The sequence below is a fragment of the Bombina bombina genome, chromosome 4 (assembly GCF_027579735.1).
Source record: "Bombina bombina isolate aBomBom1 chromosome 4, aBomBom1.pri, whole genome shotgun sequence".
NCBI lineage: Eukaryota > Metazoa > Chordata > Amphibia > Anura > Bombinatoridae > Bombina > Bombina bombina.
The window spans coordinates 334,822,073-334,966,251 of NC_069502.1; the positions used below are offsets into that span (position 1 = coordinate 334,822,073).

At 38.0% G+C, this 144,179-nt stretch overlaps 1 protein-coding gene across 3 annotated transcripts; it reads left to right on the top strand.

The window, feature by feature from the left end:
• Positions 1-49,916: 49,916 nt before the first annotated feature.
• On the top strand, positions 49,917-107,813 carry TIPARP (TCDD inducible poly(ADP-ribose) polymerase). 3 transcript variants are annotated; one of them, XM_053710082.1, is made up of 6 exons: positions 49,917-50,171; positions 53,244-54,222; positions 92,982-93,150; positions 95,670-95,851; positions 103,235-103,504; positions 107,169-107,813. In XM_053710082.1, the coding sequence occupies exons 2-6, from the start codon at positions 53,270-53,272 to the stop codon at positions 107,614-107,616; spliced, it is 2,022 nt and encodes a 673-aa protein (XP_053566057.1). In that variant the 5' UTR covers positions 49,917-50,171; positions 53,244-53,269; the 3' UTR covers positions 107,617-107,813. The 3 variants fall into 3 exon arrangements, with proteins under 3 accessions (XP_053566057.1, XP_053566056.1, XP_053566055.1); XM_053710081.1 differs by having other exon boundaries at positions 49,918-50,107; XM_053710080.1 differs by lacking the exon at positions 49,917-50,171 and adding an exon at positions 52,967-53,093.
• Positions 107,814-144,179: the final 36,366 nt, after the last annotated feature.

The following is a 144,179-nucleotide window of genomic DNA, read 5'->3' on the forward strand; positions in this document are numbered from 1 at the left end:
ATTTACATTTCATAGAGAAGGTGTATTACCCTGTATCTCACGCTCTAGCTCATAGTTATTATTTTTATTAGTTATTGCCGTTATACTTCTTTGATGATATCTACTTCAAATGGAAAGCCACCTAGCCCTAGGACATATAACCTTAGGTACTACCAACATATTTGCAGTATATAACAAATAACTATCTACTTGCTGATATATTTGAATAAGCTGCTGCTTGGGTATAGGGCCCATGCCTAAGTGGTGAGCTATAATATTGTTAAATTAGAGATGGTTAAATTTATTCTTACTATAATTTGGGTAGCATGGATTAGTAATAGTTCAAGGCTGGCCTACACATATTAAAAGTATATCATCAGTGTAAATGTAACTATAATTATAAGGAATTTGAAAATATGAATAATAGAGCATTGGGTGAAAAACTACTTTTCTATATATCCTAATCAATTTAGGTTATATCTGGATTCCCCATAATATTTCCTGCTTGGTAGGCTCCATACATTTTTGCTACTGAGAGTCTGATGCTTGGACTGGTTCTTACCTGCTTATTTACCTGTAGTGAGGTTTTAATTTAGAGCCCTTTTATTGCTTCACTGCTGCTTTTATATTCTATTATTTGCGCAGTAGACTTCAAGATGGTTATACTGGTTTGCGGGTTACTAATTACGTAATCCATGTTTTCTTATTGAACCAGCAGAGGTATGTAAACAGGTTATATTACTATGACCTGACTCTCATTCCACTGGTCTCTTGTAGTTTAATATTCTTTAATAGCTAAATAATGATGTCCAATAGGTATACATGTACGCCTATATACCACTCTACTCTGTGTCCCACTAGTTTAACTTACTTTGAGAGCTCCTGCACGGAAGTTAAATATTCAAGGGTTCCTATTCCCAACTAAGAAAATACTTGTTAACTCTCCGCCCCCCCACATATTTATATAAACATATGTGTGAATTTATATATCTAAACATATAGAACTCTGGCACTATGTGATTAGGCCAGAGCATTCTTGCGCGGTTTCTCTTGAAACATACCGCATTTAAAATGAATATCTTTCTAAATACCCAGAACCAGATGGCTTAGGTACTTCCTAGTTTAACATTTTTGGTTTCTATTCATTATATGTCACATTTTGCTGCTCATCTATTACATAATTCTGGGTTTCCAAAGTTTAAAAAAGCTTAGACAAAAGTTTATATTCTTTATATTATATACAGTGTGCATCACTACATGTTTATTCTTTTTTACGTCATTACATAGAGTATAAAAAAATACAAAAAATGTGAGGTTTATTTCTAGTATATTTTACTTGAATGCAACGTAGCAGATTTGATTGTATATTGTCAATAAGATAAATATGCTCTTTCTTTGTATTTGTATATGACATCTGTGATATAACTTGTTTGTAACGTTACATTTTTTACCTCAATAAAAAACTTTAAAAAAAATAAACAAAATATGAAAATCGTCACCTTCTGCTATTTCAGGATTTCTTTGTGGAGGTAACTAGAAGACGTAAAGACTTTGCCCCACTCTGTTCACAACTCCATGTGCAAGGTCATCAGGTTGCCCTCCTATACCCAGCCAAGTTGAAACTTCAAACAAATTTGGGACCTAAGATCTTTCACTGACCTGCAGCTGTACAGGCCTACATGGCCTCAGAAAGGAGGCAGGACATTGGTTGATACCTTATTACTGAGTATTTGTATGTCCTTCTCTAGCCTTTACAATATTGTATAATGTATGTAAGTTTATATTCACTGGTGTTAATCCTGGCATTTGTGATAACCTTTTTCCTAACAGGCTTATGTGGTTCGCCATACATTTTGTTGTCCTATTGTCTCAGGGATATTTTAGGCTTTAGTCACATGCTAGACACGTATGAGCCAGATCTACCTCATAGCTCATACAAGAAGCAAACATTGTACTACAAAGGCTCATTGAATTGTTATTGCTGTGCCAGATGTATTTACTCCCGCCCACTGCCTTAATGACACTATTCCATTGCACTGGCCGCCCCAGTATGTCTGAGTGTTCTTTTACACCCTACTATTCCTCATTGAGGACAGGTGAGATGCTGCTTCCTTTAGGGGAAACACTATACTATATGGTACACACTATGTGGTTACCTGCTTATGCCCACACTCCCTTAAGGTCATGTTACTTTAAAAGAACTAGCCCCACATATTTATCGCTTAACCATGCTGGCATTGAAGTACAATTCTACCATATCACTCTAGTCTGCGGGGCACACTCCCTTAGATATGAGACATCTAGTAAATTGTTGGCTTACATTACAGAGACCCAGAAGAGGTCATTGCGGGTTGTTTGCATCACTCTGCTTTGGAGAATGCTGTTATCTTTATCATAATTCTTTGCTCTTTTTGTTACCTTTTATCAGGTTGGAACCTGGGTGCTTGTACTCTCGTCCTACATAGACCACATTACACGCAGACATAACGCTACTACAGGAAACTAAACTATCCATGGAGGAACATGAAAAATTAAAAACTCGCTGGGTGGGACAGATATTATTTTCCCCTACTGAAGGTAGGAAAAGAGGGGTGGTCATTTTGGTCAGAAAGGGCTTTCCAATCTCGTTTTCAAAGGTAGAGATAGATCAGAAAGGCAGGTATATTATAGCCCTATTATATTAATTATACCATCTGTAATGTATACAGCCCTAACGAGTACTGCCCCGGTTTTTGGACGACTCTACTAGCAAAAATAATTACTTATAATGCTCCTATAATTATGGGGGGAGACTTTAATTTAGTTCAGGCACTACCTCTGGATAGGTTTAAGGATCCTGCCACCTCTACTACCTCAAAAATAGGAATGGCTAGATATAAAAGAGAAGTGAAACTGATTAAGTCCCTCAAAGACACTTTAGACCTTGTGGATATATATATATATATAGGGTGCAAAATCCGATCAGCAGAGATTATACTTGTTTATCTAAATCACATAGTACCCTTCCAAGAATTGACTATTTCTTAACTTCCTCGAATATATCATCCCAAATCCCCCATACAGATCTCGTATCATGCCCCGATTAGTCTCATACTGCAACCACTACCCAGTAAACCTCCAGAAAAAGCATGGAGATTCCTACCTTACCTATACCTATGGAGATTCCTTACCTTACCTATATAGCAATATTAATTTTTGTCAACACCTTAAATCCTCCTGGATCCATTACTCATTGGATAATGCCAAAGACAACAATAACCCAAACCTATTCTGGCATGCCTCGCAGGCGGTAATGAGAGGACATATTACATCCTTCACAGCTCATTATAATAAAAATCTTAAAAGGGTAGACAGCGAATTCCTCTCCAAACTCACTGAAGCATATAATAAATATTTGACAGATCCCACACCAATATCTAAGCAAAATTACTATGATCTTAAACAAACCAGGGACACCTTTTTAGCCCAACAGGACAACAACTTCTATATACATAGACAATGCAGGTACTTCAGGCACGGCAATAAGTCAGGTAAACTTCTAGCGGATCTGGTTAGGTTGTATAGTCCAAAATCTTACATCATGGCTATTAACTCCCACTCTCACTTAACATCAGAACCTAATGAAATCATGACAGAATTTGTAAATTACTACACTTCCTTGTTTACCAGTCAAAAGGTTAACCTGGATGCAAAACAACACTTTTGGGACTCCATACAGATTCCCAAAAATCTCTGCTCAATGCCAACATACAAACGTGTGAGGTGATTAAGGCCATACACAATACTAAACTGGGGAAAGCAGCGGGCCCGGATGGGCTACCCTCAAAGTTCTATAAAATCTTAGGCAAAGACATAGCTCCCACTTTGTCTTCTCTTTATACAGCTTACCTGGAGGGCGTCACGCAAATAGATGGCAGATTCACAGTAGCCAACATTTGTCTCCTACTCAAACCAGTTAGAGATCCCACTCTCACGTCATCATACCGCCCAATCTCGTTACTGAATGTAGATTACAAGATATTGACAAAGATTTTAGCAGATTGATTAACAATAGTTTTGACATCTATTGTCCACTCGGTCCAAACCGGATTTGTTAAGGGCCGTTCCTCAGTAACCAACATTAGGAAAACATTAGTGGTCACATCCCACTACTGGTACAATACTCACTCCCCTAAACTATTATACTACCAGACGCATGCCTCCTAGCGCTAGACGCGGAGAAGGTGTTTGATAGGGCTGAATGGGATCATTTACACACTTCATTAGCAAAATTTGGCATAAATGGTAGCTTTTCATACCTTCTTCTCAGGATATACAATGCTCCTAGAGCTTCCTTGATAATAAACAGTGGGCTCTCCCCCTCATTTGAGTTGCATAGAGGTACGAGACAAGGGTGTCCCCTCTCCCCATTATTGTTTGACCAAGCAATAGAACCTTTAGCATGTTACATCAGACAAAATTGCAAGGGATTAAAACTGTTAGATCACACACAACACTTGTCATTATATGCTGATGACCTGTTATTATTTGTAGGTAATACAAATGCTAACTTACAATTCCTTTTAAAAGTAATCGACAGATTCGGCACATTTACTGGATATAAAATAAACATTGACAAGTCAGAGGTCACCTGGCTACAAAATAAACAAACATCTCGCTACTAAATACGGGATTCAAAATTACAGAAGGTTAACCCTAACAAACTATACCACCTTAATCTCAGAGAAACCGTTAAAAATCTAAAATTATTACTTCTGGGTTGGGCGAAACTACCTATCTCTTTCGGGCAGGGTCCACCTTTTTAAGATGGTTGCATTGCCTAAACTCCTATATCCTCTGCAGATGTTGCCGCTTCTTCTCACACAGTGGGACACTAACTCATTGCAGTCTGCTCTGGGACAGTTTATCTGGAGAGGGAAAAAACACAGGATAGGGAAAAATTATCTAGCAATGCCAATGAACAGGGGTGGGTTCCGTCTCCCAAACATTACATGGTACAATTGGGCCACTTTAACCAAATTAATATTTGACTGGTTGGTCGGCAGAAACCGCTTTACTGTCCCTATTCTGGAGCCACGCTTTATTGCCTCACTACATCTTGCATTCCTTCCCAATTCTATCAGCCAATCGGAATCTAAGGGACGCCATCTTGGATGACATCACTTAAAGGAACCTTCATTCGTTGGGTTGTCATCGGCCGAAGAGGATTCTCCGCGTCGGATGTCTTGAAGATGGACCCGCTCCTCGCCGGAAGGATGAAGATAGAAGATGCTGTCTGGATGAGGACTTCTGCAGTCTGGAGGACCACTTCTGCCCGGCTTGGATGAAGACTTCTGCCTGTCTGGAGGAACACTTCTGCCCGACTTGGATGAAGACGTCTCCCGGTAAGTCGATCTTCAGGGGGTTAGTGTTAGGTTTTTTTAAGGGTGTATTGGGTGGGTTTTAGTTTTAGGTTAGGGCTTTGGGCCGCAAAAGAGCTAACTGCCCTTTTAAGGGCAATGCCCATCCAAATGCCCTTTTCAGGGCAATGGGGAGCTTAGATTTTTTTTAGTTAGGATTTTTTTGGGGGGGTTGGTTGTGTGGAAGGTGGGTTTTACTTTTGGGGGGGTTGTTTGTATTTTTTTTTACAGGTAAAATAGCTGATTACTTTGGGGTAATGCCCCGCAAAAGGCCCTTTTAAGGGCTATTGGTAGTTTAGTTTAGGCTAGGGTTTTTTTTTATTTTGGGGGGGCTTTTTATTTTGATAGGGCTATTAGATTAGGTGTAATTAGTTTAAATTTCTGTAATTTGTTTATTATTTTCTGTAATTTAGTTTTTTGTTTTTTTTGTACTTTAGATAATTGTATATAATTTAGTTAATTGTATGTAATGTATTTAATTTTAGTGTAGTGTTAGGTGTTATTGTAACTTAGGTTAGGTTTTATTTTACAGGTACTTTTGTATTTATTTTAGCTAGGTAGTTAGTAAATAGTTAATACCTATTTAGTAACTATTCTACCTAGTTAAAATAAATACAAATTTACCTGTAAAATAAAAATAAATCCTAAGATGGCTACAATGTAACTATTAGTTATATTGTAGCTAGCTTAGGGTTTATTTTACAGGTAAGTATTTAGTTTTAAATAGGAATAATGTAGTTAATGATAGTAATTGTATTTATATTTATTTAAATTAGATTTAAGTTAGTGGGTGTTAGGGTTAGACTTAGATTTAGGGGTTAATACATTTAATATAGTGGCGGCGACATTGGGGACAGCAGATTAAGGGTTAATAAGTATTATGTAGGTGGCCGTGGTGTAGGGGTGCAGATTAGGGGTTACTAACATAATGTAGGTGGCGGCGGTGTAGGGGGCGGCAGATTAGGGGTTAATAAGTATAATGTAGGTGGCGGTGGGCTCCGGGAGCGGCGGTTTAGAGGTTAATAACTTTATTTAGTTGCGGCGCGGTCCAGGAGCGGTGGGATAGGGGTAAAACAGTTTAGTATAGTGTGGGTGTTTAGTGACAGTATACAAATAAATCTGGGAAAAAGCCGAAGAGCAGCGAGATCGATGACTGTTAGTTAACAACAGTCCGTACATGGTGCGCGGCTTTTTGGCAGCTTTTTTGGTAACTATGGAGATTGTATTCAGGTCCGCGGCAGCGATGTTAGGTGATCTTAGGCGAGCGTATTTCTGCCGGCAAATGCAAGTAAGTGGCGGGTTGATAAATAGGGGCCATAGTGTCTATGTCTTAAATGAAAACCTAAAGGGTAACTGGTGCTTCCCGGACGGTGAATCTTAGATGGGTCCCATTTGTGTGTGAATGACCTGCTGACTGAGTCCCTATCTACTATATGTTGCTTTGTTTCCCTTTCCTCCACTCTCTTAAGGATGCCGGTCTGTGGGGAGGCGATCTGGACGCACTCTGGGTAAGTTAAGTTATATATTATATATAAGATCATATTTTGTATATTGTTTTGTTCTTTGAGTTCTTCTTTTTTATAAATGTTGAAAAAATAGGTCACTCCATAACAAACATCTTGACCTGTCCACTGCATTTATCAGTATACATTGTAAACTTTGACTTTGTGATAACGACAAAGTATGTGTACTACTCTTACTGAATTAGTTGTGTGTGTAATGGATCTTGATACTACAAATAAAGTTATAAAAAAAAAAGTTGAATAAGTGTAAATTGCCCTATTTAAGGCTAGATTACGAGTGGAGCGGTTTGGGGTTTGGTGGCCATTTGCGCGCAAGTTAAATTCCACTCGTATTACAAGTTGAAAGTAAATGTGTGAGCGCAATCACGATTTATGCTAGAATGATTACCGCAACCTCAGAGCTCTGGTTAACTGTCAAAAATGTGTCACAAAACACATTACAAATACATTTAAAAGAACAGTTACACTCACGTTAACACTATCTAATAAAAATTGCAATTAAAAGTTATAAGGGCTCAAAGATATGAGGTGTCAGGTGATACAAAAAAATTGACTGCAAAGGGCTTTATCATAGAGATACATACATATACATGTCTAAATATGTATATGTATGTATATTTATATTTTTATATGTGTGTACATATGTATGTATTTATGTGTATATATTTATTTCAGACTTATATACACATATAAAACATTAAAACATGTGTACACACATGTATATATATATACAGTTGTATGCAAAAGTTTAGGCACCCCTGACAGTTTCCATGATTTTCATTGATAAATAATTAGATGTTTGGATCAGCAATTTCATTTTGATCTATCAAATAACTGAAGGACACAGTAATATTTCAGTAGTGAAATGAGGTTAAGGGCTGATGCTGAACTTTGGTCGTTACAACCCCCCTTAAAGGAAACTTAACACTACTTGAACTAGAAATGAAGACACGGACAACAGAGAGCTGGGTTTTAAGACCATATGCAATGGTCACATTTATTTAACCTAAATAAATAACTTGACTTCAACGGAAGTCGTAACTGAACTTTTGACCTGTGGTGGAATGAATTGGAAAAATCCACCAAGGGGGGCCGCAAAACGTGGCTCCACCCCATTCCTTCTAGGAGGCACAGACGCCTTAAGGGATCTTCAGCCAGCAGACCCGCGGGGCGGGGGCCCCCAGGTCACGACCTGAGGACATCTCCCCCGACCATTAGCCCGACTGTCACCCCTACGGACTCTGCCCTCAGGTGTTTAAAAAAGGCCACGACCTCCCGCCTCTAGGAGACCAAATTTTTGCCTTTTGCTTCAGCCTATAAGGCACTGGTGGAACAAAGCCTTACAGCAATAACCACCAGGAAGTGGCTAAAGTTACTGCTAAGGGCTTACGTTGATTAGGCCAACTAACCCTATCCCTGCCTTAGCCCTGCCAATAAGCCAGCAACCATAAGGAAGCCATTTGCCTTAATGACGCCACTACTCATTCTGATATAACCACAACTCGGGGGTTGGGTGAGTGGAAAACTTTCACCTTGAAAATCCCAGGCAGAAGAGGCAGAAATATTCCAGAACCTTCCTTATAACCTGGTAAGCTTGGGACCTCCCCTAACTTTGCAACATTGTTGCTACTTACACTACAATGGGATTTTCACTATCCTATCATGCTCAGGCCCTTAACTCCATTACAGGAGACTTTGCTACCTTTCATTCCTCTAAGGGCTGATGCTGAACTTTGGTCGTTACAACCCCCCTTAAAGGAAACTTAACTACTTAACACTACTTGAACTAGAAATGAAGACACGGACAACAGAGAGCTGGGTTTTAAGACCATATGAAATGGTCACATTTATTTAACCTAAATAAATAACTTGACTTCAACGGAAGTCGTAACTGAACTTTTGACCCGTGGTGGCATTCGAGGCCTAATACTAATATATAACAACTCCATATGACCAGAGGTTGCGGCCAAGATGTTCTGGAATTGGAAAAATCCACCAAGGGGGGCCGCAAAATGGCTCCACCCCATTCCTTCTAGGAGGCGCAGACGCCCTAAGGGATCTTCAGCTAGCAGACCCGCGGGGCGGGAACCCCCAGGTCACGACCTGAGGACATCTCCCCCGCCCATTAGCCCAACTGTCACCCCTACGGACTCTGCCCTCAGGTGTTTAAAAAAGGCCACGACCTCCCGCCACAAGAGACAGGATTTCTCTTAAAAAACAGACTCTTGCCGCCACAAATCAAATATCGGTAACCAAGGATCTTTTGAGGTCCGCCATGAAGATTAGTAACGCCTCGTCAGACAGGTGGACACCGTCAGAGTGATACAGCTGTTTTTTATCTGCCGAAATCTGCTCATGGCGGACCACAAAACCCCCTGCAGCTACCACCGCTCTACCCAGCTCCCTGTTGACCTTCTTTCTCACCCTATACGCTGTTTTGGGGGTGGGAAAATATCGCCAACACAACCTAGGGATGATGTTTGACCAAGCCAACTTCACCCCCGGGAATGTTGCGCAAATCCACCGGACATCGGACCTCATGATATTTATGAGGTCCAAAGCCGGTGCACAACCAAGGTCATTGCCCCCCATGTGCAAAATTATGATGTGAGGCTGCCCCCATCTGTGCCTGGCATCTTGAAGGAGGGGAGGCAAACCATTCCATTGTAAGCCTCTGCGCCCCAACCATCTGACAGAAGCCTTTGACACTGCTATCCCCAGTTGCTGCCCGTCGGGATGGGAGTGTGCCCGCAGGGCCGCCCAATGAACGTAGGAGTGCCCCATGATCCAAATGCGGGTAGGGGCCCTCGCTAAACCTAAAATGGATAACAGTAATTTAGAAGTGCAATGCCCCAAATCAGCCGGGCTACGCTTAGCTTGCACTCTGCCCCATCCCCACCAGTATCTCCTAAGCCTTGGTAGGAGGTCGCACGTATCCTCGGTAGCAATTTGACATCCATCTGCCTAATCTCTGGATACTCTGCACCTCCCATCCCAACGCGGCCGCGCTTGTCTCTGCCCCTATGCGGAAAGAATGAGGTGTAATCCTACATTCCTCCAAGCCAGCCGCAATCACCGCTCTTTTCAATACCGCGGCAAACTGGTACCTGGACAGGTTAGACCCATCCGCATGCACCAGTAACTGTGGCTTATTCTGCGTACGAAGCGCTATGTAGGCCTTGTTTGCCCGCACCGGGCATGCCTCCGACCCCGAGGGGGCGAGGGTCACCCACACCCCTTTCCTGTCCTGGTCCGTCTTAGAATGAGGGATGAACAGTATCATGTTATCCCCGGCCCATTTAACATGGGCCATCTGGATCCCCGACCTCACTGCCTGCTTAGAGGCAGATACTAACTCCCCAGGTCTGAGTGCAGCGAAGAAAGCGACCGTGAATGCGCATTCAAACAAAGCTTTTTCGTAGGCGTTGCTGCACACCGAGTCCAACGCCCCTATCAGCCGAAGTAGCCAGTGTGCGGTTACCGGCTCTCTCGCGTCTCGCAACCGCCCTTCCAGCCTGCCCCATCCTTTCAATATCTGCCGTACCAAGAAGTTTCTTGTCACATTGGGATACTCCAACAGGTTGCAGAAAAAGGATACAGCAGCTATTTTCATGGAGAACAATTCCCTAGGAACAATTCCCTAGGGACTTCTTGTAAGCTAACGCCATGCGCAGAGCAATATTCTATCCACTCACCCCAATGCTGTACGTAAGCTCTCCAAGTGCTCGGGGCCAACGAAGCCTGCACTAAGTGCCGGATGGAATCCCAATCCCCGCCACCTGCCAAATAGAAGGAGGACAGGGTAAGCTTTGTGCCTCAGCATTTGGCGCCAGCCTGCGGAACTGCTCCCACTGAAACCTCAACAGAGCATCTGCCAAGGTGTTATTCACCCCTGGGACATGCCGCGCCTCAAACTGAATGTTATGCTGCAAGCACCGAAGCACCAGGTGACGTATATAGCGTACGACCACCGGTGACAACGCAGATAGCCTGTTAATGGCAAAGATTACGCTAGCGTTGTCCGTCCAGAACACAATGAACCTGTCTCTTAGAACCCGTCCCCACAATTTGATAGCTACCACGATTGGAAAGAGCTCCAACAGTGTCAGGTTCCTAGTCATCCCTGCCTGCGCCCATGCCGCCGGCCATGGTTCTGCACTCCACCGACCTTCGAGGTAAGCCCCGTAGCCATATGCCCCAGCTGCGTCAGTGAAGAGGTGAGCTGCCTGGCTTGATGCCCTCGGCGCCCTCCATAGCAAGGTCCCGTTAAAGTCTGTGAGGAACCTCTCCCAAACTTGGAGGTCCTCCCTCATCTCATCGGACACCTTTATGACTCGGGCCCGTAGAGGAGCGGCCAACTTGGCCTCCATCCTCCTGTTGAACGCGCGACCCATGGGTATCACCTTACATGCAAAGTTGAGGAGACCTAACAACGATTGTAGCTCCTTTAAGTGCATGGATGGTGCCGCCATCGCCCTGCGTACTGCCGTAAGCATGGCGCCCACCTTGTCATCAGGGAGACGACATAGCCTTTCAGCAGTGTCGATCTCAATCCCCAAGAAAGTGAGCCTCGTGCAAGGCCCTTGGGTCTTGTCTTCCGCCAGCGGAACTCCGAATTCGCATTACTGCCATAAGCTGGGCACATTCCTGCGTGTCAGCTCTGCCAACCAGCAGGAAGTCGTCAAGGTAGTGCGCGACCACCCCCACGTGCGCTGCCATCGCAATTGCCCAGTGGAGGAACGTACTGAACACCTCAAAGTACGCACACGACACGGAACAGCTCATGGGCAAGCATTTGTCGACGTAGTAATACCCTTCGAACTTGCACCCCATCAGCCTGAATGACGTGGGATGTATCGGCAGCAAGCAAAAAATGGACTCGATGTCTAGTTTGGCCATCAGGGCGGCCGGTCCAGCCACCCTGACAAGCTCCAGGGCTTGGTCGAATGACTGGTAAGACACCGAACTGATCGCCGGGTCGATCGTTCACGGAACCGCCCTTTGGGTAGGATAGGTGCTGGATAAGGCGAAATTTTCCCGGGTCCTTTTTGGGAACAACCCCCAATGGTGATATGACCAATCCCCGTATTGGTAGCACCTCAAATGGTCTAGCGAACCTTCCCAGGGAGAGCTCCTTATCGAGCTTCTTACGGACCTCATTCGGCATCTCATACGCCGACTTCAGGTTCCTATGAGACACCGAGCCCACCACAGTTTAAGGGTTACTGCCTGCTATGGTTACTGATACTATACCTTTAAGGTTCACCATATAAAAGGCACCTCCTCCTAACACACCTTGCTGGTTAATTGAGTGTTTTTTCTAGCCTCAAGCACTTCTAAGCTAACAGCTCCTTTTAGGAATAGTGAAAATCCTAATTCCACTTCAACTGAGTTCCAGGGAATACAAGTTATCTAACAGCTACTTGCTCTTACTTTTACCTCTTTATGCTGATCTCATTCTACAGCTCACTCCAAGAGGTTTTCACCTTGCTGTCAACCGTCCAATCTCAATCCGGACACACCTCTCCTCCAGCTCTCCTGCAGCCTCCAGCGTGTGTATCGCAACACACAGAATTCCTGCACACAGCGCTAGAGAGCTACGCTGACGTCATCAGCTACGGCCAGGACCGCTCTCACTCCCTGAGACACTGCAGCGCTCGGCGTCTGTAAGATTACCTTCCTCTGCTCTCTGGATTCAGGTCAGACTACCGTTTACATTCTTTTACTGCATATTACTACAAAGGGGGTTAAACTGCAACTATCTTGTTACGCCACTCTTTGCTACTTTATATTATTATCTGTGAATCTGAACTTTGAAATTGCCAATATTTGTGTATAGCAATCTAAGTCTCTGATTGCTAAATTCTATCACAAAGTCTTTTGGCAAAGATTAAATCATTTATGTAACATCCGGCTATACATCCTCACTGGTTCCATAAATGATATACTCATATGTTCAAGGCTCTGGGTACAGAGATTTAATTAAGACTTTGACAGAATTAACCAGCCATAAAAAACAATAGGAGATTTGTGTTTGTGTACACTGCATAATCCTATATATTTATACAATGGAACAAGACTAGCTAAGTGATAAGGTTCAGGTACTTTCAGACAGACTAGAAGCCCTATCTAGCTCATTCCATGAATTACAGGTGGAAAATCAGGCATTGAAAGCCTGCTTAAGAGAAACTCTCACACCCAAACCTACCTCTGCAGAAGTAACACCAGAACCTATGGTCTCCCCCCCAAGAGAAGTTCTCTGGAGACAGATCTAAATTCAGAGAGTTCAGGAATTCATGTCTGCTACTCTTTGAAATGAAGCCTCACACTTATCCAACTGAAAGGTCTAGAGTGCTCACAGTCATATCCTATCTGAGGGGGGAGCCAAGGGCCTGGGCAGACACCTTTTTTGAGAATGAGGATTCCATACTTGGGTCTCTATCTGCTTTCCTGAATCAGATGTCTGTGCTCTACGACGACCCTTTTAAGCAGGTTTCAGCAGAGAATACTCTCAGGTCTCTCAAACAGAGAAAAAATCCTGTAGAGAACTATATAACACAATTTAAGATCTCAGCCCGTGATTCCGAATGGAATGAGGTCTCACTTAAAACTCAATATCGGTTAGGTTTGTCAGAGGAAATAAAAGATGAACTCTCTCGCACAGGAATACCAGATTCCTTAGAGGATTTGTTCAGCCTCACTATTAATATTGACAGACGTCTCAGGGAACGCCGTTCAGAGAAAGCTAACAGTACTAAGAGTTTATTATCTACTACAGCCTACTCTAGTAAAGATTTATCTCAACCTATGGACATTGGATTCATGAAGGGACCTCTAACTACGCAAGAAAAATCCAGAAGGAGACTGCACAGTCTCTGCATGTATTGTGCCAGTCCCTCATTTTAACCAAAATAAAATACCCCTTGTGTGTAAGCATCTACCGGTCTCTGTGAAGGTTATTGATGGCACTATGCTTAAATCAGGTCCAGTCACACACCAGACAACATCCTTACAGGTAACATCATGCACTCACATCACAGAATCACTCACATTTGATGTCATAACCTCCCCTATGTATAATGTAATACTGGGTATAGACTGGTTAAGAACACATAAACCAACTGTGGATTGGAATAGTCTTAGTTTAACTTTTCCCTTATATAACAAAGGTGAAAAAACATCCACAGACTTAGTTCTGTTACAGGTACATGATAATCTCTTACCTCAGCAGTATGCTAACTTTTCTGATGTATTTAACAAAAAAGATGCCGAAAAATTACCCCCCCATAGGGATTACGACTGTCCCATCGATTTACTCCCAGGGGTCTCGATCCCATATGGGCACATTTACCCCCTCTCAAAACCAGAGTTGGAACATCTAAAAAATTACATAGACGAAAATCTTAAGAAAGGCTTTATAAGACCTAGCACATCACCAGCAGGTGCAGGCATATTTTTCGTCACCAACAAGGATGGTACATTAAGACCCATCATTGATTACAGGGAGTTGAACAAGCGTACCAGGAAAAATCGATATCCACTCCCATTAATACCAGAATTGATAGAAAGATTAAGGGGGGCCTCGATATTCACAAAATTGGATCTTCGAGGAGCCTATAATCTAATACGAATGAGAGCTGGCGACGAATGGCTCACTGCTTTTCGGACTAGATATGGGCTATTCGAATATACGGTGATGCCATTCGGTCTATGCAATGCTCCAGCAACATTTCAGTGTTTGATTAATGATCTTTTTAGGGATATTCTAGATGTATTTGTAGTTGTCTATCTTGACGACATTCTGATTTTTTCCCAAAATCTTGATCAACACAGAATTCATGTGAAGGAAGTATTAACTAGATTGCGTAAGAACAACCTATACGCTAAGTTAGAGAAATGCATCTTTGAATCCAACAACATAACTTTCTTAGGTTATAATATTACCCCTGAGGGTATTAAGATGCAAGACGATAAAGTTCAAGCAATCCTGGATTGGCCTGTACCCCATTCTAGGAAAGATGTACAGAGGTTTTTGGGGTTTTCGAACTATTATAGAAAGTTTATACCAGGGTTTGCCTCCATCACCAAACCACTCACTGAACTCACCAAGTTAAATCTACCTTTTAAGTGGTCAAAAGAAAAACAAATGGTTTTTGATTTACTGAAACAGAAATTTACCACTGCTCCTATCTTGCAGTACCCTGATCTTGAGAAACAGTTCATTCTGGAGGTTGACGCCTCAGAATTCGTCATAGGTGCAGTTCTCTCTCAAAGGAAATCTTTCAAGGATCCATTGCACCCTGTTGCTTTCTTTTCCAGACTCATGCAACCAGCGGAGTTAAATTATCCAGTGGGCGAAAAGGAATTGTTAGCAATAAAATGTTCTTTCGACCATTGGAGACACCTTTTGGAGGGGGCTGCACAACCTACTGTCATCTATACTGACCATAAGAACTTGCAATACCTGCAATCTAACCGAACCTTATCCTCCAGACAATTACGCTGGAGTTTGTACTTCTCCCGTTTCCATTATATCATTACCTATAGGCCGGGGGCAAGAAATGGCAAGGCTGATGCACTTTCTAGGCGAGATTCTAAACCAGAAAATCTCAACGCACCTGCCACTGTCATTCCAAAGGATTGCATAGTAGGGGTTCTAACAGATCTATCGTCTGTTCTGAAAGATGCAACGGCCAAGGATTCCTCAGCACCACTTGCAGATCTCATCTGCAACTCTGGCGGATACCTATGTAAAGATGGGAAGTTGTATATACCTCCTACTTTGCGTCGTTCTGTTCTTAAATCAGTCCATGAATCCCCCCTTGCGGGACATATGGGTAGGGATAAAACTACTGAACTGCTCAAGAGATCTTTTTGGTGGCCAACTTTACATCAGGATCTGAAACTACATCTCTCTCAATGTTCAGTTTGTGCTACAACCAAGCCTTTGCGACAACTTCCTGTTGGGCTTCTACAACCCCTACCAGTTCCACAGATTCCCTGGGAGGCAGTTTCCATGGACTTTATTGTTGATTTACCCCTATCATGCAACTACACAACCATACTAGTCGTAACAGACCTTTTCTCGAAGATGGCACACTTTGTGCCAATTTCCTCTTTACCCACCGCAAAAACTACATGTGATCTCTTTATTAGCAACATTGTGCGACTTCATGGGATACCTAAAACAGTCCTTAGTGACAGAGGTTCTCAATTTACCTCTAGGTTTTGGAAGAACATGTGCACCGCACTTCAAATCGAACAGAGGCTTTCTACTGCTTACCATCCGCAAACAAACGGCCAGACGGAGAGGGTGAATCAGTGGCTTGAGCAGTACTTACGCTGTTTCTGCTCTCATCAACAGGATGCTTGGGCCACTTATCTACCCTTGGCCGAGTTTGCGTATAATAACACCCAGAGCTCAACTACTGGCACATCACCTTTTTATGTGAATTATGGACTACATCCTAATTTTACCCTCCTACCAAGAGTGGAAACACCTTGCCCACAAGTGAATGATCTCATCAATGATATAGCTGCCAACTTCTCTTCGATTCGAGACCATATCCATCACGCTCAAACCTCACAACGCAGGTATTATGATCTTCGGCACCGTCCCTCTCCTCAATACACCGTGGGACAACGAGCATGGCTTTCTACTAAGCATCTTAGGATACCGTATCCTTGTAGGAAATTAGGTAAACTCTTCATAGGTCCTTATCCAATAACCCGTGTTAATGGTTCTACAACAGTGACATTACAACTCCCACCCTCCTTCAAGATACACCCTACATTTCATGTGTCCCTGGTTAAGCCCTGTGGCATTCCTGCTTCACTCACTGGACACGGAGATCAGACCTTTACAGTGACCCCTGACACAGAGTATGAAATTCACAGTATCCTGGATTCCAGACTTCGTTCTGGAGTTCTGTTCTACTTGATTCATTGGAAGGGTTTCGGTCATGAGGAAGACTCCTGGGAACCGGCCAGCAATGTTTCAGCTCCTAGGCTGGTTTCCCTTTTCCACAGACGTAACCCGGATCGCCCCAGACCCTGAACCTCGCTGTGGTTCCTTTGGAAGGGGGCTATGTAAGGGTTACTGCCTGCTATGGTTACTGATACTATACCTTTAAGGTTCACCATATAAAAGGCACCTCCTCCTAACACACCTTGCTGGTTAATTGAGTGTTTTTTCTAGCCTCAAGCACTTCTAAGCTAACAGCTCCTTTTAGGAATAGTGAAAATCCTACTTCCACTTCAACTGAGTTCCAGGGAATACAAGTTATCTAACAGCTACTTGCTCTTACTTTTACCTCTTTATGCTGATCTCATTCTACAGCTCACTCCAAGAAGTTTTCACCTTGCTGTCAACCGTCCGATCTCAATCCAGACACACCTCTCCTCCAGCTCTCCTGCAGCCTCCAGCGTGTGTATCGCAACACACAGAATTCCTGCACACAGCGCTAGAGAGCTACGCTGACGTCATCAGCTACGGCCAGGACCGCTCTCACTCCCTGAGACACTGCAGCACTCAGCGTCTGTAAGATTACCTTCCTCTGCTCTCTGGATTCAGGTCAGACTACCGTTTACATTCTTTTACTGCATATTACTACAAAGGGGGTTAAACTGCAACTATCTTGTTACGCCACTCTTTGCTACTTTATATTATTATCTGTGAATCTGAACTTTGAAATTGCCAATATTTGTGTATAGCAATCTAAGTCTCTGATTGCTAAATTCTATCACAAAGTCTTTTGGCAAAGATTAAATCATTTATGTAACATCCGGCTATACATCCTCACTGGTTCCATAAATGATACACTCATATGTTCAAGGCTCTGGGTACATGAACTGAGATTTAATTAAGACTTTGACACACAGTTCCCTGTGTGGGGGTTCGGAAACCCTCCGATATCCCCCCTATCAGAAGGGCTGCGGCCTCCCTGTCAGGGTAGGCCGCCAGCTAATGCCTAATTGCGTCCCGCCTCAGGGGGGTTGGCGCCCTTTGGTCCAATACCCCCTTTTGCTCCACGGCTGCTGCCCCCCTCGCACCTTTTTGGGCAATTGCAGCCTGGGTGTGGGCTGCCACAATACATGCATGCGTGGTGAAAGGAACAGGATGCTCCTTTGAGGCATTGCTTTTCGTTAAAATGCCAGCATTCCCTGCCGCGGCGCTTAACAACGTTCTGGTTTCTTTGTGCCCCCAGGCGGCTTGTCACGCCGCCACTCTTCTCGGGAGTGAGCAAGGACCACAAGTCCAGATCCTTAACCCAAAGTTAAGGACCTGATTGCCCACCATCTTTCGGCGGAACTCACTATCGTATGTCCGCCATACTCCTTCGCCAAATCTATTGTAGATTTGCTCAATAATCTCTGCGTATTTTATAACGTCCCCTGCTGCCTCTGGCCTCTGCTCTATGTAGCATGATGAGAACATGCAGAAGCAACGCCTCCACTCATCAAATGTGTCCGGCCGCTGAAATTTTTTGGGGCCTGTCCCATCCTCGCTCCGCTCCTTGCCCTCTGGGCCTCCAATGACAGTTCAAATATGTTCACATATTTGTGATCTCTAATTTTTTTAACTGTCTTGGACTTAAGGTGAGCGTGAAGGCAGTGGATTTTACAGGGGTAAGAGTCCCCCTGTAAAGCCACCTGCCTGGCGCTAGCTACGCTCCCTTGTTGTGTCACCGCGCCCAATACCACTGCAGGGACATTGGCTCCAGCTATGCCTGTGCCCTGTCCCGCTGCCGCCTGCGACTGCTCAAGTATGCCTATGCTCCTACCTTGAGCTCTCTCCGATACTAGCAGCTTAAGCATCCTGAACATGTAAAATTCAAATGCTATATAGATATGATAGATGTTAAAACAACAAACTGTACAGAATGACTAGAATAAATAGAGCACAATACTCCCCTCTTTAATGACCGCAGCCTTCTAACAGTCTCTCCCAAAGGACTGTGAATAGATTAGTGGAAATTGGATGTAGAGGCGCTGGTCTTTTTTCCTTCTGTGTGTTGTTTTGCACACTGAAGAGAGGAACTTGACTTGTGATTTGCAGAAGTTAACACCAAATAATGTGCAGTATACTTACTCCGAAAATTTCAGAGTTCAGCCTCTTCACATGGATTAGTATCCTGATTTTCCCATATTGTGCTTTAACAGATATCTGCAGACAATGGAAATTACACTGCAAGTGATTGTATCTCACAAATTATATAAAGTGCAATATACTCACTCCGAATAATTCGGAATCCGGTTCCTCAAATGTGGTTTGTAGCTTAAAAATACTTCCAAAAAAGGCAGCAAATAAAAATACTTGTTGTAACAAACAAATATTTATTAAAACATATTATTAAAAGCTCTTCTTTTGGCTCTACGCGTTTCAACGACTGAAATCGTCTTTTTCAAGAGCAGTAAAATAATTGGAAGTGCTGCCTTGGAGTTTTACAGGTGTATTTATACAGGTAATCATTGTTCCTGTTCCGGTGAAAACACCGGAATAGGACTCACAAATAAAAACATTTTTTATTTATCCCCATCTGATTGTGTTTGAGAATAATGCAATCTTTGTTTTGCTTAAGCTGTTTCGCTTAAAATCTCAATAATTTACCAAATCGGATCAGTATAAATCGATCTTAACAAGTTAAAAGTCATTAGCCAATCACAGCAAAGTTACAAAATAGTTCCCTTTCGAGTCCCGATCCTGTATGTTTCCCTTTCAGGTCCGACAAAGGATGCGCTGTCACGTGTCACAGTCGGGCCAATCGTGCAACGAGCGCTGTTCCAGATACTTTATATAGTTTGTATAGGAAACCAGATACTTTATATAGTTTGTATAGGAACATGTGCCTGTGCCCCTTACTATTCAGACCCAGCTTCCTACCACCATCTGAATCTGAATCTGAGCTAGAGCCTGCACTTAGGGTGTGCGACAACAAAGACAATTGGTTCTCACCGGTCCCAGAAGTCGCTGCCACCGCTCCTGAGGGTCCTTCTCCAGCCTGTCGATTTGCCGCTTGTTCCACTGCACTGGCCATCCCTGCTGATGAAGAAGCCGGTCCAGAGCCCTGCAAGGGGGAGAGAAAGGAGAGGGGAGTACCCAGGGTGACCATTGCAGCATTCCCACTGTGCCCAGCGACAGGGGTAGACACCCTCTGCGGCACGGCACCAACTACACCACTAACGTCCCCCAAATTACTAGTAATCTCCCCCAGAGGTGCATTCACACTACTCACGTCTCTGCTATTCCCTGCAGGCACTTCCCGTGTCACCAGATCACTCACATTTGCATCCTGTGCTCCTGATGCTACTAGGCCCCTCTGAGCCTCATGCACATCCCGATAGCCTGGGCCAAATTGCCCTCTAAGTGCCCCTTGCAGGTTAATACCCCTTGCACTGACTGACCTATTCCCTCTGAAGCCCCCTCTAGCCATGGTCCGACCTCTGCTCATCCATGCCACTCTTGCACCCCTTACGCTTTTTGCAGAGAGTTGCGCAGCGGAGCTGGCCAGCCCAGGCACTCCCCACTCACCTCCGGTAAGCACCCTGCTTGGCCTCTTCCTCTGCCTCCCACACTCCGCAACCGATCCGGACCCTCCTGGCCTGTGCGCGTCACTCCCGGAAGTGACGTCACACGCTACAGACGTCGGAGGCGCCGGACCGGAAGTGGGCGTTGCGCGCGGTAGGCTGCAATCGGAGCCAGGCCCTAAGGTAGGAGAAGCCGACTGAGCCACCAATGTTGCCCTTGCACGCGGCGCCAGACCGCTCACAAAGCTAGGCCTGGCCGCTGCAGGGCCCCCCTGAGCCACCAATCTAACACCGGACCCATGCGCAACCGGCCCTGGGGCCGGATTACCATGAGCCTCACCCCCCGGCGGCAAGGACGCCACCGGGAGTACCGCAGCTGTCAAGGCCTTAAACAGGCCCACTACTGCCACTGCGGCCTCCGGTGTCATACCGGAGGCAGTAAGAGCCCCCACACCGGCCTCCAAGGCCTGAGCCAGATTAGGGGCTAATACTCCCCCCTGCTGTGCCCTCCGTGGCAGGAGCCATGCCAGCAGCTGCCCTAGAGGGCCCAGCAATAGCCGGGGAAGCAGTCAGTGGTGGGCCAGGGGGTATTTCAGTACGTGGGATTACACTAGCTTCAGACACAGTAGACATTGTGGGCCTAGGGCCCAGGACTGAAGATACGGGCCTGTTTTTGTGAGGTGTAGGTGGGATCACATCCTCAAGCTCTTCCTCCTGTCTTTGAGGTGCTGTGCTGCGTGTGGTCACCCCTGCAGCTTCCCTGAATCGCTGTGGCAACGCCGAAGTCCTCTTGGATCTAGACATTACTGCAGGAAACTTTCACCTTGAAAATCCCAGGCAGAAGAGGCAGGAATATTCCAGAACCTTCCTTATAACCTGGTAAGCTTGGGACCTCCCCTAACTTTGCAACATTGTTGCTACTTACACTACACTGGGATTTTCACTACCCTGTCATTCAATACAGGAGACTTTGCTACCTTTCATTCCTCTTATTGGATTAACAGAAAATGTGCAATATGCATCAAAATGAAATTAGACAGGTGCATAAATTTGGGCACCCCAACAGAAATATTGCATGAATATTTAGTAGAGCATCCTTTAGCATAAATAACAGCCTTTAGACCCTTCCTATAGTCTATGATGAGTGTCTGGATTCTGGATGAAGGTATTTTGGACCATTCCTCCTTGCAAAACATCTCCAGTTCAGTTAGGTTTGATGGTTGCCGAGCATGGACAGCCCGCTTCAAATCACACCACAGATTTTCAATAATATTCAGGTCTGGGGACTGGGATGGCCATTCCAGAACATTTTACTTGTTCCGCTGCATAAATGCTAGAGTAGATTTTGAGCAGTATTTTGGGTTGTTGTCTTTTTAAAATATCCAGCTCCGGCGAAACTTCAACTTTGTGACTGATTCCTCAACATTATTCTCAAATATCTGCTGATATTGAGTGGAATCCATGCGACCCTCAACTTTAACAAGATTCCCAGTACCGGCACTGGCCGCACAGCCCCACAGCATGATGGAACATCCACCAAATTTTACTGTGGCTAGCAAGTGTTTGTCTTGGAACGCTGTGTTCTTTTGCCACCATGCATAACGCCCTGTCTTATGACCAAATAACTCTTAAATAAATCTTTGTTTCCTCAGTCCACAGCACCTTCTTCCAAAATGAAGCTGGCTTGTCCAAATGTGCATTTGCATACCTCTAGCGACTCCGTTTGTGGCGTGTGTGCAGAAAAGGCTTCTTCCGCATCACTCTCCAATACGCTGAATTGTTGAACGATGCACAGTGACACCATCTGCAGCAAGATAATGTTGTAGGTCTTTGGAGGTGGTCTGTGGGCTGTTTTTGACCATTCTCACCATCCTTTGCTTTAAGCCTCTCCAATATTTTACTTCTGGCCTTAACAAGAACTGTTCCTGTGGTCATCCATTTCCTCACTATGTTCCTCACAGTGGACACTGACAGCTTAAATCCCTGTGATAGCTTTTTGTAGCCTTCCCCTAAACCATAATGTTGAACAATCTTTGTTTTCAGGTCATTTGAGAGTTGTTTGGAGGCCCCCATGTTGCCACTCTTCAGAGGAGAGACAAAGAGAACAACAACTTGCAATTGGCCACCTTAAATACCTTTTCTCATGATTGGATGCACCTGTCTATGAAGTTCAAGCCTTAATAGGCTCACCAAACCAATTGCATGTTCCAATTAATCAGTGCTAGGTAGTTACAGGTATTCAAATCAACAAAATGACAAGGGTGCCCAAATGTATGCACCTGTCTAATTTTGTTTTGATGCATATTGCACATTTTCTGTTAATCTAATAAACCTCGTTTCACTACTGAAATATTACTGTGTCCTTCAGTTATTTGATAGATCAAAATTAAATTGCTGATCCAAACACCCAATTATTTATAAATGAAAATCATGGAAATTGTCAGGGGTGCCTAAACTTTTGCATACGACTGTATATATATATATATATGTATATATATATATATATATATATATATATATATATATATATATATATATATATATATATATATATATATGTGTGGAGTGTGCATTGGTGCATTTGCAGTCAAGTAGATGAAAACATGAAAGATCATATTTATGCAATATTCATATTTAATAAAGTGTTATACTGTGTATTTAATGTAAATATTTCACATTCCAATGTTCTGCACATAAGGGAATATGTTCTAGGTATTTTTAAATAGATATTGATATATATATATATATATATATATATATATATATATATATATCTGTATATATATCGATACCTATATATAATCATATATATATATATATATATATATATATAAATAGAACATATTCTGCTATTTACTTTCAACTCGTAATAAGAGAGCGAATCACTGAGCGCAAAACAAATATATTCTAGTATTTTAAATGCTAAAACTCCACTCGTAATCTAGCACTTAATGAGTTGTATCTATTATGGGCTAGATTACAAGTGGAACTCTAAATATCGCTCATATTACGCAATGCAAATGCTTTAGAGACGGCATCAGAACCTTGCGCAGCGTAGGGGGTAAGTAGTGCAGCGATGAGCAGCATTTTTAAATATATATGCATATGAATATATTCAGACATATTTACATTGCATTCTATGGGAACACACAGTTCCCATAGACCGCAATGTAAATGCACTTTCCAGTGCCGTTTTTTTCTAACATCCCACTCCCACGAACTTTAAAGCCCCAAAACTGCCTAGTGCAGTTATTTTTTATTTTTAATAAAAAAAACTATAATGCCCTCTATTTTGAGGGCATTTGAGGCACTTTTAGAAAATTAACCAGAGACCTAATCTCTGGTTAATGTTCGGAGCGCAAGCAATAACCAGCCACTTGTAATGGCTGCTTAATTATCGTGCGCCCGCCTTAGCGATCCACTTGTAATCTAGCCCTAAATATTTTAGAATGCTATATTTAGTGGAGCGCTAAATTATCAAAGTGCCCTAAATGCCCCCAAAATAGAGGACATTTGCATAGTTTGAGCGCCTGCAAAAACCGGATGTGGTAAAAACCGGAAGTGGTTGATTCTCAGTATCCTACTCAATTTGATAAACCATTTCAAACCTTTTATATTTATAATCCTGTGTGTATCTAAATATATTTTCAGGAGCTTTGTATGCTTAAGTTTGATAGTGTGTATTTAGATACACACAAGATTATAAAAATAAAAGGTTTTAAATGGTTTATCAAATTTAATAGGATACTGAGAATAAACCACTTCCGGTTTTTACCGCATCCAGTTTTTGCAGGCGCTCAAACTATGCAAATGAGACATAGAATTATTATTTATAGCTACCAGCTACAGATAGCTACTAGTCTTGATAAAGGCCTTAGCCTAGGCCGAAAAGCGTTGACAATTAGCTTGTAAGCACATTTCTAATATTGATACGTTTGTTTAAACAATCTACACTATTGCTTTTTTAAACTCCACAGGAACATTCAGAAAGTACACCAGGAAAACAAGTTTGTTTATCACTCCATTATTGGATTTACAACACAAACTTCATTTTTTCACTGTCCTTTAACTAATTGATTGTTTGCATCCACTGTTCATACATATTTTTTCTTTTTGCCCGTGCATACTTTTTCTATTTGGATATTGTTTTGAATTTTCATTTTTCATTTTTTAGTGTTTGCATGTGCGTTCATCCATTTTTTTCTTTTTTGGACCCTTACCTTCACACTTTCACCCAAGGATCTCACTTTGTTTTGAGCATTGATTTGAGCATTGTTTATTTGTTTATTTGATTATTGCTTTGTGTTCACCTCACTACTGTATTGATTCATTTGTGCACTTAATACCTTTGGTCAATTATAGGAGAGACATAATTATTGATCCAGTATAGAAGGATTTATAGTAGGGCCCAATCAAGCGGTGGAGATTGTAGAGAGATCAGCCGGTCTGGTCTGTCTGTCTGCTTGAACCCCCACAGCCATTGTCTGACCCTCTATTGATTCAAAGTATCCCACATTGTTTTTATATAACACAATATTTTTCGTCATTGTCTTTTTATTGTTTTTATTGTTTTTATATACATAATGGATCCATGATTTTAGCCTACTGTATATTAATAAACTGTATCCTTGAATTGTAAACAGTTTCCATTGAATCAGGATCACCCTTAGTTTAATATATACTGTCAATATACTACACACTGCTGATATAAGTTTATATCTGATAAGATTGTTATTATATAGTGATAAACACTAATATTAGCAAAACCCCAAGACACGGTAGTCACCTGAGCCTTTTATCTAGGCGCTTTGCACACACAGTCTCTTATTCATTCCCCTTTCTTGGTCAGCTAGGTGGCCTTTCGGTCAGAGCTAGAGGTGCATTTCTCCTTGGCGCTTAGTCTTGAATTCAATATTCCGACTATACATATACATATTAACACATAAATATATGTATATAATCATATACATATATATTTGCACTTTTCTGCCATCGCTGCACTACTTACCCCCTTCACTGCGAGCACTCATGAGTGTAATGCTCTTACCCTTAATATCTAAAGTCAACTGGATTTTACAAGTCAGTCTCAAATCTGTTGAAAATTGATTATCTACAGATAGCCAACTGGCTATACTATATGCTATACGTATATGTTATACTACATTATTCTATATCAATACCCTGCTTATATATATTTGCTATACTTGTAACATCAAGTCAGTTGTTTTTTTTACCTTTTTCAAAACAGACAAACTGATTTAGGATACTCAAGTTATGTGTAAAGAACAAGTTTACAATTATTTCCATTTACAGAACAACTTTATGTAACTAAATCAATAAACAGCATATTTAAAATAACAAAAATATATACACAATAGACATTGAATGACATAATACAATACAAAAATAACTAGTACCCTACAAGAAATAGAAAATAAACACACAGTAATCACCTAAAATACATTTATATTTTAAAGAATTACCAACACTACAATAAAATACAAATGTAAGTTGCTATGAGACCACAAAGACAGCAGTGTACTTATGGGAAAAACACTTTCCTGTTTTTGATTGGTGGATTTTTTTTTATTATTTAGCTCTTGTTTACAGCTTTAATGTAGGGTAAATGGTTATACAACTGTGAAAGAAGTGAATCTCCTATCTCTGTATGACACTACTTTCTGTGTTCTATTAGGTATGCAAAGCAATGCACAGTACAGAATATGTTGTAAAGTCTGCATCACGTGATACTCCTAAATCTAATTTTGTTTCCTTTTAAAAGCAACTGATATGAGAGTATCGGTTTCCTTTTACTGGCTTGATTTAGAAGTGCTCACAAAACAGATTCTTTCCCAATCCATAAGATATTATCAGATGTCCCTGACTAGCATTAAATGACTGCTGCAGTAAGTGGGGATCCAGTCAGAAGCGGCATCTGCCAGCACAATGGTACATTTCTGTTCTGAGTCAGGACACATTACTCACTAATGACCATTCCCTTTTTCACATAGCAATTGCGATTTCTGCTCAAAACCCCATGACTGGTCAAATTACTCATTAAACTATTACACTGGGGCAAACTGCATTGCATTTCAAACTGAAATTAACTTTTTTTTCTGGGAAGACCATTGGAAAGTCTGGCAGTGAGTGAGGTTATAGTGAAAGAAACAAGTGTGTGTTCATGTGTGTATGTGCTTCTGTGTGCTTGTGTGTTTATGTGCTTCTGTGTGCTTGTGTGTGCATGTGCTTCTGTGTGCTTCTGTGTGCTTGTGTGTGTATGTGCTTCTGTGTGTTTGTGTGTGTATGTGCTTCTGTGTGCTTGTGTGTGTACGTGTTTCTGTGTGCTTGTGTGTGTATGTGCTTCTGTGTGCTTGTGTGTGTATGTGCTTCTGTGTGCTTGTGTGTGCATGTGCTTCTGTGTGCTTGTGTGTGCTTGCGTGTGTATGTGCTTCTGTGTGCTTGTGTGTGTATATGCTTCTGTGTGTTTGTGTGTGTATGTGCTTCTGTGTGCTTGTGTGTGTATGTGTTTCTGTGTGCTTCTGTGCGCTTCTGTGTGTATGTGCTTATGTGTGTTCATGTGTGCATGTGTGTATGTGCTTCTGTGTGCTTGTGTGTGTATGTGCTTCTGTGTGCTTGTGTGTGTATGTGCTTCTGTGTGTATGTGCTTCTGTGTGCTTCTGTGTGTATGTGTTTCTGTGTGCTTGTGTGTGTATGTGCTTCTGTGTGCTTGTGTGTGTATGTGTTTCTGTGTGCTTCTGTGCGCGTCTGTGTGTATGTGCTTCTGTGTGTATGTGCTTCTGTGTGCTTCTGTGTGTATGTGCTTCTGTGTGCTTGTGTGTATATGTGCTTCTGTGTGCTTGTGTGTGTATGTGTTTCTGTGTGCTTCTGTGTGCTTCTGTGTGTATGTGTTTCTGTGTGCTTGTGTGTGTATGTGCTTCTGTGTGCTTGTGTGTGTATGTGCTTCTGTGTGCTTGTGTGTATATGTGTAATAGTTTATGGGAATATCTAGGCAGTAGTGTGTCATGACATTGCGCCTGAGTTGGGGGCATCATGTTTTTTGGGGGGCACGCATCATTTTATTGCAGGGGAGATCTGAGGCATCATTTTATTGCTGGGGGCATCTTTTTTGCAGGGGGGCTGGGGGCATCATTTTATTGCAGGGGGACTGGGCATCATTTTACTGCAGTGGGGCTGGAGCATCATTTTATTGCAGGGGGGCTAGGGGCTTCATTTTATTGCTGGGGGCATCATTTATTGCAGTTGGGATGGGGCATCATTTTATTGCAGGGGGACTGGGGGTTTAATTTTATAGCTGGGGGCATCATTGCAGTGGGGCTGGGGGAATCATTTATTGCAGGGGGGCTGGGGGCATAATTTTATTGCAGGGGGACTGGGCTTCATTTTATTGCAGGGGGCTTCATTTTATTGCAGGGGGCTGGGGACATCTTTTTATTGCTGGGGGCATCATATTTTTGTTGGGGGCATCATTTTATTGCTGTGGGGATGGGGCATCATTTTATTGCTGTGGGGATGGGGCATCATTTTATTGCTGGGGGATGGGGCATCATTTTATTGTTGTGGGGATGGGGCATCATTTTATTGCAGTGGGATGGGGCATCATTTTATTGCAGGGGGAATGGGGCATCATATTTTTGCTGGGGGCATCATTTTATTGCAGGGGCATCAACTTTGTGCTGGGGAGATGGGGCAATATTTTTGTGCTGGGGGTATCATATTTTTTTATTGTAGGGGGCTTCATTTTATTGCTAGGGGCATCATTTATTGCAGTGGGGCTGGGGGCATCATTTTATTGCAGTGGGGCTGGGCCTGGGGGCATCATTTTATTGCAGGGGGCATCATTTTATTGCAGAGGAGATGGTGCATAATTTTTGTGCTGGGGGCATCATATTTTTGTTGGGGGCATCATTTTATTGCAGGGGAGATGGGGCTTCATTTTATTGCAGTGGGGCTGGGGGCATTATTTTATCGCACTTTCAGTGTCTGTCAGTCAGTGTGCACTGTGCAGTGAGTGGAATCTGAAGCTGGGACGTCTGGGTGCTGCTGCTGCAGCATCAAAGCAAGGGGGGCTACTCTGTGAGTGACCCATACATATGGCATCAAGTCATAGTGTCAAAAGAGGTCAATGTTTTGCTTTTCTAGGCATTTTAATTAGCCACCTAAAAATCATATACTCTGTGGTGTGTGTATGTTTTGTGCCTGCATGTATGTGTCGGTTTGTATGTGTAGGTTTTGTGTCTGCATGTATTTGTATGTTGTGGTGTGCGTCTGTATGCAAGTGTATATAGTGTGTCTGCATGTATGTGTAAGTATGTCTGCAAGTATTTCATTTGTGTATAAACTGCCTGCTTAACTCACAATATTTGTATTTTTTATTTTTTATATATATATATATATATATATATATATCTATATGAGTTGAAGGGGAAAAGTTGGCTGGCTTGGAGGGGGCGTGACTATGTTGGAGGGGGCGTGGCTATGTTGGAGGGGGCGGGGTTGGGCCTGTCTATACAAATTTCCAGGGCTGGTCTGATTTCCCAGTCCGGCCCTGGTAGAGGCATAAATTGATACAGTAACAATAAACCACTATAAATTGATAAGAGGAGTTAGTTTTCAAACACTAGTATGAATTAATATTGAAAACAATGATAAGCCTTTTCTGTGTTGGTAGTATGTAACAGGTGTTTCAAAGTGGTGTGTGCCTTATTAAACACAGTGTTGTAAGCTTTGATTAGAGGGCTTTTCCTAGCATAAGTTAATACAGTAACAATAAACCATTGCAGATTGATAAGTATAGTTAGCTTTCATTAGGGTTGCACCGATACCATTTTTTTATGACTGAGTACAAGTACCGATACTTGTTTTCAAATACTCGCCGATACCAATTACCGATACTTTTTTTTATGTCATGTGACAGTTTACCAAGCACAATGCAGACTAATTATTTAAGATTCCTTCTTTATAATTATGAAGGACTATAGCTCAAAAGACATTATGAAATAATAAAACAGGTTTTATTTGTCACATAGTTCACAGAACATGTTTAGAAATAAAAATATTACAATAAAATACATTAACAACAACAATAAATAACAAATATAAAATTGCAACCAACCAAAAGTGCCATACAGTAAAAAATACAACAGAATACTGTTTAATCATGGTGAACAACACTATGGGCTAGATTACATTTGACTGGTAAACTTTACCAATGCTCTCATTACACGTCCTACTCCATTAAAGGCTATGGAGTTGGAAATGTGAACAGAGCATTGGTAAAGCTTACCAATCAAATGTAATCTAAATCTAGTCCTATAATTGCAGGATGAGTGTTCATTGGGATTAACTTAATTTTTCATATGAGTACTCTTCCTGCAATTATATAAGCTAAGATTTTCCTCAGAGTACAATATGTTTTGAACATAACTGTGCAAGATATGAACTAGCAGTATAAAAGGCAATCTAGCAATTAGAATAATTTTTTAAAAGTTAGTGGCAAGTTCTTTTTAAGGAACAGAACAGAAGCATCTCTGCATGTTCAGCTAGAAGTCTGTTTTTGCTATCAGTAAGGAGGTTCAACTTTCCACACTACTGCATGGGGCAGAAATATATTTTTGGGCCATTTTAGCCAGAGCTGGAAATCTCAGTTTATTAACTGCCCAGTACTTCAGGGGTTTGTCTGAACGCAGTACAGTGATCTCTCCTACAATAATACAAATAAGAGCAATTTGTATTGGCAGAACAGTAGTAAACAATTTTTAGTTTAGTCCCCACTCCAGCTTTAAATGAAATGGGAACATGCAGTTTGAAAAAAACACCACAATATAGCATATGGGTTGTAAGTGGAGGTATCGGTTTAAGTATCGGTGCATTTGCACGAGTACAAGTACTCATGCAAGTACTTGGTATCGGTACCGATACCGATACTAGTATCGGTATCGGTGCAACCCTAGCTTTCATACACCAGTATGAACCAATGGTAAAAACAATGATAAGCCTTTTCTGTATTGATAGTCTGTAATGAGTGTTTTCAAAATGCTGTGTGTCTTATTAAACACAGTGTTGCAAGCTTTAATTAGAAGGCTTTTCCTAGCAGGTGTTTACCCACAGTCTTTCCATTTTTGTAGTTCCTTTAAAAGTTTCCAATTAGAGATGTCACACATTACCTTTATGTATAAAAAACGCTCCTCTGTGTATTCTTACTTTTCCTGTCAGTGTTTGATATATCAGCTGTCCGGTTCGGCAATAGAGTCACGTGGGTTCTTTGTGACTAATCAGAGGTTCTCCTTGTTTAAATTAAGTGCGCCCACTTCATTCCTTTTAAATATTTTTCAGTATGTGGCTCCTCTCGCTGTACATTAACTAACAGGGATTTCTTATTTCAAACCTCCTGTTAGAGACAACGGTCCTGGGTGCCAAGTTTGTCTGTAGCTGTAGGGCGGATCAACGCATATTGGCAACAGAGCCTTTTTCAAGATCTACCTGGTGACATAGAGTCACTTTAAACTTACTGCTCTAACACTAATTTCACACCTATTTACTCTCACAATTTAATTTTTTTTTTTTTATTTTTTTTTATTTTTTTTTACCTTACATAAACAAGGAGAAATGAGCATGTTTTAACTTTCATTAACACTTTCACTAAGCAGCTTTCCACGCAGCACACATTATATTATCACTGAAAAGATAGAAGATTATTATACTATTTAATTTTATCATCATACCTGAACCTCATAGTATTGGTATTATCTACCCTAACTAAAAGATTAACACTTTCATTAACACTTTCACTAAGTAGCTTTCTACGCAGCACACATTATATTACCACTGAAAAGATAGAAGATTATTATACTAATTTATTTTATCATCACACCTTGAACTTATTACTGGTATTCCTTACCCCAACTAAAAGATAGAAGATTATTATATTATTTTATTTTATTTTACCATCACACCTCATATAAGATTTAATATTGGTATTCTCTACCCCAACTAAATATAAATGAATGCAAAGGTCTTAAGTTATATACATTTCCAGATTGCGGTTCAGCGCCCCTTCCTACCCCACTATAATTTCTTTTTTTCAAAAACTTTAGGTGTAGTCACTTGTGAGAAGACTACACTAGTGAAGGAGGCTATATCTGGAGTGAGTTAGATTGTTCAAATTACCCTATCTATACCGGCACGGTCTGGCACAGTTTTTTTTAAAAAATCAATATAAGCAGAGTACTTTTGACTGTGACAGTATTAGGACTGAATGTGTGTGTTCCCCATGTCACATCAGCAGTCTGGTATGAACCATAAAAAAAGGACTCTTGGGCCCCTCAACAGAAACTGGGCCCTGGGCAGCTGCCCCTTTTGCCCTGTGTTAAAGACATGTGCTTGTGTGTGTATGTGCTTCTGTGTGCTTGTGTGTGTATGTGCTTATGTGTGCATGTGTGTATGTGCTTATGTGTGTTAAGATTACTGCAGCTTTTACTGTATCTTTGCACTAACCTTGTTTTATCATTATATGTTAGAAGTGCTGCAGCTTTAAGCTCAGCTCACCACACCCTCTGGGTGTGTCTGGGTCTCTGTGACATCATCAGAAGCCATGTTAGTTTTACTTATGAACGTGTGAATGAAGAAGCCATGTGGTTGTAGCTAAATAAAAGTTATCTAAATTTCCTGCTGCAGAGTCTTCATGATATGTGCAAGAGACATCAGAGACAAGGTAACAGCACACAACTGAATGTTCTAATCCTGACTACACAGAGAACATAACAGCTGGCGACGAGGAACTGTGGTCTGACCCTATAATGGCACTTATTGGCACCTTACCTGTGTTTGCACCAGACACAGACAGATGGGACACATGGGTTGAACAGTTTGAGCTATATTGTACAGCAAATAACATAGGAGTTGATAAGCAAGTGGCTGTGTTTCTGACAACTATAGGCTCAGCAGACAGCAGCTTACACTACATTAAGGGACATTCTCTCACCAGATAAACCTAATGCTAAACCTCTGTCTGACCTGATCTGCCTGTTATCTGACCACTACCTACCTAAGCCTCTAGAGATAGCAGAACGCTTTAAGTTTTACACACGCAAGCAATTGCAGCATGAGAACATTAAAACGTATGTAATCAGTTTAAAGAACCTAGCAAGTAGCTGCAGATTCAGGGATTATTTAAACACTGCTTTACGTGATATGTTTGTTATTGGACTCATGGACTGTACAGTACAAAAGAGACTATTAGCAGAGGATGAGTTAACACTAAAGCGTGCTATAGAGATAGCTACAGTCATGGAACTTGCTGCTAAAGATGCACAAATGCTCCAGGCCCCAGCACAGGCAGTTTGTGATAAGGAAAAAGATGTTTTTCATACAAGTATGCACCTTACTAAACAGTATACAGCTAGACAAGGGTCACAGACAGCATGTTACAGATGTGGTGACACAAATCACACAGCAAATGCCTGCAGGTTTAGGAACAGCACCTGCTATGGGTGTGGGAAGATTGGTCATACAAAGAGAGTGTGCAGAAGTTCCTTCGACAGAGATAAAAGTAAGAAAGGCAGCAAGTCACGTGCAGCTTTTCATGTGCAAGTAGATACACCACACACTGATTCAGAGGAAGACAAACCATTATAGACATTACAGATCTACAGCATTGAGAATACGATTCCAGAACTGCAAGCAAAGGTGAATATAGATGGTAAACCTCTCATTATGGAAGTTGATACAGGAGCAGAAGTCTCTGTTATCACAGCTGCTGATTGGAACCGCCTGGGACTAAGGCAACCAATTGTTCCAACAGCTGTCACCATGCAAACATATTCAAATGAAATAATAAAGGCTATTGGGTGTGTATCACCTACAGTGACATTTAATGGTATAACTAAAAAGCTACGCCTCTACATTTTACCTAAAGGAGGACCACCTTTGTTTGGTAGATCCTGGATCCAAGCATTGGGCATGCCAAAGTTACCACAACAGTTACCGCTTAACAAACTGCTGGACCAAAGTGGGAATTCAAATACTTCTTGGATTAATTCACTAAAGCACAAATATAAGACTGTATTTGATGGGAACCTAGGTTTAGTGAAAGACAAGCAGATTCAACTTCACCTAAAAGAAAATGCTATTCCAAAATTTTGTAAACCAAGAGTTGTACCATTTGCACTTAAACCTAAAATTGAAGCAGAACTAGAAAGACTACAAAATCAGGGGATTATTGTTCCAGTGTCTAGCAGTGAATGGGCTTCCCCAATAGTTCCTGTCAGAAAAAAAAATGGGGACATTCGCATCTGTGGAGATTTCAGAGTGGGCCTTAACCCTCAATTACTTATGGATCAGTATCCTTTACCACGGATTGAAGAATTGTTTAGTTCTCTGGCAGGGGGTGAAAAATTTACAAAACTTGACTTGCATCAAGCATACTTACAGTTAGAGTTGCATCCAGACTCCAGACACCTGTTAACTATCAATACTCACAAAGGACTTTTTCAGTATACGCCGATGGTGTTTGGCATTGCCCCAGCACCTGCAGTGTGGCAACGGATAATGGATGAGATCTTGGCAGGTATTCCACATACCCACTGTATGTTAGATGACATGCTTATCACTGGTGAAAATGATGCCGCTCATAAAGCCAATGTTGAAGCTGTTTTACAGCGCCTACAGGAATTCGGACTGAAAGTTAACATGGAAAAGTGTGAGTTCTTCTGCAAGAGTTTAGAATATTGTGCACATGTAGTGGACAAGAATGGTTTCCACACAACTGCTGAAAAAGTGAAAGCACTAATACATGCTCCCACCCTTGTTAATGTATCTCAGCTACGTTCTTATTTGGGGTTGCTCAATTACTATCACAGATTTTTACCAAATTTGGCTCATTTACTATATGGGGTAACAAAACAGGTGAGGGGAGCTGTGTGTATTTCAATACATATATATGTGTGTAATTGTGACCTATAGATGAGCTTCTCGTGTTAATTTTTGATTTTTCTGCAATATATATTGCACTAAGAAATGGGTGAACAAATAGGTGAAAAATAATGGAGGTATGACTACAAGAGGTTAAAAAACAGAATATTTAATTGTTGCAATAAAAAACACAATATTTGACTGGATTATAAGTTCTGACTTGATTAAGTTAGTGGTAAAGAGCTCTATTACCTTGAGGAAAATAGTATAGTTAAAATTTCTTAAAGTTAAAATGACATTACATTCATATTATAGTATTCAAAGCATTTGATAAGAACAAAAATAAAGGTAAAAATAATTATCGTGGAAGGTGGAAATAAATGTTCATCTGATGATTTGCATGTATCTTTTGATGTGACTTTAAGTGGAAAAGTAATTACTCACAGTTTGCATGAAATTTTTTCCAAGGTGTCTGATTGGTTGGAACAGACAAGCCTTTATGTGAATAAGATAATATATTCCGCTGTGATTTTGACTAAAATTCTTTAAAACTTGTAGATCAAGATTGTAGCTTTTGATGTGACTTTAAGTGGAAAAGTAATTACTCACAGTTTGCATGAAAAATTTTCCAAGGTGTCTGATTGGTTGGAACAGACAAGCCTTTATGTGAATAAGATAATATATTCCACTGTGATTTTGACTAAAATTCTTTAAAACTTGTAGATCAAGATTGTAGATGAGGATAACAAATACTTGATGGTAAAGATGCTGAAACTGTTTACCTATACTGGGTTTGCAGGAGTTTCAGTTGTTGGTATAACTTAGTTCCGTTTGCTGAAACTGTTTACCTAAACTTGGTTTGCAGGAGTTTCAGTTGTTGGCATAACTTGGTTATAGAAACTGTTTACCTTGTATTGGTTTGCTGGAGTTTCTAGTTGTCTAGTTGCATGGGGTGTTCTCTGTATTGTTGTTTAGAACCGTTTGAACAATTCTTTTTGTAGGCGTCTGTTGTTGCTGAAACTATATACCCTCCCAGAGTTTGCTGGAGTTTCAGTTGCTGGTAGTTGATCTATAGTGAAACTGTTTACCTTAAAGTGGTTTGCAGGAGTTTCAGATCAACTGGTAATTACAAAGAAATTTTCTTGACAGTTGCTGGAGCTGTTTACCTTTTTCAAGGTTTGCTGGAGCTTCAGGTCTGGTGAGTGTCCACTTTAAGTCTTGTGGTGCTCGGTGTATAGCAATCACCGGTAACGGATTTTTCTTATTCAGTCCTGGGTAGTCTTAGATGCAGACTTGAGTTGTTGGAGTGCACACTAGGGGCAAATCTAAGCGTTTCAGCCTGAGCCTTTATCAAGATCTTCAAACAACTGTATATTAGGGTTGAGCTGTCTCAATCCAATAGGTGCACTCACTCTTAATTGTTTTTCACTAACGCTCATTTACCATATCCACTACACCGCCTTTTAGATAGTAAAAACCAGTGGGCCTGGACTGACTTATGTACACGAGCATTTGAACGCTCAAAGCAACTTCTTCTGGAATCAAGACTCCTTGTCCACTATGACCTTAAGAAGCCTTTGGTACTAGCCTGCGATGCTTCACCATATGGTTTAGGCGCAGTACTTTCACACATTATGCCCGATCGTTCTGAAAGTCCTGTGTCTTTTGCGTCCAGATCTCTAACTCCATCTGAGAGAAATTATGCCCAGATTGATCGAGAAGCTTTAGCAATAATTTGGGCTGTGAAGAAATTCCACATTTATATATATGGCAGACCTTTTACTCTGATCACGGATCGTAAACCACTTTTGTCCATTCTGCACCCTCAGAAGGGTAACTCCAACACAACAGCTGCTCGACTTCAGCGCTATGCACTTCAGCTGGCGGCTTACAACTACTCCATTAAATATCGATGCCACAGTGATCATACAAATGTGGATATGTTTTCAAGATTACCAATGGTACATCACATGACAGCATCTTCTAAAATTATAGAAACTCCTCCACAGCCTTTAAATCTAAATTCCTAAGTGATTGCTACTTATACATGCTCTGATTCTACCTTACAGGAAATTAAGTCTTTTGTTCAACATGGGTGGCCTAAAGTGGTTCGCTCTGACCTTCAGCCATATTTTACAAGGAAGAAGGAAATTGTGCATGACTCAGGCTGTCTGTTATGGGGGTCACGAGTTATAATTCCGACCTTACTGCAAACATTAGCATTAAAGTTACTACACAGCTCACATCAGGGTGTAGTAAAAATGAAGCAAAGAGCACCAGAATATTTATGGTGGCCTAAATTGGATACAGATATTGCTTCTTATGTAGCTGCTTGCAATGCATGTGCACAGACACAGCGGAATCCCAGCAGGGACACCTCAAAAACTTGGTCATGGCCAAATGAACCTTGAACAAGAATCCATGTTGATTTTGCAGGGCCAGTGGACGAATGTATTTGGTGGCTGTGTATGCTCATTCCAAGTGGCCAGAAGTAGTTCAAATGTCAAGTACTACAACACAACAAACCATTGTCGTTCTTTCCAGTATGTTTGCAAAATTTGGACTGCCACAAACTTTAGTCTCAGACAATGGTCCACAGTTCATATCACATGAATTTGAAACATTTCTAGCTACAAATAACATCAAACGCTGTAAGACAGCTCCATATTTTCCAGCCTCTAATGGGCAGGCTGAAAGATTTGTACAAACTTTAAAACGCCACTTAGCTGTCTCTCACAAATCAAAATTTAATCCAAACTCCCTTTCTAACTTTTTGTTTAACTATCGAAACACTCCCCATGCCACTACTGGGCTATCACCTGCAATGTTAATGTTTGGAAGATGCCTGAGAACTCCACTGGATAAAGTTAGACCAGAACATTCCAAACAAGAATGTGTGTGCTTGTGTGCTTCTGTGTTTGCGTATGGGTGTGTATGTGCTTGTGTTGCATGTATGTGTATGTTCTCGTGTTTGTGTATGTGCTTGAGTGTGTATGGGCTTGTGTTTGCATGTGTGTGTAAATGCTTGTGTTTGCATGTCAGTGTATATGCTTGTGTTTTCATGTGTGGGACTATGGGCTTGTGTGTGTATGTGCTTGTTTTTGCATGTGTGTGTATGTGCTTGTGTTTGCATGCTGGTATGTCTATGGGGTTGTGTGTATATGTGCTTGTGTTTGTGTGTCTATGGGCTTGTGTGTATATGTGCTTGTGTTTGTGTGTATGGGCTTGTGTTTGCATGTATGTGTATATGCATGTGTGGGTTTGTGCTTCTGTGTGCTTGTATGTATATGTGCTTATGTGTGCTTCTGTGTGTATCTGCTTGTGTGTGTATGTGCTTCTGTGTGCTTGTGTGTATATGTGCTCATGTGTGCTTGTGTGTGTATCTGCTTGTGTGTGCTTGTGTGTGTATGTGTGCTTGTGTGTGTGTGTGCTTATGTGTGCTTGTGTGTGTGTGTGTGCTTGTGTGTGTATGTGTGCTTGTGTGTATGTGCTTATGTTTGCTTGTGTGTGTATGTGCTTTTGTTTGTATGTGTGTGTGTGCTTTTCTTTGTATGTGTGTGTATGTGCTTATGTGTGCTTGTGTGTGTATGTGTGCTTGTGTGTATGTGCGTCTGTATGCTTGTGTGTGTGTGTTTTTGTTTGCATGTGTGTATGTGCTTATGTGTGCGCGTGTGTATGTGTTTTTGTTTGCTTGTGAGTGTGTGTGCTTTTGTTTGCTTGTGTGTGTGTGTGTGTTTTTGTTTGCATGTGTGTATGTGCTTGTGTGTGTATGTGCTTTTGTTTGCATGTGTGTGTATGTGCTTGTGTGTGTATGTGCTTATGTGTGTATGTGTGCTTATGTGTGTATGTGCTTATGTTTGCATGTGTGTGTATGTGTGCTTGTGTGTGTATGTGTGCTTGTGTGTGTATGCTTGTGTTTGCTTGTGTGTGTGTATGTGCTTGTGTGTGTGTGTGTGCTTGTGTGTGTGCTTGTGTGTGTATGTGCTTATGTGCTTATGTGTGTGTATGTGCTTTTGTTTGTATGTGTGTGTATGCGCTTCTGTGTGCTTGTGTGTGTATGTGCTTGTGTGTGTGTATGTGTGCTTGTGTGTATGTGCTTCTGTATGCTTGTGTGTGTATGTGTTTTTGTTTGCATGTGTGTGTATGTGCTTGTGTGTGTATGTGTGCTTGTGTGTGTATGTGCTTCTGTGTGCTTGTGTGTGTGTATGTGCTTTTGTTTGCATGTGTGTGTATGTGCTTGTGTGTGTATGTGCTTCTGTGTGCTTGTGTGTGTATGTGCTTCTGTGTGCTTGTGTGTGTGTATGTGCTTCTGTGTGCTTGTGTGTGTATGTGCTTCTGTGTGTTAGTGTGTGTATGTGTTTGTGTGTGTATGTGCTTATGTGTGCTTGTGTGTGTATGTGCTTTTGTTTGTATGTGTGTGTATGTGTGTGTGTTTGTGCTTTTGTTTGTATGTGTGTGTATGTGCTTATGTGTGCATGTGTGTCTATGTGCTTTTGTTTGTATGTGTGTGTATGTGCTTCTGTGTGCTTGTCTGTGTATGTGCTTCTGTGTGCTTGTATGTGCTTCTGTGTGCTTGTATGTGCTTCTGTGTGCTTGTGTGTGTATGTGCTTCTGTGTGCTTGTGTGTGTATGTGCTTCTTTGTGCGTATGTGCTTCTGTGTGCTTGTGTGTGTATATATATGTGCTTATGTTTGCATTTGTGTGTATATATGTGCTTCTGTTTGCATTTGTGTGTATGTGCTCGTGCTTTGCATGTCGGTGTTTGTGCTTGTATGTCTATGGGCTTGTGTTGCATATATGTGTATGTTCTCGTGTTTGTGTGTGGGTGTGTATGTGCTTGAGTGTGTATGGGCTTGTGTTTGCATGTGTGTGTAAATGTTGTGTTTGCATGTCAGTGTATATGCTTGTGTTTGCATGTGTGGGACTATGGGCTTGTGTGTGTATGTACTTCTGTGTGTATGGGCTTGTGTTTGCATGTGTGTGTGTGTGTATGTGCTTGTTTTTGCATATGTGTGTATGTGCTTGTGTTTGCATGCTGGTGTGTCTATGGGCTTGTGTGTATATGTGCTTGTGTTTGTGTGTATGTGCTTGTGTTTGCATGCTGGTGTGTATATGTGCTTGTGTTTGTGTGTATGGGCTTGTGTTTGCATGTATGTGTATATGCTTGTGTTTGAAGGAGGGGGGGGGGCCGCGGCGCAGGGTCACAGTGACAGTACTGTGACAGTACTGTGAGCTGAGTAATCCCATAATGGTGCATAATAGAAAACATTAGGCTTTTATCAGTGTGTGTGTATAAATGTGTATGTGTGTGTTTATATATGAGTGTGTGTGTGTAAATATTTACAGTATGTGTGTATAAATAAGTATGAGTGTGTGTAAATGTGTGTGTGTGTGTGTGTGTGTGTGTGTAAGAGTGTGTAAATATGTGTGTATTAGTATGTATAATATGTGTGTGTGTAAATATGTGTGTCCCCTCTATTTGTGGGGGGCGGCTAGCGGAGCTCTGTTAAAGGGGAGAAAAGTGTCCCTCTTTGGCTAAATTAAATGTTGGGAGGTATGATAAAGCTGGTGCTTTGGTTAAAAAATAAAAAAGTTTGTCTGTCATACCTGGAAAGTGAATGGCTGAATATACAAAAATAACACCAAGGCTTCCTATTCAGACAAGTACACACACAGGTAAATATAGTAATATGCTGGTGGGCTAGGCTTGTGATATCCCATACCCAGGGCCGCCATCAGGGGGTGACAGGGGTGACTGGGGGGCCCCATGAGGCAATAACTAAAAAAAAAATTATTTTTTTTTACATTTTGGCAGCCACCAGTGGGTACTACAGCAGAGTGCTAATTGAGAATGGGAAATGTTATTACAAGGAGTAAAGTATTAGAATTTGAGAGGATTTCTGAGTGTGCACTAAACCACTATGCACAGTGTGAGACAGACTTGGCACTTACTTTGTACAGTGTGTGCCTGAGTAAGACGGCAGATCACTTTGATTTGCAGAGGAGGTAGGACTTACTTAGCAAATGTTTTTTATTTCTTTGTGCAATTTCAGATTGTAACTTCAGTGTGGTAGTAGCTGTATGGTGGGGCCAGGGGTCCATAAAAACAATTTTTTTTAGCAGCAGTGTATTTATGATTATTTGACAATGCTGTAGAAATTAGGGTGTGTGTATGTCTTTGTGTGTTGTCTGTGTATGTCTCAGTGAGGGAGTGTGTATGTATGTCTTTATGTGTTTTAAGTGGTTGTCTCTCTGTGTGTGTATGTCTTTGTGTGTTTTCTGTGGGTGTCTCTGTGTGTGTATGTCTTTTGTGTCTTTTCTGAGGCTGTCTCTGTCAGTGTTTCCGTGGGTGTATGTGCAAGTTTGAGTTTATGTGTGTGTGTGTCCATTGTCTGTTCCTTTTTAGGACATTTTGACCTTACTACTGATTATTCACTTTGAGACTAATGAGACCTTTTCAGAAGTCAAAAATCTGTAGGAGCAGAGAACAGAGAGGCGCCTTATGGGACAGTATCGTGGTATAATAGTGGATACAGGAAACAGCAAACAGCACACACAGAAGGTCAGGGTACTCACAAAAATGATGGCATAAACGTATGCCAGACTAGACAGGACGGAACCTTAGTCGTCCGCCAGATGGTCCAATGGGAGAATAGCTCCAGCACTCCAGGGTCCAATCCGCAGCAGCGGGAAGTCAAAGCGTCAGAGGCACACAGCGTCTGTGATAGGACTAGTGGCTATGAGCCCTTAGTGTGAAAGGCAGGAAACCGGGCCAACCAATTGACGATATGCAAAGAGCGGGGATATCGTAAAAGCAATTTTATTTAAAATTCGTTAAAAACTGTTAAAACACTGGTATATAGTAGATGGCTGCTGGTTGCTGGTTGCTCCAGGTACTTTGCCCTCTTTGAGACTGGTTTATGAGTCGAGTTTCGGCTATCATTTGTGCGCACCTCCATAGGATATATCCTCTAACTTCTTTTCAGAAGTCCCCAATCTACCATTTAACCTTTAAATTATTGTTTAGGCAGTTCAGGGCCCTTCCTTTCAGCCACTGCATGCTGTTGTCATCATTTAGTTGGCATCTTCCTTTACAAAAAGATAATCAGAACTCCATATTTTGTTTTCTAAATCTCCTTTTTTTTTTTTACAAAACTGTAGTTTACCTCATTACTTGTCAGGTCAATTTAAACAAGTGCTGAGTGTCTGTTTGGGTGTCTGTGTCTGAGTGTGTGTCTGTGTCTGAGTGTGTTTCTTTGCGTGTCTACTAGAGTGTCTATATGTGAATCCTTATGTGTGAGTGTGAGTGTGTGTTAGTGTATGAGTGTGTCTGTGTGTTTGTATGTTACTTCCTTTACAACATTTCCAAGTTTAAATAGACACTTAAGAATAAAGTGCATATACGTTTTAGTCACTTCGTCAAAAATTGCACATGTCAAAGGAGGGGGGGGGGGGCCTGATCAATGGTTAAGTCAGGGGCCCCAAAATTTCTAGTGGCGGCCCTGCCCATACCTATAGTATGTATGTATATATGTGTGTGTGTGTATGTGTGTGTGTATATATATATATATATATATATATATATATATATATATATATATATATATATATATATATGAGCAAAAAAGATGGATGTAGGGGTGGCGCTGTAAAAACACCCTAAAAATATATATTCTGATGTGACTGGAGTGTTAGATTTGCTGCCTATGAATATCTATCTAGAGAAAACTGTGCCCCCAGGGACAGTGAACCCGATAGAATAAAATGTAAAATGGAATAGGGAAAAAAAGGGAATAGGGAATATTCAAAATGGCGCAACACTCAAAAAGTGAAACCCTAGATTTGGGTGTCTGATTATAAGTTAGTTTAAAAAACCCAGTTTGCTGGAATAAAACAACTGGTTAATATATGTGTCTGGGTCTCCAAATAAGAGAAATACTGTGGATGAGTAAAAGAAAAAGGGATAACAGTGATTATTTGGTAACACTATTATAAGCTATTATATAGTTGGATAACATATGGTATCTAAAAGTGAATGTATACCATAAACACAATTAACTATGTTGGAATATAGTTGGCAATATAATTGTTCAAGCCACGTAACTGGTATAATTCCCACTGAATAGTATATGACAGATTAGGTACACAAAGATATATATCAAAATGCAGCCATCTGCTTCAGGAGTGACCTAAATATTAGCAGATGTGACTACGCTTAGTATTTTAAATATTATAACAGCCTAAGCGTATCATATGTAGTGATAAAAATAATGATAATAATAGAGCAATTTCAATATTGAATTTAGATCACAAATAATAGCCCAATAAAGTGCAAATTATAAGTCCAATGTTGGTGGAAAACTTCAATAGCTGTAGGTAGATGCGAGAAATGCAAATGTTTAGGCAAATAAAACAATGTATCCACATTCCACAACGAGCCCGTTGGGAGTATACTTACACTCCGTTACCTCAATCTAATGAGGTAAGTGCCGCGCAGTGTATAGGTAGTTCTCCCTCCCGGTATCTGTGGTATAGTGGAGCGGTGTCCTCTTATGATCCAGAGATCTCTTTGGTGTTCTCTCTCGAATTTCGCTTTTTTCTCAGCTTTTCTCAGCTGCAAAGTGTCTCTCTCCAAGTCAGAAACACTCTGGAGGCTCTCTCTCTCTCAATTTGCACTTTATTGGGCTATTATTTGTGATCTAAATTCAATATTGAAATTGCTCTATTATTATCATTAACCAGTTGTTTTATTCCAGCAAACTGGGTTTTTTAAACTAACTTATAATCAGACACCCAAATCTAGGGTTTCACTTTTTGAGTGTTGCGCCATTTTGAATATTCCCTATTCCCTTTTTTTCCCTATTCCATTATATATATATATATATATATATATATATATATATATATATATATATATATATATATATATATATATATATATATAATTCATTAAAATTATGGGGGGGGGGGAGATAAAAAAAATGAAATTAAAATCCTCCATGTCTCAAAATTAATCAATGTAAATATTTGCATAGGAAATTAGCACATCTAGGCAAGTGATGTGCTAATTTCCTATGCAAATATTTACATTGATTATATATATATATATATATATATATATATATATATATATATATATATATATATATATATATATATATATTGCAAAACAAAGATGTATCAAAATCACATTTTTTTTTGGCGGGGGGGGGGGGCCTTCATGGATTCTTGCACCGGGGCCCTGAGGTTTCTAGTTACGCCTTTGATAGATAATATAGTAAATTATTCAAAAATTATTTGGTGATACATGGAATGTAAGAAAATTCACTACTGATGGCGCTACCTTGTTTTTCCAGTTCTTCAATATCAGGCTACGACCCACCATAATTGCAGTATTTATTAAATTGGCATTTCCTCTGTTAAAGTTTATTGTTAAAAGGAAAAATATATCTCTAAGTTTAAGTTTCAGCCTATTTTCTAACTTTATATTAAGCCAATATTCTACTTTGTTCCAAAACTGCATAATTTTAGTACAAGACTAGAAACAATGTATCAAATCCGCAGCAGGATTTCCACACTTGGGACATTTACTTAAAGGGACACTAAATCCATTTTTTTTCTTTTATGATTCAGATAGAGCATGACATTTTAACCAACTTTCTAATTTACTCCTATTATCAAATTGTCCTCATTCTCTTGGTATCTTTATTTAAAATGCAAGAATGTAAGTTTAGATGCCGGCCCATTTTTGGTGAACAACCTGGGTTGTCCTTGCTGATTGGTGGATAAATTCATCCACCAATAAAAAAAAGTACTGTCTAGAGTTCTGAACCAAAAAAAAGCTTATATGCCTTCTTTTTCAAATAAAGATAGAAAGAGAATGAAGAAAAATTGATAATAGGAGTAAATTAGAAAGTTGCTTAAAATTGCATGCTCTACCTGAATCACGAAAGAAAAAATATGGTTTCAGTGTCCCTTTAATGTATTTAGATTCAATTTAACCATTTTCATCGGTGTAATGTAAACTTTGTTGAGTAATTTTATATGGGATTCTTTCCAAGCCAAAGAGATAGGAGCACCCTGAGTCCATTTATGACTAGTCTTAATTGTATATATAGTAACATCACAAAAACGAGTTCTCCATATCTCTACTAGCCTGTTAAGAGCTAATTTGCCCTGTTTTGCCAGCATAATGTTATAAAGCAGCGCTATGTTATGATTTCCTGTCTTATATATAGCCATATATGTACTGATTTTCTCCCAGCCAACCGTGTCTGGACTAGGCTTTTGGTGACCTTGTATAAAATGTCTAATCTGTAAATAGGCGAAGAAATTCTTATTGGATAAATAAATTCTCTAGCAATGTTTTCAAAAGACCTCAGTTGGCATACGTTATCAAAACACTGATAAACATAGGACAGTCCTTTTTGGGCCCAAATTTTAAAGACTTCTGACGATATGTCAGGTATAAATTTTGGATTTCCTATTATCAGGAGAAAGGGAGATAGTTCATAGTTCACATTTAATGCTATGTTGAGTCTTTGCCAAGTATCTACCCCATTCCGAATCATATTTATACTTTGTATGTAATTTGGAAGTTGCGACACTGGACAATGTAATATAGCTTTTAGCGAAAAAGGAGAGATCATTCCCTCTTCTAATGATAAGAACGTGAGATAGTTAGATTCCGTTATCCAGTCAACCGCAAAACGCGCTAATTTTACTATATTGTATTTTTTAATATCTGGGAAGGCCAATTCCCCATCTTCCAGACTAATGGCTAGATTACGAGTTTTGCGTTAGGCTTAAAAAGCAGCATTGGCCGGTCCTAACGCTGCTTTTTAACGCCCGCTGGTATTACGGTGTCTTGCAGGTACAGGTGTACCGCTCACTTTTTTGGCCAGACTTGGAAATACCGCAAATCCACTTAAGTAAATTGCGTATCCTATTTTTTCAATGGGACTTGCATAGCGCCGGTATTACGAGTCTGACAAAAAGTGAGCGGTACACCCTCTCCTGTCAAGACTGGTAAGGCATTTTAAAGTCAGTATTTAAGAGTTTTATGGTATAACGCCATAGCATAAAACTCTTAACTAAAGTGCTAAAAAGTACACTAACACCCATAAACAACCTATTAACCCCTAAACCGAGGCCCTCCCGCATCGCAAACACTAAAATTATTTTTTTTGGCCAGACTTGGAAATACCGCAAATCCACTTATGTAAATTGCGTATCCTATTTTTTCAATGGGACTTGCATAGCGCCGGTATTACGAGTCTGACAAAAAGTGAGCAGTACACCCTCTCCTGTCAAGACTGGTAAGGCATTTTAAAGTCAGTATTTAAGAGTTTTATGGTATAACGCCGTAGCATAAAACTCTTAACTAAAGTGCTAAAAAGTACACTAACACCCATAAACTACCTATTAACCCCTAAACCGAGGCCCTCCCACATCGCAAACACTAAAATTAAATTTTTAACCCCTAATCTGCCGAACCGGACATCGCCGCCACTATAATAAATATATTAACCCCTAAACCGCCGCACTCCCAGCTCGCAAACATTAGTTAAATATTATTAACCCCTAATCTGCTGTCTCTAACATCTCCGACACCTACCTACATTTATTAACCCCTAATCTGCCACCCCCAACGTCGCCGCCACTATACTACATTTATTAACCCCTAAATCTAAGTCTAACCCTAACCCCGTAACTTAAATATAATTACTATAAATCTAAATAAAATTCCTATCATTAACTAAATAATTCCTATTTAAAACTAAATACCTATAAAATAAACCCTAAGCTAGCTACAATATAGCTAATAGTTACATTGTAGCTATCTTATTGTTTATTTTTATTTTACAGCAGGCAAGTTTGTATTTATTTTAACTAGGTAGAATAGTTATTAAATAGTTATTAACTATTTAATAACTCCCTAGCTAAAATAAATACAAAAGTACCTGTAAAATAAAACCTAACGTAAGTTACAATTACACCTAACACTAAACTATAATTAAATTAATTCCCTAAATTAAATACAATTAAATACAAATAAATACAATTAGCTAAAGTACAAAAAAAAAACAATAAATTACAGAAAATAATAAACAAATTACAATATTTTTAAACTAATAATAAACACCTAATATAATCCCCCTAACAAAATAAAAAAGCCTCCCCCCCCCAAAATAAAAAAGCCCTACCCTACACTAAATTACAAATAGCCCTTAAAAGGGCCTTTTGCCGGGCATTGCCCCAAAGTAATCAGATCTTTTACCTGTAAAAAAAATTACAAATACCCCCCCAACATTAAAACCCACCCACACAACCAATCCTACTCTAAAACCCACCCAATACCCCCTTAAAAAAACCTAACACTAACACCTTGAAGATCACCTTACTGGGCGAAGTCTTCTTCCAACCGGGCCGAAGTCCTCAACGAAGCCGGGAGAAGTCTTCATCCAAACCGGGCGAAGTGGTCCTTCAGACAGGCAGAAGTCTTCATCCAGACAGCATCTTCTATCTTCATCCATCCGGTGCGGAGCGGGTCCATCTTCAAGACATCCGATGCGGATTATCCTCTTTAATCGATGGCTAACACAGAATGAAGGTACCTTTAAGTGACGTCAACCAAGATGGTGTCCCTTCAATTCCGATTGGCTGATAGAATTCTATCAGCCAATCGGAATTAAGGTAGGAAAAATCATATTGGCTGATGCAATCAGTCAATAGGATTGAAGTTCAATCCTATTAGCTGATCCAATCAGCCAATAGAATGCAAGCTCAATCCTATTGGCTGATATATATTATTTTTGACAAAACGGGAAACGTATATATTATCACTCCCAGACACCACTCAAACTCAAATCTTATCTCCACTTCAGGACTCCCCTCTTTTCCAACAATTATTGTTGACAAATAGATATCAACACCTTGGAAGGAGGGTTAATATCAGAAGTCAAAGTTAGTGGTCTGAGTCACCCTTAGGTACTGAATGTGACTATAGATGGGGAGGGGAGAAGAGACGGGAGATTATCCCCCTTTTTCCCCCCTCCTTTTTCTTGTATGTCTTTTCGTCCTTTGTAATGTTTTTCTTTTGTTGCACTGTCTAAATATGTTTGAATATACATTCTTCAACTTTTCTTTTGGCTTAGATAATTATATTATAGCACTTCAACATTGATCTGAGAATTTGAGAATATATATTTTCCTGTTTATCTTATGAAGACCTCTTATTGATATGTTCCAAGGGTAACTCCACCTTCTTAAATCCAAGAAGGCATTTTGCATTTACATAACTGGGATTCGTGAGATTTAGTATATGTATGTCTATAATATTAAATGCCAATTTGTCATACAACCAGCAAAATGTATTATGAGTTTCTAGCAAGCCCAAGGTATTATGTCTTTCTATTTTTGTTGACTATATATCACTGCATTCTGTTTGTTATAATGTATTACGTCCTGTGAGGCGTTGAAATAGGCCGTTTTTTATTTTATTTTATTTTTTTTGCTGCAAAAGGCCTGATTGTATACTTTACTGGAGACAAATAATAAAAATATTATATAAAAAAAACTGTAATTTTGTTAGTACAGTTTGCACTGTTTTTTTTTTTATTTATTTTTTTTATTTTTTATTTAGTATAACAATATATATATAAAACATGTTAGATATGTTCAATAAGTTTCTGTACATCGCGACAAAAAGGAAAACAATACAAAAAGGACAGAAGAAAACAACTGAAAAAAAGTGTACTACCATCAGTTACATGCTATATATATATATATATATATATATATATATATGCGTGTTAATTTAACCCTCCTGCACTATCCCTTTAAGCAAAACCAACAAACAACAAATAAAAACACACAAACAAACAGGGAAAAGAAAGAAAGAAAAAATTTTTTTTCTTTAAAACCTTCTCCAAATCCACCCGTGTCCCTCCTTCCCGCTCGGCCAAACACCAGGCCTAACTTAGCTTAATATTTACAATTTGTTCTATTCGCTGTATGAAATCATTGCCCTGAGAGCAGACAAAGACCTTCCAGATATTACAGAACCTTTCCCCTGAGTTCCCTCCTATTTTAATGTCATAGGCCGCTTTCATTACTGCATCAAGAAGTAATTTCCTTACTTCCGTTATTGACGGAACTTTAGCCATAATCCAGTATCTAAAGATAAGTGTTCTAATAATTGTTACTGCAACCACCAGAAAATTAGTATCTCTATCCCATGAAGAATGGGGTCTAAGAAAAAAAAATAGATTCCTTAGTTAAATAAATTTTCCTTTTGAACATAGTGAAGAAAAGAAACTCTACTTTCTTCCAAAACTGATTTAACTTCGGACAATTCCATATTAAGTGGATTAAGTCTGGATCGGCCAAGTGGCATTTAGAACAGCAATTAAGGACGTTTTTATTCCATTTTGCCACTCTACGTGGAATAAAATAGTCCCTATGTAATAACCTGAATTGGATTTCTCTATGGTAAGATGAAGGAAATAGTTTTTGGGTGGTGATTAGACTTTTCAGTAATGTTTTTTCCAGGTTAAGAGAGTCAACCATTGGTGTCCAATGAGATACCAGTTCTGTTAATGTTGATTTTTCATCTAAAGACAACAATAGTTTGTATATAAAAGATAGCAGACCCTTTTTAACTTTAGCAACATCAATTAAAGGGTGTTTTTTCCATAGATGAGGAGCTAACCTAGTCAGTTTAAAGAAGGGATTTTGCATTTACATAACTGGGATTCGTGAGATTTAGTATATGTATGTCTATAATATTAAATGCCAATTTGTCATACAACCAGCAAAATGTATTATGAGTTTCTAGCAAGCCTAAGGTATTATGTCTTTCTATTTTTGTTGACTATATATCACTGCATTCTGTTTGTTATAATGTATTACGTCCTGTGAGGCGTTGAAATAGGCCATTTTTTATTTTATTTTATTTTTTTTGCTGCAAAAGGCCTGATTGTATACTTTACTGGAGACAAATAATAAAAATATTATATAAAAAAACCTGTAATTTTGTTAGTACAGTTTGCACTGTTTTGCAGTCCAGGAACTGTGAAACGCCTCATGAGTGTTATTTATTTCCTTTGATGTGGCCATTTACAAACAGTCACTCCTGTCTCTCTTGTGGGATTGGAACTATACGTTTCACATGTCAAATACAGTAAAAGCAGACAAATTAATGAGAGCACAACAATTTTCTTAATATGTTATACTTAATCCTTTTACACAGTTTAAAAATAGGCATTCGTTTAATAATAATAAAAAAAAACGAATTCATTAACACATTATTACAAATAAAATATGTTACACAAGTATCATGGTTTGAGCTGTGTCACCCTGCAGTGGCATTACAGTGTGCAAAGCACGTGCCTTTGTCCGGCAGGTGGCAGTATAAACCTCCTGGCGCCAGCAACAGCAGCCAGGGGCTCGGGCAGCTTGACACTTCACACTCTGCCTTCTGCTCTATACATTCTCCTCCCTGAGTCGTGCAGGCTCCTCTGGGAGGGGCTACAGGAAGCGATATTTAAAACAATCTAATGTAACATTTGAGAGAGCAGGCAGCAGAGCAGACCGCGCACAGAGCAGGAATGGGTAGCTTGTCACGTACATAACAGCACGGGGGAGCAGGCTCAGCAGTGCCACCTCCCTATACCGCTCATTCAGGATTTATACTGAGCTGCAGCTCCGGGATATAGGGACGTACCAGTTGAGCTACTTCTCCAGCAGGTAAGGCACCCTGCCAGAACAAACCTATATGCTGTACTGTCTTCACCGCGTCCTTTGTCTGCCGGTATGTAATGCTATAGGCTTTTTCAACTTTAGCTAAATGTGATTATAAGTTAGTTGTGCACTGAGCTGGGCTAGGAGAGTTTAACCTTTTCACTGCGATAGGGGACTGCAGCATACTGTTACACGCTCCATACTAGATTATGTGATCTTATCTGGGCATGTGGGGTTCACTTGGGCGATAAGCGGATGCAGAGATGCTATGACAAGAGTGACAATGGGGTTCTATTTACTAATTCTATGCAGGTGTAGAGATTGCATTGTGAAATGAGATATGTGTATATTTATGTGGAGAGACACGGGATTAACGTGGTAAAATGGTGCATTGTCTTGTGTGTGTAGCTCAGTGATTTTGTGCTAGACTGTATTGTGTCACTAGTCAATTCTGAGGGTGGACAGCAAATTAATGCTAAATGAAGGAATGAGAGAATCTGCCAGTTGTTGAAAATGATTAATGCAACTAGCATAAATAGGGAGTCTTTTATTTTTTATATAAATTAATGTGGCTCAGTTTATTTTCTATTACCTGTAGAAGACACCTGGAGGTGAGGTTTGAGCCAGGGGTGTCACAGGGTGTAAAGGCTAAGGCTGCTCTACGTGCTGCATGCGACATTGTCTGTGTGTAGCTGATAAAACGGATGAATTGTGATATCAGGCATGTATGAATATATATATATATATATATATATATATATATATATATATATATATTCATTATATATGAGATTAATGATTTACAGCAATATAAGCCTTGAATACAAAGAGGCAGTGTAGTGATGATCCTGATTGTATCTGTATTTGAGACATATTTTGATTATTAGCTGATTGGGTTTAGTGAGTGTTTTGCACCATAATTATATATGAGCACAGTTCTGAATTTAAATGTTATTACTAGAAAGTTCCCCCTCCCCATGTGGTGTCACTTTCCCAAGTCCTATATATGTTAATGATTGATTGTCATTGGAGCCACCAGAATAGGTGATAAGTCAGAATAACTTATAGCAGCTCCTAGAAGCTCCTGCTGTGACTCCCAAGAGCCCCACACTGCTGTTCTGCTGTTAAAAATCTCACTATTGACTCAAGTAACACATTTTACATAAAAATAATTAACTAAATGAGGGGTAATCAAGTTAAGTCTGTTAGGTAGAATAACATTTGAAGCTCTAGCAACAGATAGTGACCATTTGCTTTCAGCAATTGGTAATATAATCATCACCAGCTCTCTTATCATGCATATCATAGGCAAATCCCACAGTGCAATGTATATGTCCATATCCCCCTGCTTAAAAGCACGTCTCTTCTGTCTTTTTATCCTCTCTGTTTTTAAATTAAGTTTAACAATATGAGCATAATAATAGGTGTATTTTGCAAGTAATCAAAATGCACTGCATGGTATGTAGATTTGATATCTTTATACAAAATGAATAAACATTTCTGGGGGGTTATTCTGTAGTTTTCACAGAAAACCTTCTGTGTTACTAAATGCACCCAGACTATGTTAATTGGTATATGTGTTCATTTTTAATTTGTAAAATATAATGTATTGTCATAGTACTTGGTGCTTGCAAATTGTTAGTTAATAAACTGCATATTTATTAGACATCAAGTGCAGACTGTATGTGTTGTACCTTTTCAGGTGAAATATAATTCTCACAGGTATACATTGTGTTTTAATTAAGCTTATTTTTTTTATTATGATGCAATTCCCATACGTTTAAGTGCAAAATGCTAAGTCCCCGATGTTTTCTCCTTTTTTTTCTTTTTTCAAAGTAAGCATTCCATTTAATGATGACATCAGCAACATAAATTGCATCTAAATGATTGACCCTCAGAATATTTGTGCAGCTTCAAAATATTTTGTTATATTTAGAGCCACCAAAGCATAGTTTAATTGATATGTACATCTCAACAGTAATGAAGTCCCAGAATTTATAGACATATTTAGTGCATTTACAGTGTAATCTTTTCTGTGAGTAAAATTCTAACATTCTTCCAATATACATCTTCTCATTGCTCTTTGATTCATGTATTTTTATGTGCAGACGTGGAACATACTGTTTGTTCCCAGGATCGTACACTTCCCATAATCCTCCACACAAATAGATTTTATGACCTGTAAAACTTTGTTTGCTTCCCCTTCTTCAGCGATTATAACATTATTTTAATCATATAGCGTGTCTCTTTATTGTTCATCACTTCTCTTAATTAAAATGAAAAAAAACAAACAAATGAAACCTAGTTGGGGAAAACTACCCATTTTTGTTTAATAAAATATATTATAATCAAAAAAATAATGGACATTAGTTAAAATCTGAAAAAAGTTAAGAAACCAGACCAGATATATAAGTAACATTTGTGATACACAACCACTTAGCTCTGTTAATACACTGACTACCAAAAGGACTGTGATACATTGCACCACCTCAACTAAGAGGTTAATTTCATATGTTGCCTTTTGCTTAGGCAAAGCGGTTAAAAGCAAACACACTAATTACTTTTTATCTATGACTAACTCAGAGAGTATTGCAAGACACCTTGAAATAAACCTTGCACACAGGGTTTCTATTCAGTGAGATGGTGTGTAATGTGGGGTGTGGAATGAAAGCCGGTTGAGTTTTGGAGTTGGGAAAGAGAAACAGACATGTGAATGCCTCAGACTGGGTGTACGCCAGAGAACAAGATAGTGAGTTAGACAGGGTGTGTACCCATGTGACCTTAGGCTGTCTGTAAGTCAGCTTGTGCCTGTATATATGTTTGTGATACATTGTGTGCCGTTTCATTCTTCCTGTGTAATGTAAACAAAAAGTAAAATGTGACCAAACACCCAGTGGAGTTACGAGCTCAAAGGGATTGGTCACTTGAAATACGAAAGGAACGTTCATTTCTGCTGCTCAGTTCCTGTATATGTGTGAAGGTGGTGTGCTGGGTAAGAGCATTTTCTAAGCATCATACCATGCATGCTGGAGGCGCCAAGCACAGAGAGAAGCAATGGTGCATGTACAGCATTTTAATTATCTTAAATGATTTGGGAGAATTATTAGCAGTTTAATTTAGGTTGTGTTTTATCTGTCTGTAGATTATCCACAAGATTTGGCTGAGAACATGGAGGGCACTTTGCAGCTAATGGATACTGGATCTGAAAATGATTGTTCGGTGAAGATCCCATGTACAGGAATGAATTGCCCAGATTCTGAGGACGGAGAGTTCCCCAAACAATCGGATAAAATTCCTCCAGTAAAGCCATGTTTCAAAAAAAAGCAAGCACAAAAAATGTTAAATGCAGACACTATCCATGCCTTGCGGCCAATATTTAGTAGTTTTTTGGGGTCTGGTACTCTTGATGGAATATTTGTGTCCAGGAATCAGACTGGGAATACTAGCAATTTATGTGAGCCCCTTGTAAAAAAGGAATTGGGTATGGAACAGCAATGTCCTCAGGCCAATACGACGATACCAGGGGATCCAAGCCTTGGACCTGTGACAGATCACCCATCCTCTATAACAAACGAACAAGACAATATTGGAGAATGCCTACCAAATGTAATTGAAACTCCTGTACCAGCATTTCCTTCAGACAACTCTAGTCCCACTGACAGTAACACTGCTAATGGATCTTTCCAGGATCTCTTACAAACAAACTCAAACGATTCCACCATTCCAGACTGCCTGGACAAGATTTTAGAAAATTCTTCATCTGGGCTGTTTCAAGATAATAGCTGTATGGACCAATTCAATTTAAGCCAAAATAACAACTCAAACTCTGGGATATTTGAAGACAAAACTGAGGAGGCATCTCTGCTGCTTGTATTTGAACTTTTGAATCAGCTACAATATCATATCCATCAAAGGGATGGGGTAGACATTTGTGTGGATTTTTTACAGGGTTTGTGCTTTTATGGTAAGGATTGCCAAAAACATCATACAGTATTGCCTTATCACTGGCAAGTTAGGAGAATCTCCACCGGCATCTGGCAGAGTGTGAATGATGATTCACAGGAGCATATGGAAAGACTGTATTGCAGCCCAGATAGTGACAGAATCAAAATGAGATATCAGTAAGTATGTTTGATACACCCACATCCACTATATGTTTATTTTTCCCTCAAGTACAGTAATTATCTCATCTCTGACCCTAACACTACTGCAGCTCATTGCAGATATTTATACATTTTTTCCTCTTTATAAAGAGTGAGTGTCTCTGTGGTTATGATCAGAATGTGGTTTACTTGTGCCCCTTAGGGCTTTTGTAACCTTTTTAAGAATTATGTACCGCTGCATGTATGTAATTCAGCTGTACTCAAATAGTATTACTTATGAAAATACCTCTGAAAATTCAAATAATTAAATTCACAGTTTAATGTGTTTTAAAATTAATTAGGGCTTTGATTGCCTTAATCCTCTTAGTCAGTTTATAAAAACATTCTGCTGTTGCACTGTGACGTGTTTGAATTGTAGGTCAGTGACAAGTCAATGACAGCCACATACTAGTCTAGATTTACTAACTAGATCACCATTGTGTTCAGGGTTTTTTTTTGTCTGTACAACTTTTCATTAAAGGGACAGTACACTGTAAAATTGTTTTTATATTGTATTTTCAATGACTTGTTATACCAGCTGCAGAGTATAAAATGTATGAGAAATTGCATTTTTTGGTTCATTTGTGTATATGACGTAGCTGGTTTTGTGCTTTTAAACCACAGCCTATTACAATGGGTTGAGCTTCAGGTAATTTCAGATCTCATTATGTTATAACTTTGTGTACACAGACTTGCTTCCTTATCTTATATTTGTATTGAAAACTAAAGCTCAATACATAGAGAGAACAATGGAAAATTATCATTTTATTACTTAACTATCATGCCCCCCACTGAGAGTGTAATCTCTTCTGCTGGCTGTGTTTACTTAGGCTATTCAATAGAATATACTCCAGTATAGAAACTTTTACAATAGGTTGGGCTACCATAGGCTAAATCAGCTATTTCAAATGCCAAAATAGGGGTAAAGGAGCTACTTGTAAACAATTTAAAACACTCCAGCAAGTAAAATGAAGTCTGATTTTCTAGCTCTGGTTTTACACATATCTTGTATGACAACTAAGTTTAAATACATTTGTCAGTACTGAAATTTGGAGCTACTTCATTGAGTAGTATTTTTTTTGAAAAATGAAGCCTCAGTGGAAATGCGCTATTACCCTGTTTATTTTGATCCTATTATTATATTATTTTTTCAAGATCCTCCTTTTACCTTAAACCTATTTATGGTTCCTGTTTTTAAGTGATATATATATCTATATATATATATATATATATATATATATATATATATATATATATATAATGTTGTGGGTAGAGTCAGATATTGGGTAATCCTAGGATTACCCGGGTAACACGGACATTACCCAAGCGGCTGTGGGTAAAACCCAATGTAAGATAATAAATCCCCTCAGAGTGCGGAGTCACTGCATCAAACATTTATAGCATGCACTGCAATTCCCCTATCATCATTATCTTTTTTGCCTCTGCCTGGGGGGTTCAAGGGGGGCAAACTCCCCCCCCCCCTTGTAAACCTCATTCCCCAAGGTTCACTTGGGGTGGATGCCAGAGGATCAGCGGCACCTTCCTTGAACCCCCCAGGCGGAGACAAAAGAAATAGTGTAGATGGGGGGATTACGGCACATAAGGGTTTACCCACATCCGATTGGTTAATGTCCGTTTTACCCGGGTAATCCTTGGATTACCCACTACTGCAAGCTTGCTGTAGCAATTCACGCTAAGCAAAATTAAAGGGACAGTATACACCAATTTTCATATAACTGCATGTAATAGACACTTCTATGAAGTATAATATACACATATCCTGATTTAAAAATAAAGTAAAAAACCTTTTAAAAACTTAGTTTGAAGCTCCAAGTTTAGCACTGTTGAAAAGTTTAGAATGGGACACCCACTGATATGGGCTGGAAAGCAAAAATAACAGACAATCACCCCCTCCCCTGCATATAAAAAGACCCTTTAAGCAAACGGGAGCAAGCTGGAGAAGTTAAACACTCTTCTTAAGAAACTTTAGGGGCTTGGTCTGAAAATCATCACAATGTTTTTTAAAAATAAGAAAAACTATAATTTAAAAAACAAACAAACCTGTATGGGCTACATAAATATAGATTATCCACAAAACATTTATGCAAAGAAAAATGTAGTGTAGAATGTCCCTTTAACTAGAGGTCAGACTTCTGGTTAATTTTAAAAATTGGCATCAATTGCCCCCCCCCCAAATAATGTGGAAAGTTCATTTATGAAAATAAAAAATATCAGCATCTTTATATTTAAAAAAACTAACAAAAAAAAACAGCACAAAGCAATTATAAGAGGTTTAAGTGAGTGGATGTCACTGAAAAGTGCCTTTACATAGCGTTCTATGGGGACGGTGTACTGTAAATATATAATATGCTTATATACATATATATTTTTGTGTTAATATGTGTATATACACATATAAACACATAAGTATATATTCTTATAAATATATATTTTAAATATGCTGCCCAACACCGTGCAAACTAACCCCCTTCTCTGCATTAGGTTCTGTGCCATGCCTATCAGCATCAGGACAATGCTCCCATTGGAGCCTATGGAAGCGCTCTCTCTTGTGCTTTACGTGTAATACCAGCGCACATTGCACGTGCCAGTAATACTGAGTGGAGCGCAAATATTGTGCTCACGAAAGTACAATATTGTGGGCTCCACTCGAAATCTAGCCCTATATATGTGTGTGTGTGTGTGCATGTATATATATATATACATGCACACACATATAGTTATGCTAGAAATTCAGCCCCTATATGACTAAGATTCTTCTGCTCCAATGTCTGCCCAAATAGGAATATGATTTAAACTTGTCTATTTAAAAAAAGAGTTTCAAACTGTGTTTAAACTGTTTATTGGCTGTATCTATAGACTTGGACTGGGCACTGTAGGGGACCATCTGTGTTACCCTGTAATGTTTACACAACAATCTACTGAAGCTTGAAGTGTCAGATCACAACAAATGGGCACATCTCCACTTTATCTTATTATAGAATAATTAGAAATGCAGACTCATGAAGTAAAAGTGTTGATAAAGTTTCTTCATGACCCTTACAACCTAGGCTTCCCATTAAAGCGATGTTGTGTTTCCTGGCAACCGTGCAAGGATAACAGTGTGTGGAGCCTTGCTGAGGAGCTACCAAACAAACTAGAACAGCACATGATTTGCATGGTTACCACATTATTTGGTCAAAGCTATTAATCTCTTGTGGTCATACTAGCTTAGCAGACCTATCAAAACAGCGTACACAAAAACAAGGAACTGTCTGTTCAGCATTTTATGTGATCAAGAAAGGCCAAGCAGGAGCCAGCTTCGCTAGTTACCAGTGGGTGGCGAATGTTTATTCTTCTTGGTTTGAACACTGTTTCCATGGCATGGCATCCAATTAGTGTCCTGGGCACCAATAGTGTCTCCATTGTTCTTTAAGAATCATGTAGCATAAATGCTGCATCTTTGGTAACAACACAGTGATGCATATTGCACTTTTAAATGTTGTTTGCTTGTTGCAGTATGTTTTCTAAAATAGTAAACATAACACAATTATAACACATGCCACACTCTAAGATCTGCTCTGGTATTTGTACTGGTGAATACTGTCCTATTAGAATGTATTCATTAAATACATGTTTATGTAGGTAGGTTTGTATATTTCAGGGCTCGACAAACCCAGGAGCCTGGTAGCCACTGGCTCCTAGAATTTTACCCCTAACTCCTAACTTTTTGGGTTATTCTCCATATGTCTATATACAAATCCAACGGTCTGGCTCCTAAAAATATGCCTGGCTCCTAAATATTCTTACTGGCTCCTAATTTTTAAACACATTTGTCAAGCACTGGTATATGTGCTATTTTTAATCTGTTGTTTTTTTTTTGGCAGGTGGGGGGCTACTATACTGTTGAATATGATCCAGACAATCAAGTGTTACAATACTGCTGATATAGAACAGTGATTTAACCTCTACATTATCTCACTTAACTCACTTAAACCTCTTATAATTACTTTGTGCTGTTTTTTTTTCTTTGTTTTTTTTTAATATAAAGATGCTGATATTTTTTATTTTCACAAATGAACTTTCCACATTATTTGGGGGGCAATTAAGGCCAATTTTTTTAAATTAACCAGAAGTCTGACCTCAGCCCCTATATTAGTTTGTGTTGGTGCAGTGATTTAACCCCTTTATAACATTATTCTTGGTTCCATTGGGTTTATTGCTCTTCTCTGCATATATATGATATAATTAATATGACATCTGACCTTTCAAATTTTTAAACAGATTTTTCAACCACTGTGTGTGTGTGTGTATATATATATATATATATATATATATATATATATATATATATATATAGTGTTGCCTATGTTGGAAACCGCTGTTATGCCATGTTATTGACTATTTACTAGGGCAGTGTAGATGTGTAATTTAGTTGTATGTCAGATGAGGATCATGAAAATATAATGCTGCTATTATTACTGTAATGTTCATTACAGGTATATTCGTTCCAACAGCCATAAAATATGTTAATAACTAGAGATCAAAGCTGTTTAATGCTTTCAATCACAGTCTGAAATCGTACTCAAGTGATTATTCCCAATGGAAGGAATGCACACTTGCACATTACTGACCTCAGAACATTTTCATCATGACAAAGCTGTTTGTCATTCACTTATTCTTTTTCACAGCCAGGTTTATAAGACCTAATATGAGTATCTCAGCGTATTGTCTTAAAAATATGTTTATTTACTTAATGCTTAGAAATAAACATGTTGTTATTAAAGGGACAGTTTACCCAACAGTTTTCTCCCATTTAAATTTTTCCCAATGATCCATTTTACCTGCTGGAGTGTATTAAAGTGTTTACAAGTAGCTCCTTTACCCCTATTTTGGCATTTGAAATAGCTGATTTAGCCCGTGGTATCCCCACCTACCAGGGCCCCAGGTGCAAGAATCTAAGAAGGAGCCCCCCCCCCCCCCCCCAAAAAAAAAAAAAAGTGAATTTGATACATATCTTTTTGTTTTTTTTTACATTTAACACAGAAAAAAAAATGTGAATCAGATTACATGTCTGCAAAAGGAGGTACCCTGTGCCCACAGTCTGAGATGGTCTGACCCCTATTACTGTATATATTGACACTGTTTAACCCACCAGTACTGTATATAGTGAGTCAGTGACACAGTCTGTAATCTGCCGGTGAGATGGCTGGCCTGACCCTACCCGCCCCAGTACTTTATAAAGTGACCATAGTAGTCTGTGACATAGTCCAGCCCCCCCCCCCGTACTGTATATAGTGGTACTGTATAGTGACACTGTTTACCCCCTCCCCCCATGCTGTAGTAACACAGTCTGTAATTTGCTGGTTCCACAAACATACACACACACATACAGAAATACACACACACATACAGAAATACACACACAGTCACATACATACACATAAACACCAATGGGTAAAACAGAAATTCTAACCCCTGTAGTCAGAGACACTAGTGAAGCATCATGTCACACTCACATGATATCAGTGCAAGCAGTGTCAGGCCAACGTTTTTTATTTAGAATTTTTTTTTTTAAGTTGGGCCCCACCCTTGGGGGACTAGTCACAATTGCGACCTCTGCACACCCTGTAGTTTCGCCCCTGCCACCTACACTGAAAGTTTCTGTACTGTAGTCTAGACTACTGGCAAGCCTATGTAAACATAACCAGCAGGAAAAATTACACTCCCAGTGGGGTGCAGGATAGTTAAGTAAAACATTTTAGTTTTACATTGTTCTCTCTAAGTATTGAGCTTTAGTTTACAGACAAATATAAGATAAGAAAGCAAATGTGTGTACACAAAGTGATAACATAATGAGATCTAATATTACCTGCAAGTTCAACTCATTGTAATAGGCTGTTGTTTAAAAAGCACAAAACCAGCTAATTCATATACACAAATAAACCCAAAAATACAATTTGTCATTCATTTTATACTCTGCAGCTGGTGTAACAAGTCATTGAAAATACATTAAGGGAAAAACAAATTTACAGTGTACTGTCCCTTTTAAGCTTCAACCTGTATGTTTCTTATTAACTGTGTGACACTCATCATGCTTTGAGAGAATATATATATCTTTGTAGATAAATATAGATTAACCCAAAATGTATGACTAAGAAGTAAAGTCTTAGAGACTGTCACATATATTTTAATATAGAAATGTACAACATGCCCCTTCACATTAAAACATTACATGAGCAAACCACTTATATTAAAGGGAAATGTTTACTGTGAAAGAGCTTGGATACCCACAATACATGCCACTGGTTAAGGTTGCTTATAGTAACTGTCTCTAGTTTTTAGCAAACAAATTGTAATCGGTTCACATACACTGAACTCAGCAATACGGCTCACTGTAAATGCAAGCACAACTATGTGGGTCCTGTAATTAGTCCTTTAAGTACTGGTTGATTATCTTGTTGTTAAACATTGTGTTTTCTTATCTAATATTTATTTGCATTCCTAAGCCTTGATAGATGATAAAAACAGATTCATTAAAGGGACAGTCTACAATAGATTTTTTTTATTGTTTTAAAAGATAGATAATCCCTTTATTACCCATTCCCCAGTTTTGCATAACCAACACAGTTATATTAATATACTTTTTACCTCTGTGATTACCTTGTATCTAAGCATCTTCTGACAGCCCCCTGATCACATGACATATTATATATTATCTATTGACTTGCATTTTAGTACTGTGTTGTGCTTAAATACCTCCTCAGGCTCTATATGGCATACATGAACTAGCAGTATCTTGTTGTGAAAAGCAAATAAAAAGCATGTGATTAAGAGGCTGTCTATAGAGCCTTTGAAACAAGCAGAAATTTAGAGGTTTAAATGTTATAAAAGTATATTAATCTAACAATGTTGGTTGTGCAAAGCTGGGGAATGAGTAATAAAGACATTATCTATCTTTTTTAAACAATAACAATTTTAGTGTAGACTGTCCCTTTAAGGTAAAGAGGTGTAGCTACAACAGTAATAATACAAATCCCTATTAAAGTATATGATGATGTTTGTATTTATTGCCAGCTGTTTAGCTAACAACTTGACTTTATTTATCTCTGCTTTTAGTTAATCCAGATTATTTTTTATATTTCTTGATTAAATACTTTACAAATAAGTCATGTCAATAATCCTTTAAAGGGATAGGAAAGTCAAAATTAAATTTGCATGATTCAGATAGAGCGTGTAATTTTAAGACACTTTAAAATTCACTTCTATTTTCAAATGTGCTTCGTTCTTTTTCTATCCCTTGTTGAACATGAATATGCACATATCCTACATTAGTGGGAGTTAGCTGCTGATTGGTGCCCGCACACATTTGTCTCTTGTGATTGGCTAACTAAATGTGTTAATCAATCCAGTAGTGCAATGCTGTTCCTTCAGCAAATGATAACAAGAGAATCAAGCAAATGTTCTATCCAAATCATGAAAGAAAAATTAGCCTATCGACGTTGGGAGGACGGCTTATTAGCCGCTCCTGTGTTAGCAGTACACCGTGTAAATTGACATGTTGTCTTGATAAAGGCTCCATCTAGGGACGAAACATTGATCTTCAGCGATCTCTTCAATAAAGTTTAAATACATTTTATATAAATCCTGTGAGTGCGCATACTTATGAGACTGATATATATATATATAGATATATAGATATATATACAGTATGTATATAATTTACTCAGATGAACTAAGAGTTGGGTGCATTCCAATATAAAGAAAATTATGTATATATTTACTTATTTAGTGCCAAAAATCAGACCCTATCCAGCAATCCAGATTAACCACTACACAGATTTCAATATAAATCTTCTCTTTCTGCATTTTGTTGGGCTGATAACTCATTTATGATACAAATGTGTTTTTTCAGGATTCCTTCTTGCAGCACATGGTACTTTTAGAGAACCATAAAAACTCTATGAAGCACATGAATTGCCTCTCCTTGAACAATGTGCTATAATTCGCCTTGGGCATATAGCTCTTTGGCCTCTCGAGCTTAGCTGTGCCTAGCGTCTCTGCTGCAACATAAGCAATCTACATGTAATAAGGGAATAATATATTGCTTTGGTATTTTAACAGATTTGCTAAATAAGCACCTTATACACCGATGTTTTGTGCGTTCGGGCAATAACAAGTTTAATTGTGGTTAAATCTGGATTGCACTAGTAAACGTTTGACATCTCTTTCCTAAATACACACAGCTGGAGTTTTGGTTTCATTCAAACAAATCGGTTGCTTGGTTCATTAAATACTTGTAAAAGCTCGCAAACCTCCTTTTATGGTGTCAGGATGAAATCCTACTGTGCTCAGTGTTTTTTAGGGTTTTAATTTAGCATAAGTGGTTAGACAACAATTTTAACATTAGGTCTCATCTCTAAAAAAAAAAAAAAAAGAAGGTACTTTTAAAAAAAAAAAAATATATATATATATATATATATATATATATATATATATATATATATATAAAAATGTGATTTAGGTTCTGCGGGATTACAAAGCAGTAGATTGAAGTTTGAAAAGACTTTTTGAAATAGAAGCTTTGAGCTGCCTGGATATGATCAGTAATGAATTCCTCTTTGCAGTTTCCCCTTTTCCATTTACATATGAAATAAAACTAATTGGTTTCTCATACAGTGATCCAAAGAAGCTGTGAGCCCTTTGAAGAATGATTTGGAGTATTCTGCAATCACAAATGCATTCACTATTTATGTTCCATTGAATAAACAGTTTAAAGTTTTCGGAGCAGCTGTCACCTGTATGTCATAAGACAGAACCGTCTGCTCCTTATATTTCTCTGCCTAGAAAAACCAAGTACAGTATAATGAACTTCTTTTGCTTATGATTAATATCTCTACAACAGGAGAATGTCTTTGTAGTAGCCGTTATATTATTTTCAACGGGAATGTTAAATAGGTTTAAAGAGACTTTACATTTAATTTTATTTCTATCTAAAAAATTATTTTTAAAAAAAGTTTACTGGGTATTCCTTTGTATAATAACACTGCTTTTTATTCTGTTTTGTAGATGTGTATCACAGCCTATCAAACGTATGCTGTAGTATCTGCTGTGTAAATCCATGCATGAGAATATCAGTATCAATCATAGTTCCAATTAATAGTTTTCATGCAAAACTGTTTTTAATGTATTTATTTTTTAGCCACAAGAACACGATAGCCAACACCAGACTCATCAGAAGACTTTAAAAGGACTATACTTTTAACTCTTGCACTGACCACGTAAAAGTTTTTTTTTTTAAATTTCATGAGAAATTGAATTTAATAAGAAAAAGAAAGCAATGAGGGAATACAAATGTTGCGTTTGTAGCTAAATATTAAAACAATTTGTTTTCAGAAACTACAAATGGGATTTTTCCCCCCTGCAGTAGACAATAGGAATAGACTGTGGTCTGTCTGTGGGCCGTCACTTGCCTACAAAGCTTTGATTTAACCCTTCACCTATTTTAGATTTTTTATGCACAGTTTTGTTTGAAGGGTTTCTGTATATGAATATGATTGTTCTGTAATAAAGCAATAACTAACACAACAACATATCCATTTCAATCTTTAGTGTTATCTTTTACATTTTCAGTGTTATAAGTTGGAGTCTACTCCAGAATTTGTATTGTTTAAAAAGATAGATACTCTCTTTATTTACCATTCCCCAGTTTTGCATAAACAAAACTTTTTACCTCTGTGATTACCTTGTATCTAAGCCTCTGCAAGCTGCCCACTTATTGCAGTTTTTTTGACAGACTTGCATTTTACCCAGTTAGTGCTGACTAACTAAATCCACTAGAGTGAGCACAATGTTATCCATATTGCACACATGAACTAGTGCTGTCTAGCTGTAAAAAAAATGCACTGAAATAAAAGGGTGGCCTTCGACAGCTTGTAAATTAGCACATGAGCTAAACTAGGTTTAGCTTTCAACAAAGAATACCAAAATGACAAAGCAAATTTGATGATAAAAGTAATGTGGAAAGTTATTTAAACTTGAATCATGAAAGTTTAATTTTGACTAAACTGTCCCTTTTATTGATCATGTTGCCAATTTGCGTGACCCTTAAAAAATTCTGAATATCTACGGTCAGGGAAATTCTACTCAGAATTCTCTCAGGCATATGTAAAATCTTTGAATAGGATTATCACACTTGCTCTACCTTATTCATTCTGTGAAGCACAATAAATCTAACTCTTTTGATCTGGTTTCTAATGGTGGCAGGTGATAACATTTATAGCACTGCCTTATCACACGTTATAAGTCACAAGGAAACTTTTATTGAACGTTGTGATACATTTCGGGGAACTATCAAGCTGACAACGCCTTATCTTTGATGATCCTGCTCAGGCAAAACTGTGCTTATTTTGCCTAAGTGTATGGTTACTGTATCCAAGATATACTGACACATACAAGGGAGTTAACTGAGGACTCCAGGAGATTGTTCCCGATAGCAGTTTTAGAGAAATTAAGACTCCCCTATGGTTTGAACACTGTTCAGTGTAGATGTTTTCTTCGTAACCAAATCCCCATTTGTCTCCCTGTACTTATGAGCACAGTCTCAGCATTGATATACTGCTGGTTGGAAGGCTTTGCTTGCTGGGGACAAGGTGCCCTTGCCTTTCATAGTCCTGAAAGAAAAATAAAATGACTAACTTATTCTAGCTAATGAATGGGAATGGCAGACATGAGAAGTCGCTTCCACCTGACCTGTTAGTGCAACCCTCCCTTGATGTAGACTTTCTATATCACCATAATAACGTCAATATGTGCCTATTGATTTCTCAGAGTCATAGCTACATATAACATAGGGACAGACGACACAGAGTGTATATCATTTTATTTAAAAAAGAAAGAAAAATCCCTTTTACACTACCTGCTTTTTCTCTATTTCATAAAAGAGAGAAATAAAAGTTGAATTATTTTTTATTAATTCAGTATCTTTTAATAATATTATATATTTCTTTAAATATATGAGCAATATAGTACTGACGTGTGTGTGTATATATACTGTATATATATATATATATAATCAGTGTTCTCCACAGAAAATGTTGTCAGCCAGGTGGCATTATGAAATAGCCGAGTGGGGGCAGTGTAATATTTTCTGATAGTATATCATTTTCTGCTTTCTAAAGCACAAATTAAAGCATAATTTAACATAACTGTATTTAAAGGGATAGGAAAGTCAAAATTAAAGTTGCATGATACAGATAGACATAGTTGCCAACATTTAAAAAAAAATTCCAGGGACACTTTGCAGCTATCAATTACCTGCATGATTTTTTTTTACCACACCCCCTGCCCTAAAGCTCCGCCCACTTTGCCAAACTCACATAATTAACATAATGTAGCTCCACCTATTTATTATTATTAAGTAGAATGTACCGAATGGAATTAATGAAAGAAATGGGAGCAAAAGGAAAATGTATGCACATAAGCCATTAGCTCCACCATCACAGACTTTAACAGCAAAAAAACATGACATTATCATTTCATAGTCAAAAATGTATGCAATGCATCTTAGGAACACAAATCCTTTGACAAAAGGCTAATACTGCTATATTTTACTTTCCTGCTCATAAATTGATACAGAATGGGAAGTAGGAAAAAACAAACTTTTGGGGCACTTTCTCTTGGGCAATCCCTAATCAAACACATTCCAACATCAGGGTTCCTACCACAGACCACATTTCATTTTGCAAAACATTGCCTAAGATTTATACTATTTCAAAGCTCAACATTTACCTCTGTGGACATGGATGATGTCAGGAAAGTTTGGCAACTATGCCATACAATACAATAATTAGTGAATATATTATGTATGTATTTTGGTTTATAAAGATAATTAGCTATTGTAGCAGCCACCAATTATCCAAAGTGTCAAAAGTTATAAATCGGCAAAGCATTTTTTTTTTTACATATCCTTAGCTCAAATGAGTGCCAATGGGTGGAAGGTGGGGGGATAGAAAGAAGAGAGTTCTGCCACCCAACATTTACCAACCTTTACCTTCATAAATAGCTCTGTATCAACCGTTGTTAGCACCACAAATGTGTAAAGTCTAGACGCAGCCCTGCACTCAGTAGAACAATACTAAGCAGTAAAGCTGTTAGTGAAGAGATATATCAGTATAACTATATTATACCAAGTGTGCATTATGGTCTAGGTAAGCAGGATTGTGGGTGCAGCACGTTGTGAATAGTATTAGCTAGTATCACACTGTCAGTACAAACAACTCAACTGACACTTAACTTTCTGTACGTACAGGCGATTACTATCCCTCATACTCCATTCTACATAGAACGGACATGGTCCTCCTGATTGATGGAAACTAGCCAGACTGTCGTCCACTCAGATCTGGCTCTGCAGAGTAGGGTGTGTGTCCTGTCAGGTCCAGGATCCGCTGCATGTGAGAAGGGCTGGTGCTCCAGTATGCAGAGCGGCAACGTGGGGTCACTTGACAGTGACGTTGCGTGCTGACTTCACTGCCTGACCGCTCGATCGTGAATTGATCTCTAAGGTTCAAAGGAGGAGAGTGACACTGTCCCACACACACGCCACTAGCTAAGCTGCAGCCTGCTACTTGCCGGGACATTTAAATGGCCCAGGACTAGGTCTCAAATTCCAGGATTGTCCCGGCATAAACGGGACAGTTGGCAGCTATGGATAGAGCATGTCATTTTAAAGGACCACTGTAAGTTCAATATATTTTGGCTTTTTTTTTTTTTTTTTTTAACCTTTTTAAACATATTTGTCATATGATGTCTTTATGACTTTCCTACCTGATCGCTGCAATCTTATTTCTAAAAAAATAATGTTTCCGAACCCACTCTGTGGGTATCTGCCGCTGCTAGCCAATCCGGTGTGCAAACTGCAGTTTGAAGATGGCAGCCGAATTTTCAATAGCACATGCGCGAGATTGCGCAATGTCTTCCACAACATCACTCCCTTCCAGACCTGCTCTGACACAGAAGACCCGCTCTATCGATCTTACATAATAAGATCCGTCAGCGCATTGATAGGTAAGTATTGCAGAATCTCCCTAGTTATAACGAGCATCATTACAAAGTATCTAATTCTTCAAATAGAAAGTAATTGTATTAATATATTATCGACTAAAGGTTTAAATATATAAATTGGATATATAACATACATATGAATTTTCCCACGAAATTATAAAAAGTTTATCAATATTAACGGCACCTACTTGTAAATACTTCCTATGTTTAAGATTTTTCTTATTGTTGTTCAGTCTTTTATACTAATATATAATGCTTATTAAATCCAATATATGTACTGCAGTTATGTTGTAAATAAATGTATTTGTTTACTGAACTATTATTTGTACATCATTCATGAAATATATACCTGTATATATTTGTACATATAAACAAATTGGTCTTTTTGAAAAATAAGTAATTTTGTAAAATAATAGTAATTTTGAAAAATACATTGAGAAACTAATAGTCAAAGAAAATGATTGCAATTAAAAGTGTAAATACATTTTTTGCCAAATAAATAAATAAATAAATAAATAATTAAGGTATAGCGAATGTGACAGTACATGATACAGAAATTAAGAGTTCCAGTACAATGTAATTGTAAATGGTTAACCATTATGTATTATGTGGTAACATCATTTATGTACACTTGAAGGGCAGTGTCTTTTACATGAAAGTCGTAATATAAATATCGAAATTTTTTGATAAGCCAAATATATTGAAAAAAACTATGTAATAATAGTATTGAAAAGAGTAAGAATAAATAGAAATTTACCATATAAACAATGCAGTTTGAAGATCAATAACCCAACAACTAACAGATTCGGTCTGTAAATTAGGATTAAGTTGGTGAAGCTTCAAACATGCATCGTTCACTGCAATAAAGATAAGGACGGATGGATTATATTTTTTGCTTTCTGCATAGAAAGTCTGGATACACGATAGCATCGATTGCTATTGCAAATGCGCATACGTTATTCCCTATGAGGTGCTGTAATTGCAGCATCAGTAAGACAAAATGCGCAAGCACTATTTGGCCCATTTTTGTGGTGCGCTTGCGATTGTGTACAAATTAGTATTATAATTATATGCAAAAGCGGCAAAAATGATTGGTTAATTGTAATATACACATAGGGGCTAAAATAGTGCGCTGGATTAGATGACGTTATAGACGAAAAATTAAAAACGGTTTTACAAGTAAATGAGGCTTCGTTTTGAAAGAGTTTGAGGTTGGTAATTTTAATTTCATAAATGTAATTTAAAATATGTGTTTTATTCAAACAAAAACCGGTAAAAGTTTGTAATCCTTTAAGACAGTTATAAATTTACTTCTATTTTAAAATTTCTTTGTTCTCTTGGTATCCCTTGTTGGAAATGAATACGCACATATCCTACACTAGTGGGAGCTAGCTGCTGATTGGTGCCTGCACACATTTGTCTCCTTTGATTGGCTAACTAGATGTATTCAAGTGTCATGCTGTTCCTTCAGCAAAAGGATAACAAGATAATGAAGTAAATTTGATAATATAAGTAAATTTGAAAATTGTTTAAAATTGTTTGTTCTATCCCAATCATGTAAAAAAAAATAGGCTTTCCGGTCCCTTTAATGATAATTTGTGCAATAAAAATGTAATATTTTTAATATTAGCCATTTCAGCTTAATATTGGTTAAAATTTTAGCCGGGTGGTCAGTAAAATCGTCTGGGTGGTGCACCTGCTAAAAAGGTCCTGAGGAGAACACTGTGTGTGTGTGTGTGTGTGTATATATATATATATATATATAAAGGCTGGAACTATGTGTTTATAAAATATTTTACTTAGTTGTGGTTATTACCCTGATAGTAAGCTGGCACTGTCTCTCCTTGTCATAGGGGCCATTGCCCAGCTTTCCTCCAGTTTCTCATGGAATAAAGCAGGTCAGATTCAATAGGCTGTGTCTGGTAATGGAAAGTAAATCAGATTATGGTAATGCATTTAATGTTGTGTAAAGTGCTTACTGCTTAATATCTATTATTGCAGGTGTGCTGGCAAAATACATGTGCAGTGTGACGTTACATTGGGCAGGAAACTTCCTCTAAAACAATGAATAATGCAACTTATTATCATGGCAAGTTCTGGTTTCAGAATAACCTTCAGTGCACTTAAAACACAAATGACAGAATTTGATATTTAAAGGGACAGTAAAATCAAAATAAAATGTTCATGACTCAGACAGCGCATGCAATTTTAAACAACTTTCAGACTTTCTAAAAAAAATTGTTCTCTTGGTATCCTTTGTTAAAGATTAAACCTAGGTAGGCTGATAGCAATTTACCAGTGTGCATGTGTATTTAGCAGTCTGTTACAGCAGTATTTGCAATAATGTTTAACATTGCAATACACATTGTTGAGAACTCAAGAGATCAAAGCAAAATTGATAACACAAATATATTGTAAAGTTATATAAAATTCTATGCTCTCTCCCTTGCATTTATGTTTACTTTTGACTTTACTGCCCCTTTACATCTTATATTTATGTTAGTTTGTTTTTGTGAACACTTCAGCATTTTTTCTTTGTCATCTAAAAATTGTATTTTATTTGTTTTGACACCAGTAAAGAGAGGGAGTTGTCCTTGTTAACTGGAAGTACAGACAAAAATGATATATATCTAAGTTGTTTTTTTGTTCACTTACAAAGCCCAAGTTCAAGTGAGGGCAGTATATAGTCAATGTAATGATATTAGCTTGTCTAACTATCATAACTGGATTGTCTCTTGAGATAATGAAGCACACATAAGCCAGTTACAAGGCACTTTCAAGTTAAGTTAGCAATACTCTTTGTATTGTAAGGTCATTATTACATATGAATTGTGAAGTATTTTATACTTAGATAATTTGCACTAATTTGTATCCACATATAGACATAGCTTATTTGTTGCCATGGTAAATAAGAGAAGAATATGCAAATTAATCAATTATAGCACATGTACATTTTTTCCACCTAACTAGTATTTTTTCCTGACTTTATAACCCTAAGTGATTTTATATATATCTCACTATTAAATAAAGGGTTATCTTATTCACCCGCTAATAATTTTGATTTGTTTGATGCACTTATTGACACTAATAAATTTGTTAGAAAATTAGTTTTGAAGAAGCACTTTCATAATTTAGAAGAATTAAATAATTTTTCACAACTTTTAACACCGTCTACACATTCAGTGGGTCTTAAATTTACAGACCTTACTGATCTAACCAACTTAATTACATTAGCTCAACAATCTACAAGATGCAGTGAAATATTAACCAATAAATGCACTACATACAAGTTTTAAGACACTAGTTATTTTTATCCCATACAAACTAGAGATCATTGGATGGATACCTATCAGAGAGTGATTGAAAAGGAGTTGACTGAACTTTACAACACTACTAGATCTAACATGCCTATTATAGGAAATGGCAATCTCACTAAAAGGGAGAGAACAGCATAAGAGAGCTACAAACCAATCCTGATATAGTACTTAACAAAGTTGATTCTCTAGATGAGATAGAAACACAGCTTAATGACAAAAAAAATTGTACAACAGACTCACATTCAACCCTACAAGTCTATTTAAATACAAACTAAAAGATCTATTAGATACGGCTGTAGAATGTGGTCACATGAATGCTGAACTTGCTGACTATATTTGGATTAAAGAGCCAATTTCTCCATCCTTTTGCATAACTCCTAAGATACATAAACATCTTAATAAAACTCCGGGCAGACCCATTGTAGCTAGCAATTGGTCTCTATGCGAAAGACTTGGTGAGTGGTTGGACCATATACTACAGCCTGTAATGCAAGCATTACCATGTTAAGGACACCCCTCACCTGATCACCCAACTCAATGGGATTAGATGGAATGACAACTATTGTTGGATAACCATTAACGTTGCAGCGTTATATTCCAACATACCTCATGAACAGGGTTTACAGGCCATTAATGATATGTTGCATAGACATACACAATATAGTGATGAATTGATATTATTATTGACACAGGTAACCAAATTCTTGCACCACCATAATTATTTTGTACACCAGGGTATTTATTATCTGCAGAGGTGCGGCACAGCCATGGGGGCTAAATTTGCCCCAGCTTATGCTAACATTTACATGGGCTGGATGGAGCTATGCCGCATCTTTGCAGATGATTTTCCATTTAAGGATAATGTAATACTGTATGGTCGATTTATTGACAATTTGATTATGATTTGGCGGAGCACAGAAGATCATTCTATACAGGCTTCCATTGACTATATGAATCATAATGATTACAATATATCATTTACCAGTGAACACAATTCGAGAACTATTGAATACTTAGATTTAAGACTGAGTGTTGATGATAATAACAATATCATAACTACTACATATAGGAAACCGATAGCTAAGAACAGATTCCTGTCATATACCCCATCTCAAAAAGGGCATTCCAAAGGGCCAATATCTGCGATTACGTAGGAATTGTTCCAATATTGAAACATACAATATAGAAGCCCATAATTTGAGAGAAAGATTAAAGAAAAGGGGATATGATAAACATCTATTAATAAACCTCAGTAGACAAGTAGCTCAAATAGATAGAGATTCCTTATTTTTACCCAAAACTGTTTCTACTAGGGACCCCAATGAGAATAACACTCTATTTGTTACTAAATATAGCAGTCAATTCAGAAAAATCTGTAACATTTACTCTTTGTGATATAGTCTCTAAAGGTGTCAAATGTGTTGCTAGGAGGGCCCCCTAAATAGGGGATATTACTGGCAAACGATTTGCAGCTGCTGATAGCAATATGGGATACCAGTTGCAATCTTCATTTGTTTTTTATAAATGCCGTCATGTACCATGTAAAAGCTGCGATTATACCAGTAACACTAAAACATTTACTTCAAGTAACACAGGAACCACTTATGACATAAGACATAGGATAGACTGTACTTCCCATTTTGTTATTTATCTTATCACAAGGACCAGTCAACACATTAGATTTGCATAATCAACAAATGCAAGATAGCAAGACAATGCAATAGCACTTAGTCTGAACTTCAAATGAGTAGTAGATTTTTTTTTATAACAAATTTCAAAGTTATGTCTATTTCCACTCCCCTTGTACCATGTGATAGCAATCAGCCAATCACAAATGCATATACGTATAGTCTGTTAATTCTTGCACATGCTCAGTAGGAGCAGGTGACTCAAAAATTGTAAATATAAAAGACTGTGCACATTTTTTTTAATGGAAGTAAATTGTAAAGTTGTTTAAAATTACATGCTGTATCTGAATCGTGAAACTTTAATTTAACCTGAGTGTACCTTTAAGGACAGAATACGTGAACAACTAATTTCTCTGGGAGAAAAGGAACCTTAAACCCCTGTGGCTAAACATTTTCGTACACATAATACAGGGGCTGAACATTTCTCCTTAATAGGCATTGATATGATACAGAGAAATCCTAGAGGTGGTGATAGACTTGCAGCTTTACAGAAGAAGGAGGTTTTCTGGATTCTAAAGTAGCAAACCAGACATCCTGAAGGAATGAATAAAAAAATGGATGTTGATTTGTTTTTAGATTAATTGAACTTCTTAAATAGTATTTTGTTTTGTAAATATTACAATGAACCTGTTGTCCATTTAATTTAACTTACAGTATCTTTATAAGATTTATTTTAATGTGTACTTTTGTTATATGGTTTTGTTCATTATGTTTAGGATTTATTTTCATCAATTTTTTATTTTATTTATCTTTCACTTTAATCATAATTTGCATTATAAGACATTTATGATATTTTATTTGATTCTATATTATATACAGTCAGTAGGTATTTGGATAATTTACATCAACACTATATATCCTGATCAGTCACAGTAAATGGTAATACCGCTGATTATTAGTATGTTGCAATTTTGTATAAAAGGGAATAGTTACTATTTTATTGTTGGATATTAGAGTAGTAATATAAGAGCGTAATATCAATTTACATAAATCGCTAATTTTTCTTCAATATGTATTTTATTGTCTATACCCACTGATGAGTTTATCTATGTAATTGTGTTTAAAACATTGTAATTGGCTCTCAGGGTCACTATAAACCACCTGTATACTGTGTTAAGGTAGCCTCTGATGAAGCGCATGCGCGAAACGGGTCAGGCCATCCTACATAGAGCCTTTGCATTGAATACTTCTCAATTACTTCTACATTAAAGCAACTTTTTTTTTGACCAGCGTCCTCCTTCGTATCTTTAATACATATACTGTGTGTGTATATATATATATATATAGTAAAACATTTTTTTTTACATAAAAGGGCTAATCAAGCACTTTAGGAGCCAGATGGTCTCTATATATAGATGTTGTATGTTATGTGTATATATTGTGTTGTATGTATTATGTGTTTTATTTATATACATACATATAGTGTGTATATATATATATATATATATATATATATATATATATATATATATATATATATATATATATATATATGTGTGTGTGTGTGTGTATGTATGCAACCATACAACATTTATATATAGACACCATCAACATTGTTCCAGTATTTTTGGCTCCATACCTATAAAGAGCTTATATTGAGAGAAAAAGAAACATTTGTATTGTCCTTAGCTTTTTCTGAGCAATTTTTCGTGGTTAATAAATAAATAGTTATTGTAAACAGGTTTTTAAACTGATGTCCAGTAACAACAAAATACAATTTGTGGGTATCTGTTCGTTATGGGACACAGTTGAGTTTGTCAGGATTGCAGAAAATACATAGTTACACCATGTGAACAAAAACACACGCACACAAGGCACGTGTACCGGCTGTCTCCTATCATTTAGATCGCCAACTGACAGGCTGTCCTGGTTAATCCTTTAATCAGGTCAGCATCTCCTCGTGTTAGATGCGGTTTGTTTTGTACTGTAGGATGTGCGCATTCTATTGGTCTCATTTAACATTCACAGAGCACTAGTGTATGTATCCTCTTGCTGTGGTGTATATGAGATCTGGGTTTATCAAACTGCACTAAAAGCTCTACATCTGGAAAGTGAGTTTAAACAACAAAAGCAAAAAAAAAACCATATAAATGTTTCTAACCCAGAGCTCCTTTTTAACAATTTGCTTAAAGGGTCACCAGAATTTTTGTTGTTTAAAAAGATAGATAATCCCTTTATTACCCATTTCCCAGTTTTGCATAATTAGCACTCTTATTTTAATATACCTTTTACCTCTGTGATTAACTTGTATCTAAGCATCTTCTGACAGCCCCCTGATCACATTAGATTTTATTTATTATCTATTGACTTTCATTTTAGCCAATTAGTGCAGTGTCTACCACAATGTTATCTATATGGCTCACATGAACTAGCTCTCCCCCTGTTGTGAAAAGCAAATTAAAAAAGCATGTGATAAGAGGCGGCCTTCAAGGGCTTAGAAATTATCATATGAGCCTTCCTAGGTTTAGCTTTCAACTAAGAATACCAAGAGAACAAAGCAAATTGGTGATTTGTTTAAAATTACATGCCCTATTTGAAACATGAAATGTTTTTTTGGACTTGACTGACCCTTTAAATCAGGATCACTAGGCAAACCACATTATAACCTTTTCCAGTCAAATACCTTGTCATATAGATATACCTTTTAAAGGGACAGTCTAGTATAAATTAAACTTTCATTATTCAGATAGGACTTGTAATTTTAATCAACTTTCCAATTTACTTTTATCATCAAATTTGCTTTTTTCTCTTGGTATTCTTAGCTTAAACTAAACATAGGTAGGCTCATATGCTAATTTCTAAGCCTTTGAGGGCTGCCTCTTATCACATGCTTTTTAAATCTCTTTTCAACACAAAGAGACAGAAAATACACGTGGGCCATATAGATAACACTGTGTTCAGGCACAGGGAGTTATTTAAGATCTAGCACAAAACAATGCTAAATTTAAGACAATAGATAATAAACAGTCACAGTCATGTGATCAGGGGGCTGGAAGAAGGTTCTTAGATACAAGGTAATCACAGAGGTAAAAAGTATATTAATATAACTGTGTTGATTATGCAAAACTGGGGAATGGGTAATAAAGGGATTATCTATCTTTTAAAACAATAACAATTCTATGGTAGACTGTCCCTTTAACCCTTATTAATATATCTTTTTTTTTTTATCAGAAAGTGTTTATATGAGTGTAATAGTTTATTTTAATGTACTTATGTTGTTTTTGGTGAATATATTTTTTAACCCTTATACTAAACGCTAGGTCTTTAGAAATGCTAATCCGTTGAGCACAATTTTTTTTTGCACTCAAGCACAACTGTTTAGTTTCAACTTGTCATATGCGCTCTAGTTAGCGCAGCAGTGGTATTGCTAATCTCGACCCGCACTAACTCTAGCGTGTCACTTGTAATCTAGCTCTAAATTAATTACAGATTAGGACAAAATAAATATTACACAATACAGAACAAAACAGTAAGATTTAGAGAGGCAATTTTATGTTTTTGTATATTCATTTTAAAAGGTGTATTTCAAGCCCTTGTCTAAGGGGTTAATATGTGCAAAGAACAAAATAAATAAGGGAATTATATTTTATTAAGACTCTAACATGATCTTACATGTGTCATGTCGGCAGTTGTGCACAGTGTACACAAGTCCCTGTGTTTGTTCAGTACAGTAAATGCAACATAACGTCACAGCTGTAATACTTTGATGAATGATCCCGTGTGGGTTACACACCCTGTCAGGCCTTACTTCACCCTGCCTGCTTAAAATGCATGTGTCCTTTACCAGTCTCACGCAGCAGCCTTAGTAATTATGGGTTTTTCATCTGAATCAGTGTGGGTGTTAGTGCACTATGCATTGATTAAAATATGCGCTATATAATATCAGATATAATTAAGGAGTCAGCTTTCCCAGCGGGTAGGAAGAACGACAGCAGTGTGTAGAGGCGTTGTAATAAGGATATAGCTATTTTCTGTCATGATTAAAGGACAGTTTAACGGGGGAGATACCCAAATCAGGCATAATATCTGCACTGTTACCAGCAAACTCAAGTGATGTTACTAAAACAAACTTCAGTTACTTTGCCAAAGCATAAAATCGAACATTCCCTTTCTTGTAATCACATACATATGTGTGTATATTATATGCATTTATATACTCATTTCTGCCCTGAGATTTGAGTTTCCATGGTGAAAGATTTTTATTTATTTTGTTTTTCAAAGATAATTGGTATTGATAGGGTCATTTCAGGTCCAATCATAAGAAGACTAATTTGTATACATAACTTTTTTTTATTCTTTCCTTCAGTGACCTTTTGTTCTTTTTTTTTTTTTTTTGGTCGGGCTGTAGGAATCCTAATATAAACTTTTATACACCCTTATTACTCTTGTAAATTTCAGAAACTGTCTGCTCTTCCTCGTTTCGTTGAAGGAATTGTGCTAGAACATTATATGTGTTTGTTTCCAATTCTGTTCTTCCAATGTTGTGACAACAGTCATTCTGGGTCAGCGTGGTGCCAGCTGGGCCGCATGGCTATTGGCTAAGAGGTGGAAACATCACCTCTTAGCAATATAGCGTTCTTCCGCGGGCTGCTTGAGCAGCTAAGTATGGCAAACGCTTTAAACAAATAAAGGAACTTTCAGCATGAAGTATTTTATACTTCATGACTGAAAGTCCCCTTTATTTGTTCCAATGGTAAATCCTAGCATTTCACAAATACTAGGATTTACCATCACTTTTATATATCAAATGTGTTAAAAGGGTTAATGGAATCAGTTGGATACAGTGTTAAAGGATTACAAACTTTTCAAATTTTTGGTGTAAATAAAACATATATTTTAAATTACATTTATGAAATTAAAATTACCAACCAAAAACTCTTTCAAAATGAAGCCTCATTTACGTCTAAAACCATTTTTTATTTTTCGTCTATAACGTCATGTAATCCAGCCCACAATTTTAGCACCTACGCCGCTTTTGCATACCATTATAATACAAATTGGTACACAATCACATGCACACAAAAACGGCCCAAATAGCACTTGCGTATATTGTCCTACTGGTGCCGTAATTACCAGCACCTCATAGGGAATGTTGTTGTCGCAATCTTGCGCATGCACTGTTCAAAATTCGGCCGCCATCTTCAAACTTCGGTTTGCACACCGGATTGGATAGCAGTGGCAGATACCCACAGAGTGGGTTCGGAAAAATGTATTTATTAGAAATAAGATTGCAGTGATCAGGTAGGAAAGTCATAATGACATCCTATGGCAAATATGTCTAGAAACATTAAAATAAAATAAAAAAGCGAGATTACATTAAATTTACAGTGGTCCTTTAATTGTTAAGCAATATGTATGCCATTTGTATATGGACATGATCAGGGTGGATGTGATTTAAATCAAATTAATTTAAATCAGTAGATCAGTAAGAGTCAATTTAAATCATGCTTTTCTACATAAAGGTTTAACTTTTAGAGTTATAACTTTTCAGATTATTTTTCCAGTTAGTATTAGAAAATCGCTAATTAATGTATTTACCATTAGAAATACATAGGTAAATATGAAATTATTGTACTTCTGTTATCTAATTTGCTTCTTTCTCTTGGTATCCTTTGTTGTAAAGCATACCTAGGTAGGCCCAGGAGCAGCAATAGACTACTAAGAGCTAGCTGCTGATTGGTGGCTGCACATATGCCTCTTGTTCTTAGATCACCCAATGTGTTTAGCTTAGCCACAGTAGTGCATTGCTGCTATAAAAAAAAGGATACCACGAGAATGAAGCAAATTTGATAATAGAAGTAAATCTGAAATGTGTTTAAAATTGTCTGTTTCATATGAAGTATAAAATAATCAATTTGGGTTTATGTACCTTTAAGGTCCATTTCTCAGCATTGTATGTTTATATTATAACATTGGAATTATAATGTATGAATTATAATGCATCTGAAATAGAAAATTAAAAAAATATCCTATTTAAATTTAAAAAAAAAGTCTAATTAATTAGAAAAAAAATCTGATTTAAAAGGACAGTCTAGTATAAATTAAACTTTCATTATTCAGATAGGACTTTTTTAATTTTAGTCAAACTTCCAATTTACTTTTATCATCAAATTTGCTTTTTTTCTCTTGGTATTCTTAGTTTAAACTAAACATAGGTAGGCTCATATGCTAATTTCTAAGCCTATGAGGGCTGCCTCTTATCACATGCTTTTTAACTCTCTTTTCAACACAAAGAGACAGAAAGTACACGTGGGCCATATAGATAACACTGTGTTCAGGCACAGGGAGTTATTTAAGATCTAGCACAACACAATGCTTTTGGTGATTTGTTTAAAATTACATGCCCTATTTGAAACATGAAAGGTTTTTTTGGACTTGACTGACCCTTTAAATCAGGATCACTAGGCAAACCACATTATAACCTTTTCCAGTCAAATACCTTGTCATATAGATATACCTTTTAAAGGGACAGTCTAGTATAAATTAAACTTTCATTATTCAGATAGGACTTGTAATTTTAATAAACTTTCCAATTTACTTTTATCATCAAATTTGCTTTTTTCTCTTGGTATTCTTAGTTTAAACTAAACCTAGGTGGGCTCATATGCTAATTTCTAAGCCTTTGAGGGCTGCCTCTTATCACAGGCTTTTTACATCTCCTTTCAACACAAAGAGACAGAAAGTACACGTGGGCCATATAGATAACACTGTGTTCAGGCACAGGGGGTTATTTAAGATCTAGCACAAAACAATGCTAAATTTAAGACAATAGATAATAAACAGTCACAGTCATGTGATCAGGGGGCTGGAAGAAGGTTCCTAGATACAAGGTAATCACAGAGGTAAAAAGTATATTAATATAACTGTGTTGGTTATGCAAAACTGGGGAATGAGTAATAAAGGGATTATCTATCTTTTAAAACAATAACAATTCTATGGTAGACTGTCCCTTTAAGAAAAAAAAAAAAAAAAAATATATATATATATATATATATATATATATATATAATTGATTTTTAACCACCCTGTGAATGATCAGTGATGTTTTTTTAAACTTTTAAAAGATTAAAAGTTTTTTTTTTGTTTTTTTTTAATCATTAAGAAAACCACATTTTCTGTGCAGGCTATTAATTTCCATAAGAATAAAGTGGCCACAACTTATCTCTTCTTCTAAAACTGGATTTTAACAGTTCACACATTGTAAATCCGGAAACTTGCTAAGTGACAAGCTTTTATAGATACTTCAAAGTTGCATAGCAAAATGTACAGACTGTGATATCCAAACCTCACTCTCACTGTACAGACCGTGATATCCAAACCTCACTCTCACTGTACAGACCGTGATATACAAACCTCACTCTCACTGTACAGACCGTGATATCCAAACCTCACTCTCACTGTACAGACCGTGATATACAAACCTCACTCTCACTGTACAGACCGTGATATACAAACCTCACTCTCACTGTACAGACCGTGATATACAAACCTCACTCTCACTGTACAGACCGTGATATACAAACCTCACTCTCACTGTACAGACCGTGATATACAAACCTCACTCTCACTGTACAGACCGTGATATCCAAACCTCACTCTCACTGTACAGACCGTGATATACAAACCTCACTCTCACTGTACAGACCGTGATATACAAACCTCACTCTCACTGTACAGACCGTGATATACAAACCTCACTCTCACTGTACAGACCGTGATATACAAACCTCACTCTCACTGTACAGACCGTGATATCCAAACCTCACTCTCACTGTACAGACCGTGATATCCAAACCTCACTCTCACTGTACAGACCGTGATATACAAACCTCACTCTCACTGTACAGACCGTGATATCCAAACCTCACTCTCACTGTACAGACCGTGATATACAAACCTCACTCTCACTGTACAGACCTAATATATACAAACCTCACTCTCACTGTACAGACCGTGATATACAAACCTCACTCTCACTGTACAGACCGTGATATCCAAACCTCACTCTCACTGTACAGACCGTGATATCCAAACCTCACTCTCACTGTACAGACCGTGATATACAAACCTCACTCTCACTGTACAGACCGTGATATATATACGATACCAAACCTGTTTTTTTAAAAAATACTGTTTTAATGTAACAATGAAATCAGCTGAGTCCAGTGTTCATCATTCAGAGCAGAACTTTTGAGTTAGCTGAAACCTGCTTCTCTTTGATAGTAATGGGGCTATATGGAAAACGGCATCTTGCAAGTGACATCTGCCCCTTACACTGCTGAGAACTATGAAATGAATACATTTAAATTGCACTCTTCTTGGCACAATTAAAGTTGTATTTACTTCTAGTTTGTCATGCATTTGTTTTTGTGATGTTTACGGTAACTATGATTATTACATGTGGGCTTCCCTACCCTCTGGGGAACTGTTAGAAGTTAAAAAGTTAAGATAGTTTGTCCTGTATTTTGAAACCTCTTCTCAAGCATAGCAATTGTTTGATAGATATGTGAGACTTGCAGAGGTAAAAAAAACTGTATGAATACACTAAGAGCTGCGAGAACACGTCAAACTTTCTTTGATCAGCCCACCTGTTAGTACTGCAATCCTTTTTATATAGCAGTTAAGGAGACATTAAACACTTCTTGCTTTTGTGTAAAAACCTGTGCTTAAATTAGCTTTTTGTTCTCCTTAGGGAATGTGTGAAAGACACAATTTTACACGAAAGCCAAAAAGTGTTATTGCCCCTTTTTAATATGAAATAAAATTGTATTCCTACATGCCTGTTTGTGGTGAATTAAACTCATATCACAGTGTAATTATCTTGTCTTCTTCTAGTGAGCTGTATGTAGAAAATTCCACTTGGTGACCTACAGAGGTTTCTATGGAACATTTCCCTTTAATGAATCCTGTAAGAACTTTGCAGATCTGACAAATCACACAGCAAGCTTTAATGAATGTAGGTCAGTGTATCAGCCTGTCTTCTGATCTCAGGCAAGCAGGACCTTCAGCTATCTTATATATTATTCCTATATTCCATATATTTATATATTTCATAATATATATACATGTATAATACTCCTATATTTCATATTTCAAAAAATAACAAAACAAACAGCCAGGCTGTCAACGAAACAAGATTGAAAGTAATACATTTAAAGGACCAGTAAATACAGTAGATTTACATAATCAGCTTTCTTCTCTTGCTATCTTAAATTGAAAAAGCAGGAATAAAAGCTTTGGAGCCGGCCTTTTTTTGGTTCAGTACCCTGGATAGGGCTTGCTGATTGGTGGCTACATTTAGCCATCCAATCAGCAAGCGCAATCCAGGTTCTGAACCTAAAATGGGCCGGCTCCAAAGCTTTTATTCCTGCTTTCTTTAAATACAGATACCAAGAGAAAAATGAAAAATTGATAATAGGAATAAACTAGAAAGTTGCTTAAAATTGCATGCTCTATCTGAATCATGAGAGAAAATATTTGGGTTTACTATCCCTTTAAACGAGTAGTAGATTTTCATTTTTTTCTGAGAAATGTCAACGTTATGTCTGTTTCCACTCCTCCTGTATCATGTGACAGCCATCAGCCAATCGCAAATGCATATACATATATTCTGTGAATTCTTGCACATGCTCAGTAGGAGCTGGTGACTCAAAAAGTGTAAATATAAAAAGACTGTGCCCATTTTATTAATGGAAGTGAGTTGAAAAGTTGTTTAAAACTGTATGCTCTATCTGAATAATTAAAGTTTAATTGTGACTTATTTATAACTGCCCCTAACTTGACTCAGCAGCAGTGATATATTTAAGTAACTAAAATAATTTTTATAAATAAATTCTGAAGATAATCTATGCTTATTTTTAATGTGTATTGTACTATTGTTGGTTACTTTTTGCTTTCCGTGCTGATTTATTTGGTTATGTTGTTATTGCTTTCAGTCACCAGCTGTTCAACCACATAATGAACAGTAAACTTCCTGTTAGATCAGACGTCTGATTGTAACAACTTTTCCGGGAGCTGATAATATTTTGATAATCACTTAGCATTCCCATTAGTACCTTATATGGCTACATAAACTTTAGTATAAATGAATCTCATTGTGAGATTGTATAGTGAGTGCATGAAATCATAAGCGTGTCACAAGTACAATTAAAGGGATATGCAGTTATGTTCTGTAATGCGTGCTAAAGCATTACATGTATTAACCCCTTGACTGACAGTTTTCGTCTCAGTTGTATTAGAACGCAAGTGCAAATCTGTTATGGTTAAGTTATACATAGTAAAAGTTAGCTATAGAGCAGCAAGGCACTACTGGCTGAACACATCTGGTGAGCCAATTACAAGAGATAAATGTGTGTAGCCACCAATCACTAGCTAGCTCACTGTAGTGCAGGATATGGAGATATTTAAAAAAAAATAGGATAAAAAGGGAACAAAGTCAATTTGAAAACAGAAGTTTTAAAGTGTCTTAAAATACATACTCGAAAGGGATGATGATTCAGATAGAGCATGCAATTTTAAACAACTTTCTAATTTACTTCTGTTATCAATTTTTCTTTGTTCTTTTGATATCTTTTGTTTAAAAGTAGGGACGTATGCTTAGGAGCCGGCCCATTTCTGAAGCACCGTACGGCAGCAGTTTTACAAGAATGTTATCCGTTTGCAAGAGCATTAGATATCAGCACTATTTCCTGCCATGTAGTGCTCTATATGCCTACCTAGGTATCTCCTTAACAAAGAATATCATGGGTACGAATCAAATTTTATAATAGAAGCAAATTGGAAACTTTTTCAGAATGGTATGCTTTGTCTGAAACACAAAAGAAGATTTTTGGGTGTCATATCCCTTTAAGTTTGACTTAACTTTCCCTTTAATTAAAAACTCCAATTTCAAGGTTATGTCAAAGCTATTGAAATTTAAAATGAAAATTGCAGAAAATGAATGTTAATAATTCAATATACTCTTTTTCACAGGCACCTAACACTTCTGTTAAATTGGTTACTTTAATGGGCACTAAACTCCTGTCCTGTTAATATTCAGCTCTTTTATCCAGGGATAACTTAGTTACAACATGGTGCCACCTATTGTCAAACTTTATACTTATTAATTATTATTATCGATTATTTGTAGAGCGCCAACAGATTCCGCAGCGCTACTTATTTATTAACTATTTATACAACAAATATAATTTTTAAAAAAATGTTATTTGCTTATTATTGCTTTGAATACTTTATTTTATGTCAAACACTTTTAGGGTTTAGTGTCACTATCAGTGTTCACTCGTCACACGTACATAGTGATGCTGTAGACACCCAGTGCATTTCTTCCACTGTATAAAATACAATGTTCAGTTCATTGTGTCTATAAACTGCCTTGAAGTGTCAGCATGTCTATAAAATACTTGTAAAAGCTGATGTGACAAATTAGTACACAAGACAAGCAATTCAAAAAAATGCATTGCTTCAACTAATATTTAGATGCATTTTGGTAAATATCTAATAAGACCAGGCTTGAATAATTTTGAGCCTAGTTGCCTTTGCTCCTAAAATCTAACTTGTGGCTTCTAAGTGTATCTATTTATAAACACCCTGGGCGAGATTACATATGCGGCGCAGGCTTCAGCGTAACTGCTGAAACCCACGTCGCCTGTAATTTCCCCTAGCACATCGGGGAATCACATATACTGAGCCAGCAGTTCATAAAGTGCCGTAAGTTGGATAAACTAGCGATGTCCAAAAATGTGGGTAAATAAAAAAATTTCTGGAGTCGCCAGTGACTTACTGCACGTTAGAAACTGCCGGCGCATAAGAAAAATAAATAAACCCGCCATTAACCCTCAACGCAATAAACCTAGTAAAACTATTAACCCCTAATCTGCCAAACCCACACAACGCAATAATCCTAATAAATCTATTAACCCCTAATCCGCCAAACCCACAACGCAAATAACTAATTCAATGACTAAGTCCCCTACCTAAATTAACCCCAATTACCTAATTTAAAAATACTAAGTTACAATTAAAATAGAAAAGCTAACATTACTTAAAAATAAAGAGCTGAATGTCCTTTTAAGGGCAATGCCCAACGAATGCCCCTTTAGGGGCCACGGGTAGTTTAGGATTTTTTAGTGTTAGTTTTTTTTTATTTTGGGGGGTTTGGTGAGTGAGGGGGTTTACTGTTAGAGGGGGGACTTAGTAGTTTATAAGGTAAAAGCTGTTTATTTTAGGGCAATGTCCTACAAAAGGTCCTTTTAAGGGCTATTGGTAGTTCATTATTAGACATGGGGATGTTTTTATTTTGGGGGGCTTTTTTATTTTCATAGGGATTAGGTTTAATTTTTTTTTATTTTTGATAATTTGGTTTATTATTTTATGTAATATTAGACTTTTTTATTTTTTGTAATCTTAGGTTAATTTAATGTTTTTTATTTTTAAGTAATGTTAGCTTTTTTTATTTTAATTGTAACTCAGTATTTTTTAATTTGGGGTAATTTAGGTTGTTTAGTAATTTAATTAGTTATTTGTGTTTTGGCGGATTAGGGGTTAATAGATTTATTAGGATTATTGTGTTGTGTGGGTTTGGCGTATTAGGGGTTAATAGTTTTATTAGGTTTATTGCAATGTGGGTTAATGGCGGATTAGGGGTTAATACATTTATTAAGTGTATTGCTATATGGATTAATGTCGAATTAGGGGTTAATACATTTATTACGTTTATTGCTATGTGGGTTAATGGCGAATTAGGGGTTAATACATTTATTACATTTATTGCGATGTGGGTTAATGGCGGATTAGGGGTTAATATATTTTATTAGTTATTGCGGTGGGAGTTGGTGGTTGAGAAGTACTTAGATATTGCGCATGCGTTAGGTGTTAGTTAATATTTTCAGGGAGTTACGGTGCTCACATTTTCAGTGCAAGGCTTGCTGCGCCTGCCTATGTGTGGCGATGTGAAAATGGAATAAAATGTCTCCATTTTCGCCGCGTATATCCTTGCGCTGAATATGTGATACCGATTTGCGACGCAATTTCTATGTTAACTTATGGAAGTAAAAATTGCGGGCGATGGGTGAAATATACGTGCCACATTTATATACGGCGCCATTTATGTGATACCTAAACCACTGAAAAACCGGCGACGCTGCTTATGTAATCTTGCCCCCTATAGGTACCTTCTGAAAATAAATATTGTCTGTTTTACCCCTATACACCACCAGAGCCATTCCCTTCTCTCTTTCCCCACACATATGCAACTAACCACTGCTTTACAAAAAAAAAGTATATAAATGTAACGATTTAAATGATAATTTAAAACAATTTTTGTTAGCAAAATGAACAGGTCTTTCAATATGGCAGAGCAGTCCTGAAATACGACCCTTTAAATCCTAGTAGTAGAATGTGCGTTCCTGAGCTCTTGTGCTGTGGCCAATGAAAAGCTGTTGTGTGGTGTTTCAGACTGTTTATAGCATTGTTCTGTACCTAAATAATGTTGGGATAACTGTAGGGTGTATGCCAAGGCTCCAGTTCCTCTGAGGAGGGAGTAAAATGCAGTATACTGTTTAACTTGCTAATTACTCAGGTCCTTAAAGGGACAGTATACTGTAAAATAGTTTTTCCCTGAATGTATTTCCAAATACATTTTTTACCAACTGCAGAGTATTAAATATATGAGAATTTGCTTTTTAATGTTTATTTGTGTACATGAAATAGCACATTTTGTGGTTTTGATGCCTCAACCTAATAAAATGGGTTTATCTTGTAGGTATAATCAGATCTTATTACTTTATCATATTGTGTACCTATACATGCTTCTTTATTTTATATGTCTTTAAATTAAAGGACCAGTCAACACAGTAGATTTGCATAATCAACAAATGCAAGATAACAAGACAATGCAATAGCGCTTAGTCTGAACTTCAAATGACTACGATTTTTTGTCTGACAATTTTAAGTTATGTATGTTTCCACTCCCCCTGTACCATGTGACAACCATCAGCCAATCACAAATGCATACACGTACCATGTAACAGCCATCAGCCATTCACAAATGCATACACACTTATTCTTGCACATGCTCAGTAGGAGCTGGTGACTCAAAGTTTAAATACAAAAAGACTGTGCACATTTTGTTAATATAAGTAAATTGGAAAGTTGTTTAAAATGGCATGCTCTATCTGAATAATAAAAGTTTAATTTTGATTGAGTATCCCTTTAAGACCAATACTTAGAGAGAACAATAGAAAATTAACAATGTATTACCTTATCTCTTCTATACCCCACTGGGAGTGTTAATTTCTTCTGCTGGCTGTGTTTATACAGCTTATCTATAGCTTGGACCTAAGGCCAGAAACTTTCAGAATAGGTGGATACCACAGGCTAAATCAACTATTTAAAATGCCAATATAAGGGTACATTAAATACTTGTAAATAATTTAATACACTTGTCCAGCAGGTAAAGTGGATCATTGGGAACAAATTAAAGGAGAGAACATTTTTAGTAAACTGTCCCTTTAAGGGGTTATGATATTCCTTTTGTGGACACTGGGGCCCCTCTGATATATACTACTTGGCTACCACTACGTTATACTTTAAAGCATTGTGATTTATGAAATTTATTTGCATGCTGCCACCCAGAACTCCTGGCTGCAGAGGGAAAATTGTATCTGAAGAAGTCTGTGTGTCACTAGCTCAGTGCTTGAAAAATATGTTCAAAAATTAGGAGCCTATAAGAATATTTAGGAGCCAGGCATATTTTTTAGGAGCCAGACAGTTGGATTTGTATATAGATATATGGAGAATAACCCAAAAAGTTAGGAGCCAGGGGTAAAATTCTAGGAGCCAGTGGCTCCCAGGCTCCTGGGTTTGTCGAGCCCTGCACTAGCTTGTACTTTTTTATTTGCCTTGGTAAATAAATGTATGTGACTTTAAATAACATAATCAAAACAAGAGATCATTTTCCTGTCGGAGATAAGATATTTTGAGAAGTTACCACCACATTGCAAAATGTTCAGCTATTGCAGATAGCGTGAGAGAATCTGCTTCAGCTTCTCATGCAAATTATTATTTATAGGCTTTTCTAAGCACATGTTTAAATAGCAACTCCTTGTGCCGTTACACTCAAAACAGGAATTCCTTGCTTGCGCACGCAGATCAAATAGACATTTTAGTTAGAAAACTGTGACAGACTTTTATAGGCTTGTAAAGTAAATTAATAAACTAGTAGGAATTAAACAAGATTTAAATTATACCCCAGAGGATTTTTAAGCTCTTCTTTATAAAGAAGCTGAAGCCAGAATTGGTTAATGCACAGTGTCACATAGATTTACATTTGCCAGTTCTACTTGTCACTATCTGCTTGTCAGAGAAGCCCTATTGCATTACATACAAAGTCATAGCAGCTGTCATAGGTACAGGAATAAAATGCAGATATTATTGTATTATATTGTTATTTTGGCTATTTATGTTTGAATGAAGTTATGGGTGCACAGATGACTATAATGTCACTTTCACTCTCTGTCATTAGATAATTTCATTTTTAAACAAAATCCCTTATTTTAATATATATTTTAAATATTTTTAAGTTGCACTTTAGAAACACCTTAAAGGAACAGTCAAGTCAAAATATAATTTTCATGATTCAGATAGAACATGCAATTTTAGACAACTTTCGAATGTACTTTTATCATCAACTTTTCTTTTTTTCTCTTGGTATTCTTTTTTGAAAGCTAAACCTAGGTAGGCTCATATACCAATTTCTAAGCCCTTAAAGGCTGTCTCTTATCTCTGTGCATTTTGTCAGTTTTTCTTAGTTAGACAGCACAAGTTTATGTGTATCAAATAGATAACATTGAGCTCACTACCGTGGAGCTATTTATGAGTCAGCACTGATTGGCTAAAATGCATGTCTGTCAAAAGAACTGAAATAAGGGGGCAGTCTGCAGAGGCTTAGATGCAAGGTAATCACAGAGGTAAAAAGTATATTAATATAACTGTTAAAGTTATTAAGAGATCTTTGTATTGAAAGAGGCTGCAGGAACACCCCCTCCACAACCCACTGGGAGGTTGATTTTTGCTGCCGACTCTTACCTAGATTTTGTATTGCTTATATTGCAGAATTGAACATTTCAGTATAGGTGGTGGTTTCATCAGTCAAAAGCAACTATTTCAAATGTCACAAGAGGTAAAGTTCCTATTTGTAAACAATTTAATACACTCCAGCAGGTAAAATAGATCACAAGGAACACCATAAATGGGAGGCTATTTTACAGTACTATGTCCCTTTGATAGAATAACATTTTTTTAACATTTGAACGTCCCTTTAAGCAGTTTCATTTCTCAGTAAATGTTATTTTCAGAATTCAGTTCAGGTTTGTTTTTTCATCTATTTTGCATAGGCTTGAAACATATGATAGATGTATTAAACATATGATAGATGTATTAAACATATGATAGATGTATTAAACATATGATAGATGTATTAAACATATGATAGATGTATTAAACATATGATAGATGTATTAAACATATGATAGATGTATTAAACATATGACTTGCTTACTTAAAAGAATATGAAACCCAGCATTTTTCTGTCATGATTCAGATAGAGCATAAGATTTTAAACAACTTTCTAATTTACTTATATTATCAATTTTACCTTGTTTTCTTGGTATATTTTGTTGAAAAGCAGTGATGTATGCTTAGGAGCCAGATAATTTCTAGAGCACTAGATGGCAGCAGTTTTGCAAGAACATTATCTATTTGCAAGAGCACTAGATGGCAGCATTTTTGCAAGAACAGTATCTATTTGCAAGAGCACTAGATGGCAGCAGTTTTGCAAGAACAGTATCTATTTGCAAGAGCACTAGATGGCAGCAGTTTTGCAAGAACATTATCTATTTGCAAGAGCACTAGATGGCAGCAGTTTTGCAAGAACAGTATCTATTTGCAAGAGCACTAGATGGCAGCATTTTTGCAAGAACAGTATCTATTTGCAAGAGCACTAGATGGCAGCAGTTTTGCAAGAACAGTATCTATTTGCAAGAGCACTAGATGGCAGCAGTTTTGCAAGAACATTATCTATTTGCAAGAGCACTAGATGGCAGCAGTTTTGCAAGAACAGTATCTATTTGCAAGAGCACTAGATGGCAGCATTTTTGCAAGAACAGTATCTATTTGCAAGAGCACTAGATGGCAGCAGTTTTGCAAGAACATTATCTATTTGCAAGAGCACTAGATGGCAGCAGTTTTGCAAGAACATTATCTATTTGCAAGAGCACTAGATGGCAGCATTTTTGCAAGAACAGTATCTATTTGCAAGAGCACTAGATGGCAGCAGTTTTGCAAGAACATTATCTATTTGCAAGAGCACTAGATGGCAGCAGTTTTGCAAGAACAGTATCTATTTGCAAGAGCACTAGATGGCAGCAGTTTTGCAAGAACAGTATCTATTTGCAAGAGCACTAGATGGCAGCAGTTTTGCAAGAACATTATCTATTTGCAAGAGCACTAGATGACAGCAGTTTTGCAAGAACAGTATCTATTTGCAAGAGCACTAGATGGCAGCAGTTTTGCAAGAACAGTATCTATTTGCAAGAGCACTAGATGGCAGCAGTTTTGCAAGAACATTATCTATTTGCAAGAGCACTAGATGGCAGCAGTTTTGCAAGAACATTATCTATTTGCAAGAGCACTAGATGGCAGCAGTTTTGCAAGAACATTATCTATTTGCAAGAGCACTAGATGGCAGCAGTTTTGCAAGAACAGTATCTATTTGCAAGAGCACTAGATGGCAGCAGTTTTGCAAGAACAGTATCTATTTGCAAGAGCACTAGATGGCAGCAGTTTTGCAAGAACAGTATCTATTTGCAAGAGCACTAGATGGCAGCAGTTTTGCAAGGACAGTATCTATTTGCAAGAGCACTAGATGGCAGCAGTTTTGCAAGAACATTATCTATTTGCAAGAGCACTAGATGGCAGCAGTTTTGCAAGAACATTATCTATTTGCAAGAGCACTAGATGGCAGCAGTTTTGCAAGAACATTATCTATTTGCAAGAGCACTAGATGGCAGCAGTTTTGCAAGAACAGTATCTATTTGCAAGAGCACTAGATGGCAGCATTTTTGCAAGAACAGTATCTATTTGCAAGAGCACTAGATGGCAGCAGTTTTGCAAGAACAGTATCTATTTGCAAGAGCACTAGATGGCAGCAGTTTTGCAAGAACAGTATCTATTTGCAAGAGCACTAGATGGCAGCAGTTTTGCAAGAACAGTATCTATTTGCAAGAGCACTAGATGGCAGCAGTTTTGCAAGAACAGTATCTATTTGCAAGAGCACTAGATGGCAGCATTTTTGCAAGAACAGTATCTATTTGCAAGAGCACTAGATGGCAGCAGTTTTGCAAGAACATTATCTATTTGCAAGAGCACTAGATGGCAGCAGTTTTGCAAGAACAGTATCTATTTGCAAGAGCACTAGATGGCAGCAGTTTTGCAAGAACAGTATCTATTTGCAAGAGCACTAGATGGCAGCAGTTTTGCAAGAACAGTATCTATTTGCAAGAGCACTAGATGGCAGCAGTTTTGCAAGAACATTATCTATTTGCAAGAGCACTAGATGGCAGCAGTTTTGCAAGAACATTATCTATTTGCAAGAGCACTAGATGGCAGCAGTTTTGCAAGAACATTATCTATTTGCAAGAGCACTAGATGGCAGCAGTTTTGCAAGAACATTATCTATTTGCAAGAGCACTAGATGGCAGCAGTTTTGCAAGAACAGTATCTATTTGCAAGAGCACTAGATGGCAGCAGTTTTGCAAGAACATTATCTATTTGCAAGAGCACTAGATGGCAGCAGTTTTGCAAGAACATTATCTATTTGCAAGAGCACTAGATGGCAGCAGTTTTGCAAGAACATTATCTATTTGCAAGAGCACTAGATGGCAGCAGTTTTGCAAGAACAGTATCTATTTGCAAGAGCACTAGATGGCAGCAGTTTTGCAAGAACAGTATCTATTTGCAAGAGCACTAGATGGCAGCATTTTTGCAAGAACAGTATCTATTTGCAAGAGCACTAGATGGCAGCAGTTTTGCAAGAACAGTATCTATTTGCAAGAGCACTAGATGGCAGCAGTTTTGCAAGAACAGTATCTATTTGCAAGAGCACTAGATGGCAGCATTATTTCCTGCCATGTAGTTTTCCAGAACTAGGTACAGTATTTATTCAACACAGAATATCATGAGAACAAAGCAAATTTGATAATATAATTACATTGGAATCTGTCTGAATCACAAAATAAATTTTATTTAAAAAAAGTACAGACTGAGAGTTCATATGCAATATATTTAGTGTTTAGTGATTAAACTAAATTCTAATCCTATATTTTCCGTTGTGCCTTCCAAGGAGTGTTCATGTTTTCATGTAAAATTACTGAAGTTTAGTAAACATATGTGTTTTCCTGCAGCATAAACACGTTTTTCCACTTGTCACAGTGTTGATATCTCTGTCAGCTTTGTCAGCAGTATACCAAACACTGCGGCACAGTCCTTAATAAGCACACTTATCAACAAACATTTATCAAATTGGTGTTGTTGTGGACTGCATGTGCTACAAGATAACACATACGTTTTCTAGAATTCAGATGACTTCACAGCAATATATTAAATAAATATATATATATGTAAAGTTGTTCAATGAATAAAATGCATTATTCTCACCAATTTCTTTCTTTTAGTCTTTTTCATATGGACATCCAAACATTTACATCCATAGATGTATTATTATTCTGTACTGCACCAACAGAACTATACAGGGAGTACAATTAGTAAAGACATGTGAGGCAGAGTGGTTACAGGGCCTTGCTTTATCATAAACATAAATATACAGATCACATTCTTCCCCATGAGTCTTACACGGAATGGGCGTTGTTTATTTTCACTAAATTAATTTTAGAATAAATATGGGCTATAACAATACTGACAAAAAAGATGAGAATTAGTTGTGAGAAGAGTGATCTCATGTACTGTGTTGAGATATGCTGCTGTATGATATTTACCTCATAAGTGTAAGGGACAGACCTGATGCAGGATGTCAGGGTTACTACTGATTTCTCTTTTGTTTAGGTCTTTAGGTATTTTTGTATTAGCAACTCTAGAATAACAGTTATGTGTTTTATTTACTTAATCAGAAAGAAGGTGGCATTTTTAAAAGTGGTATATTTTCTTATCTTCACATGGATGTTCCTGTCGGAGAAATCACTATCATTTTACTTGGGACATGTCACTGCCCCCACTACAAAAACTGAGGCCTAAGCACATGCTCTGTCTTCCTCATGTACATATTAACATTGTAAGGCTTTGTAAACTAAATTCTGATTAATAGAACTTGTATGTTGACTATTAATAGCTTTAAATGCAGATTTGTTATTTAATACATTGTGTAAAGGAGTATACACATAAACACAACAAGCAAACACATCTCAGTGCAAACACGTGTGCTACATGTTCCAAAGGGTGACGTCACGTGATATTATTTGCAATTGGCTATTAAATATTCTGGCTTGCGCTTAGATTCTGAACAGGTTTGTCAAGTCACTTTCTAGATTTAATCTTCACGTTGTGCCGTTGACAGAACTCAGTGCTTGTTATCCTAGTTTTATTCTGTTTCTGTTTTTTTCTCTAGGGGGCAGGATTTCCTGGTAGACTTGAACTGTATGAGCATATACGAATCTCTTGAATTTGACCAAATCAGGCGACTTTCTACACCGTCAACCACTGGTGCATCTTCTAATTATCACACTGTCTGGAAGTATTTTTGCAGAGACCATTTTGGGTGGAGAGAATATTCAGAGGTAAATATTATACACATGCATTACACATATATAAACAATAAGTAAATATTATAAATGTTATACACATTTAATTAAATAGTTATAGTTTTTCTAAAATTTCTGATCCTGACATTATAGTTTAAACCCTTAGCTGCCATAGAAGGCAGATTACAATACACTGCGTTTGTCGGTAAGACAAAGGGTTAGGAGTCAAGATTTTTTTCTTTTCACATCAGCCGTTTCTCAGACATTATAAACCTAAAACTTAGTCTAAGGAAATTAAGTTTAATATAGAAACAGCTTGGCCTTGATCCTTTTCAATATAGTGCAGATGTGAGCAAACTTTTTTTTTTTAACTTTGTCCTTTCTTTTATCTGTATAACCATTATCCTACTGTTCCCGACTAAAACTCAATTCATTTTAATATAGTCTCCCATAATCCTTCAATAAAAAAATAAGAAAAGCCGTATCCCAATGAATTTTAAGAGGCCTTGTCCTTGTCAAATTCTTACCTATTCCCCAAATATTGTTCACCCTAAGCCTAAGGCAGAGATTCTGAACCTTTTATAACAATGTTGCAAGACAAAGTGGAGATACAAATAGTCATGCATTTGGCAAAGTGTGTTGACTTGTGCAAGTGTGATCTACACCTGATCTATAATATGACAAACACCCAACATTTTACCTCTGCCTCCTATGTAATGATTTTAAACAACAACTTTTATATGTGCGCATCACTAAGAGATTCTTCCAGCTCTGCTAAAAAAAAAGCATCAAACTAAGATTTAACAGCACTTTTCTTAAAAGAAAGCACTTTAAGAACAGGAATGGTTTGGTCCTATATGGCGTTTACACATGACTTGATATATAAAACCTTCCCTGGCTCTCACAACAAATTTCTATGGCTCCCTAATATCCTTGTTACTAGCTTCTAAATTTAATTTAGTACAATTCTTAACACCTGTCTTAACCGTATGGAATTTAAACTTACAGAATACTAAGTTGTTTTTCCCTAAATGTGTTTCCAACGACTTGTTATACCAGATACAGAGTACAAAATGCATGAGAAGCTACTCCTTTAGGTTTATTTTTGTCTATGATTTCTTTTTCTTCTTCTTTGACATCATAACCCATCAAAATGTGTTTAGCTTGCAGGGAAATCACATCTCCTTGTTTTAAACTTTCTTTACATACAAATGCTTTTAATTTCTGTCTGTATACCACAGCCATAACCAATACTTAAAGGGAAAGTCAACACCAAAATTGTTATTATTTAAAAAGAAAGATAACTCCTTTACTACACATTCCCCGACTTTGCACAACCAACATTATTATTAATATACATTATAACATTTAAACCTCTAAATTTCTGCCTGTTTCTAAGCCCCTACAAGACAGTTTCTTATCACATGCTTTTTATTAGCCTTTCACAGCAAGACTGCTAAATCCATGTGGGCCATATATATAACATTGTGCTCTCTCCCGTGGAGTTGTGCATGACACTGCACTAATTGGCTAAAATGAAATTCAATAGATAATAAATAAATAGCCATGTGATCAGGGGGCTGTCAAAATAGGCTTAGATACAATGTGATCACAGAGGAAACATTTATATTAGTATAACTATGTTTGCTGTGCAAAAGTTGGGAATTGGTAGTAAAGGCGTTTTCTATCTTTTTAAACAATAACAATTTTGATGTTGACTGTCCCTTTAAGTATAGAAACTTTCAGTATAGGTAGCTATACCACAGGCAACATCAAATGCTGATATAAAGGTAAATTATATATTTGTAAACTGTTTAATACACTACAGCAGTTAAAATGGATCATTGAGAGCAAATTAAAGGGACAGTCAAGTCCAAAACAAACTTATTTTTCAAATATGGCATGTCATTTTAAACAACTTTCCAATTTACTTTTATCAACAATTTTGCTTTGTTCTCTTGGTATTCTAGTTGAAAGCAAACCTAGAAAGGCACATATGATAATTTCTAAGCCCTTGAAGGCCACCTCTATTTTATTTACTTTTCACAGCAGGGGAGAGCAAGCTCATGTAGGCCATATAGATAGCATTGTGATCACGCCCGTGGCTAGTGGCAGACACTGCACTAATTGGCTAAAATGCAAGTCAATAGATAATAACTAAAAGTCATGTGATTAGGGGCGGTCAGAAGATGCTTAGATACAAGTTAGTCACAGAAGTAAAAAGTGTATTAATATAACAGTGATGGTTTTCTGAAACTGGGGAATGGGTAATAAAGGGATTATCTATCCTTTTTAAACAACAAAAAATCTGGTGTTGACTGTCCCTTTAAAGGGGAGAAACTTTTTGGGTAAACTGTCCCTTTAAGAAATATGAATAAAAAAAAAAGATTCCAGCTCTGTTGGCAGAGTATAGGATGTACTGATGATAACCTATTTTTTATGTAAAAAATATTCTGAAACACTAAAATGTTTGAGCAAGATAAAATTAAGTTACACAGATTAAATATTTTAATAAATATTTTGTTCAACTAATTTTTAATTTAATTTTAAAACAGCCTGTTGTGAAACTAATAGAAGAGGCCAACTGCAGAGGGCTAAAAGAGGTCCGCTTTGTTACATGGCACAACCAATACATATTGAATATAAAAGATGGATTTCAGCAGAATGCTTGCTTCCGAAAGGAAATCAAAAGGCGGCCTTTATTCCGATCATCTGTCATGCTTTTGCCACATTTACAGTAAGTAATTGTTTTAAATTCAGTGTTTGTGGGTTCTGCTAGTTCTTACTGTGAGTTACTTCTCTGAAACCAGAAGTTTTAGGTTCTTTTTATTTGCTCTCAGGACTTAATTGCTGTTAATCGTTTAAGTGCTGACTGAGGGGAAATGTGCAGAATATTAGAGACTTTTGTTTAAAGGAACATCAAAGTAATTTCTTTACATCAAGCAAATAATTACTGCGAAAAAAAGACTTAATTCAAAATCAATTTTTTTTTAAATTTTATTGGCAAAATTGATATTGTTTACAGTCCAGTGACATACCCTTTAAAAATCCCAATGAGTATTATTATCTTATCCCCTTTGATGTAGTCAATGAAGGACTACTACACTGAGCAAGAAATCACTGTGTATAATGTTTTATCTGATATGGTGTATTTAAAAATGCCTTGCAGTTCGTTTTCTTTTATTTTTTTTTGTTTTGTTTGCAAAATGATTGGTTCTGTATTGAGAGTTTTTTTTTATTACTTGTGCGCTGTGTCACTGACCTCACAAGCTTTGTGAGTTCTGCTCGTCAGCCAGTGAGCAATCAGTGCCCAGGGTTCAGTTGTAGTAACATGCAATCCCTTAGCTTCAAAATAAAGAAACTGCTTTAACACAACCTTTATTATGCAAACACCTTTTAGCATGTTTAAACAACGCTCTTTTATACACATTCTATACTTTAATTAAAGTACTTTATGTTTGCCTAAGAATGTCCCTTTAAGGGAAAAGATTAAGCCGTGCGTGTAGCAAATACTGAGATAACATAAGACACATTCCTTACTTGGAAAACATCTTTCCTGTAGTAAAGACTAAACTATTGAGTCCATCTGCTTCTTCCGCATTCCTTATCTCTCTACATTCCTCACCATTTATTACCACATACCCCCTCCTTTCTTGTGTACGTGTGCTTTGTCCCCCAACTCGTGGCTGAACTGCAACGCTACTGTAATCTTAGAATACTTGATAGGGGTCTACTGTATAGCATATGCGAACAGTTTATCATTGCAAAACATCTCCATACTAAAGAAATGTTTTAAACACATTTAACTGTTATTCAGTTAATAAACTTTCACTCAATTTGCAGTCCAGGAACACACCTCTTGAAAAGTCTGTTGAGTATTTTTATTTTTTTCACCTTTGCTCTGGCCAGTTAGGGATAAATCAGCTCATGAACAGATCAAGCAATCACTGCATAGAATGTTTTAGTCAGGGTTCCTGCAGTACAGGTATATCTGGTAGGTGTGGAAAACTATTATTTTCAGAGTAAACCTTACAGGAAAAGAGGGCAACATAAGAATTAAACTAAGTTACAGAGGGTTTATTTACGTGATATTAATGCATTTAATTTAACAATATTACAGCTAGACCTAAGTCAGATAAATATGATTTTTAAATGCTCGAAAATAGTGCTAAAAAATGATAGATACATTGAACTGAACCATAAATTAGATCAAGGCAATAATTATGTGGAAATTATGCTTATTCTTGTTTGGGGTGGAAAAAACAGCCTCCCAATGGGACTTGTGGTTTGCTAAGGATATCTTTAGTAACGGTCACAAACATGGGTGATTCACAAAATCTATTTTAAAGCAGCTGTTCACATTTGCCTGGCCCACTCCTGGAAAAGAGCACACTGAGGTTTAGTATAACTAATCATGTGCAACCAGCCCTTTCTAATTAAATATCAGAGACTGGAAAGAGCTTTTGGAAAGTATAAAAAAAGGCTTTGCATTTTAATTTAGTGAAAGGGATAAATTCTCCATATTACACACAGAGAACAAAATGTGCATCTGTAAGTGCATTGCACATTCGTCATGTTACTCTGTAGAAGAAGATATGCACATTCATTGTTTAAGAGCTTCAGTGTATTCTCTTTTGATTACAGTTGATTTAAATGCTGGTTATGGCATCTCGCATGCACAGCAGGATGCAGTATTGTTGAGCTTAGGAATTTGCTGTCCCCTTTGGTATCAGGCAAGAAGGTATTAGCTTGATTGACACCTTGACATGCTGGGGCTAGTTGTAGATTTCACTGTTGCAATAGGCTTAGCTGATGGTTTTTGCCCATTGCTTGGAGACCCCAGAAGAAACTAACCAGTCTTATTAACCTCTTGGTTACCAGAGTTACACTGCAGCCTTTTGCCTTATAATGCATGTGTAAAATGGCCCTTTACAAAAAGTAGTTGGAACATTTTTTGTCTTTTACATTGTTTAGTTTAATGCAATTTCAAAAGACCATGTATTAAGTAAAAGCGTATAAAACGTTTGGGACTTTTAAACATTTTACTAAAAGCAATTTATATATCTATATACTTTCAGTCCATGTGTAATAATGCTTTGCTAGCTGTGATAATGTATGAGAGAGAGAGATTGAGAGAGTGAGCATTTAGATACCTGGGGGTCGATCCGATATAAAGCGTCGCCCGCAAAAGCCGGCGACGCCAATATTTGCGCGGATTTGGTATCACATATACGGCGTAACCTAGAAGTTACGCGCGTATATTTCTGCCGTCGCCCGCAGTTTTTTGGGCCATAGGCAGGTATACCAAACCCGCGCAGTTTGGTATCCAATATGCAGCGTAAGGACTTACGTGGCGAAAATGGAGAAAACTTACTCCATTTTCACCTCGCCACAAAAAGCAGCCGTAAGAAGCCTTACGCTGACTATTGGAGCCCCGTAACTCCCTAAACTAACTAGAAAATAAACCTAACACCTAACGCATGCGCAATGTCTATCTCCCTGTCAACCGCGATCTGCTAAAATAAACCTAACACCTAACGCATGCGCAATGTCTATCTACCTGTCAACCGCGATCCCCCCCCCCCCCCCCCGAAATCCCTAATAAAGTTATTACCCCCCTAAACCGCCGCTCCCGGACCCCGCCGCCATCTACATAAACTAACCCCCTACTGTGAGCCTCTAAAACCGCCGCCATCTACCTTATCTATCCCCTAATCTGACCCCTTACACCGCCGCCACCTATATAAAAATGATTAACCCCTAATGTAAGCCCCTTACACCGCCGCCATCTCTATTAAAATGATTAACCCCTAATTTAATCTACCTACCCCGCCGCCAGCTATATTATCTATATTAACCCTAAGTATATTATAGTTAATATAGGTATTACATTATATATATTAACTATATTAACCCTAATTATATTAGGGTTAATATAGTTAATATAGTTACTATAGTATTTATATTAACTATATTAACTCTATCTAACCCTAACTAAATTTATATTAAATTAATCTAATTCATTTATAAACTAAAATGTTCCTATTTAAATCTAAATACTTACCTATAAAATAAACCCTAAGATAGCTACAATATAATTAATATTTACATTGTAGCTATGCTAGGGTTAATATTTATTTTACAGGTAAATTGTTAATTATTTTAACTAGGTATAATAGATATTAAATAGTTATTAACTATTTAATATCTACCTAGTTAAAATAATTACCCAATTACCTGTAAAATAAATCCTAACCTAAGTTACAAATACACCTACACTATCAATAAATTTAATAAACTACTAACATCTATCTAAAAATACAATTAAATTAACTAAACTAAATTACAAAAAAAAACAAACACTAAATTACAAAAAATAAAAAAAAGATTACAAGATATTTAAGCTAATTACACCTATTCTAAGCCCCCTAATAAAATAATAAACCCCCAAAATAAAAAAAATTCCCTGCCCTATTCTAAATTCAACAAATTTCAAAGCTCTTTACCTTACCAGCCCTTAAAAGGGCCTTTTGTGGGGCATGCCCCAAAGAATTCAGCTCTTTTGCATACAAGAAATACAATACCCCCCCCCCCATTACAACCCACCACCCACATACCCCTATTCTAAACCCACCCAAACCCCCCTTAAAAAGGCCTAACGCTACCCCCCTGAAGATCTCCCTGCCGTGTCTTCACCACACCGGGCCGAACTCCTGATCCGATCCGGGCGATGTCTTCCTCCAAGCGGCAAAGAAGAATTCTTCCTCCGGCGACGTCTTCCTCCAAGCGGCAGCAAAGTCTTCATTCTTCCGGCGGCATCTTCAATCTTCTTTCTTCGCTCCGCCGCCGCGGAGCATCCATCCCGGCCGACTGCTGAACTTGGAATGATGTACCTTTAAATGACGTCATCCAAGATGGCGTCCGCCGAATTCCGATTGGCTGATAGGATTCTATCAGCCAATCGGAATTAAGTTAAAAAAATCTGATTGGCTGATTGAATCAGCCAATCAGATTCAAGTTCAATCCGATTGGCTGATTGGATCAGCCAATCAGATTGAGCTCGCATTCTATTGGCTGTTCCGATTGAAGATGCCGCCGAAAGAATGAAGACTTTGCTGCCGCTTGGAGGAAGACGTCGCCGGAGGAAGAATTCTTCTTTGCCGCTTGGAGGAAGACATCGCCGGAGGAAGAATTCTTCTTTGCCGATTGGAGGAAGACATCGCCCGGATCGGATCAGGAGTTCGGCCCGGTGTGGTGAAGACAAGGTAGGGAGATCTTCAGGGGGGTAGTGTTAGGCTTTTTTAAGGGGGGTTTGGGTGGGTTTAGAATAGGGGTATGTGGGTGGTGGGTTGTAATGGGGGGGGGGGTATTGTATTTCTTGTATGCAAAAGAGCTGAATTCTTTGGGGCATGCCCCACAAAAGGCCCTTTTAAGGGCTGGTAAGGTAAAGAGCTTTGAAATTTGTTGAATTTAGAATAGGGCAGGGAATTTTTTTTATTTTGGGGGTTTATTATTTTATTAGGGGGCTTAGAATAGGTGTAATTAGCTTAAATATCTTGTAATCTTTTTTTTATTTTTTGTAATTTAGTGTTTGTTTTTTTTTGTAATTTAGTTTAGTTAATTTAATTGTATTTTTAGATAGATGTTTGTAGTTTATTAAATTTATTGATAGTGTAGGTGTATTTGTAACTTAGGTTAGGATTTATTTTACAGGTAATTGGGTAATTATTTTAACTAGGTAGATATTAAATAGTTAATAACTATTTAATATCTATTATACCTAGTTAAAATAATTAACAATTTACCTGTAAAATAAATATTAACCCTAACATAGCTACAATGTAATTATTAATTATATTGTAGCTATCTTAGGGTTTATTTTATAGGTAAGTATTTAGATTTAAATAGGAACATTTTAGTTTATAAATGAATTAGATTAATTTAATATAAATTTAGTTAGGGTTAGATAGAGTTAATATAGTTAATATAAATACTATAGTAACTATATTAACCCTAATATAATTAGGGTTAATATAGTTAATATATATAATGTAATACCTATATTAACTATAATATACTTAGGGTTAATATAGATAATATAGCTGGCGGCGGGGTAGGTAGATTAAATTAGGGGTTAATCATTTTAATAGAGATGGCGGCGGTGTAAGGGGCTTACATTAGGGGTTAATAATTTTAATATAGATGGCGGCGGTGTTAGGGGCTCACTTTAGGGGGTTATAGATATAATATAGCTGGCGGCGGGGTACGGGAGCGGCGGTTTAGGGGTTAATAACTTTATTAGGTTGCGGCGGGGTACGGGAGCGGCGGTTTAGGGGTTAATAGCTTTTTTATTGTTAGGCTAGTGAGGGGGGATAGAGGATAGAGGGTTAGACAGTGCGGGCTATGTTAGGGAGGCGTGTTAGACAGTGCGGGCTATGTTAGGGAGGCGTGTTAGACAGTGCGGGCTATGTTAGGGAGGCGTGTTAGACAGTGCGGGTGTTTTAGACTTTAGTCAGGTTTTATAGGCGCCGGCAGTTTCTAACGTGCCGCAAGTCACTGGCGACGCCAGAAATTTGTACTTACGCAGATTTCTGGACATCGCTGGTTTGTGAGACTTACGGCACGTTAGCATCTGACGGCGACCTATATGGGATGGCTCGAGTTGCGAGCTGAAACTGCGGGCGACGCCGGTTCCCTCGCTTGCGCCGCAAACTGCGATCGATATCGGATCGCGCCCCTGATTACTTAGTTCAGTATTGTATTTATTTATAGGCCAATTACTTTTTATGCATTAAATAGATTCGCAAAAATTAGAATTTTCTTGTTCTATACTACACATGGCATCTTTGTTAGTCATTCAATCATCATGTTAAAAAAACAAACATATTTTTTTCAATATACTTCCATTTTCCATGCCAATACAAATAAAGGTCTTGACAAAAAAAAAAATGCACGTCCTTTTCTGGGTGGCATAACCTAAGAATCCACGTGTGTGGTTAACAAATTGTCTCTAGTCACATGCAAATGAGATGGGTGAATTGCGTTTGTACTTGTGAAATAGAATACTTTGACACAATCCTTTTTTTATTTAATTTGTAAGCCATGGATTGCATCAGTCTAGCATGAGGATGCATGCAGCTTAGGAAATAATTCATACGCATTGTGCCATTTTAAAGCTTAAAGGGACAGTCTAGTCAAAAGTAAACTTTCATGATTCAGATAGGGCATGTTATTTTAAACAGCTTTCCAGTTTACTTTTATCATCAAATTTGCTTTGTTCTCTTGGTATTCTTTATTAAAAGCTAAACCTAGGTAGGGTTATATTCTAATTTCTAAGCCCCTGAAAGCCTCCTCTTATCACAGTTTTTGACAGTTTTCACAGTTAGATAGCGCTTGTTCGTGTTTGCCATGTATATAACAGTGTGCTCACTACCGTGGAGTTATTTATGAGTCAGCACTGATTGGCTAAAATGCAAGTCAGTAAAAAAAAAACGGATATAAGAGGCAGTCTGCAGAGGCTCAGATACAAGCTCACCACAGGGGTAAAAAAGTGTATTAATATAACCGTGTTGGTTATGCAAAACTGGAGAATGGGTAAATAAAGGGATTATATATATTTTTAAACAATAAAAAATCTGGCGTAGACTGTCACTTTAACCTGAATACAATCTACATTTTAAAATTGTTCTATTTATTCTGAAAAAGCGAACATTTTTATTATTTTATAACTACAGGGTGTTTTTCAAATGTTGCTTGTACAAATACAAATATCCTATTATTTGAAAGACAGTTGTTGTTTATGGAGGATATTGGATTCAGTCATTTAAATTTCAGAGAGCCTTCTATTACAATGTTTCTCAAGTCCAGTCCTCAGGGGCACACTAAAGGCTATATTTTCAGGATTATCTTGAGAGCAGAAAGTTAATAACTATGGTTACTTGGCAGCTGATTATTTCACCTGTACTATACTTCAGATATCACTAACATCTGGCCTGTTGGTGTGCCCTGTTTTGAGATTCTGTCTTAAATTCATGAAATCAGACAATTCTGGATAAATTATTGGATTCTTGTTTCTAATACTGATTGTTCTTTAAATGTCTGAATTCTTGTCTGTTCCTAGGACACTTAGTGGATTATCGTCATCCTCACCAACAATGACGGACTCTTTGCATATTTTATCACCCGTTGCCATCACATCTCCAAATTTTTATCCAGAAACATGGGTCCCCATGGATTCTTCTCAAGAGTTTGTTCAAGTGCCTATGGCCAAGGAAGACAAAAGCTACAGAACGGTTTACACACTTTTTCATAAAACTGTGCCAGAGACCAAGTTCCGAATTCTTAAGATAATGCGTGTCCAGAATCTGTTCCTGTGGGAAAAATATAAAAGGTAACATCATTTTCTATTTTCCAGTCTATATAGATGGATCTTTTTAAATCTATTAAATTGTGAATGTTTCATTATAAAAGTGTTTAGGGTATCAAGATACCCCTCAAATTCAGCCCTGAGTACCCCAAACAAGCAAGATTTTGAGTATTTTCTCATTTAAGCTGTTCAGTAGCATAATAAGTGTGCCTTATTCATTTGTGCTCAGATCTGAGAATCCTTTAAATCTGACCTGGTAGGGATACTTGTGGAGTAAGTTTAGTTTTTTGTCCAGTGGGCTAGTATATCACTTACAACTCATTTAAATGGTACAGACGGTTAGTTAGCTGATTGAGTAACTGGTTTGTAGGTACCCATACATACACACATACATTCTGAGGCTTGTGATTCAATTTCCAAGTGAGCTACAAATAATTGAAGTATTTTTAATAAAATAAACTTGCTTAGGTGTATGACTGTGCTTTTCTATGGGGGCCCAATTCTAGCTTGTAGCAAAACCTGCTTAGAGGTGGAAATGCAGTAAATCTGAAATATTTATACAGCTTAGTATAGGGCTTGACACTCCCAGGAGCCAGGGACCGACTGCCTCCTAGAGTTGTACACCTGGCTGCTAATATGTAGGATTATTCTTCAAATATCTATAAACAAATACCAGTGTGTGACTCACGCCTACATTCTAAACATATTTGTTGACCCTGGCTTACTAATTAATTATATATAAATATACATACGTACTTCGGAGATACTGAGGGTTTTGTTAAAGACCACCGCAATAAAGCGAATGTAGCAATAAAGGAGTCGCACTTATTTTTTTGTTTTCCAGTGCATATAAAAGTTATATTTACACTATACGTTAGTCTATTAAGTATGCAATAGCATTATGTCTAAAAAAATGTACTTACCTTAATTAAAGGGATATTAAACCCAATATTTTTTCTTTCATGATTCAGATAGAGCATGTAATTTTAAGCAACTTTCTAATTTACTCCTATTATCAATTTTCCTTCATTCTCTTGGTATCTTTATTTGAAAAAGCCGGGATGTAAGCTTAGGAGCCAGCCCATTTTCGGGTAGCGCTTGATGATTGGTGGCTACATTTAGACACCAATCGGCAAACACTACCTATATATTTATATATTGTGTATTTGGTATAGAGTCAAGACAACTTATGTCATCTATATCAAACATTCTGTAAACTGCATACTTGTATAGTTCAAGCGACAGTCTACTTGATTTTTTTTTATTGTTTAAAAGAAAGATAATGCCTTTACTACAAATCATCCATTGTTATATTAATATATTTTATAACCTCTAAATGTGATTGTTTCTAAGCCCCTGCAGGCTGCACCTTATCTCAGGGCTTTTTTAAATCTTGCACAACAGCCAGACAGTGCTGGTTCATGTGTGCCATGTAGATAACATTGTGCTCATTCCTGTGCAGAAGGCTAATGGTTATGCAAAATCAAGCAGCAATTGGCTGAAATGCAAGATTCTAAAAAGCACTGAGATAAGGGGGCAGTCCTGCAGAGGCTTAGATACAAGGTTATCACAGAGGTAAAAAGTGTATTAATATAACAGTGTTGGTTATGCAAAACTGAGAAATGAGTAATAAAGGGATTATTTATCTTTTTAAACAATAATTTTCAAGTAGGCTGTCCCTTTAAAAAAAAAAAAGTACAGGTAGCCCTCAGTTTACGCCGGGGTTAGGTTCCAGAAGGAATGGTTGTAAATCGAAACTGTTGTAAATTGAAACCCAGTTTATAATGTAAGTCAATGGGAAATGAGGGAGATAGGTTCCAGGCCCCTCTCAAAAAATTGTCATAATAACACCTAATACATTATTTTTAAAGCTTTGAAATGAAGAATTTAAATGCTAAACAGCATTATAAACCTAATAAAATAATCACACAACACAGAATATATAATTAAACTAAATTAAATGAACAAAAACGTTTGCTAAACAGCATTATAAACCTAATAAAATAATCACACAACACAGACTTCACTTGCATTTTTCTGCAAACAGTTCTTTCTATGCATTCCAATCTGGACTGATTTATAGACAGGAAGATCTTGTTCCTTTGAAATCTGCTCGATAACTCAGGCCTGGTTAAACTGATTAATTTCAGCCTGCTTGGCTTTGCTGCAACACAAGCAGACAGCTCCACCTACAGGCTATTTTAATAAATGCACTGCTTCTCAATGCTTTTCAATAGCAGTCACATGACTGGAAAAAAAGGTTGTTATTCTGAAACGGTGTAAATTGAACCGTTGTAAAACGAGGGCCACCTGTGTATATATATATATATATATATATACGGTATATAAATGATATCTCATGTGAAAGACTACTATTATGAATTGCATGTTTTTGAGCAATTAGTCCATGAGATAGCTTGTTCACTAGCTGATAAGGACAGTTCTCACAGCTCTATTGGTTGACAGTGACACATCCTACAAGAAATTATTAATATATCATTTTTTTTCAAGACAAGGACATTTCTTTCCTTTTTTTAACGTTATTATCATTTTAAAATGTCCTCTATTAGATGCTGTAAAGCTAATATGACTTTTACTAATTTTGAATAAAATGAAAAGAACGTCAACAGATTATATGAGTTTTGAATTTCATAAAAGAAACTGGAAAATACTGGAATTGAAGCAGTGTCCACACCCAGAATGACATTTCGATCTTATAGCATAGCATAACAAATGTCAGTCTGTTCCTGTCTTCGCTTGTGCAATTCAAAGTATGTATGTGATACTAATATAGGTTTACTCAGGTGTGTGACATGCCAATCAACCGCCTCCTTTTAAGGGACACTAAGGGACACCTGTAATTACAACACTATTGTCTTGTGATAGAAGATCAGCCAAGTTAAACATTAAAATAAAAAAAGACAATTTGTTTGCTGCAAGTGTTTAATTGTTTTTCAATATTCAATCCCACCTGCCCCTTGCCTTATTTTGAAGAGCCAATCTGAACTTGTTACAATAGTAGTCACAGCTAGCCTGTCCTAAAAATGTGTTACTGAGAGACTAACACTAAAATACATTTCATAAGCTACGTAGCTAGGTTCTTCGCTCTATTGGTGCTGCTGTCATGCTGAAATCTGTCTTTCACTACATTCCCGTGCTGACCTGTTTGCACATGTGTGACAACTCTCCTTCAGATACTTTAAAGGGACACTGAACCCAAAATGTTTCTTTCATAATTGAGGTAGAGAATACAATTTTAAACAACATTCCAATTTACTTCTATTATCTAATTTGCTTTATTTTTTAAATATCCTTTGTTGAAGAAATAGCAATGCACATGGGTGAGCCAATCACACGAGGCTTCTATGTGCAGTCACCAATCAGCAGCTACTGAGCCTATCTAGATATGCTTTTCAGTAAAGAATATAAAGAGAATGAAGCAAATTAGATAATTGAAGTAAATTAGAATATTGTTAAAAATTGCATGCTCTTTCTAAATCATGAAAGAAAAAAATTTGGGTTTCATGTCCCTTTAATGGCAGCACTTATGATTAGAGTGAGGAGCATGCAAACGTCCCTTTAAAAATTGTTTTATATAGTTATTACATAGTAGATTCAGAAAATAGCAAACACTTTTATAGTTTTAGGTCTAATTTGACAGAGTCATCTAATATATTTTTATTTTTAGGAAGAAAGAATTCATGGCAAGGAAAATGACGGGACTAGATAGGATCATGAACGAAAGACACTTGTTCCACGGGACCTCCCAAGATGTTGTAGATGGGATCTGCAAACACAACTTTGACCCACGTGTGTGTGGAAAACACGCCACCATGTTCGGCCAAGGCAGTTACTTTGCCAGGAAATCAAGCTACTCTCATAATTTTTCCAAACGATCCCCAAAAGGAGTTCACTATATGTTTCTGGCTAAAGTATTAACAGGAAGATATGTGGTTGGAAATCACACAATGAGGAGGCCTCCACCGTTAAACCCAGGGAGCATGACCAGCGACCTCTATGACTCTTGCGTGGACAATTTCTTTGAACCCCAAATCTTTGTAATATTTAATGACGACCAGAGTTATCCTTATTTTATTATTCAGTATGAAGAAGTTAGTAACACTGTTTCCATTTAAAGAAGTGAATGCTGCTTAACTATTACTTAGGAATTGTTATTTAAATTTCTGAAAAGAACACAGAACTCTACAAATTCTGTGAGATGGAAAATGACCAAGTGTGCACTTGTTGCTAAATTATGTGCATAATGTAAATATGTTTTTCATTGTAAAATTGTGTGCCTTTTTGTTAATAAAACACTATTTATGTGAATAAATATTTATGTGTCCAGAAGTACATTTTACTTAAATATTTTTTTTGTGGTACAATTTTATATAATAGTAACGCAGTTATCAGTGTCCAGGAATAGGAATGTTTCATCTGAATTTAGTGTAGATGATCTTAAAGGTTTATAAGAGCAATAAGAAAATGATCTATGGCAATGAATAATGTTTTATATCCCACTGTCACTTGCACAGACCAATATGTTTAACTGCAGATACTGAGCTGAACAAGGATGATGATTTGAGGCTACAAGCATATGCCTCCCCTGATTGCTTGACCAGAGTTAATATTAATTATAACATGAATTTTAAACAACTTTCTAATTTACTTCTATTATCAAATGTTCTTCATTCACTTGGCATCTTTTGTTGAAAAGCAGGGACTTAAAGGGACAGTCTACACCACAATATTTATTGTTTTAAAAGATAGAAAATCCCTTTATTACCCATTCCCCAAGTTTGCATAACCAACACAGTTATAATAATACATGTTTTACCTCTGTGATTACCTTGTATCTATGCCTCTACAAACTGCCCCCTTATTTCAGTTCTTTTGACAGACTTACATTTTAGCCAATCAGTGCTAACTCCTAGGTAAGTTCTCGTGCATGAGTACAGTGTTATCTATAGGAAACACAGGAACTAACACCCTCTAGTGGTGAGAAACTGTCAAAATGCATTCAGATAAGAGCCCGTCTTCAATGTCTAACAAATTAGCATATGAACCTCCTAGGTTTAGCTTTCAACTAAGAATACCAAGAAAACAAAACAAAATTGGTGATAAAAGTAAATTCAAAAGTTGTTTAAAATTGCATGCCCTATCTGAATCATTAAAGTTTATTTTGGACTAGACTGTCCCTTTAAGCTCAGGAGCGTGCCCATGTCTTGAGCCCTATATGGCAGCAGTTTTGCAAGAATGTTATCCATTTGCAAGAGCACTAGATGGCAACACTATGTTCTGTCATGCCCCTACCTAGGTATCTCTTCAACAAAGAATACAATGGGAACAAAGCAAAGTTGATAAAAGAAGAAAATTTGAAGCTTTTTCAAAATTGTATGCTCTGTCTGAATCACAAAATAATATTTGGGAGTTTCATATCCCTTTAACCCCTTTACGGGTACAAGCAGTAGTGTAATAATTATGCCCATTTAACCAAACAAATGATTTATGTTTTACAGAATCTTAAACTAATTCATAAAAAATGTTTTTGTACCCTTGAGACTTCCATAAAGCAACATTCCAAAATTCAAATGCACCTCAATACAGCTATCACAGTTTTCAGTGAGGGATTTCACTCTGCATATGAAAGATATGCAAACATGCTTCTATTTACCATAGAAATCCAGTGAAATCTATGTCAGTGTTACCTGGACAGTCCCATTAAAATGCTGCTACATCCCAGATATGTTATGCTTTACATGCAACATACACTATGGAAACATCAGACAGACCCTTAGTTTTTATTATGCATAATGATGGGTGCAAATATTTTTGCATGGAAAATAAGCTTTTTAAATCAGGAAGCCTCTTTTGGTGCACAGCTTATTCCTAGGAACAGATTGTGCATTGGTTAATACACAAATGGCTCTCTAAACCCTATTTGTGGATAGGAATATGATATATAAGTTTTCATTTTGAAAAATTTCATTCATCTTAAAATTAAAGGGACATTGTACACTAGATTTTTCTTTGCATAAATGTTTTGTAGATGATCCATTTATATAGCTCATCTGGGTGTGTTTTTGTAACAATGTATAGTTTTGCTTATTTTCAGACTCCTAACTAAGTCCCACAGTGTTAGATGTATACGTGTGTTTACAGACTACTGCTGGCTCCTGTTTATATTACCTGTCTTTTCATATACAGGGGAGGGGGAGTGTCTGCTCTTTTTGTTTTCCAAGCCCATTTCACTGGTTGTCCCAGCCTAACCCCATCAACAGTGCTAAACTGGGAGCTTCTAAGTCATTTTTTAAAATATTTTATACTGGATTTTTAGATCAGTATCTGTGCATGTCTATAACTCGCAGTTATATGAAAATTGATGTATACTGTCCATTAAAAAGAAAATATAACCTACAATGAATAGATCAGTCTATAGCAAAAAAGGTTCATTTTAACAGCAGCAGGGCCGCCATCAGGGGGTGACTCCTGTCAGGGGCCCAATGGGCCAGGATGGATGTCTCTGTGAGGGTGTGTGTTTTCTGTGGGTGTCTCTGTGAGGGTGTGTGTATGTCTGTGCATTTTCTGTGGGTGTCTCTGTGAGAGTGTGTGTATGTCTTTGTGTGTTTTCTGTGGATGTCTCAGTGAGGGTGTGTATGTATGTCTTCCTGTGTTTTATGTGGTTGTCTCTCTGTGTGTGTATGTTTTTGTTTGTTTTCTGTGTGGGGGGGGTGTATGTCTTTGTGTGTTTTCTGTGGATGTCTCAGTGAGGGTGTGTATGTATGTCTTCCTGGGTTTTATGTGGTTGTCTCTCTGTGTGTGTATGTTTTTGTTTGTTTTCTGTGGGGTGTGTGTGTATGTCTTTGTGTGTTTTCTGTGGATGTCTCAGTGAGGGTGTGTATGTATGTCTTTCTGTGTTTTATGTGGTTGTCTCTCTGTGTGTGTATGTTTTTGTGTGTTTTCTGGGGGGGGGGTGTATATCTTTGTGTGTTTTCTGAGGCTGTCTCTGTCGGTGTTTCCTTGGGTGTATGTGCAAGTTTGAGTTTGTGTGTACATTTCTGGAAGTCACCAATCCACCATTTAACCTTTAAATTATTGTTTAGGCAGTTCAGGGCCCTTCCTTTCAGCCACTGCATGCTGTTGTCATCATATAGTTGGCATCTTCCTTGACAAAAAGATAATCAGAACTCCATATTTTGTTTTGTAAATCTCCTTTTTTGACAAAACTGTAGTCTACCTTACTTGTCAGGTCAATGTAAACAAGTGCTGAGTGTCTGTTTGGGTGTCTGTGTCTGAGTGTGTTTGTGTGTTTCTTTGCTTGTCTGCTTGAGTGTCTATATGTGAATCCTTATGAGTGTGTCTGTGTGTTTCTGTGTTACTACCTACTTTACAACATTTCCAAGTTTGACTACACTTAAGAATAAAGTGCATATACGTTTTAGTCACTTGGTCAAAAATTGCACATGTGGCGGCCCTGGACAGCAGTATATTTAGTAATCAAATAGTTAAGCCACCTAATAGAACAAGTTATTCACTATGATATAACCAGTGTATGTAACTTTCTGTGCAGCACATCTTTACATTTCAGGAACTTGTTTTAATTGTCTCAGGGGGAAGCTTATGCACGCTGTCTCAGGGGGAAGCTTATGCATGCGGTCTCAGATGAAAGCTTATGCACGCTGTCTCAGATGAAAGTTTATGCATGCTGTGTCAGGGGGAAGCTTATGCACGCTGTGTCAGGGGGAAGCTTATGCACGCTGTTTCAGGAGGATGCTTATGCACGCTGTCTCTGGGAAGTTTATGCACGCTGTCTCAGAGGGAAGCTTATGCACGCTATCTCAGGAGGAAGCTTATGCACACTGTCTCAGGGGGAAGCTTATGCACGCTGCCTCAGTAGGAAGATTATGCATGCTGTCTCAGGAAGGAGCTTATGCAGGTTGTCTCAGGAGGAAGCTTATGCATGCTGTCTCAGGAGGAAGCTTATGCATGCTGTCTCAGGGGGAAGCTTATGCACGCTGTCTCAGGGGGAACTTATGCACGCTGTCTCAGGAGGAAGCTTATGCACGCTGTCTCAGGGGGAACTTATGCACGCTGTCTCAGGAGGAAGCTTATGCAGGCTGTCTCAGGGGGAAGCTTATGCACACTGTCTCAGGGGGAAGCTTATGCATGCTGTCTCAGGAGGAAGCTTATGCATGCTGTCTCAGGGGGAAGCTTATGCACGCTGTCTCAGGGGGAACTTATGCACGCTGTCTCAGGAGGAAGCTTATGCACGCTGTCTGAGGGGGAAGCTTATGCACACTGTCTCAGGGGGAAGCTTATGCACACTGTCTCAGGGGGAAGCTTATACACGCTGTCTGAGGAGGAAGCTTATGCACGCTGTCTCATTCAGGTTTATATTGGTATGAAATCATGAATCGTGTAATTTTCTCCAAGGTGTATTGTGATGTACAGTGCATGTGTCAGCTCAGCCAGAATATCCTTATTACAGATGCTTACAGCATGCCCTCAGCCGCACAACTGAATCACAGAACAATTTGTTCTAATCTAATAGTCACGTTGCATTCAATAGCTTCATAATCCATCAATGATGACTAAACAACTTCCTTAACACATTGCTTAAGTTTCCCATATGCAATATTAATAATAACGTAGACTGCTAGGTGAGAATATTCTGTACATTTGTAGTCATTTTCCACCCCAGGTACTCTACATCTTTCAAAGACAAAAAGGGACATTAAACTAAAAAAGCATTTATGTTAATAAAAGATCACAACTCAACGGGACATTGTAAAGCAGAATATTCTGAGGCTATGACAAAAGCCTAGAATGCTCTGAGATCAACATATGTGGGCGCTTCTGGGTCAATCTTTCAGTTAAAGCAAAGGTTTAAGCAGCCTTTATTTTTAACAGCGAGTTTATATACTCCCAGTTTATTTGTTGTTTTTTTTGTCCATTTAAACACCACACAAAATAAAAACAATATATATATTATTATTTTTTTTCAGCAACATATTGGTTAACAAAATACACTCCTGCAAGAAAGAAAAACATGCTTGTTTAAAACAGCACCACTGAGTAGGTAACAGGACTGTGAATCTCACCAAAAAGTTTCATACTGGTCAAGTGTACCGGCAGCCTATCTGCTCCTGCCTAACTCTAGGCAGCCTATCTGTAAGTGAGCCCCTGCCTAGCCCTAGGCAGCCTATCTGTTAGTGAGCCCCTGCCTAACCCTAGGCAGCCTATCTGCAAATGAGCCCCTGCCTAGCCCTAGTCAGCCTATCTATAAGTGAGCCCCTGCCTAGCCCTAGTCAGCCTATCTGTAAGTGAGCCCCTGCCTAGCCCTAGACAGCCTATCTGTTAGTGAGCCCCTGCCTAACCCTAGGCAGCCTATCTGTAAGTGAGCCCCTGCCTAGCCCTAGTCAGCTTATCTCTAAGTGAGCCTCTGCATAACCCTAGTCAGCCTATCTGTAAGTGAAACCCTGCCTAGCCATAGGCAGCCTATCTGTAAGTGAGCCCCTGCATAGCCATAGTCAGCCTATCTGTAAGTGAGCCCCTGCATAGCCATAGTCAGCCTATCTGTAAGTGAGCCCCTGCCTAGCCCTAGTCAGCCTATATGTAAGTGAGCCCCTGCCTAGCCCTAGTCAGCCTATCTATAAGTGAGCCCCTGCCTAGCCCAAGTCAGCCTATTTGTAAGTGAGCCCCTGCCTAGCCCTAGACAGCCTATCTGTTAGTGAGCCCCTACCTAACCCTAGGCAGCCTATCTGTAAGTGAGCCCCTGCCTAGCCCTAGTCAGCTTATCTCTAAGTGAGCCCCTGCATAACCCTAGTCAGCCTATCTGTAAGTGAGATCCTGCCTAGCCATAGGCAGCCTATCTGTAAGTTAGCCCCTGCATAGCCATAGTCAACCTATCTGTAAGTGAGCCCCTGCCTAGCCCTAGTCAGCCTATCTGTAAGTGAGCCCCTGCCTAGCCCTAGGCAGTCTATCTGTAAGTGAGACCCTGCCTAGCCCTAGTCAGCCTCTGTATGTAGGCCCCTGTCTAACCCTAGTCAGCCTATCTGTAAGTGAGACCCTGCCTAGCCATAGGCAGCCTATCTGTAAGTGAGACCCTGCATAGCCATAGTCAGCCTATCTGTAAGTGAGCCCCTGCCTAGCCCTAGTCAGCCTATCTGTAAGTGAGCCCCTGCCTAGCCCTAGTCAGCCTATCAGTAAGTGAGCCCCTGCCTAGCCCTAGTCAGCTTATCTCTAAGTGAGCCTCTGCATAACCCTAGTCAGCCTATCTGTAAGTGAAACCCTGCCTAGCCATAGGCAGCCTATCTGTAAGTGAGCCCCTGCATAGCCATAGTCAGCCTATCTGTAAGTGAGCCCCTGCATAGCCATAGTCAGCCTATCTGTAAGTGAGCCCCTGCCTAGCCCTAGTCAGCCTATATGTAAGTGAGCCCCTGCCTAGCCCTAGTCAGCCTATCTATAAGTGAGCCCCTGCCTAGCCCAAGTCAGCCTATTTGTAAGTGAGCCCCTGCCTAGCCCTATACAGCCTATCTGTTAGTGAGCCCCTACCTAACCCTAGGCAGCCTATCTGTAAGTGAGCCCCTGCCTAGCCCTAGTCAGCTTATCTCTAAGTGAGCCCCTGCATAACCCTAGTCAGCCTATCTGTAAGTGAGATCCTGCCTAGCCATAGGCAGCCTATCTGTAAGTTAGCCCCTGCATAGCCATAGTCAGCCTATCTGTAAGTGAGCCCCTGCCTAGCCCTAGTCAGCCTATCTGTAAGTGAGCCCCTGCCTAGCCCTAGTCAGCCTATCAGTAATTGGGCCCCTGCCTAGCCCTAGGCAGTCTATCTGTAAGTGAGACCCTGCCTAGCCCTAGTCAGCCTCTGTATGTAGGCCCCTGTCTAACCCTAGTCAGCCTATCTGTAAGTGAGACCCTGCCTAGCCATAGGCAGCCTATCTGTAAGTGAGACCCTGCATAGCCATAGTCAGCCTATCTGTAAGTGAGCCCCTGCCTAGCCCTAGTCAGCCTATCTGTAAGTGAGCCCCTGCCTAGCCCTAGTCAGCCTATCAGTAAGTGAGCCCCTGCCTAGCCCTAGGCTGAGGCCCTAGTCAGCCTATCTGTAAGTGAGCCCCTGCCTAGCCCTAGTCAGCCTATCTGTATGTGAGCACCTGCCTAGCCCTTGTACCATTAGTTTAACATCTGGCCTTCATTTAAGTGATTTAGAAATATTTAGTACATTTGTAGAATAGCAGTCCAGATTTGTGAGGGGCATATTAAGTACAGGGCTTCATAATTCCATGAAAAAGTTGTAAAATGATCATAAAGATTGAACTTGATTTTTATTATAATTATTATTATCGGTTATTTGTAGAGTGCCAACAGATTCCGCAGCGCTATATATATTTTTATTTGATATAACAGGCTATGCTTTTACCATATATGTACCACAACAAGAGCTGCACTTTTTTTTTATTCTGCTCAGCACCAATAGTAACTTATACAGTCAGTTAAATCACAGATCAGATGATATATGACATGAAAAAAACACTGATGACATCATAGATAGTCATTTTAACTATATCACTTAAAGTATGGAATACAAAATAGTTTGTTGCAGTCTTGTTAATAGTGCAGTAGGAGCTTTATAAATATCATATTAGATATTATTTTGATGTAATGTTTCAACCCATGAATGGAATGTCAGTTATACTACTGTTTGTTGCTTACAACTAGTTGTGCTTCAGCCCCTTAGGGTCACTAAGAGTTAAGCATCCTCTCTTCTCTTGCCGGCTCTCATATTAATCTAATATGGATGTGCACTAGAGAATGCAGAAATGAAAGAGCTTTAGTGAAATACATAGGAAATAACATACTGTAGGAACTGGGGAGGTTGGAAAGGTTATCCTTAGTAATTTGTGGTCAATTATGTAGGAGCACAGCTAAAAAAAAACCAAAACATTAAAGGGACATAAAAACCCAAATTTCTTTTACAAGATATGACGAGTCCACGGATTTCATCCTTACTTGTGGGATTAAACCTCCTGCCAGCAGGAAGTGGCAAAGAGCACCACAGCAGAGCTGTATATATAGCTCCTCCCTTCCCCTCCTCCCCCAGTCATTCTCTTTGCCTGTGTTAATGTAGGAAGAGGTAAAGTGAGGTGTTAGTTTAGATTCTTCAATCAAGAAGCTTTTTTATTTTTAAAATGGTGCCAGTGAGTACTATTTTTCTCAGGGAGAAATCGTCTGTGTATACCATCCCAAGAGGAGTGGAGGCATTTCTTTATTTCTGCCCTGATGTTGATGATCTTAGCAGATATTATCTAAGATCCATTCTGGTTCCCACAGAGCAGCTGAAGGTAATGTAAAAAGAAATCTTCAGTGTGGAGACCGGTGTTACGATACAAGCAGCATTGAGGTATGTTCATTCTTTTGTTTTCTGGGGAAACTTGATATATCAGAACAGACTGACAATATCCCTAACTGGGGAGGGGTAAGCAGTATGCGCTTTAGAAAATGGTGTACCTGGATTCCCTGTTAAATTTTATTATTTTATTAAGTGGAGTATATCACTTTAAAAATATTTTGTGGGCTGACGTTGGGAGATGCGGCTGGTTTTTATTGCTGTTGACACCTTACAATATAAAGCGCTTATTGCGCAGGATGTATTTGTTGCATGCATGGCTTGATAACGACCGACATGTTTGTGCTTTCAACTACCCATGCGGGTCTCGGTAGGATAGGAGTTACGCCCACAGTGGGCGGGGCCTATTTTCGCGCGCTCAGATGCGCAGTGTGTGTACCGGATTGGTAGTAAGATCCTGAGGCTCTAGTGGGGCCTAGCTCTGTGGGTGATCGTTGCAGACAGAGAGGCTCAGAAAGTTGAGTCAGTGTGACCGGGGCAGGTAGGCGCCACAGCAGAGCTGTGGCGAGCTGCAGGGGTCAAATTTTTATAATACTTTGTTATATTTGAAAAAACAGATTTCTTGATATTTTACATATCCTAACAAGTGGTGCAATATATTTAAACTAATTGGGACACATAAGGGCAATTTGTATTGCTGATATCGTCTTTTGGCTAACAACAGAAAAATTGTTGCGCTTTTATTATTTAAAGGCGCAGTACACGTTTTTTGATTAATTTCTTTATTGTATTTTTTTACTCCAAAAGTTCAATATATCAAGTTGAGAACGACTATTACTGCTGTTTCTAGTCTGTTTAACATGTCTGACATTGAGGAATCTACTTGTTTTATGTGTTTAGATGCCTCTGTGGAACCCCCTATTACTTTTTGTCCCTCATGTACTGAAAGGGCCCTAAAATGTAAAGAGCAGATTTTATTTAAGGAAAGTATATCTAAGGATGATTCTCATTCTGAGGAGAATCAGGGTATGCCGCCAAATTCTCCCCAAGCATCACAACCTTTAACGCCCACACAAGCGACGCCGGGTTCTTCAACCGTGTCTAATTCATTTACCCTGCAGGATATGGCTGCAGTTATGTCAACTACCCTCACAGAGGTTTTATCTAAGTTGCCAGTGTTACAGGGCAAATGCAGTAGGACAGAAGTCAATGTGAATACTGAGTCCTCTAATGCTTTGTTGGCTATTTCCGATGTACCCTCACAGGGATCTAATTTGGGGGTCAGGGAACTTCTGTCTGAGGGGGAACTTTCCGATTCCGGAAGTGTGTTACCTCAGACGGACTCGGACGCCATGTCCTTTAGATTTAAGCTTGAACACCTCCGCCTGTTACTTCGGGAGGTTTTAGCGACTCTGGATGACTGTGACTCTATTGTGGTACCACCAGAGAAATTGTGTAAAATGGACAAGTACTTAGAGGTACCTGCTTACACTGATGTTTTTCCGGTTCCTAAGAGAATTTCGGAGATTATTAAGAGGGAATGGGATAGACCGGGTAGACCGGGTATACCGTTCTCACCTTCTCCTAATTTTAAGAAAATGTACCCTATATATGACACTGTTCGGGACTCTTGGCAGACGGTCCCTAAGGTGGAGGGAGCCATATCTACCCTGGCTAAGCGTACAACTATTCCTATTGAGGACAGCTGTGCTTTCAAAGACCCAATGGATAAGAAATTGGAGGGTCTTCTAAAAAAGTTATTTATTCATCAGGGTTTCCTTTTACAACCGACAGCCTGCATTGTACCAGTTACCACTGCGGCAGCTTTTTGGTTTGAGGCCTTAGAAGAGTCTCTTAAGACTGAGACTCCTTTAGAGGATATTTTAGATAGAATTAATTCTCTCAAGCTGGCTAATTCTTTTATCACAGATGCCGCCTTTCAAATTGCTAAGTTAGCGGCTAAGAATGCCGGATTTGCCATTTTAGTGCGTAGAGCGTTATGGTTAAAATCTTGGTCTGCTGATGTGTCATCTAAGTCAAAGCTTTTGGCTATTCCTTTCAAGGGTAAAACTCTATTCGGGCCCGACTTGAAGGAAATCATTTCTGACATTACTGGAGGTAAGGGTCATTTCCTACCTCAGGATAAGACTACTAAATTGAGGGGTAAACAAAATAATTTACGTTCCTTTCGGAACTTTAAAGGAGTCCCCTCTTCTTCCTCTGCTTCCGCGAAACAGGAAGGGAATTTTGCTCAGGCCAAGTCCGCCTGGAGACCCAACCAGGCTTGGAACAAGGGTAAACAACCCAAGAAGCCCGCTGCTGCTACCAAGACAGCATGAAGGGGTGGCCCCCGATCCGGGACCAGATCTAGTAGGGGGAAGACTTTCTCTCTTTGCCCAGGCTTGGGTAAGAGATGTTCTGGACCCCTGGGCACTGGAAATCGTGACCCACGGGTATCAACTGGAGTTCAAAGAATTTCTCCCAAGGGGGAGATTTGTTCTTTCACGATTGTCTGTAGACCAGATAAAAAGAGAGGCGTTCTTACGTTGTGTAAAAGACCTTTCTACTATGGGAGTAATTCGTCCCGTTCCGAGACTGGAACAGGGACAGGGGTTTTACTCAAATCTTTATGTGGTTCCCAAAAAAGAGGGAACGTTCAGACCCATTTTAGATCTCAAAAGTCTAAACAAGTTTCTCAGAGTCCCATCTTTCAAGATGGAGACTATTCGAACAATTTTACCAATGATCCAGGAGGGTCAATATATGACTACCGTGGACTTGAAGTATGCATACCTTCATATTCCTATCCACAAGGATCATCATCAGTACCTAAGGTTTGCCTTTCTGGACAAACATTTTCAGTTCGTTGCTCTTCCCTTTGGGTTGGCCACAGTACCCAGAATCTTCACAAAGGTTCTAGGGTCCCTTCTGGCGGTTCTCAGGCTGCAAGGCATTGCAGTGGCACCTTATCTGGATGATATTCTGATCCAGGCGTCGACTTATCATCTGACAAAATCTCATACAGACATGGTATTGTCCTTTCTGAGAGCTCACGGATGGAAGGTGAATCTAGAAAAAAGTTCACTAATTCCACAGACAAGGGTTCCCTTCTTGGGAACTCTGATAGATTCTATATCCATGAAAATCTTTCTGACGGAGGTCAGAAAGTCCAAGATTCTGAATACATGCCGAGCCCTTCAGTCCAATCCTCGGCCATCAGTGGCTCAGTGCATGGAGGTGATTGGATTAATGGTGGCGGCAATGGACATCATTCCGTTTGCTCAATTTCATTTCAGACCACTGCAACTGTGCATGCTCGGACAGTGGAATGGGGATTATGCAAATTTGTCTCCTCAGATAGATCTGGATCAGGAGATAAGAGACTCTCTTGTTTGGTGGTTGTCGCCGGATCATCTGTCCCAAGGGACGTGCTTCCGAAGACCCTCATGGGTGATAGTGACAACGGACGCCAGCCTACTGGGCTGGGGTGCAGTCTGGAATTCCCTGAAGACTCAGGGTGTGTGGACTCAGCTGGAATCTCTTCTTCCAATCAATATCCTGGAATTGAGAGCAATATTCAATGTGCTTCAGGCGTGGCCTCAGTTGGCTTCGGCCAAATACATCCGCTTTTAGTCGGACAACATCACGACTGTGGCTTACATCAATCATCAGGGAGGAACATGGAGTTCCTTAGCAATGACAGAAGTATCCAAGATAATTCGTTGGGCGAAGGCTCACTCTTGTTATTTGTCAGAAATCTACATCCCAGGAGTAGACAACTGGGAAGCGGACTTTTTAAACAGACAGACGTTTCATCCGGGGGAGTGGGAACTCCACCCGGAGATCTTTGCCACCCTGATTCTCAAATGGGGCAGACCAGAATTGGATATGATGGCATCTCGTCAGAATGCCAAGCTCCCGAGATACGGATCCAGGTCAAGGGTTCCTCAGGCCGAACTGATAGATGCCTTGGCAGTGCCTTGGTCATTCAACCTAGCTTATGTGTTTCTGCCATTTGCTCTCCTTCCCCGGGTGATTGCTCGGATCAAACAGGAGAGGGCTTTAGTAATTCTAATCATGCCTGCGTGACCTCGCAGGACTTGGTATGCTGATCTAGTGGACATGTCCTCTCTGCCGCCGTGGAAGCTTCAATTGAGGCAGGACCTTTTCATGCAGGGACCCTTCCATCATCCGAATCTAGTTTCTCTGCTTGGAGATTGAACGCTTGATTTTATCTAAGCGGGGGTTCTCTGATTCGGTCATTGATACTTTGATTCAGGCACGTAAACCTGTCACTAGAAAAATCTACCATAAGATATGGCGTAAATATCTTTATTGGTGTGAATCCAAGGGCTACTCGTGGAGTAGAGTTAGGATTTCCAGGAGTCTGTATTTTCTCCAAGAAGGATTGGAGAAAGGGCTATCGGACAAATATCTGCTTTGTCAATTTTATTACATAAACGTTTGGCAGATGTTCCAGATGTTCAGTCTTTTTGTCAGGCTCTGACCAGAATCAGGCCTGTGTTTAGACTGATTGCTCCACCCTGGAGTTTGAATTTAGTTCTTAATGTTCTTCAAGGGGTTCCGTTTGAACCCATGCATTCCATAGATATTAAGTTGTTATCTTGGAAAGTTTTATTTTTGGTTGCTATTTCTTCTGCTCGAAGAGTTTCTGAGCTTTCAGCGTTACAATGTGACTCACCTTATCTTATCTTCCATTCTGATAAGGTGGTTTTACGTACCAAACCTAGGTTCCTTCCTAAGGTTGTTTCAAATAAGAATATTAATCAGGAAATTGTTGTTCCTTCATTATGTCCTAATCCTTCTTCTAAAAAGGAGCGTCTGTTGCATAACTTGGACGTGGTCCATGCCCTGAAGTTTTACTTACAGGCGACTAAGGAATTCCGTCAATCATCTTCATTATTCATTGTGTTTTCTGGAAAGCGTAGGGGCCAGAAAGCTATGAGTACCTCTCTTTCTTTTTGGCTGAAGAGTATCATTCGTCTGGCATATGAGACTGCTGGACAGCAGCCTCCTGAAAGAATTACGGCTCATTCTACTAGGGCTGTGGCTTCCTCATGGGCATTTAAAAACGATGCGTCCGTTGAACAGATTTGCTAGGCTGCAACTTGGTCGTCTCTTCACACTTTTTCCAAATTTTCCAAATTTGATACTTTTGCTTCTTCTAAGGCTATTTTTTGAGAAAAGTTCTTCAAGCAGTGGTGCCTTCCATTTAGGTTCCTGTCTTGTCCCTCCCTTTCATCCGTGTCCTGTAGCTTTGGTATTGTATCCCACAAGTAAGGATGAAATCCGTTGACTCGTCATATCTTGTAAAAGAAAAGGAAATTTATGCTTACCTGATAAATTTATTTCTTTTACGATATGACGAGTCCACGGCCCACCCTGTCATTTCTATGACAGGTATGTAATTATTTTCTTAAACTTCAGTCACCTCTGCACCTTTGGCTTTTCCTTTCTCTTCCTAACTTTGGTCGAATGACTGGGGGAAGAGGGGAAGGGAGGAGCTATATATACAGCTCTGCTGTGGTGCTCTTTGCCACTTCCTGCTGGCAGGAGGTTTAACCCCACAAGTAAGGATGAAATCCATGGACTCGTCATATCGTAAAAAAAATTAATTTATCAGGTAAGCATAAATTTTCTTTTTTATTTCATTATTCAGATACAACATACCATTTTAAACAACTTTCCAATTTACTTCTATTATCAAATTTGCTTAATTCTCACAGTATCTTTTGTTGAGGGAGCGATTGGAAAATATTGTGTGAGTCAACAGCAAGATTCATATATTAGCAGCTATCTCCCAGTAGTTCATTGGTGCCTCTGAGCCTACCTAAGTATGCTTTGCAACAAAGGATTTCTAGAGAACAAAGCAAATCAGATAATAAAAGTAACTTGAAAAGTTGTTTAAAATTGCATTGTCTATTTCTCTATCTGATTCATGAAAGTTTAACTTTTCCTTTAACATTAGGTAGACAGAAAGGACAGATAATGTGTATATATATATATATATATATATATATATATATATATATGTGTGTGTGTAAAAATGCCAGAAAAGTTACAAGTCTGTTTAATGTGAAAAATAGGAAAAGCACAAATTTTAAACCTATACACTGCAATTTGTTGTCCGGGACTAGTGAAATTTCTAGCTATCTATATAGTATATATAAAAATTTGAAATAATTTATGAAAGAAAATCAACAGAAATTATCATTTCAAGTGAATTTTTTCCAGGAGTAAAAGTAAATTCTACTTTAACAAGGAAATAGCCTGTTTCCTTGTGTTAGAACAATCTGTACTTAGCCTGTTCTGTCTTGTATCTCACCAGGTTAAGTTGGACAGTTGGGGTGACATAATGAACACACAAATGTTTCCTTAAGCAACTGGGCTTTCCGGTGTCACAATAAATCCTCTCATTGTAATGTCTCTATTATATCTACAGGGCTTTTTTATTTAAATAAAAAAGGAGCAGGCAGATTGGAGTGCAGTTAATGTAGCCAAGCATTAGCTTAGGGAATTGTAACGCAAAATCTCCTAGCTTGTTCAGACTTGCATAGTGTGTTAAAGGAACTTGTTTTCCAGTCTAGTGGGGGATTTCTTAAAGGAACACATTAATATATTACACCAAGTATCCCCACAACAAAATACTTTTAAAAATGTGCAGTCTCAATGTAAACCATTAGATTTCTACTAAAATATAATCTTCTTACTAAAGAAACAGTAACAGTAAGATAAAGGGACAGTCCATTCTAGCATCATTATCTATCATACATATAGAAGAGCAGTTTTCCGATTAAAACCGTTTTGGAGTGAAAAAGAAAAAGTTATGCTAAAGCTGTTTTGATTTTGAAGCCAACAGTAATGTATTGTAGAGCATTTAAAGTGATGATAAACCCAAGTGAATAAGAAATGTTAGGATTTACCATCACAAAAAATAAACATGAGTTTCTCTCATCGTTTTCTAAAAAACATTGTCACATTCACACAGCGCCTCCGGCCGCCCACGACACAGGGCTTTCTTCAATGAGGTGACGTTTCCACCTCTAGACCAATGGCCGTGCGTGTTAGCTGACATCTTAGCATAGCTAGAGGTCTAAACGTCACCTCATTGGAGAAGTGTCATGGGCGGCCGGAGGCGCTGTGTTAAGGATATGTTTTCCCAACAGCTAGGGTGAGTATAACACTGTTTTTTTACAAAACAATAAAAGAAATTTGTGTTTATTTTTAGTGATGGTAAATTCTAGCGTTTGTAATATGCTTAGATTTACCATCACTTTAATGCAATAATTGCATGTTTGTATTGTTATGTCATTTTTTGCAATATTGATACTTGTACATATTACATATCAATTAAAAGCGTACGTAAACTAACATGGAAAGTGTATAGCAAAGAAATAAACAAAAACCTCCAATACATGAATATATTTGCGCATGTTAAACTTTTACCTTTTACTTTGAGCACAACACTACAAGCATTATGGGTAACACTAAAGTGATATTAGCATTCTATAAAGCTTGTATTTTTATGATTAGTCTGCTATCTGGACTTATGTACTTAAAATAGTTTTTCTTGCTTTTTTAAAGGGCCGTATTACTCGAAAAATTACATGCTCTAATTCATAATCCAATTAACAGTACTAGTTGCACCTCTGAGTCATGTGACTAGTGCTGCTGATTAGATCAGCGTCAGTTTCCACTTAGGACCATCAGTGCTCTGCGGGGGTTAAACACACAGTTGTGCAGGGTCGATAGTTGCAAAATTCTTTAAAGAATTAGAGCCTGTTATTTTTTTTTACTATTATGGTCCTTTGATAATCGTGTGCACAATGCCCACTATTATTCCCTAAACCACCAGACCCTCGAGAGCAGTAAATCCTCTGACTGCAAAGGAACTGAATAAAAGAAATGTTTACAAGCATTTAAACTTTAATGCAAGTAGCATCATTTGCAGTTCAGGACAGCCCAGGAACACGCATCTTGGAAAACTTCTTGGGTTTGTATATCTTGTCAATTTTGGATTGGCCAATTAGGACCAGATATAAATAAGCTACAGATAAGTAGCATATAGCAGGGTCAGCCAGCCTCTGTGGTGAAATAGAAAATAACAAAAAAACTATTTAAATAGATTTCTCTAACAGCAAAATTTCTTATTCTGAGCTCCAACATTTAGCTCCATTTCAATAAGTTTAAATTCACAAAGACAGGTAAAGGGAAGAAAATAAATGAAATATAAGAGAGATTTTCTTTTTAGGATTTTCTTTTTTATATACTTTAATTCCACTATTTCAAGTCAAGACTATACCAACCTCTGCTGGCTTTAGAATGGAAGCATCTTCCTCTGAGCAGCGCACGGGGCGGGAGGAATTAAAAATACAATCTAGCTACGCAAGTAGCGCAGTACTACGCAACATGCGTAGGGAGATTGTAATTTAACTCCTCCTCCATCGGTTTTCACTGATGTACAGCCAGGCACTGTAGAGAGTTGTGTCGCGACGGCGGTGACACCATCAGAGGAGCTTAATTCCTGCTTGATGGTGTCAAGGACCACCAACATCTTCTCGTGGACCACCAGTGGTCCACAGACCACTGGTTGGCGACCGCTCTTCTAGTACAATAGTTTAAACTGTAGCAGTTTCCAATAAGCACCGACTGGTTACACACTCAGAGACATACACAGATATTCATTGGAAAGGTCAAAACCAGTATGCAAACAAAGGAAGAGTCATGATCCAAACACAGGTCAGTAGACAGCAGGAAGCTATACAAAGCAGTTAAAATTATCACACCCAGAGTACAGACAGACTCATTAGACAGTTCTAGTACAGTATGTGAAAGAGAAACTTTTAAAGGCCACATCAAGCAACACATGGTTATCTTTAAAATCAATGCATACTGGAAACGTGGTATTTCAGATTAATAAAAAAATATATAGAATTCTTTTGTTTTCCACCAAGGCTCATGTATTGGTGCTGTCACAGGAAATTCTGGAGGTGAAGCATGGAAGCTAAGATACATAGTATACACTTCTTTATGAAAACAATATTCAGTTTCTCAGGATGTGCAATAAGCACAATCATGACTTCAGGAATTGTGTCCATGCACTGCAATGACTGATATTGCTATTCATGGAAACTGAATAATGTTTTTCATAAAAAAACACAATTCAGTGAAGCAGAGCTGCACATCATCTTACTTTCTAAATGACGCATAAAATGAAATGGATAGCTATGCTAAGGGTGAGATTATTAGGGGGATTATATTTTAAGATTATCTTCTGCTGTTTCCATCTCTTCACATTGATAAGAGAACAAATGGTAAAATTAGCGCTATGTGATAATAATTAATAGTCCCTTTTTGACATTTTAAATAGAGGCATGTTTATGTTTTTTACACTAGTATAGCTTATTGCAAATAAAGCAACTCAGTGTTAATAATTACAAGATAAACTTTGCACCACAGAGAATGTTTTATAGTTACATACAAGTCAGTTTTTAGTTGGCCAGTCCGGGGAAGAGGTTACTGGCCCACTTAATAAAAGTCACACCAGCCCTGTGCATAGGATATATCAGCAGTTAAGGTCTGTATTGGAAAACAAAATCTGCATACAAAATATATATTTTTAAATAATTTAGCACTATAATTCTGTTGGCACAAGGATTTTACAAGGTTTTGTAAATCAAGAGTAGCTCAGGGATCCACCATGAAAAGTCCAATAAAATGTATGTTCCTGGTCTTCTTTGTTGAGGCCAGTTAGGGACAGATATACATTTATTGATATTATGGGCTATTATTGTGTAGAAAGTTGCAAGGTCAGGTGAAATGGCAGAGGCACTTTAGCCACTCTGGGCCAGATTTCAAGTGGAGTGATATTTAGAGCTCCCACGCTAATACCTCTGAAAGTAAACTTGTAATGCATGCAGGTTAGTGCATGCATTACAAGTTGAAAATAAAAAGTTAGCGCATGCGCAAGCAAAACCCGGTCCTCTCTAACTTCATGACTTCTTCTCCCCCTAGACTTCAATAGAGCAATGTTCTTCACACAGAAGACACTTTTTATTTTACAATATATATATATATATATATATATATATATGATCTTTTTCTAAAATGTATATCTAAACCTATATATCTATAGGAATATATATAGGTATAGATATATACAGATATATATAGGAATTTATATTTAAAAAACAATAGAGCAGTTTCCCCTATGTGAAGAACATTGGAATGTAAAAGAATTACAGTAAATACACAGTATAACACATCAATATTAATATATTAAAATAGATTTTTCATGTTTAAAGGTATTTTAGTGGAAAGGGCTCCATAGTATATATACTGGCACCTTCTCAAAATTGTAAGAAATACATTGCATTCCAAGTTTGTGATGCTCCTGTAATTTGTAATTAAACTCACCTGTATCAATTAACAGGTGCTGACAATATAGAAATCACACCGGCAACCAGTTAAAAGGGTGAAAAATTGACTCAACCTTTCTGTTGTGTGTCTCTGTGTGCCACACTGAGCATGGAGAAGAGAAAGAGCAGCAAAGAATTGTCTGAGGATTTGAGAACAAAAATTGTTGAAAAGCATGGACAATCTCAAGGTTACAAGTCCATCTCCAGAGATCTTAATGTACTTGTGTCCACTTTGTGCAATATTGTCAAGAAGTTTACAGCTCATGGCACTGTAGCTAAACTCCCTGGACGTGGACAAAAGAGAAAAATTGATCAAAGATTGCAATGAAGGATTGTTTGAATGGTGGATAAAGAACCTCGATCAACTTCCAGACAACTTCAAGCTGACCTTCAAGCACAGGGTACAAATGTGTCAGCTCGCATTATGGGGCCTATTTATCATATGTCTGTCGGACCTGATTCGAGACTGTGGATCAGGTCCAACAGACATCGCTGAATGCGGAGAGGAAAACGCTCTCCATATTCAGCATTGCACCCGCCAGCAGGGGGGTGTCAATCAACCCGATCGTACTCGATCGGGTTGTTTTTCGGCGATTCCTGTCCACCTCATCAGAGCAGGCGGACAGGGTTATGGAGCAGCGGTCTTTAGACCGCTGCTCCATAACTTGTGTTTCTGGCGAGTCTTCAGACTCGCCAGAAATACAGGCCCACAAGCTCCTTACGGAGCTTGATAAATGGGCCCCTATACGTCACCATCTGAATGAAAAGGGACACTATGGTAGGAGACCAAGCAGGACCCCACTGCTGACAGAGAAACATAAAAAAGCCAGATTGGAGTTTGCTTTAACTTACCTAAGGAAGCCAAAATCCTTTTGGGAGATTGTGCTGTGGACAGACGAAACAATATTACAGCTTTTTGGTAAAGCCCATCATTCTACTTTTTCAGAAAAAGAAATGAGGCTTTTAAAGAAAATAATACATTCCCTACAGTCAAATATGTTGGAGGTTCACTGATGTTTTGGGGTTGCTTTTCTGCTGTGTGCAAGGCATTATGAAATTTGAAGACTTCCAAAGAATTCTGTGGTGCAATGTAGGGCCCAGTGCCAGAAAGTTCTGTCTCCGTCAGAGGTCATGGGTCGTAAAGCAGGACAATGACCCAAAGCACACGTTATAATTTATAGCACCCAGAAATGGTTTAAGACAAAGTGCTGGAGACTAAGGAACTGGCCAGCAATAAGTCCAGATCTCAATCCCATAAAGCACCTGTGGAGAGATCTCAAAACAGCAGTTAGGAAAAGGAACTCTTCCAATCCTGGACAACTGGAGCAGTTGGCGAAATAAGAGTGGTCCAAAATTCCAGTAGAGAGGTGTAAGAAACTCATTGAGTCCATTTTTGGAATTTTGCGTTGAATGTGTCAGATTTGGCTTTTTTTCACCACTTTTTTGTGTCATACCAATACAAATAAAATAAATAAACATGAGAATACCTAAACATTTGTAATTGCAAAAATTTTCTGGGCGAAGTGGTGCATTATCTGACAAAAATGTAGGGGTGCCAATATTTTTGGCCATGACTATATATATATATATATATATATATATACACATATATACATACATACAAATAGACACACCCACATACACATATTTAGACAAATTATATATATATATATATATATATATATATATATATATATATATAATAGCCCTTTCCATTCAAATACATTGTCATAAACCATATACATTTGAACCCTTATAACTTTTTGTTATTAATATTTATATGAATACTTATTATTAGATAGTGTATATTTATTTTGATGTATTTATGTTGTGTATGGTCATACTATGGTGCAACTCTTTTAAAGCCCTATCTTCAAGCGCTTGGCGGTGCACATTTACTTTCAACTTGTAGGGAGGGAACTAACAAAAACGGCCAAAAAATAATGATTCATATTTCCTGATCATTGTAGAATTAAGCTTTCATGATTGAAATAGAGCGTGTCATTTTAAGAGTCTTTTCAATTTACTTCTGTTGTCAAATTTACTTTCTGCTCTTTGTATTGTTTGTTGAACAGCATACCTAGGTAGGCTCAGGAGCAGCAATGCAACACTAGCCACTAGCAGGTGATTGGTGGTTATGTGTCATCTCTCGTTGGCTCATCAGATGTGATCAGCTAGCTCCCAGTAGTGCATTGCTGCTCTGACTTTAACCCCGTTTTACATTCAAGCAATCATTTTATTTTTGCACTTTTGTGTCCCTATAATGGGGCATTATATTTTTAATTTAGTTTCCCAAAAGCTGAGCAATGTAGAGGATAGGGATATAGCATTACTATCCTGCACATGTTCAGAGTAAAGCAGTGCAAGCCCATCCTGTGTTCATTTCTATGTGCAATATGTATAGCTGTTGTAAGGAATTCTTTGGTTGCAGGACTGTTTGGATTATATGATATGGCATCCAACATTTATATTCAATCATCTCAACTCATACTCAGATACAGTATTCCTCCAACTGTTGTAGTCCACTCAGGCAGTCACTGGGTTGCTGGTGCACTTACTCATGCTACCTGGAAGGACTGGGATCTGACATACCCTTTAATTAAAGAAACATTCCAGTCAAAATGGAAATGCACATGGATGAATTACATCTTTGAATAGAAAAACATTTGCAATACACATATATTGGTAAAAATGTTTCTAGTAAAAGTTATCACTGTTTTAGTGTTAACATTTTTCTCTGCACGAGCATGTGAAGCATACTCAGTGCACCAGCATTTAAAAACTGCAGCTGCTCAGAGCACTAGTGGGGCTTGTAACAGCAATTAACACATTGGGGCTGATTTAACATGCTGCGAATGCAGGAAACGTACGTTAAGAAGCAGCGGTCTTAAGACCACTGCTCCTTAACTTATCCAGGCTCATCACTGGCTTCCTCTTGCCGCTAGGATTAAACACACAATTCTCACTCTGACATACAAAGCCCTCAACTGTACTGCTCCCCCTACATCTCCTTGTCTCCAGATATTCTCCCTCCCGTCCCCTTCGCTCTGCTCATGACCTCCTACTCTCCTCCTCTCTTGTCACCTCATCACACTCCCGTTTACAGGACTTCTCCAGACTGACTCCCATCTTGTGGAACTCTCTGCCGCCTCGCTCCACAAGACTCTCCCATAGTTGTATAAGCTTCAAGTGCTCCCTAAAGACTCTACTGTTCAGGGATGCATATAACCTACGCTAACCTTTCTTTATACCAGTTCCTCTCCTCCATTGCTATCCCCTGAGCTCCCTTAGCATGTAAGCCTAAGAGTCCAGCTGTTTGTAGATCACCTTCTTAAGAGCTGACTACAACAGTGCAACTCTTGGCAGGGCCCTCTACCCATTTGATCTCTATAAATGTTTTGTTGTACTCCGCCTATGTTTATAGCGCTGCGGAATCTGTTGGCGCTCTACAAATAACCGATAATAATAATAAAATAACTTAACTTATCTGCCACCGCTGAGGTGACGGACAGCAATCATCCCGATCAGATACGATCAGGATGATTGACACCCCCTGCTAGCGACCGATTGGCTGCGAATCTGCAGGGGGCGGCATTGCACAAGCATTTCACTACAGCGGATCATGTCCGCCCGCACATTGTTAAATCGGCCCCATTGAGTCATTACCAGATAGTATACTCACCTTAGGCTCTCTGAACAAGTGCTGTGTTTAAAATGCTGGTGCACGGTGCATACTTAAAGGAACATTCCAGCCCCAATTGGAATCCACATGGATGCCTTTCAGTTTTGAATAGAAGCATTTTTGTGATATATGTGTATTAACAAAAATGATTCTAAAAAAAGCTATAGCAGTTTCAAAAGTGTATTTAAGTATGCACCCGTGCACCAGCATTTTAAACACAGCAATTGCTCATAGAGCTTAAGGTGATTGTACCATCTGGTAATGACTCAATTTATTAATTGGTAATATGATACAAGCCCCATTTGTGCTCTCAGCAGCTGCAGCATTTAAAATGCTGGTTCACTGAGAATATCTTGCTATGCTTCACGTGCACGTGCAGAGAAAAATGTTAACACTAAAACAGTTATAGCCTTTACTAGAAGCATTTTTGCCAATACATGTATATTGTAAATATGTTTCTATTCAAAGATGTAATTCATATATGTGCATTTAAATTTTAACCGGAATGTCCCTTTAAATACACTTTTAAAACAGCCATAGCTATTATTAGAAGCATTTTTGCTAATCCATGTATATTACAAAAATGATTTAAATTTTGGCTGGAATGTCCCTTTAATCACATTTTTGTCTTAATAATTTTTGCTACCTTGCCTGAAATGCTCAGTTTCAACAACAGAAGGTAGACAACAAACATATGCCTATCTAATGCTGATTATTAAGTTCCTCTACAATTACAGGGCAGAAAAGGATGTAAAAATAGATGTTGTAAGTTTTGTCATTTCATGGTTTACTTCAAATATGTCAAAATCACAATAACGTTTTTGTTGAAGTGAAACTGCGAAATGGACAAAAATAGACCAAACACAAAAAAAAAAAAGTTAACACAAATATAACATTGCAAAATGAACATTGCAAGAATAAAAATAAATCCCTACGAAAGGAAAACAATAAGGATTAACATATCAGCTGTTCAAATGTTTTTAGGCTACAACACTTTCTTAAACATGAAAAATAAACAAAAATTGAAACATGAAAAAGGGGTTGCTTTGGTTTATACCACATCTCCATTTTTTGGCAGTAACACAATACTCAAACTTTTTTAGGGACATAATAGAATGTGTTTTCCTGAAAATTACATTGGCTTCTTTTGTGTAATGATAATGTTTCAAAATGCCCCAAAGCATTAACCTTTCCTTTCCCCACAGTTAACCCCTACCCATATGCTCCCATCACTAGTAACCCTAACTGTGATCACTCACCTCCCCTTCCTACTCTAACCAATATTAACCCTACATCCTTAGACTTAATTAACTCTGATTCTAACCACCCTTAACATGTTCCAATACTAACAAAACTGAACCTCAACCTCCTTGATCCCATAAACCCACCCCATTAACTACTTTCTATTCTAAAAACATCTAACACCAAAGCCACAGAACCCTTTGGTGCCACCACTACTCATGAGGTTAGAGTATTATGGATTAGAATTTTTTTTTATACTTTATAAGTGGGGGGATTGTCACACATTTCACAGGATCTGTACATGTTTGGAAGTGGCAACCAAGGATGCTGCAATTTGGATGTTAGATGCTGTTAGGGTACAAAGACCTTAATGTGGTGGGATGTCATGATTAGGGCTTATTTAGGTTCAAGCAGTCTAATAATACAGGGGTTCATTGTGGTTAGGGAAGGAAGAATGTATTGTGGTGGGATGGTTAAAGATAAGGGGTTTATTAGGTTTGGTGGTTTAGGATGATCGGGATTACTTGCAGTTTAAAAAGGAGGCGTAGTTAGTGATGAGTCTGTGGGGTCAAGTCATGGACATGCTTTATTAAGGTAAAATGGTCATTGGAGTAACAAGCTAACTTGTATGATAGAGAGCAATGTGGTTAATGTTAATTGCAATGGGGGATCTAGAGAGGGTTAGATGTTAACAATGGACGGAATAAGTAACACATTTAGAGTCAATGTTGCAAGGAAAGGTTGCAGTTAAGGTTCACCAGACCACCAAACCTTTATCTGAGAGTGTCTGGGAGGCTGTGAATATCCAGTTGGTGGTGTCACTGCAACACAGGGGTGAAACCACATTAGACCAAAGGCAGAATAAGCGAGGGAAGTGAGAGGAACTGGATGAGCTATTTATGGAGCTGCCACAGAAGAAACAGGGACAATATTTATTTCATGGCCAAACAATTCTCTTATTAGTGTCCGAAGGGACAGCAAACAGGTACTCTTACGCATTTCACACCCAAAGGCGCTTTGTCAGAAAGGTGTGTAAATTAGTTTATTTGTTATAGCATGTCTGTTTTGTTATGTTAAAGTAGTCTTGCTGGATTTAACTAAATTTCTCTCAGCAATCTTGTAGGTGTAAAAAAGGTGCTGTTCTGGGGTGTTCTCGAGGTGTTTCTGGTATTTTTTACCTTAACCATAACTCAGCATGCAGTATTTAAAAAGACACACTTTCCCTTGTGAAACTCACCTTGTGACTATGTCTCACTATATCAAAGTTTTTGTGCATATGTTGCAGTAGACTGTTTTATTAAGGCTGTAAATCATTACAGGGAAATTTTTCTATCGTTTGTTTGCATTCTACTAGGGACTTGTCACCCTCTAAGTGTTAAAGTGTTGATCAGTTTTTAAGAGGCAGGCATATACCTTTTGATAATTGTACAATTTTGTCTCACTCTTAAAAATTGACCTGTGGTATATCTTGTAGTGGAAAGAGACAAACCTGCTTTTTCAAATGAGATGTCACTTGTCCCTCTCGCCCAAACAGGAGGGAAATAGGTACTAAAATTAGAGACTCCTCCCACTTAGGTTAAACAGCACTTTAAGTGCTGTTGCAGGCTATTATTATATGTTATTATATTACGTCTATCACCTACATCTTACAGGGGTATGTGCTCTCTCATATGAAAAACCATACTCCCCTCTTTCAAATGAGAGGCCACTTGTCCCCTTAGGATGCAGCTTGTCACAAGTCAATATAAGTAGCCTCGGGATTGAGATATGGGCGTTCAACCTGGAATCCCCTGTATCAGCAGGCAATTCCCTGGAAGAGGCATAGTATGTATGTAATGGGTACTTGTAAAGCGTGGCTAATCACCCGTAAGGGTCTCAAGGCGTTGCTCATTTTATTGACCTCAAAAGGATGAAAGGCTGAGTGGACCTCGCCAGGGATCAAACCTGCAACCCTTAGGTTGCTACAGAGCTCAGCTACAGTGCCTTAGCCTGCTGAGCTATTTGTCCGGCATTTCTTGAAACGGTGAGCAGGGTCCCCAGGATCTGGAATGAATGGTGACCCCCCAGGATGGTGATGCATGGTCTCCATTTGCACACAGCAGTGGATGTGCATGACAACAACAGGCCATGCACTTCCCAGAAGTAAATTAATGTTATTACAAATCCACAATCCCTATTTGCCTTTGGGGATGGATGCCCCCTCTGTGTGCCTAAATTATGGTTGTGAGACATATATGAGGCAAATATGAGTTAAAATTGTTAGGGGTGAGGGGTTAAGAGGGCAACAGTCTTCCCAGTGCCTAGGACAGAACAAAATGTATCTAAATATGCCACTGATACTTAACATCATATTCATTGGGTTACATAATATAATATTTAGATACGTTAAAAAATAAAATAAAAATAAAAAAAATCCTGTAGTACAGTGCATGGCCCTAAACTTTTTTGTTGATTTTTCAAAAGCAACTGACAATAAACTATAAATACATAACAAGACTCACAAGAAATAATAATAATAATAAATGAGTATGAAATACATCGGATCCATAAATAACATCTTATAAACATTATCAAGCTTAGACAATACTCAATGATAAGAGATCTTCAAAACTTAAAGGGACAGTCAACTCAATTTTTTTTTATTGTTTAAAAAGATAGATCATTCCTTTATTACCCATTCCCCAGTTTTGCAAAGAAAACACTGTTATATTAATACACTTTTTACCTCTGTGATCTAAGCCTCTTCTGACAGCCCCCTGATCACATTACTTTTTATTTATTATCTATTGACTTGCATTTAAGCCAATTAGTGTTGTGTTGTGCATAACCCACGGGCGTGAGCACAACATTATCTATATGGCTCACATGAACTAGCAGTCTCCTGTTGTGAAAAGCAAATAAAAAAGCATGTGATAAGAGGCTTTCTTTAGTAGCTTAGAAACAGGCAGAAACTTAAAGGTTTAAAGGTTATAAAGTATATTAATATAACCATGTTGGTTGTGAAAAGCTGGGGAATGGGTAGTAAAGGCGTTGCCTATCTTTTTAAACAATAACAATTTTTGTGTTGACTTTCCCTTTAAAGGGACACTGAACCCAAATTATTTATTTCGTGATTCAGATAGAGCATAACATTTTAAGCAACTTTCTAATCTACTCCTATTATTAAATGTTCTTTATTCTCTTGGTATCTTTATTTGAAATGCAAGAATGTAAGTTTAGATGATGGCCCATTTTTAGTGAACAACCTAGGTTGTTCTTGCTGATTAGACGATACATTCATCCACCAATCAAAAACTGCTGTCCAGAGTGCTGAACCAAGAAAAAAGCTTAGATGCCTTCTTTTTCATATAAAGATAGCAAGAGAACGAAGAAAAATTGATAATAGGAGTAAATTAGAAAGTTGCTTAAAATTGCATGCTCTATCTGAATCACAAAAGAAAATTTTTGGGTTCAGTGTCCCTTTAAGTATCCTCCATGCTTCAGTCCAAGGTCACTTTTGGGCCTCTGTTCCAGAGTATAGAAAAAACAGAGGAGTAGAAAACTAAACCATAACCATAAAAAACCTGTATCAAGCAGCAACAGTCTTCTTAACAAGAAAAATAAATAAAACTGTCTAGTGCTGAAAATGTTATCACGTATTGACACAAGCAAATAAAAATAAAAATCAGATGCTTCATAGAACATGGAGATGGGCATCCAGGTATTACAAGGTATATGATCATATGGATAGCAATAATGCCAGCTGCAAATGGCAACATCCTAAAAACTTACCCCCACAGAAACACACAAAAAGGGAGGAGAATCCTCTCTTCTCTATATAATGTCCCCAGCTGGTAGTCAAGAGAAATTAATCAAAGACACCCCCTAAACTTTTTATTTAGCCCATGTATGCAGTTTGGGTATATTGTGCCGCACATACAGCTAGATTACGAGTTTTGCGTTACGGTTTTAACGCTGAAAAATGTCAATTTCAGCGTAAAAACCGTAATGCAGCCGTCTTGACGGTATAGCTATACCGCAAGCATTTTAGCCTGTAACGCAACGTCAATCCCGCATTTAAGAAAAATGACACTTTTGGGTGGTATTTCCATAGCGCCGTTATCACAGGTTGTGCGGTGAGGCTAAAATACTTGCGTTCCAGCCTATACGACACAAATTGTTCCGTTATGTGAGACCAGTACTTATGAGTTATGCACAACGAAACTGTTACACAAAACTCATAACTAAAATGTTATACAGTACACTAACACCCATAAACTACCTATTAACCCCTATTCCGCAACCCTCCCGCATCGCAAACACTATAATAAAGTTATTAACCCCTAATCTGCCACTCCCGACATCTCCACCACTAATAAAAGTTATCAACCCATATTCCGCTGTTCCCCGACATCGCCACCACTATAATAAAGTTATTAACCCCTATTCTGCTGCTCCCCAACATCGCCGTCACTAAATAAAGTAATTAACCCCTAAACCTCTGGCCTCCCCCATAACCGCCACTAAATAAACCTATTAACCCTTAAACCGCCAGCCCCCCACATCACAAAAAACTAAATTAAACTATTAACCCCTAAACCTAACAAACCCGTTACTTTAAATTAAAATGACATTATCTCTATCTTAAAATAAATAAAAACTTACCAGTGAAATTAAAAAAACCTAAGTTTAAACTAACAATTAATCTAACATAGCCATAATACTAAAATTAAAATAACTACCAATTAAACTAAATTACACATTAAAAAAAACTAACACTACTAAAAAAAAATTAATCTAAAATTCCAAAAAATAAAAAATACTAAATTACAAAAAACAACTAACACTAAATTGCAAAAAATAACAAACACTAAATTACAAAAAATAGAAAACGAAATTATCCACAATAAAAACAATTACACATAATCTAATAGCCCTATAAAAATAAAAAAGCCCCCCAAAATAAATGAAAAACCCTAGCCTACAATAAACTATCAATAGCCCTTAAAAGGGCCTTTCTAGGGCATTGCCCTAAAGAAATCAGCTCTTTTCCCTGTAAAAAATACAAAGACCCACCAACAGTAAAACCCACCCAACCCCCAAAATAAAACACCTAACTCTAACAAAAACCTAAGCTACCCATTGCCCTGAAAAAAGGTATTTGTATGGGCATTGCCCTTAAAAGGGCAGTTAGCTCTTTAAAAAAGCCCAAACCCTAAAAAAAAAAAAACACCCAAAAAAGTTAAAAATAAACACTAACCCCCGAAGATCCACTTACAGTTTCTGAAGTCCGGACATCCAGGCAGCGAGAAGTCTTCATCCAGGCGGCAAGGTCTTCATTCATCCAGGTGGCGTCTTCTATCTAATGCTACATCCAGACGGCATCTTCTATCTTCATCCCGGCGGCGTCTTCTATCTTCATCCTGGCGGAGCGGATCCATCCTTCAAGACATCCGGCGCAGAGCGTCCTCTTCATATGGTCACTGCCGTACACTGAATCTTCAATGTATGGGAGCCTTTTCAAAATGGTGTCCCTTGCATTCCTATTGGCTGATTTGATTTTTGAAATTCAAATCAGCCAATAGGATGAGAGCTACTGAAATCCTATTGGCTGTTCAAATCAGCCAATAGGATGAGAGCTACTGAAATTCTATTGGTTTTTCAAATCAGCCAATAGAATTTCAGTAGCTCTCATCCTATTGGCTGATTTGAATTTAAAGAATTAAATCAGCCAATGCATGGGATGCTATTTTGAAAAGGCTCCCTTGCATTGAAGATTCAGTGTACGGCGGCAACCGTATGAAGAGGACGCTCCGCGCCGGATGTCTTGAAGGATGGATGCGCTCCGCGCCGCCGGAATGAAGATAGAAGACGCCACCTGGATGAAGATAGAGATGCCGCCTGGATGAAAATAGAAGACGCCGCCTGGATGGATGAAGACCTCGCCGCCTGGATGAAGACTTCTTGCTGCCTGGATGTAAGTGGATTGTCGGGGGTTAGTGTTAGGGTTTTTTTTTACTTTTTTTGGGTGGGTTTTATTTTTAGATTGGTTTGGGCTATTTTAAAAGAGCTAAATGCCCTTTTAAGGGCAATGCAATAGAGCTAAATGTCCTTTTAAGGGCAATGCCCATACAAATACCTTTTCAGGGCAATGGGTAGCTTAGGTTTTTGTTAGAGTTAGGTTTTTTATTTTGGGGGGTTGGTTGGGTGGTGGCTTTTACTGTTGGGCGGTCTTTGTATTTTTTTACAGGGAAAAGAGCTTATTTCGTCAGGTCAATGCCCTACAAAAGGCCCTTCTAAGGGATATTGGTAGTTTATTGTAGGCTAGTTTTTTTTTGTTTTTTTTTGGGGGGGGGACTTTTTTATTTTATAGCACTATTAAATTAGGTGTAATTGTTTTTATTTTGGATAATTTCGTTTGTTATTTTTCACAATTTTTTTTTTTAAAACTTTTATTTATCTCTTAACAACAGAAGAGTCACATATAATATAACATATTCAGAATGCATGTTGGGTCACACAGGACCCTAAGGAAAATAATAATAATAAAAAAAAAATACAACCATATATATAACTCAGGATTATCTTTCTTCCGTTGTTAAATTTACCAATTTCCTAAAATTGACTAACAAACAAACAACAACACCAGCGACACCAAACAAAACAAAAAAAACAAAAAAAAACAAAAACAAAAGGTCCCATCCTATCTCTCACCATCCCCTCCGCTCTGTTGACCTCTTAATAACTCATCAGCATTATTCAGCCAAATAATAGGTAAATGTCCAGCAAGCATTTGTTCTAGATGTAGCTTCCCTAATGCAGACCTTTTTCACTGTTTCTGGGCTTGCCCAAAAATTGGGCGGTTCTGGAGTAAAGTAGGATAATGAATGAATGTAACTTTAAATATAGAACATAAGATTCAGCCGAAGGAAATATTGTTTTTTAGTTAAAGCTCAAGGATCAGCAGTGAACGTAAAGCTAATTAATACAATTATATTCCTTGGGTGCAATTTGATTCTGAGATAATGGAAAACGAAAAGTGCACCCAGCTTCAAGGAATTTAGAAATGCCTTGGTTTCCCAATGTCTTTTAGAACAATGCAACTTACAAAACCCAAATGATGGGCGGTTGGCACTGTTTTTTAAACATTGGAAAATGTTTATCTTATACCTTCCAGTTCTGCCCAAAATGTTTTAGTTAAGCCATTAATGAAAACAACCTATATGGAGTTACAAATATTTTTCACAATTTAGTGTTTGTTATTTTTTGTAATTTAGTGTTAGTTTTTTTGTAATTTAGTATTTTTTATTTTTTGTAATTTTAGATGTAATTTTTTTTTAGCAGTGTTTTTTTTTAATGTGTATTTTAGTTTAATTGGTAGTTATTTTAATTTTAGTATAATAGTTGTTAGGTTAATTTATAGTTTAAACTTAGTTTTTTTTAAATTAACAGGTTTTTATTTATTTTAGGATAGGGATATTGTAATTTCAATTTAAAGTTAGGGGGTTGTTAGGTTTAGGGGTTAATAGTTTAATTTAGTTTTTTGCGATGTGGGGGGCTGGCAGTTTAGAGGTTAATAGGTTTATTTAGTGGCGGTGATGTGGGAGGCCAGAGGTTTAGGGGTTAATACCTTAATTTAGTGGCAGCGATGTCGGGAAGCGGCGGAATAGGGATTAATAGCTTTATTATAATGTCAGTGATGTTGGGGTGTGGGGGAATAGGGGTTAATAACTTTATTATAGTGGCGGCGATGTTGGGGAGTGGCGGAATAGGGGTTAATAACTTTTATTAGTGGCGGCGATGTCAGGAGCAGCAAATTAGGCGTTAATAACTTTATTTAGCGGCAGCGATGTCAGGGGCAGCAGATTAGGGGTGTTTAGACTTGTGATTTATTTTAGGGTATTAGGTTTAAACGTAACTTTCTTTTCTCCATAGACATCAATGGGGTTGCATTACGGCGATCGCCATTCCGCACTTCAGGTGTTAGGTTTTTTCCTAACACTCTCTCCCCATTAATGTCTGTGGGGAAAGCGTGCACGAGCACGTATTCTCAGCCCTTGGATTTTTTGCGGTATGAAGCTCATCGCCACCATATCACACGCACAAGGCGGCTTTTTAGAAACTTGTAATGGCAGCGCTATGGAGGGTGAAATAACGCAACTTTGTTGCATTCGTTTCACACCCTCTATAGCGCAAAACTTGTAATCTAGGTGATAATGTATAATGTGCTGTTGCTTTCACTAGAAACAGACTTGCATATGTGACTGGAAAACTAAGTATGAATTAAATTTAAAGATTCTAAACTAAAAGATGAATTAGAAATGAATTACACATCTGTATTTTACCATTCTCTGCATTCTTTTACAGTATATGACAACAGTGGCCTAAACACAAAACTGTGGTAGAAATGAAGCCAGTATAGTAAATAAAAACCTGCAACAGCTATTTTTTACTGCTGGCTCCATTTTTGTATCTATCAGGAGCACAATTGGGAGCTATTTTCATGACAGACCCTGTAAAAACAAAACCACAATCTCCACACAGAGAACCCTCATTATATAAAGGCAGGCAAAGGGATTTAACATAGAGATATGCACATACATGCCTAAATATGTACATGTATGTAAATATATGTTTATATGTGTTTATGTGTTTTACTGTATATATACTGTACATATTTCACATTACAATGTTCTTCACTTACAGGATAATGTACTTTTTATTGTAAATACATATTTCTATATATATCTATATATAACTATATAAAAATAGATACATAGGTATAGATACATGAAAAGTATCACACACATATATATTCTGTTTTTAGCGCAGGATATACATCCCATCTTCTTACTATATATATATATATATACTGTATACATATATATGGTTAATAATAAAAAGTAAAAAAAATTATGGGAAGAACATAGAAATGTAAAATATGCATAATGCGCATCGGGGTTCCCAACTGAGAACAAAGGCGGTCCGGTTAGTGCACATGTAGAATTCTTATCTTTAAGGCGTGAAAATTTAAATATAATTTTATTTTTTAAAGTTATTTAAAAAAATATTTAAAATTATTATTCATATTGTAAAATATTCTAAATAATCCATAGAATATATCTATATTTTTAAAGTATGTATAATAATCAGAGACTAATGTAGCTGCCTTCACAATTATTCCATTCCCAATTCCATTGGGGTATAAAGCTACAACCCCTTCTAATAAAAGAATCCCAGACATTGCCACACTAAAAGCCTTTACGTGATACCAATATAGCACTGACATATAAAGTGTTAGTTTGACAGAACACTTCAGGGGCTCAGCCTTAAGATAGTAATATTACATTAATTACAATATCAAAAGTTATCTTTCAATAATATCAAAAGTTATATTTTAAATCACTTAAAAAGGCTGGTTAAACCCTTATTGCCCTAACACCAGCTTGCAAAATGAGGTGCAAGTAAATCATATAAGAGTTCAGTAGAAAGTAAGGGGTAGATTTATCACAGGTCGAGAGGACATGATTCACAGTCTGCACAACCTCGCTAAATGCCGACAGCATACGTTGTTGGCATTTAACACTGCACAAGCATTTCTTGTGAAATTCTTGTGCAATGCCTCCCCCTGCATACTCGCGGCCAATCAGCCGCTAGCAGGGGTTGTCAAGCATACGGATCGGGATGATTTCAGTCCACCACCTAAAAGGTGCTTCTTAACTTCCATTTCTGGTGGGTCAGAAACGATCAGGGTCGGATGCAGCATCTGCTGCTTGCTAAATAGACCCCTATGGCTTAAGCATCATTTACCTCCCAATAACATAACCCAACTTATTATTGAGCAAGTCCTCCCATTTGCTTCGATGTTGACTGAAAAAATGTGGTGTCATTGCCAATAATTCATGAATCCCCCTATATGTTAAAACTACACAGCTTCCTCATTCTCAAAAAGAAGATCCAAAAGGCCTCTTGTTGGAACAGTAATGCCTATGGTCATCTCCTCAAGGGGGTCTCACAACATGTTCTATAGCCAACCATGTATCACACTTTTTATCATTGGAGGATAAAATCTGGGCCTATAGAAGAATGAGCTTGCTATTTTTTAGATGTTTGGCATCAGCAGAAATGATAAGATAACAATAGAGCAATGTTATTTAAAAATAAGCAAAACTATACATTTAAAAAAAAAAACTGTATGTGCTATATAAATAGATTATCTACAAAACATTTATGCAAATAAAAATCTAGTGTATAATGTCTCTAACACTACTTCTGCTTTATGAAAATCATACAACTAAAGCATTTTCTGAAAAGTGAGATAAGAAGGTACCTTAAAATTATATTTTCATAATGTACAAGGGTCTCTGGCTGAAAAATCCATGTAATTGTTCATTAGGATTAAATCAATCACATATAAATGACATCACTATCTGATAAAGAGATATCACTGCCTTGGTTGTTTATGATCAGCTCTATTAAACTCGTTTACAGGGCTTAAATATAAAATAAAAACTTGGCATATTTATTATAATCTATAATCAAATAAAATGCTGATGTTGTAATGTCTAGTGGTTTGTTTTCCTTAATTTGTTCTTCTTCTGTACTTTTTATTCCACTAGATCAGCAGAGCAACTGCAAAAACAATTGTCTCATCTCAATAAACAAAACAGCCACACTGCCCACAGTTCAGGGGAAACGGGACCAAATGGAATAGATTCCAGTGCACCTCAATTAACTTCTGGTTTGTTTAGTGTGTAGTTTTCAAAACTGAACCTATCGTAATCCATTCATAAACACACATTAACCTATTTATCTGTTTTGTAATGCATTTATCGCAATATAGCTTGCATGTGACATCACTATTTAATCAGTCAGGGTCACTAGTCTGGAATGACATGCTCTAACTAATTAGTAATACCCAGATCACTGTTTGACACAAATGAAATACAAGAAAATTTAAGGGACATAAAATGCAGGAAGAAAATGCTCTAATTTGTTATAACATTTTATTATTGCACTATTTCTTGCATATAACTCATATAACTATGTTTAACACTCTGAAAAAGATTAAGCACATAGTTAAATTATCTGCAGATCTGATGAACCAATGACAAGAGGCATATCTGTGTAGCCACCAATGTCCAGTCTAGCTTTCAGTAGTGCATTGCTGCTCCACAGCCTACCTAGGTATGCTTCCAATGAAGGATAACAAGAGAACAAAGTAAATTTGATAACAGAATTAAATTGAAACATATCAACATTGCTTGCTCTAAAAGAATCATTAAGGTTTTATTTGGACTTTTCTGTCCTGTTAAAGGGACAGTCTACAAAAAAAATGTTTTTGTTTAAAAAGATAGATAATGCCTTTACTACCCATTCCCCAGCTTTGCACAACCAACATCTTTATATTAATATACTTTATAACATTTAAACCTCTAAATTTCTGCCTGTTTCAAAGGCTCTATTGACATGCTCTTAATCCCATGCTTTTGTATTTGCTTTTCACAACAGGAGACTGCTAGTTCATGTGGGCCATATAGATAACAATGTGTTAATGCCCGGGAAGTTATTTAAGAGTTAGCACAACGCAGTAATAAATGCAACTCAATAGATATTAAATAGTCACAGTCATGTGATCAGGGGGCTGTCAGAAGAGGCTTAGATACAAGGTAATCACAGAGGTAAAAAGTATAATAATATAACCGTGTTGGTTATGCAAAACTGGGGAATGGGTAATAAAGGGATTATCTGTCTTTTAAAACAATAAAAATGGGGCGTGTCTAAGCAGCGGCCATGATAGGTCGCATATTTTAAACCTCTAGCAAAAATCTTCTGGATTTACGATATACCGCAGGATTTACTCAGCATTATCCTCCACAAAGTGCATCATCGGCTTTCTAAAGATCTGCTGATTAGATTCATATTAGAATCCTCATATCTACACTAACCTGGTGCCTGAATCAACCTGCGGCCTATCTCACATCAATCTTTATATTAATATACTTTATAACATTTAAACCTCTAAATTTCTGCCTGTTTCCAAGGCTCTATTGACATCCTCTTAATCCCATGCTTTTGTATTTGCTTTTCACAACAGGGGACTGCTAGTTCATGTGGGCCATATAGATAACAATGTGTTAATGCCCGGGAAGTTATTTAAGAGTTAGCACAACGCAGTAATAAATGCAACTCAATAGATATTAAATAGTCACAGTCATGTGATCAGGGGGCTGTCAGAAGAGGCTTAGATACAAGGTAATCACAGAGGTAAAAAGTATAATAATATAGCCGTGTTGGTTATGCAAAACTGGGGAATGGGTAATAAAGGGATTATCTGTCTTTTAAAACAATAAAAATGGGGCGTGTCTAAGCAGCGGCCATGATAGGTCGCATATTTTAAACCTCTAGCAAAAATCTTCTGGATTTACGATATACCGCAGGATTTACTCAGCATTATCCTCCACAAAGTGCATCATCAGCTTTCTAAAGATCTGCTGATTAGATTCAAATTAGAATCCTCATATCTACACTAACCTGGTGCCTGAATCAACCTGCGGCCTATCTCACATCAATATGGAACCCCCCCCCCCCCCCCCCGGAGCACGGGGTAAAACAAGCTCATCATGCCATCTCTCAGCAGGGAAGACTTCTACACCACATTAAATATGCTTCTTTCTGGTTTTGAACAACAAATGGACAACTGCTTCAGCGATCTATCTTCAGTGCTTAAAGAGAGTACAAGTGAAAAGACACTGCTGCAGCCTGCTAACAGAGCCCTCGATGTGCCTCCCGACACCCAGACCCAAGCTAAAATGGAGGCCTCATATCCTCGAGCAGTAACGATGAAGCACTCTATCCCTGACAGCGTCATAACGAGAGGGGGGGAACCTGAGACCTCTGCCTTGGAGACCGAGGTGCTAGTGTCAGCGCTAAGTAACCGATGCCCATCTGATCCGCACCTATTCAATGCCCAAAGCTGCATGGAACTAGCTGAGGACATAAATCACCCTG

Excerpts from the sequence above, each read along its gene's own strand:
- TIPARP (XM_053710080.1), top strand. The coding sequence starts at position 53,072 with ATGTGTGAAGGTGGTGTGCTGG. Across the intron at positions 54,223-92,981 it reads AGAATCAAAATGAGATATCA|GGGGCAGGATTTCCTGGTAG; the intron begins GTAAGTATGTTT and ends TTTTTTCTCTAG. Across the intron at positions 95,852-103,234 it reads ATGCTTTTGCCACATTTACA|GACACTTAGTGGATTATCGT; the intron begins GTAAGTAATTGT and ends GTCTGTTCCTAG.